Source organism: Channa argus, chromosome 9 (genome assembly GCF_033026475.1).
Source record: "Channa argus isolate prfri chromosome 9, Channa argus male v1.0, whole genome shotgun sequence".
NCBI lineage: Eukaryota > Metazoa > Chordata > Actinopteri > Anabantiformes > Channidae > Channa > Channa argus.
Genome location: NC_090205.1, coordinates 14,829,259 through 14,933,565, shown reverse-complemented (window position 1 = coordinate 14,933,565; position 104,307 = coordinate 14,829,259). Strand labels below are relative to the sequence as shown.

Sequence of the window (104,307 nt, the reverse complement as noted above, 5' to 3'; positions counted from 1 at the left end):
GTCCCCCTCAATGTTCAGGGATGGGAGTGAGAAAAGTGTAAACGTAACAATGATGCTATTTTTGTCAGCACTTGAGCATTGACGGACAATGAAGTAGAGGACACACAAATTCATCCATCATAAATTAAACAAAAATTGTAAATTAAAGGTTAACTCAATCACTTTACAAATATTAATTTAAACTGACCAATTCCTTTGGTTGAAACACCTGCATCCTGCGTGTGCCCTTCTGAAATCAGCATCACTTAACAGATTTAATTATAATTGTCCCCTTTTTGCTACAGTCACTGTCAGCTGTGTCTTTTAACTCTCTAATCAGTGGCCGGCAGGGCCGCTATCACCATCCCCATGCCGTTTCCCACTCAATACAGACATCCCAGAACACACACAGACTGGTTTTGTCAAATGTTTTATTGAGTGTAGACATCTGGGCTACTGTAAAACATGCATTATCTGCGCGAGGGGGAGAGGAGCAGGTGGCATTGTCCCCGCTGTCAGCTGTGTCAGGGCTGGCACCTGTGATGGAGATTAATGAAGTATCTGGAGAGTAATATGCTCCTTCAAATGCTGCTACAATTTGGAGTGGGGGCCGATCCTGATCTTAAATAGCAAAGCTGTCAGAGTTTACTGAACCTGTGCTTTGGCATATGAAGGGGGATTCCATCTTAGGGATGGAAACCCCCCCAAAAAAGAGAAGAAAAAAGAAGATAAAACAGTAGTGCTTGTCAGAAAAAAAGGTAACAATACAGTCAGTTATGTAAACAAACAGTTTACTTTTTCTTTGATGCATTTGGTGCGTTAAATTTGAAAAAGATGATGTCTCCATCTTCAACAGTATAGTTTCTTCCCTGCTGTCTGTATTTTCCAGCTGCCTGTAAAATAATAAAAAGTGGAGTTAGAATAAAAGTTAACAATAAAAAAATACACTAAATGTCATATGATGCACACTTTATAGTCTGATACATGCTATTCATTCCTCGGCATAATGGTCAATAAAGAGCTCTTAATAACAGTGCACATTGTAAATGAAAATACGAAATGATAGTGCAGAATTAGCATCCAATCTCTTTAATCTGGTTCAATAACTTTATTCCAATTGCAATGTAATATTTTCATTTATTTCTCTCTCTCACTCACACTCAGACTCAGACACAAACACACGCACACACGCATGCACGCACACAAATGCTTACATGTTTTGTTCAAGGGGTGCCTGATTTCCCACTGAGTGTATAAACCTCTCTTCTGCCCATTTCAGTTTCATGTGCAGAAGCAAAAAATGTTAATAAGTCTTTGATTACAGCACTATGAAACTTCTCAAGGAAACAAAATAAGTTCTAACATTTCTTTTGTATACAGTGAGTGTTTGTTCTTCTTCCTGGCAAACTCAAAATAATTGACTTGAAGTGCTAATACAGACAGGTTTATGCATTCTGGTTCTGCACAGCACACAATTAATTAGAAGAATCAATGTCCCTTTAAAGGCTCAGGAGACCATTTAATCCAAGCTCAATACCACCAGAAACACTGGATGGAGAGGGAGACGGGGGAAAATAATCAATGGCTATTTGTGATTCCTGAGTATGTATTAAACCAGATACGACTAACTGGTTCATTTGCACTTGAAAGCAGCCATCTGGAGCAGCAAGCTTGGCTTAAGCAGATATGATTACTAATAATGTGATATCCCCGTACACTGGCCCTATTCAGACAGCCTATTCCCACAACTGGCATTAAATAGCACGGACCTTAATGCCACAGTCAGAAACGCTCCATGTTCTTATGAGCCTCAAAAAGGGATTAGTAAGAGAGCATGCAGTAAGGACCTGACACTCAGATCTCAACCTTGGATAACAATAGTGAAACTCCCTAGAGACCGACACATTTCACCCTCTGTTTGCAGCTTATGAAGGGTGTGGACAATACACTGCCGCCGCATTAAATATTAAATACTTATTATAAGAGGCGTGAATGGTAAAGAGATTTAAATGTTTTTATAGTGCTTCCTTTCCTCACAGGTCCCCGGAGGTCTCTGTGTGTCACCATAATTACATTAGTTGAATCTGTAAGTGGGCACATCAAGTCGATGGGAGTGATTTTGGGATTGAGACCGCATGGCTGCTGCTGCTCACAAATGTGATAAAGCATAGTTAGTCACTTCTGCTTAAAATAAGGTATTTTAATAAATTTAGATTTTTGTCTATACAGAAACTAAATAATAAAAAAATGTTGATGTGAAAGGCATCCTAAACTATGATTACCTGATTACCTGATTACCTGATACCAAATTGCAGTTTACTCATCTGACACAACGTGACCTAAACCACATGTAGTACAAAAGAAAACGATTTTGAAGTTTATTTTAGTTTTTTTTTACCCACTGCAGTTGATGTTATTGTCATTCTAAATTCACCATGAAATCAGTTATTACATTTGATAGGATTGTGCACATGAACAATCCACAGCCCAGTTAAAAGGTGAAAACAAACACTGGCCGTCATAAAAATAAGATATGCAAGTCACATTTCTGTGCTACCCATCCATGAAACAGTCCTTATTTGAAGAATTTCACACTTTATTTAACTTGCCGCGTTATATCACTGTCACATGCCCACAGTGGCTTGGGGATTTGGCAACAGAGAGCTCTAAGCTAACAGCACAGTCTTATAGATCTGATAAATGCCTGGTGAGGTGAAGAAGTGCTACCTTTGAGCAACTGTGCTGAGCCACGAACAAGAGCTACCATCAGCCAGTTAAGACACATTGTGATAAAGATATGCACAGCTGGAGCAGAATGGCAGTGTTTAGAGCTAGAATCAGTTGGCTTGTCACGAGTGGTGTTGGAGTGTGTGCAGTAATTTCTTCCCCTGAGTAAAGGTGAAGAGCAGTTTGCAGTGGGAGCTGTGTGCTGACTGTCAGCTCCACTGATCACAGGAGACTTCCCCTCATCTCCTCTGGCAACCTGACTGCTCACCTTGACAGCGCTCTCACTGCCTTCCTCTTTAAAATCCTGGAATTTCATTACTTCCGCCATAATGAAGCCCTTCTCAAAGTCTGTGTGGATCTTCCCTGCAGCCTGTGGAGCCTTAGTTCCTTTCTGTCACACGGAAGGAAAAGAGAGGACAAATGAATTGTTTTGGAGAAGATGGATTACAGCATGCTAGCGACATGGTGTTTGATAGGGTGATAGCGTTGGAAGCATCACTCGGGGGTGTTTTCAGTCAGGGGTATTCTTGCCTCAGTCCTGATTTCTGGATAGCTTTCCACTTGGCTGTGCCCTGCTAGGGCAGCCTGGACACCGATAAGGACCCAGCACTGCTATCAATGCCTTCTGATTCCCATTCCGTGGTGGTATTGATTTCTGTCCAAGCAATCTTGCTTCATTGTGGGTCGCTGCTCAGCTCTCTGGTCATGACAGCAAGAAGACCCAGTGTTGCAGTGAGAGGCCAGAGTGGTGTAGACTTCACTACATCAGGCCTTTCTATTGTGACACTTCAGAATTTAGTAATTCAAATAAAAACATTGAATAATGCTAAACGAAACCATTTCTTTGAAGTGATTTGGACCACAGATTTAATTATGCCTCTAAAGTTATTTCAGATGCCCATTCACAAGCACAAAATAACAGGTTAATCGTTTTATAAATTCTTGCTTGCATGAATCCTCTTTAACAGTCAATGACACAAGTGGTGACTGATAAACTGTGCAATTTATAATCACTGAAATAATGCTGGGCGTAAATGACAAATGACCCAAATAAGTGACGTGGCTGTAGTGTATCATTGCGACTGCTGCCTGTCGACCTGCTGGCTCTTTCTCTGCTCTGCAGCTCTGTGCGCAGAAACTGTTGAGCAGTTTCAATTATGTATATAATCAGGTTGGGGTCAACATATTTCATGCCAAAAGAATGATGCCTATTTAATGACTCTAATACATTACCATCTCTTTGCAATCTCATTGACGGAGTGCTTGTGAGTTTAACAATCATTAATCAGCATCAAGGTTTGTCTATCTGAAGAAAAGTAGATTAAGGGAGGGATTTTTTTTTCATATGGCGCATACAAGAGATCCACATTGTCCTAGTTAAGAGCTGTGCAGAGCAGGCTGATAGATAATGGTCACCTCGAGGCTGCCTAATAAAGCATGTTAAAGGACTTAGGAACACGACATTACTGAGTGTAGTTTTTACAATGCAAGATATATTGGCTTAATATAGTTACTCACTGATGCTTACCTGACTAAATGCCTCTCACACATAATCAAGGCTGGCTGTAATCAGTCATGTCAATGGGGACAAGCATGTTTTTGATGATGCCTTTGAAGTGTTTTGAGACTTTTTTTGTAAATAGAGAGGACATCAGTCATGCTGAGACAAAAGTGTGCCTAAATCCGGTGATGTCATCCACTAAAATGTAATGTGTCCTGTGTTAAAAAAAAAAAGAGAGGGAGTGAGCTCATCTTTGCCCGTGGGATATGTGCTGTCTGAGACCCACAATAAAAATATTTACCGGTCTTTGTTTGGTCAACCTGTTTAAACTTGTCTGTCTGTGTTTCATATTAAAAAGAATTATTCTTGTTGTATGCAGAAATGTATGTTTCATTTCTAAAATCAGTTGCAAAAGTAGCAGCATTGTTATTGTTGTTTGCTATATTCATATAAAATATGTATCTCTAATCAAAATGTGTATATTTCTAAGTATCAGCATGGGGCATCCCGTTGGCAGGCAGTGTAAAGCTCATACTGTACAACTTCAATGTTTTGTGTTCATATCTGAACAGGGTGTTTGTTGCATATAATCATTCTTCCTTTCTTTACTTGACATTTTTCTTCTCTGGCAAGCATCTTATAACAGCAAAACACCCTGATGTAATCATTACAAAAAACACAGAATGGGCTGAAAAGTAACACTAAAATATCAGATGCTGGGGTGAATTGCTGATTTCTTGTAACTCTAAATCTGGGACAGTTAACAGGAATTTAAGGCACATTTAGCAACGTGTCTGTTTTTTATTCTGATGTTTCAGTTTCTGTAAAAACTGTATTCAAAAATTTCAATTCTAATTTCCTATGAGGCCACATATCATCCTACCACATCTCAATGGGAATTAAAATGAAGCTGAAACACTGACACTGACATGTGCTTTGTTTTTCTGAGAAATTCAGTTTGTGTTCTGAATTTAAGCTCATATTCTTCCTCACCACAGAAATAGGGTTCATGTACAAAACAATTTATACTAAACTCCAGGATAAAGGAATTATCAGTGTTTGTTTTGGTGGGGAATTATTTATATTTTGTGACAGCATGGGAGACAATAGCCTGGACTCATTATCATTCCTCTAAGGCATTTATTTATAGGTAGTACTAATCAAAGCTGACCAAGCCCTTAAACAATAAACTAACGTAAGAAAACCCCCCAATTTTTTTAGATTATAATTTTGTGACATTCTAATCGTAGTTCTATTGTATTTTTTGTAGAATTTGACCATGAAATACAGTTATAGAAACAAATTTTATTGCTTATATTATTATTATATTTGCTATTAAATATAAATTGAAATGTTGTTATGTCTTCTTTTACTTTGTAATATCTGGCATGGTTTAGCACACTATGGATGTTAATATTCATACATCTGTCATATTATAACATAATTCTTGTTTTGTAAATTTCTTTATAACTGTAGATTTTTTTAAATGTGATGTGAGTTTAATTTTGAAGCGATATCTGCACTGATGATCTGGATTGTAATAATCTGTAACAACATATGTACAGTAGTTAAGTTCCTGAAAAAGTTTCTTTGCTGTATTGAATCTTCTACATGGACTTACCCTTATGTAACTAGTCAATACCTTATTATATCAACACTTCTATTTGTTAAAAAAAAAAAAACACAATAACAGCATGCAAAGTCAACATCTGTATTGATGTAAATCCTGTGATCCCACTGCACAAAGCTCTTGGCGGGCCGGACTCAGCAAACTGAAACACACAGGAAGGAGGAGCCCCCAGCAAGGCCCACAAACAGTCGAATGAAAAGCAACATCAATTTTGGCACAGACACCCTCCGTCACACAGATTAGGCAGGCACAATGCACAGGCTCCTTATCTCCAGCGGCAGGAGGAGGGCAGGCAGATCTGCACAGGATGGAAACATTCTCATGGACGTAATGGGCAAAATCAATTGTTGCCCTCCTCAATCAATGTAGCCCCCACTTTCACTGTTCAGCAGCTCACCAGTAATTGAAGTTATCCCTGGCCTGTAATGACTAGCTAAAGCACAACCATGACAAAGTTGAAAGTGTGTGATATCAGTGAGGTTGCCAGCAGGGTGGAACGTGGGACACTGTGCATGTATTCGTTTTGTGTGTACGTACATGTGGTGCAAAAGGCTCACACCCTCATGTATGTGCACAGCGGGTAGCTGCCTCTTACCCGAATGGTCCAAGCACGGACTTCGTCCAGTCCAGCAGTGAAGAAGTACTCCAGCTGCAGGGCGGCATATCCTGCCTTGACGATCTTGGTCAGGGCACTGATGGAGAGAAATTTCAGCTTGAATCGAGGGGTCTGAACTGTTTAAGTATTATTTATTGCCACTGATGCCTAGACAAAGTTCACTTTTTCGGCAAGGCCCAATTTATTTCAATATAAACTCATTAAGTGAATAAGATGGGTCACTTTGTTTCACATAAGACATTCAACTCTCCAATGGTTTCTTTGATTAATTAGGAAGCTTGTGGACTCATTTAGCATTTTTAAGAATTCAACCCGATACCTCGTTCTGCGCCGAGAGAAAAAAAAACTGCTGTCACAATTTTTCTCTCCATAGAGGTTTTCACATGTGAACAATAAACCCAAAATGCCCAAGTTATAATTATACCTACAGATGACAGATGACAGTTAAAAACTTAATTTGGAGGAAAACCCTTTGACTGAGTTGTTCAGTAAGAAGAGGGATCCTTTGCTTTATAATGGTAATTACTCTGCCATTTATTATTCTATCAGCACATGCAATTAAAGGAGTGCATGGAGGACACAGCTGATAATAAAGTGTGGGGAGACTGAATGCTAATTAACCTCTGCGTCTTGTGCTCTGTGCAGTACTTCTGCCGCTCCTCTTCACTCTTGTCCTGTAGTTGGTTTTCCAAGTCACCACTGAAGGGGATGACCAAAGCTCCGGGGTCATGACTGTCCACCCACTCCTTGATTTTCACCAACCTAGTAAAAACAGCAGCCAGAAAACTAGTTAGAGAACGTGATTAACATGAAAGTATTTGTTGTCTGCATGCATATTCATGAGAACAGCTGAACATATGAGTGTTTTGCAGGAGACTGCAATTTCTTTCAGACAGCTTGACTTTCTTTTCATAAAAGTTTGATACTAAACATTTAATGTGGCACATGCTCATAGGAAAGAGAAGAGATTAACCAAGATTTAAATAGGAATGTGCACATATAACTACAGGAGGAGCAAGAATGTAGACCCTTAGGTTCAAGTAGCATAGAAAGGTAAAACATATTCCAATACAAGTTAATGGCAAGCCTCTATGATGAAAATCCTATGCTATATATATATAGCATAGGATTTCTGATCCCGCAATGTGTAAGAAGCAATTTACTGTACTTTTAGTCTTTATACTCTTAAGCCATCTAATCTGTAAAATCTGTATGTTAGAAAGCCATTTCTGTGTATAATTGAATCTCAAAAACCTTATTTTCATAAAGCACTTTCAAAGTCACTGCAGTGAAAATGAAAGTGAAGCTGTTGGATGAATATGTCTCCATCTTAAAACAAGAAAGAAGGCAAAATGCACTAGAATTCCGAACAAAATACAAAATGAGAGTTACTTTGCATTTAAAACAAGTATTACCTATTATCACCTGCTGAGTATCCAACTGAACATTTAGTACAAAAGACAAGAGGGAGTAGAACAACTAACTGCTAAGTGTTTCCTTACCTATAAAATTCTTTGTCTTTCTCTAAACCACCTACATTTTTCCCATTTGTTTTCCGTTCCAGCAGCAGGACAAAGATGTCCGCACACTTAATGGTAACTCTGAGTCAGAACAATATAAGGGGTTAGAGCAATTATGAGATTAGCCCCACAAGCTCTCAGGCTAGGATTGGGCAGGTCTCAAAGAACGGCATCACTCAAATCCATTTTCACACGGTGGGCCTGACAGAGCTCCTAGGCTGGATTGATTCTATGGGGTCTCTGTCATTATCTGTAATCCTAGTTTCCTGTTTAAAGCCCATAAGAATCAAAGACTGGGAGGGACCCGACCACCTCAACACCACATCTATTCCAATAACAATGTCACCGCTTTATCACCTACAGCACCATATCACTGCTCCTACCTAATGATTATCAATATACAATATACGACAGGATAACAGCCACAGAAAAGCGCAGTTTTGCTTTTATTGGATGTTTTTCCCCAGCAAGCTAGAATAACACTAGAAGGTAAATTTGAATTGCCTCATATGCCAGTTTGTCTGCCAGCTCTGATGCACATTTATTAAGAGCCGTAACCTAATATTTGCCTTTCTGTTCACACTATTTATGCCGAGTTGATGTTTGACTGTCACTGCAACGAGGTGGTAGCCAATGTCTCACCAACAAAGGACAGAAAAATAAAACACATTTAGTCAAAGCCAAAAAAAGATGGCGGGCACGCCAAGAGGGGAAAAAATCCAATCTGAGATAATAACAGCTGTAGTTTGTCACTTTTAGCAGCACAGCTGTCTATTTGGTGGCACGTTATTTGCATTCCTCAGGTATTGCATTCTCTACAGGCGGCTGAATAATGATTCACAAATCACTCTCTCCACACCAGTCAAGGGCTGTGATCCTTTGAATAGACCATTGTACCTGAGACTGTAATTGGTGAAGACTTGACAGAGCTGAGCCAAGCCAGCCAAGTAACAAAGAGGCTCTTGGTAGAAGGCTGAGGGATGATTTTAATAATGTGAAGCAGAGACGGAAAACGTGAGCTGCAAATGAGCATGGGGGTCTCTGGGTCCTCGCACTGAGTGACACGGGACCAGACAAACACCTTGCCACAGGAACATGAAACACCCCCTTCCCTCAACTCCAGAAACAAAGCACTGTCAATTAAGAGCCTTGATGCACTGTCAACATGAGTCCCAAAACCAATTCTGTCAACTTCACTGCTGCTACTTTGCAATCTGTATTTATGTCCTTCCCAATTATTTGTATGAAATTCTACATGAATGTGTAAATTGGAGGAAATGTTTATGTAAAACATGCCACATACTTTTTTTTTTATCTTGCCCATATCGTGCCCATCTTTCAGTCATTTGTAAAATTCTATATTATGAAGGCTTTTCAGGGAAAATAAAGGTGTTGCTTTCTATAAATCAAGATAAGTTTACAATAAAACCTGCTCAATACTATATACAGGCTTAATTTATGTGCTCATCAACTACAATTTTCAAGAGAAAACTGAAATTATTCCACGTTTTCAATAATTAAAACATCAAATAAAATATTTGTACAAGCAGGGAATCTTTCTAAAGGTTTTACAAGTCTAGCCTAAAGGAAATCCAGTAAGAAATGTGTGTGTGTCCAAGTCTTGTCAGTCTCCCATTATGTCCCAGCATTGAGTGCCATATCTCACTGCTCGGTTAATAAAAAGATTCAGCACTTTCTGGTCTTGATATCCCTCTCTGAACAAATGATGCCTGAAATTTTTATTCTTTTTATAATGGAATTCCAATGGCCTTTGCTGCAAACCAAGTGGAAATTTTTGCATATCAAGTGGGAAAAATTAAATGTTAACCACGTTTTAATGTGATTAAGGGTGACAGGGACATTATTTCTGCTAATCATTCACCAGCTTGAAGGCTCAAACAAGGCTAAGGAACAAGTCATGTTTGTGCTTTTCCTGCTGCTTTCAATTCAAAGAAACAAAAAGTTTCTTACATGTGCTTTCATCAAACTTTTACCAATATAAATCATGCGTTATTTATTTTAGTTTATGTTAACTAGCCAGTATGAAAGCAATGCAAATCTTTGTATATACTGTAAGCTTATCTTAAATTTGGGAAACAGCTCTTTGTTTGTTCTAATCTTTAGATTTGATGTTTTTACAACCCATCTAATTTAAAGCACAATATATTGTGAAATGACAAAAAAAAAAAAAAACGCGGTGCTTCCACAACAGACCGGCTCTGAATGGAGATGTCCCACAGGGGGCCACCCTCTGGAGCTAGTCTATTTGTCTTTTTGTGTGAGAACCCTGAGGGGGGATAATTCCTGTGTTTCCGCATGCCTGGGGCTTCCCTGGGCTTTGTCAGAGCTTTGATCTGCTTAAATGGCTCAGGAGGAGAAAACAATGGGAGTTTCTAAAGTACCCCGGCAGCTACCTGAGACAGTGACCTGAGCCTGTGTCTAACATACACTGATCCGCCACAACATTAAATACACCTGGTGGGCACTGACCCATCTGCAGCTACACAGCCCCACATGCAGTAAGCTTTGATGCATTGCGTTTCCAGACACCTGTCCATCAAGGCAAGTGTTACATTTTTCTAACTCCTGTCCACCCAGTGGTATTAATGTTGTGTCTGATCAGTGTGCATTCTTAGTTGTTGGCTTTATCATAAGTGCTTAGCCAGTTAAGCCTGTAAAAGGTGGGCCATCCCCTCCTTTCAGATGTAATTGAATCTTGACAAACCTGAAGAATAATCCACTGTCTACATCCCCTGACACAACCACAGGTGGATAGCCCACCATCTGAACTCGTTTGCGTTACTGAACATTTCCACATATCTTGGCAGCTGCTGGCTTGCATGCTCGGCACAGACTCATCAAATAATGAATCCAGGGTCCGTTCTGTTTTGCTGGTCCCAGGTTGCCGGGGCGAGCATCCTAGTGGGTTAGGAAGCTGCGGCACATGGCGCATACTAACCCCCTCCTCTTTCCATCCTCTGTGAAGGGAGACAGAAATGAGAGGTATGAGCTCATGGTGGCTTTTGAGGCTCGGAAGTCGGGGGCCCTTTAGGAAGCTTTTCATCCTCCCAGCGGTGAGCTCCTGAGCGACAAGAGTGCAGACACTCTCTGCTCCCTGTGGCCATGGCCGGATGGAACGGCATTACACATCAGTCTCTGACAGGGAAGGGGATCTGACACATACACGGTATTGCCAATATTGTCAATTTCTTTCAGATTCTTTCTTTCTAATGCAGATATGAGCTTGAAGAACCACAAGGTGCAGGCACAAGGAGGAACTTTATTGAGAGCATTATCTCAAATCATACCCCAAAGAAAAGCTTGAGGGTGTGCTAATATTACGCTTTTTAGAACAATTTTCTTTTCTTTAAAAACTACATCCATTGTATTTTTAAACACAACATTTGGGACTTTAAATGGTTGTACATGATAGATAAAACCCTAACAAACCACCAGTCCTGGTTTTGCCTTTATTATGGTTGCGGAGAACACTCTCTCAAACCTATAGACTTCAAGGAGGAGGGGGGGAAACAAACATCAAAAATTCAAAAAGTAACCAAGAAGAGTACATTCTACATCACCCAAAATAATTCTCTATATGGGGTATCCATGCTGTCATTCATGGCAGTTGACTCGGCGAGACAAAATAAGGGGGCTGCGGTAAAGTGGGGGGAGTCATCAAGATGTGACAATTGTGACAAGAGCAGGCAAAGTGTAGCGGCGAGGAACACCACACGGATTTCTCCATCTCTTCTTTTTTTCCAGGATGACAGCTTAATGTCTACCACATGCAATATTTATTCTCATCGTGTGTCAGACTGTCTAGCTGTCCTAGGGAGTACAAAGAATGCCACTTATTAGAATAAAAGCAGAAGGAAGGTAATCAAGGACATATGTAACATCAGCCAATCATGCCCCCTTCCAATCCGGCATCGTTTTTTCCCTCCCCCATTCACAACAGTTCAACAATAATCCTGATAATAAGCGTTCAGGAGCTGTATGTGGCAACACTAAATTCATTTATTTGTCTCATTAGAGCTGCCGAGGCTTGCAGGCTACTCCCTGTGGCATGTGTGTTTGGTCTTAACTCACTGTGGCATGTGAGTTAGGTCTTAAACTTATCACAAAAATAATAAAAAGCACAGCTCAACAAAGCAAAAGCTATCAAAATGTATCATTAGACAGACTGGAAACTCACAGACATTTCTATTTATGTCTGCAGTGCCAAACTATCAGGTTTACAGGGGAACAATTCCCAGGGCACCATCAGAAGAAACAAGCATGTTGTGCCGCTACAGAGGTGTCTACATACAGTATGAACTGCAGGAGACTCACTTTGCCTCAGTGTCCCTGGGCTTGGACATGATAAATGAGGGAGAAATTGCAATCAGTATAGGATTTTGGAGAGCCAACTGATTTCTTGCAGGGTCATTAAAGAACAAACAAGAACAGCAAATGTCTCTGTTAGTCTCGAGTTTAGGGTCTGTCTCATTAGTTACAACAACAGTTCCTGTATCTTCTCTACCGGGACACAACAAAAACATCAGGGTGACATGTCAGCAATGTCCTTTGATTACCTGAACTCAGGATAGTCAATAACAAAGCTAACTGGACTGTCAGGACTTTATTAACAGCATCTGTTTCAGTTTTACTATACAGCCCCTACTGTTGTTTTCTCTCATTGAAAGTTAGCTGAAGACATCCATTTGGAGCCACTGTGGGCAATAGGGTACACATTTACAATGGGTAAGTATTTCTTAGGATCCCACACTGCACAAGGAGATTGGAAGAAGTACTAACAAAAAAAAAGTGATCATATTTCTCCCACATAGCTTTGAAAAGTGAACTATCTCCCAACATTGTAGTTCCTAAAAACTTGGTTGGAGCCAGTGGTTTTGCACTCAATAAAGTTTCAGTTGTGTCTGTGGGAATTATGGTTTGGAGTAGCTTAAGTGGGCTGCAGTGACTGTTTTCTTTGAGTGGCTTTCTCTCTCTCACACACACACACACACACACACACACACACACACACACACACACACACACACACACACATATAAACAGACCATCTAATTTTTGTTGCCCCGTTTCTAAATCTTGTACATCCCTGGCTGTTTGTCAAAAAGATTAGAAAAAGAGGGTATGTTTAACGTGTTGCTGAGAATTTTCAAAATCAAATGATGAATTTAACACAATAAAAGTCAATACTGAAGCTGTGCTGAGGAATGCTCTTTTTGCATAAGATCATAAGAATGCTTGGGAAAATTAGTTATAATCTCTTAAGAACAAAGGTCCTCAAGGGACATGCTGCAACTGCTGTCAGGGCTTCCTTTACTTTAATTGTTAAAGCTCCTCCTACAGGCCACCCAGAGTATTGGACTCAGCAAAAACATTTTCCTCCTCCTTTTGTCCTTTTTTTAACTGTGGTTGGATGTCTTTTAAACTTAGCCACCTCCACCTCATGCTTTTACTGCATTAGTCACCACAGTGAGACTCTTATTAAAAAAACAAACATCCATGACCAAAACTAGCAAATGATAAATATTATTTCTGAAGCAGCTAGACAGTATAGTTTATAGACAACATTACTCAAGCTCAACTAATTATTGCATTTGTCTGGGTTTATTTTCAAATGTGGATGGATAAACATTTCTGCCAGTGATTGTTTTAAAGACATTGTAAAGATGCGTTAGTGGATTTTCTGAGAAAATTTTCCTTTAACCTATAGTAAATGAAGAGTGAGTAATTAATTGTCAAAAGCAACTAAAGTTTCTTTAGATCAAACTAGGAATTATCAAACATAGTTAACTTTCCTGACATGCTGAGATGTAAATCAGAAACAACCTAACATTCTTGTTCTCAGATATTGCCAATTCAAACATATGGTTTTCTGAACTAAACAATTCTCAAAAAATATTGCTATGATAAAATAAGAAAAATGAATGTATGCCATTGTGGCAGAATTTTTTTTTTTTGTTTTAAAAGTTTGCTTAGAATAACACATACCAAAACATATATATCAAATTTAAAGCATAGTGAAAGGCAAATAATGTCCAAAACTAGAACATTAAGTTTAAATGAGTGAAATAATAAAAAAATTTATTAAAGTCTAAGTAGACAAAAGAGAGAAGTACACATGCCCAAATGTATACATACAGTACATATAGATGGACAGACACACACACACACACACACACACACACACACAGAGGTAGACAAACAAACCCACACACACACTTAATAAAAGCTTCAAGCAATGGTACCCTGCAGTTCTTACACTCACCAGGAGAACCCACACCGCAGAGGCACTCACACACAGGTCATGCTTGCTGGTTTCCTTAAAGGTCAACTCATCTACTTAAGAGGAACCAATTTACTTTAATGCACATTGTCCAAAAGCAGGGAAAAAAAACGGAAAAAGAAATGACAAGAAAGAAAAACATCACCACATTTCTGGAGTATTCTCAACTGTAGCTTTTGCCATTAAAGTACAAAATGTGACTGCTCTTAGTTCTCTGAGGAGGATTAAATAAATATCTGATATTAAACCTATTAAAACACATACAGACAAATGAATATGATGAGGCCACAAGCTTGTAAAATAAACAATATCGTTTACTGACAAGTGAAACTATGCTAACACTGGGCAGGCTACTGCCATAACATCATCAACAGTGCTCTAATGACCCTCTCTAACACACAAACTACGGTATGTACAGAGAAAAATTCTTCCAGGCAGCTCAAGCCTCTTGATAGACTCTTGTAGATGCCATTCCCTATCACGCAATGCCTCTCAGTCATAAACACATGACAAATGCAGCCTTAATCATTTTTTATGAGCAGGGATGTGCAGGGGGCAGTGCATGGCTAGAGGGGAGAGGGGAGCGGTGAGCAGCAGGCGGCCCCCTCTGCACAGAGGAGAGGGCTGTGTGGTAAAGTCTCCTCTGGAACATCACTCGGCCAGCACGCCTTTGATCTCCACACCGCAATTACGCCAGCATCCAAATGAGCATAGAGTCGCCTCTGAAACAGACTTCAAACATGCACATGTACGCATTCTCTTACACATACGCTGTATAGGATTGGAGCCATGTGCTCCTCTCAACAGTAAATGATGTACTGTCTCCAGCAGAGAACCTGGGGATTAAAGGAGGCCTTGCTCCTCATCTGATCCCTCCATTAATGATGGCTTGCTAAAGCTAATACTGTGTATTCTTGTCTAAACAAGGCAGCTTGGTATGTGGTTCCCATACTCCAAACAGGATGATCTTGTTTAACAAAGGGCTGTTTCTGTGAACTGAAGTCTGATACTGTCATTTCCCATGTGTGTTTGGTAATATTCTCATGACAGTTCCCCTAAGTGTTCATAATAATAATAAATAATTAACTTTTATATATTAAAACAAAAAATAATGTTTGGTGTGTAGTGTTTTACTATAATTAACAGCATCAATCTAAAGCCTTAGTGGAAGTAAACACTAAACAAAAAAGCAAATATAAAACAGTTTTAGAAAAAACACAGTTGTGAAATGGCCTAAATGGGTGTCCTAAGAGATACTGATAAAATTGGCTTATTTGCCTCATTCAAGGATTCACCTTCTTTCCTCCTCACATTAAAGCTGAGATTGCAATTTGTCTTGCTGTTTGCTTTGAATAGTCCTTAACCGTATCATCATCTCAACTGTGCCGGTGGAAAAACACAGGAGCATGGCGACAGCCAAATGGCAGTCTGGCGTCTGTACTGCAGACTAGCTGCCATTAGGGCTGAGAGCAGCATTTATTGTACAATTAGGGCCAGCTAGATCTACCTGTAATCATCTCCATACAGGTGTGAGCTCCTCTCTGGACAAGGGAAGTGACTCATCACTTGTCAAACATCAACACTTTGATGTTGGCATTGTTCATTGTGGTGCCCTCAGGACACCTGAGCACTGCTGTTTGCCTGTTTAAAACACTCTAAGATTTATTGCATTTCACATAGTTAAAAGAAAACACACACGCAATTTAAGAAAAAAAAAATCTTTCTACTGGTGACGGATGTTCCACATAAAATGAATCATTTGATTTATGAGTTTTCTTCCCTGTCCCCGTCTGACAGTCATACTTTCGTGTCAGGAACATTTTAAAAAACAGCCAATAGGTAAACAACTTCCCTTGTAATACAATAATGCCACGTAAAGCAAAAAAAAAAAGAAAGAAAGACAGAAATTGTACAAACAGACATGACAAACCAAGGGGGCAATTGGAAAAATTTGATAACAATCCACAAGTTGGTGTTATTGACAAAACGGCTGTAGTGTGGAAAAGCAGCCATTTCAGGTATAATGGATATCTAACACCAGCCTTCTGAACTGCCTTTCAGTCGGGTCAGATGACAACATTATTATAAAAAGTCTTTGTGACAGACCAGAGGATTATAGACAGAAAATGTTTATATTAGTGCATTAAGGATCATCCAGTCAGTTCCCATTATTAATAGTGCCACACAAGCAAAGTAAAAAGTACAGAACTCTGTTTATTAGTCCAAAAAGGTAAAACTATTATTAGGTGCACAAGCTGTTTTTCGCTTCTCCCTGAAAGCACAGAAACCCCACAGCTGTCATTGTGATCTGTGGGAAATTCACCGTTGTAAAGTGAAGCTTGTAAAGCTACTTGAGCGACAACATATGTAGACAAAACCAAATATTTAGAACAAAACAATTTTGGATGTTTTAAAATTTAAGGAATGTCATCCTTATGATTTATTAGCTATGTCCATATGATATTGATAATATGTTTGGCTTTGAATGTACATGTTTGGTTTTGTCATTTAAAGCCTTCACATTCTTTGATATCATATGGAAATGAGAAATTTTGATGGAAAATTGAGAACATGTGCTCATATTAACCCAATAAAATACAGAGTGTTAAGGGAGGTGGGGGTTCGCAGAGCTGGATTTTGTGTTAGAGTTAACTTAGTACCACCTCCAGGCAGATCCTTTCCCAAAGAAAGGACCGTTTCTGTCAGCAGGAGACCACAGACGGTAGATCAGTGAGGCTAATTCTCTCTCTCTTTCTCTCTCTCTCTCTCACACACACACACACATGCACATGCACACACACTTCTAGGTCTTTGCACATGTATATGCATGCACACATACTGATAGCTGAAATACAGAGCGAATCAAAGTTAGTAAATGGTGAATGTAACCCAGTACATAAGTAGAAGGTAAGCTCTTTGGTGATGATTAATGAGGAAAATAAGTTGGCACCTGCCCTTCTTCAAAGCACTCACCATTTGTTCTTTTTCCTGATGTAGTCTTTCTCAGAGAGGTTAACGAGGTATATCATTGGTTTGGATGTCAAAAACAAGTATTTGTTCAACACATCGATCTGTGACAAAGACAGACAAGACAAGAGCTACAGTGTAAAAAACTTTCCAAAGTACCCTTTGAGGCCAGCACAGACCAAAAAAATGTGAAGCCAAATTAAATTACAGTCTGGTGTATAGGCACTGCGGGGGAGCAACTATAAAGCCCTTAAATCAAAATCAGCAAGGCCAGATGTCATCTGCATGTACAAAAGTATTGTCAAATTACAACCAACAAAACACTGAGCATAATATTAACTTGATTTGCACAAAAAAACAGAGCATAATTAAAAAGAAAAACAAAAGAAAAACAAAAACAATAGACAAGGAAGAAGCAGTTGCACTTTTAGGTCAGATAAAAAGATAAGTAAGGTAAATCACTTTAATAAATTTGACTGTAACATCAAAGGCTTACCTCCTTGTCATTCCAATCATGATAGTAGCGAACATGTTTCTTTTCATCCACTACCCAGCTCTTGATTTTGCACATAATGTCCTGTTTGAGGTTAAAAGAGAATGAACAAGAAGCCATTAAAGAAGATGAAAAAGAATATAAACCCAGCAGGGTATGGGGTAATTATTTCCTAAATGCATGGCATCCTGATGCCAAAATCAACAATGGCTGTGCTCGCATTCAAACAGGAGTGGCCTGGGTTTGACAGGAATCCCCTTCCTACCTTTAAATCCTGACAAAATGACTTCTGGGGTGTCTCACATAGATTCTCAGTTTTATACATTAATATTCCATTGGGACTGTTTAATGAAAAGGGTAGAGAGAGGAAACAAAATTAGAAAGAGCAATGAACTAATTGGAAGTTGGTTAGTTCTGTGTAAATTATTGGTCCTTCCTCAGGCACTTTGAAGAATGCAGTCATACTGAATAAGCACTTGTGAGGTACAGAAGTAATTATTCCCTGTTTCTTCTGGAGAAAATATTGAGCAATTCCAGCTATATATGCCACATTCATTACGGAGGTACTTGTGGGTTGAGACCACAGGCAAGACTGGGTCTTGACAGGATCTGGAAGCGGAAAAGGGTGGGAAAATGGGAGGGAGGTAGTTATAAAATTTGTAATAAAGAAATTGAGCCTATTATTGTTGATCCAGCCCCACAGAAATTAGCGGAACACATTCTTTTTGTTCCTGTCAACTTGACCTCCCCCTTCATATAAAAACTCCCCCACCCCCTGCAACACTCCCCCTACCTCCTTTTCCCTCCCTAAACCCTTGCAGCACTTCACAATCATACTCCCTTTTGAAAGAACTGAGGAAAAAATCCTGCCAGAGCCTCAATTACACAATGGCAGAAAAAGCTCCACACACTGACCCCCAGCCAGCTGCATTCACTCTCTGCACATCTCTCTCCACAGGAATTCTAAAGGCCTTTTAGTCAGGCAGCCAGAGTGCAGCCAGCGGGAGAGAGCGCAGGAAGAGCTGCATACACTCCGCCCGCGCCGGCCCAAGTCTTCACAGAGAGATTAATCATCTGTGAAATGGAAACAGCAAACGGCCAGTGACACAGGCTGAACCCGCTCCAGGTTTCCCTCATCAGCTCGCAGCCGCCGTGCAGCGCTCCTCTAACAGGCAGGTGTTAATAAAAGGCATATAGGTCCCACAGGGGTCAAACACATACGCCTGCCACAGTGAAGCGCCGCTGGTGGGCCGGCTTCTTATTATTGTTTTGTAAGGATAGGGATTTTAAGGATTCACACAGACAAAAGCGATGACACATTGTTGTTGTAAACACAGCACAAAAAAAATAAATTTAAATCTTTATAACAATGCATATGTATGAGCTCTGTCCTGCTGCATGCACATGTATTTAGCTTAAACTCACAATCACCTAAATATAAAATTTTCCAATAAAATTGTTTGATTTGGTTGTTTACATAAAAATTCTTAGCGTCATATCTTTATCCGTGTGCTTGCGTTGCATCAGTAAGTAAATGAAAGCTCAAACCAATAAAACCTTCACAGATTTCTTCTTTTCCATTAATTTTGCCTCCTACATATCTGATAAAAGTCCATGCCTCTTCCTGACCAATCTCCTTTTTAGTTTAACATGTTAATATAATGTGTTTTGTCTGGCCTCATCCTGGTTCAGCAGGAAGTACATTAAAAAAGAAACACAAAGCCCTTGAAACACTTGATGTTTCATTTGTGTCACTAAATCACCAGTATATGACGTTATTCATATTGAACAATGCTCCAGGTATTACACTGTACTGCATAACTATATACGTATACAGTAAAAATGCTATTTGATATACACAAAGAGTAATCTGGTAAGGTATACTGTTTCTAAATCATGCACAACAATGCACAGAACATGCCTACATTTATCTGAAAGAAAGTGCTTGATGAGCACAAGCAAAAATGCAAATTATCCTTTACTCAGTGCCCTTCATTTTACTGAGCTAAATTTTTTATTAATCATATTTTAGCAACAAAACATATGCTTGCGCGGTTTTGTCATAATTCTTAGAAAATCACATGTTTTTAAAAAAACAATTCCTACATTTTACTTGTTGGTTTAGTCTGCTATTATTTCTTGGTTGTAACATAAGACAACATACACTGAACCTGTGCTTTGTGTGGTGGTTCATGAGATTTACTATTGTGACAATAACCCAAAATGATAAAATAAAACATTTTAATGCCATTAAAAAAATTCTGCGGAAACTAGGCAGTTTTGGTTGTGAAATTTTAGGCCACATAAAGTAAACCAGTAATCGTAACAGCTTAGTAAAGTCTAAAGAAGTAGTTATCATCTAAACAGTTGGACAGAATTTCTTCTATGGTCTGGAATAACCAGACCATATTGTGGCTCTGCAAAGGAAAGTACAAACAGTAGTGTCATTTTAAACTGTACATTTTTAGACACACAGTCTGCATATAGGGGCTAACACAAACATATGTATATGTGTCTGTGTACAGCTGAGCATGTCAAATGCCAGGCTCAGTCTGTGAGACAATCACACAATCGCCCCATCTAAAAGCTTGGTGCAGCCTTTGATAAGCACTATTCTTTGCCATCTAAAGAGGTCTTCTATAGATTCTCACTTGCCGATGTGTGCACAACCTTTGACAAGTAATGTAGATCATTTTTATTCATTGCCTAAAATTGTTAGCGATTATGTGTGTAAGCGGCCACCTGCCTAGCCTGAAAGGCTCCTGTCTGTGGGGCTACAGGGGTGTGGGGAAGTGCTGTAAGCTGCAAAGGGGGGTTTAGTCTAAGGGGAACCAGACAGGCACGGGCCTCTGCAGCAGGTGAAATAGCCCCTCTCGTTAGTGTAATGAGTGGTCAGAGCCTTGGTGTGTTGGGTCCTGAAATTGGGCAAGTGAAAGGCCAGATCCCCTTGTATGCTGGCCCATCCTATTCTGCTCCTATGATGGAAGGGCATCAGGAGACATTTACAGCCAAATCATTGCTAAAGTTGGCTGCTCAGCCTCATTACCTTAACAATATGATTTGCCTCAGTGTGTTTACTTCCACATATTTTGGTCTGACATCCAGGATGTTGATTTTTTATTTTTTTTATTTTAACCGGCATTTTGCCCTGTGCCTCATTGCACATAACCGTCAATCCTCTGTCAAATAATATCCTAAACATTTACGGTATTCATAGTGTGGTATAGGCATATGTGTCACCCACTGTATGGCCTTACACAATTTCCAGAGTTGCTGTAGGTGTATAAGCATGAGCAAGAGCTGTTCCGTGATTTGAGTATTACTTTAGATGAAAAGAGCTGTGTGGAAACACTTTCATTAGCCCAGTGCTGTGACCCAGGGTCAGCAGCTGAATAAGTAACTCTCTATTAATGATTTCTACAGCAGAAAACCCCTGACCCCTGATCACTTTCAATCGCAGAAAGGGAAAAATGGGGCAGGGGGAGGGGTGAGACCTATTGGAGGGAGATTAAAAAAAAATCATACAGTTTTTTTCCTTGGCCATGTGTGTGGGAGGGTTATTATTTGTGCCTTGCTGTGAGAGAAAGCAAAAGGCCTGCTGGGACATTGACTCACATATTCAGGTTTGAGTTTCTTGTCACCGCCTCTAATGGCTGTCTTCTCCAGCTTGTCAATAATAGGCCCGATCATCTCCTCATCTTTCAGCCTCAGCTCCTCATGGATGATCTCCATATCCCTCACCGGGTCCACTGTGCCCTCAACATGGATGATATCCTCATTCTCAAAAGCACCTGCAGTGACAGGACCCAAATACACAGAGACTATAACTAGAGAATTATTTTTTTATTATAGCAACAATAAAACAGTTTTAGAATCACAGCTACAGAATCAATGACACTTACTTTAATTTAATGTGAAACAGTGATTTAGCACCAAAAACTATTAGATTTTGCAGGTACATGGGAAAAATAAACATCTGCATGAGAAAGAAAATGTGATAAAAGGTTCAGGAATATATTTAATCCTTCTTGTCAGCTGGCTTATGTCAGAACTGTGAGAACCTCACAGTGTCAGAGTAAGTTACACTGAAATTGGTTTTAAGTGCAAGTAAACTGGCTTGTCTGTCAATCTGCATGAAGGTCAGAGAGTCTGGCCATGCAATTCCTATCCCACAGTTTTAAAATGTTTAGCTATTAAGTAGAAACATTAGACTTAAATACAACTGAGCGAAATTTAACAAAAAAACGTCAACGATCATCAATGAATACAACAGTCTTCTTCTAATCATTTGTGTCTTAGCCATGGTTGTGCTGGTGATTAGGTAATGAGGCTCTGAAGCAGACCATTTAGCCAGCAGTGGCTCTCAGGACTCCTTCTGATTTTCTAGAAGAGCTCAGGAGCTCTGGGTGAGGGAGGGGGGAGACATGGGCATACATCTGTCACATCAGCGAGACAGCATTTAACATTACCAGTGGCTACTGTAATGGACTATTCTCTTAAATCATACTCCAATATGTTGTCTTAATTCACAATACATTAACTTTCTGCATTATTTGTTTTTTTCACCACTTAGGTAAAAGTAACATTCCTGCAATATTAAAATTATCCACTATCAAAATAATCAAGGTTTAAGCACTAAAATAAAGAAATTATTAGCAAAATGCATTTAATGTATCAAAGCAAAGGCATTAATTAGGCATTAATGAGGCAGCCTGTTTAGACTTGTAGTCTATCATTTTAATGATGTATTTATTATTGAATTATTATTATTAATGCCAATAATTAACTAACACATTGTAGATGAACAATTTAAATTATTTTTGTTATGATATAGTAAGCAGTTATATCTATGAATATACAGCATAAATATTGTTTTATGTGCATCAAATATACATAAAATATATATATTAAATGTGTTTTTAAAATCCTAATGTGTTAAGCATAAGCAAAGTATTCCACACTTTCATAAATCAGTCAACAATAGTGACTTCTGAAGTTTCGCACTATGGCATAATGGAAATGCAATCTCATTCAACAAGGAAGTGGATGTCAGGTGAATGATGACTTAGATTTATATGCTGTTGTGTTGGGAATGTTACTGGTGGAGTCACTAAATGTTATCAACAAGTCATCGTCATGTGTTGACACCTGAGTGTGTTGAGTGTGCTGACAGGTGAGGCCCTGCAAGATAATCACGTCACCAGTGCGTTTCACACTCATCACAGAACTGTCACATAATTTCTCAGCAAGTCCTAACAGTGAAACATGGAGAAAAAATTGATGATTCACAGCTGTGTGTAGAGCTGCATTTTGTATGAATGTATCCCTGTTACTTAAAGCTTAAGAGAAAAAAGTTATGTTACACCCTACTACTTCTCCCCTAGTTGTACAGTATACACAAAGTTGATTCTAAATTTTAGCAACACTAGTGACTTGGCATTTCTGGTCTGGAATGGTGGTCTCAGTAGCTACTGCAATTATTACCATGGATAAACATTTGGTTCAGACTTCAGGTGCCCAGAAGGTAAAACCTAATGGTTAACTTCACCAATTTTCAACTTGCTTTCTATGGCCTTAGTTCAGGGTGTAAATGTACATACATGCTTTTAAACTTCCCTCTGACTCTGATGTCATCTGGAGGCATTTTTCTGTAGAGAGATATTTTAATATAGTGAAGTGAAAGTTGAGTAAAGGCATTTAGGTACGTGAACGTGTCCTTTAAGGACTTTAAGTCTCATGGCATTTTTACTTACTTACTTACTTACTGCCACACAAGGATGTCATTTGTGATTTGTGAGTGAAATATCTCAGCTGAATGAATTGCCATTAACTCTGGTGCAGACATTCATGCCCCTCACAGAATAAATTACATCAAGTAGTATAGTATGCTAACACATTGTATTGTACTAATTACAACTGTTAAACATCAGCATTGTAACATTATGATTGTCAGCTTGGTAGAATTCGCTGCAAAATGATGCTGTAAACAACCAGACAGCTTAACCTCCCCAACAAACTTCCACGTGCAAAAAATATAACATACTTTTTTTCTGCTGGATTGAAGGAAAATAAACTACAACAATATTCAACAATCTAGTATCACATGAGATGCATCTAAAAAGCACAGCTCAACAACAAACTGACAGACCACCAAAAACCCTACACCAGTTGATTTATTACTCATGCAAGTCAACAGAAGCTGTAAACTTTTGTGCAAGCTGTCATCCTGTGCGTTGTCCTCATGGTAAAATGAACTTATCCAATTACTCTTTGCCTAATCAGGCTGTTTTGGTTCCTCTCCTCTCGCAGAGGTACTCCACAGTATAAACAGTTCACTTACACCACACAGAAAGGGGCTAATCAGTGGAATTATTGTTTTGCTGCTCCAATTTAGCAGCTCCCTGTTCAGCACTGATTGGAATGAAAATTTGCTATTGTGTCTACATGAACTCAGAAAATATAATGCAATATAATCATTTTGTTAGCTGCAAGAATATACATACATTATAAACAATTATGATATACAGTTTTAATACCCTGTGAAAAATGCGTACAAGACTGAGGCTCAGTTTAGTACATATTAATTAGAAGCAGAGAGGTTTAAAAAAAGTTCCCATGGTTTATAAAATACTTATGATTGTTTGAAATCAAGGTTAAAAATAATAAAAACAATAGAAATTCTGACAATAATTTTTTAAAATGTTTTACTTTCTAAACAATTTATAACAAAAAGGTTTAGAACCATTGTTACAGTATATGCTCTAATAAAAAAGCAGTTATATAAAAAATTAAGGGGCTTTCAAAGAGCAGAAGGAGCAGATCACACACTATTTAATCATCAGCTGACACTCTGTTCTGACTGCCACATATTCCAAAGTAATTTGCCTTAATTAATTTCGCCTAATTTAACATTCACATCTATTGCTGTCCCATTCATTTCTTAGAGATGGAGAACAAATGCAAAAGGCGAAAGAGAGGCGAGAAATCTAAGGGTGCAATCTCCACAATTAGTCCTTTAACAAGCAGGCCTGGGTAGGGCTCTATGAAAACTACTCTTATGAGGCTGTGGCGCCAAACAAAGCCACATGCAAGACAGTAAAAACACACACAAAAAATAAAGAGATTGGCCTTGTTTCAGGAGTAAGGTCTGTCTCACAATGTGAAATTTACTGCTTCATTTCTTGAAGACACAATTAACAGGTGCTTCTTTATTGACAGAACAAAGGGATTAGTCCCTAGAGGGTGAGTGGTGTTCAGTGGCCTGATTTGGGATCAGGCTAAGCTCTCAAAAATTATGGACTTACAGAAACACTGCAGGCTGCACTGCAGGCTGCTAAGGATAAAACTCCACACACTTACATGTAGAAATTAGAACCCTTTCTTTAATATTTTCTTACCTTAACTCCATTATGCAACTTCCCTGCAACACAGTTAAGAGCACATAAATGAAAGGATGCAAGTGTTTTTTCAGCAGAGCTGTCAGTTAGCACAAGAATAACACCTAAAATCACCAAGCAAGCTTGAGCTACCTTATATCATTACTTTTATATCAGATACACAGACAACACAGTCATCTGAGTCAAGATCAATACTGATTGAGCTGCTTCCTCTGATGTTGCTACCTGGGAAGATACGTGGTCAACATAATTCAGTTAAATTACAGCATTCATTGACTTCTAACTTCCTGTGCATGTTTTCACATGCAAGATGGGTAAGAGCACATCTAAAGAACTTGCATTCCTCATGCTGCTTTTAAAATGTTCATGCAAACTCAGTGTCGCAATTCTCCTGGTATTCAGAGCAGTAAAAGCTATTTTATGAGTCTGTCAGGAATGGCACGTTATGGATGTCTTACCAGCATAAAAAACATTGGCAATGCACACAAGGGTATTTATGTTCATTCAAGAGATATTTTCTTGACAATCATTTTAGGATAGATGAAATTGACGGCAATTTTTAGTATGCTGCTTCTGTAACAGAGTTTGTGGCATATTCAGCCTTGTTTCGTTGCATATGTCAATTATAGCAAATACATTGGCTGCTAAAAAGTAGTTTGACACCAGAAAATGGTGGGTTTGAGCACTTCTGAGATACACACCTTCTTTCAAAATAGATCACACTAAAATCACATTGCTAGATAGTATTAATATTAGCACCTAACAATTCCAGTGTAATGTCAGCTGTAGTGGTCTCACACCAGTATTGAAGGTGGATCTTTCCACTACGTTTGAAGTCACTGACTGAAATAACAAAAGAGGAAAGCCATTCAGATGAGCCTATTCTGTGTGCAGTTGAAAAGTGAATGTACAGGGGAGGTTTTAGTCTTCATGAACTCTTGCAGAAAACAGAAAACACTGTTAATTCCCTCACCATTAGCTTAACCTCTGTCATTCCATTTATTTTGTTAAACCCCAGAGCATGAAACTGCCTTGATTGAAAGGAACCGTCATATGCACACCACTGTTGTCCCACATCATTCAGAGAACAAACCTTTTTAGATCCTTAACTACTATAGTGCTGCTGATTGCACAGGCACCAGCAATTTCCTAACCAACCACCACCTGAACAATGATGTGTTCAGCTTTCAGGCCCTCCAGCCTTTCAAAGGTGAATCATTTCACAGTTTGGAACGAGATCTCCATAGCAACTCCTCTTTGAAGGGTTTAGAATCACCATCCAATAATTCTATGATCATCGGGCCTTGCCATTCCCAGTGGTTCTTTTCACAGCGGACAGGCAAGGGGGGTATGAGGAGGAAGCAGGAAGATTCTACAGTCTATTTCAGGCAATTCATCTTGCAGCCCCATTAGAATTCAAAATATTGCGACCTTCAATCACCGAGCATGTTATCTGGAGCTGTGGCGATCTCCAGTCAAGATGGGTAGACATTTTGCTCTAATCATCCACGATGAGTGGAGGCTGACAAAAACTCTTCATTCTTGCTGAAGCAAAATGCTCATTTAAATGCTGTGACAGCACCTCAACACAGCCTGAAAACACAACAAAGCAGGATGATCCCCACAGCTAAATGATCTAGATATTGGTATTGGTTAAAACAACAGCTAACATACACACAAGAAAAAGAACTATGTTCAAAACAAAGAAGGTTATTTTTCTGACTAAATTATGAGGCAACATTATTAATTTTACTTAAGAATAACAAGACACACAAGGAAGGTAGGTGCTTGGATAAGTTGAAACTGCTGTCCAGAAGAAAGTGCATTTAGTTATTTAAGGCAAAGGAGCCAACAATTAAGAGTAATCTGTGTGAGCTAACCACATAAACAGGCTCAGGTAAACATTCTTGGAAAAGATAACCATTCAGAATTGAGACATAACTGATAACGGTTTCTTGGCTCAAAATGTTTTTTTATAAGGAATATCTGGTTGATAAAAATAACATTTTGTTTGATTCCACATTTGGAAGTTTTAAAACACAATTGCTTGTTATTAATACACACACATATACTGCCTTAGGAGTATTAAACTACTATCACTGGTTGGTCATGTTTACTCTTACTTGATCCTACGGACATGCATGACGTGTATCAAGCTTGGCTTATTTTAGCATTTAGAAAACTTTAAAGAATAAATATGTCAATATTACCTATTTCCTCTACAGTCAAGTAGCAAATCTTATGAATATACTAGTACTGCCTTTGCACCAAACGTGATATTGTGTGCGTCTCTGTTTTATAAACCTTCATTTGTGTCCAGCAGTTAATAAAAACACATCAGTCACCCATCACACATCGTCCGGGTCTCAAAAATATTCACCAGTGCACTATATGTGTATGTATTCATCTGCTGCGGAAGTCGTTGCATCAAATTATCTTTTAGTGGGATTTTGTTGACAATAAAAAAACATCGGCCATATGCAGCATATAAACAGCTAATGGAGAAGCTGACAAATTCACTTATAGTCTTAAGATGTTTAGATAATCACTCACTGACATGTTTTGGATGTTTGTCAAGTTTGAGAAATAGTTGGTGTGTATGATGGTGAGTGATAAGGCAGAAATCCTGGAGAGTCGCCATTACTGGCGTCAGTGAGGAGGCAGGTTGGCCATAAATCATCTCTGTCTGAATAGACTTAATAGACAATCCAGTTAGCTCATAACGCTGGTAGCTAAACAATCATTTTGATTGGGTCAGACTTTAAACGATTAGTGAAGTGTGGGCTGACGTCCGAATGATGCAACCGCCAAACACAAATTTCCTACCGAATTCAGAGCAGTTTTACTTTCATTTCAATTCAATCACTAACTTTTCATCATCAAATCTGATCATTTATCAGTTAATGATCATTTAAGTGGAAGTCACTGAGGATATTGGAGACCTTTAAATAGTGAACATTCCAGTGAAACACTGACAGTTGTTGCAGATAGACACTTGGATTAGACCACATTAGACACATCCCCAAAGTTTGAAACAGACAGTTTGCTATAAGTGTTTGACAGGCCTTTCACAGCCACACAGCAACTGAATCCAACTTTTCAGATTCTCAGATTCTAATTGTTCAAATGAATGATATTTGTGGACATAAATGTAAAGTATATTTCACTATTTTTTAATTATGTTAGAAAACACAATAATTCTTATTTACCCATTAATTCAACATATTAAAACTGAATTGATAGTCACTGAATTATTAGGGCTGTGACAATTTACTTCTGCAAGCTGCAGTTACTACAGCTACAAGTCCATGGTTCTCAGTTTGGGTATATTAACTCTGTAAATAGTGTAAATATATTTTTGTATTGAGAGTTATGTTTTGGACTTTTGATTTTGTTAATTCATGAACTCTAACTAAACGGAAGAACCAGACTCCATATTTTCACCTATGTCGATTCTTCAAGCTAAGCTAAGCTAACAGCCTGGCTATATTTTCATACTAGCAGAGTGGCATCAGCCTTAACATCTAAGCAATACAGCTAATGTGAATATTTCCTATAAAGTCAACCATTTTATGTCCTCAGCTTTTCTACTCACTGGACAAAAACAACACACATATGCTGTGTGGTGATGACATTCAGTGCACAATATAAGACAAATGATGCAAAGTATTAGGGCTGCAACTAATGACTGTTTTCATTATCTGCCAACTGTTTTCAGTTTGATTGATAGACCAGCAGAAAATATTTACTAATACTCATCACAGTTGAAAGCTGATGTCCTTAAATGTTTTAATTTGCCCCACCAACTGTCAAAAGGTGTGTAAAAAAAAACATCTAAACAAGTAAAAGGAAAGACAAGCAAATCCTTAAACATTTGGCCTTTTATCTGAAAACAAATCATTTATCAATGAATCAAATGTCAAATGAATAGCTAATTTATTGTATGCATCTAACTAACCAATTAATGAACTAAATCTTTCTGCTCAGTCACAGCTTGGTAGAATCTGTTGTTCTCCATGTCTAAGATCTCATGTAACTGATCAACTAATTGTTCTTATCACCTTTACCATTATAGTAGAACATTCAGGGACTATCTTGTGTCTACTTCTGGCAGCAGGGGAGAGAATCACAATTTAACAAGGAGCTCAGAAGCTTAATGCATCAATATCAGTGTGATTCTGTGACAAAAATAAGAGCTACTTTCCAGTTGGCTGCCCACAACCACAGCCAGTCCCTTAAAAGTGATATAGCAGAGTATCTTAAGGTGAGATTCTTAAAAAAGTAAATATGTCTTCATTAGAAGTAAACTACCGGCTTCCTACAGTGATGCGTGCGAGTGTGGGGAGCTTAGTGATCAAACGTCTAATTGCTGGAAACCAAACATCTGGGAATAAGGCCAGGTGAGCTGGCAGAGTTTCTAGCAGGGGACAGAAGAGTAGCTGAAGTAGAACGTGTCTGTGTCTTGTCTCAGACTGTGCAAATCCAGCAGCGTTCCAGTCACTGCAAAGTACTGGGAGCACTTAGCCTGCAAACCATTTACCATTATAAGACCAGGGAACACCAGGCATTCAGAAGAATCAGCTTTCAGGATGTCATCATGCAGCTTAATAGTTGTTGGAAAGTATTGTGAAAGTAAATCCACTGTTTACACGGGCTTTTTAAAGTCAATAGGGGTTGAAAAATATTCATAATGTCCACACTATACTGGGGGAATTTTTGTGATGAAAAAATAAAGAGGAAAATTCTATCTAGAAAACTCCCTGGAAAGTTAAATAAAGTTAAATTAAGTGAGCCTTAATTTTTTGGTAAAACCCTTTGTATGCATTTACTATTTCTCAAAATCTGCAGTGTCTTTATAAATCTTTGTACTAATTTCAAGGATAAAAAAAACATACCACCCTAGATACAGGAAAGTGATTTCCCACAACCATATAATCAAGCTATATAAAAGTAGTGTCTTCAGCACTGCAGTCTGCCTGACACCAGATAGATTTAATTTCAAAACAAAACCAGCTATGGTTAATGGTTAACTTATGAAACATGCCACATTGTTTTCGAGGAACTCACAAAACTGGAAACAATGACATGACAGGGCAGACAGATGTAAACACACATACACAGATAATCCTTTCCATCGTCCCATTTCCGATTGTTGTGGATGTTTGTCTTCTTTGTGTACGTAGGAACAAAAGAGTTGGTTTTGGTTAAGGATCTGGCTTATACATTTAGTCCATATTAAATGAACTGTGGGTCTTTAAACCGTGTTCGTAATAATGTATATAGAAATACATACAACCCACAAGCCATACTAATGGGCATAATGTCAACAGTTCCCGTGAAAAAAAACCTAAGGCACTAATTAAATTATCCTACTAACATATATTTTCTGCATATAGTCAAAGTCTATAGCTTATTTCTGTGAGACCTCCATTGTTGTCTAAAACTATAAAAATCACTGAGCTGCACACTAATGCACGCTGAACAAACTCATTAATCTGCTTCTAAGAATAGTCCCCCAAAATGCACTTATATGAACAACATAAATACTAAAAATTACTATGCCCAGCTTTACCCAGTTTTATAAAACATTAAACTATTGTAGGTGGGTCTATTAAATGTATGCCTTATGCAGGAACAAGACAGTCTGGGACAGGAAGGCACAAGCAGGGTCATTCAGCCATATTACAATACAAACTAAAGTGTTGTTTTTTCGGATCTTTTAATGGTATCTGTTGATGATACAACTACAGAAACTCACTCATAGGATTCTTTGGTTTGTATTTGTGAAGGTAATCAAAAGCTGAAATGACAACAGTGTATCTCACCTGACACATCTTACCCATTCTGTAAATTATTACTAAGTCTTATAGTGGTGGTAATCCACTTCTCACAAACTGTAGAGTTATCGCGCAGAAAGGCTATTTAGAAAATGCACTGGAACAGAAGTAATATCCTTGTCAGTGATATACAGACAACTTACACAATATAGGAAAATAGCCTTAATCTTAACCCTTTCTATCCAATTGTTGTATGTCTACAACCCCAAGCTCTCTAATCAGAGCTCCTTTCACATAGAGGGAAAGTCAATAACAGCGTACAATCAGTAAACAAATTCAGCTATTTTTAAAAAGCCCTCTGCATTCATTTCAGTAGCTGTAATTTGAATTATTCTAGCATGTAACACTTTAATTGTGTAAGACAAAAACCATGTCAGAGATACAAAAGGACTTGAGGCAGAGGAAACTTAGAAAGTGTTTTGAAGGCTGCCTTACTCAGAAACATAGCGATGGTAATAATTCTAACTACATCTATATAGCAACAACATAAGACAGAAAATAATTTCTGGTCTTGCCAAACATGCATTATTTTACTGCGATTATTATTACCAACATCGTTGGTTTGACTGCAGCAGTAGAATAGTACATTTTACTACAGTGTTACTATAAAGTGTTACAAAAAGACACAGTTTAAAGTGTAAAAAGGAGACATTCATTCTGGTAATGTGTTTATTAATAACATACTTACTTCCACTGTACCCAAACTTAATCAAAAGTGGCATTAGGAATCATATTACAATAATATGTGGTGCTTCTTCTCATCAGCTTTATAACATTTCCAAGCCTCAGAATATGATACTGATTGTGCGAAGCCTAAAGCGGGTGCAGATCCTTTCACTTCATATTTCTGTGATTCTCATTCAGGAAGCCTCCCAGTAGGAATGTGAGGTTTGGTCTGACTTCTTTAATCCTGACTGTTCTGTTGATCTTGGCACCCACCACAAAAAAATGTCCTGCTAGCAAAGCTGCAGCACAATTAAAGCCTCTATTTTAACAAAAGCCCGGTGGTGGAGGATTTTAGCACAACTTAATGTTGTCAATAAATTATTTAGATACGAGTCCCCATACAGAGTACACCCACTATATTAATTAGCAGTCTAATAAAACAGTACTGCAATAAACCAGTTTCTACTGAAATCTTCTAGAGATATTTTGACACAACTGTACAATTATATTGGAAGATGTAATGAGTGTACGTTTAATGAGATTTCTTGACACAGTGAAATCTGCGAGGGAAAGCAAAACTTAACCTGGGACTCACGTGTCATGTGGAAGATGCCATCACAGGCACTGATGTGGGACAGGAAGGCATTTCCCAGGCCCTGGCCAGCATGAGCACCTTTCACCAGGCCAGCAATGTCGACAACATGAAGGAATGCTGGGATTTTGCTGCAAGCCAAGAATTAAAAGAAAAAAGATCAGTCACTTCCGAAAATGGAAATTCCTTTCAAATAAAGCTTAAATGTTGCTTTGGTTTGTGCAAAAATTAAATACAACAGTCCACAAAAAACAGAACTGCTGTAAAGCTTGTTCTTGACTTTTTGTCAAACAGGTGCCATTATTGTGCTTTGTTTCTTGTTCATAATGTGGTATTGGATTGTATTGTATCTAGAAATATGATATGAATACAGTATATTTGCTTCTGTACTATACATTTATAATGTAAAAGAGTTTAACTGCAAAAATATAGCTTCAAAACCATTATAGCCTCAACAGAAGAATATGTTGGACAGGTTTGTGATTTCTTCTTGACAATGGGACCCAAGAAAAGAGCAACGCCAACAATACATAGCAATTGAGTTCAATAAGCATTAACAGCCTCTAAAATGTGTATGATAACCAGGTACGGGAGGTTCAGATGCATCAGGTCTTTCTAGAATAGAGTGGCAATCATACATCATGCATCATACAGAACCTGCAGCTACATGTCAGCAACATTGTCATATGTTTTCTCATACCTATGGCAAGAAGACCATTGGAGACTACAGATCTGAAGTGTGAAAAATATGTGAATGATGAGACCCCATACCTGGCAGGTTTGTGGAATTGGCAGAGGAAATCATAGCGTTCATCTGGAATGGGCACTCTGCTTTCATTTGGGTCAATGGTGCAGAAGGGGAAATTTTCAGCTGCAGCCTGACTCTTTGTCAACACGTTGAAAAAGGTTGACTTCCTGGAAATAAAAACAGCACTGAGGTCAATCCATCTAAAAGTGCTAGCGTGTCGAGCCTGAGGTTTTGACAGAATGATGTTGAAACAATTGTCTTTTTATTTAGAAGAAAAAGGTTATTCTAATGAATTGAATATTTCACCACTTGAATCAAAACAACTCTCTAAATATATTACTATACCAATTACTAGGTCAGCTAATCCCATAAGAGATCAATTGTAGATTTTGGTGAAAATTACATTTCTGATAAATCTCTCCTGTTACACAGGATCAACCAAATGCTGCTCCATGTTGTGATCACAAAGAGATTTATTTTCTACAGCACAAGCAGCTCAAGTGTACTCAAAATCTACAGACAATGGCAAGTGTCTAAGAGTAATAATGGCCTGGCAGTTAACTATAATCCAAGACTTTATCCCCTCACTTGGTGCTTCACATTGAAATGATTGTTTGCTAAGTCCTATAGATATAAAATTGCTTGTGATTGCTAAAGAGCATGCATTAATTCCTTATACATAGCTGGATTGTTTCTCTAACTCACTGGAAGGCTTAGGTCACCTTGTGGAAAAAAGAATAACAATCACAGCCTTTGTCACGTGTACAATTTACTTTGTAATATAAATAATGGTACTGGCTACCTACTTACTATAACAAAATTTAGATAAATAGGAAAAGTGTTGTGTTTTGAGAAGTTTGCAGCCAGAAAATGGAACAGTACCTAACAACTTGTTGGTGGTGGAAACTCCTTATTCTCATACAGAGCTAAGACAAAACATTATAAAACCATTATTTTAGTGAAAAGATAACTAGACCCAATGTATCCACCTAAACCATGAGTTTACTATGACAACAAGTATGAAACAACCATCACGCAACCAAGGCTTTATATATCACTAATATCACGACAACTGAGCAAACTCCATCTGCTGATGATAAAGACACAGTAAATTAACCTTGAAGTTAACATAAAGAAATTGTCAATTACCCAATTTAAATAAAAAATCCAGTTAATTAACATAAAAGGTCAGGAAGACACAGACATTTAATTTCCAACTTTACTTAATCCAATAATAAATTATAGCGGACTGAGACTTAAAACACCTTCCTAGGCTTTTGATTCTGTTTACATTAAAGCAAACTTTGTGGATAAAGGTGTTTTAAATGACTCACTTCATTCTTGCCGAATATAATTTGTTAATACTTCTGTTTTAAGGCATGCAAGCTTATAAAAGTACATGAACTGATTACTAAATTCAAATAGCAAAGGGTTCTTTGGGTTGGTGATTACTTCGCGGTTATAGCCTTTCTTTTGAGCTCTGATTAATTAATCAGAGTTACCACCTCCAATGGACTCTTTGACCCATATGTCCTAGAAGAAGTGACAGTGTTTCAGCCACAAAACATGACTTTCTAACACTTGTAATTCCAGCACGCTTTACTAATAAAGATTATTTACTAAGACTAATAAAAACATGTTGTAAATTTGAAGCACCTGAGATGGACCTACAGTATGTTTCTATTAAATGAGATGATATTTGTTATGGCAAATATTAACTATAACTTTAACTATAACACATGAGAAATGATGGTTGTAGCTAGTTACTTGCCTGAATAAGGATATGAGATTATTTGTATTTCTGCTTGAATGCTTTGATAATCTTAATTGTTTTAGCTGTCACCATGCAAGCTGCCTAATTCAGTTACATGATGACGCTGTTAGATTGCTTCTCTGAGGTCAAATCTTACCACTCAGTATACATAAACACACAAGTATCTGTATTAGGTATCAAGAAAAAACTAACAAAAGCAAATAGCTAATATGTACGTATAGATACAACTGAGAACCATGTAAAATCTCTCCAGACAATATAGCGTATATAATAAATGCCTTGCAGTGGGCTTTTTTTCTTGGACTTTCAGAGATTCACATATGTAGTTTTACTGTTCACATTGGTGACTTCATCCTGCTGCTAAGTGTCCATGAGACATGAGAAACCAGTGAATAATGAGTTTAATGGAGCAGATTGAGATAGGTGAAAAGCTGCTATATCTAATAAATACATTAATGTCTATGTAGATGAGCTAGAGGTCTTCAAGAATCCCTTGCTGTGAGGCAGTTAAGCCCTATACTGTGCATTATGCCCTAAAAAGGGATTCAATGAACATGCCACAAACCTTTTCCATGTCTATAAGCAGGAGAATGATAATACAGAGCTAGTCTAAATGAAGGAATAGTTGCAAGTTTGGCTGAATCACAGTGTCAAGTTTTCCATATGTGTGAAAAATGTTCAGTTATACCCAACTAACAGCAGGCTAGCATCTGAGTAGTTCATTCATTAAGAAACCGTAAGAGGGTTGACAAGTTGTACTTTGACACAAATGTGGTATGGCAGCCCACAACCTCAATGATTTCTGCTCCTTATACCAGGAAGAAATTGTGGCTTCACTGCGGTGAGAAACAAAAACACTGGACACTGGAGAAATCTGCAATAAGCCCCAAAAATCTGGCAAAACAGCTGTGACACACTACATACTGAAGAAGCGAAAACCGTTTAGAAAAACTGAACCTATACAGAGAAGCATCAATATCCCCTATCAAAATATATAATGAAATGAGAACTGTTAAAAATACTCTTAGTCTGCCTGAAACAATATCTGAGACTTAAAGTTCAATGATTTAGTACAGGCTCTGGATAATGTCTTGACATTATGGGGCATGTGTCCTTCCAAAACCTGCAGTGTCAGGTCTTAAAAAAAACAGCCTGGGCTACTTGAAAACAAGTTCTGTTAACAATGACTATGAAAGAACTGTAAAGAGCTGCAAAAAGATGAAAAGCTGTTAGCTGACCAGAACCCAGCCTATCACTGCAGCCCTTTCTGTTGCTCAAAGGGGGCAACATGTAAGTGATGTACGGTCTGCCCTGTGATTACATTCTGTCAGTGATGTTGCTGCAGGTCTTGCTAGATGCTGACAAGCTTGATTTGTCTGACAAAATCTGACAAGTATGCAGTGTGTCAGCTTACTCACACACCATGCCAAACATAACTATAGGACGGATTCTTGTTACGTCGTCCACATTACCAATAGAAATCCCGTGCAGAAAAACAGGTAAAAGACTGAAGCACTCTTTGACTACCTCAGAGCAATGATCAAACTGATGCAGAAAAACACTCAAACACCTGTATCCCTTTACCAACGCATGCTTCATTGTCTCTCACCTACCTCATGTTTTTCCCCCTTCACATTCAATTACTTTGTTTGATCACATGAACTCATTGAAGATTGAGAACACATAAAATAAACACTTAACCAGCATCTTTTTATTTAAGTCAACACTAGCTGCTCACTTGAAAGTGAATTTCATAAATTTGTCAAACACATCCTCTTCACTTACATATTACAAGCATCCTCCTCCCCTCTAACAATGACACGACATAGAAGTAATAGGCGGGATCTGAGAATTGGTTTCAACATCTTGTGACATACGAGAATATAATAATATTGTAGAATGAGCCTTGTGAAGAAACGCTACATAACAATATTTTGTCACCAAATCTTATGCAGTTTCTCACATGCTTAAAACCTTGTTATGACGAAATTAATGAACAAAATGCATATGAAAAAGTTAAGCCCATTCCTTCCTATTACAGGTACAGGGTACTTTTAAGGTACTTTTTGGCACTCAGTTATAATTTATTGTTTTAAAAAGGTATTTACAGTAGTTGACGATTTTACTAAATTGAAAATGTAGAACTCAAATCCCTACATAATTATTTTCCAATTCACTGACTGTAGACAGGGACCTGTTTAAAGTTACTATGGGCACAGTGCCATATTGAATTCCTAAAGAGAGTCCTACTTCATGCAGGAGTATCAGTGTCTGACAGCCACAGTACAGAGCTGTGAGTACTTCTAACATGTGACTGAAACAGTCTTTCTAAAACTGTGCTTATCGTCAATATTAGAGTCATATAATTTGTTGAATGTACAGCTAGGACTGACCTGTGAGGTGGGAAAGCACTAAATATCCTGTGTTTGCGTGTTCCCTTTGTGATGTGGGTTACGTCTGGTTCCTTTGATTTTCCTCCACAGTACAAAGAAAGAAGCCACAGGATGGATGAGGTAAAAACTCTAAATTGCCTGACATATGAGTGTGATAGTGACTGTTGGTGGGTTTACAGCATGCATTTTCCCAGAGATTGAATGAAAAACTGCCACAATCCTTGCCTGAACTTTGAGAGATAAGTGGGCATTTAAAATGGATAGGCAACAGGTTTATTAACACTTGTTGTTTATTTAATGTTCATTTCTGCAACCACAGAGGTGTGATAGGAAGGGAAGGAAAGACAGAGGGTTAAAACCCCTGACAGTGGGGGCAAAAATGACCTCAGACCACTTCATAGGATTAAGAACACTTCTTTCCCCTAAAGCGCAGGTTTTTGGGCTTTCTGGCTAATATTTAGATATACTGTCATAAGTTTCAAATTAACTTTTGCTTGTTTCAGGATAAAGAATGACATACACAAGCCATGACAGCTCCTTTTAGAGAAACTTGTATAACTCATGTCACCAAATTAAAAAAACCCTGATGTCTGTGCATGTAAATTCACAAGCTTCCTCAAATGGAATTTTTACTCCTAAGCCATTCATTCTGCTATACACAATTTACACGCTGACTTACAAGCATTTATATTTTAACAACATATTTTAACAACATATGTACAGAAACCTTTTACTTACCCGACATTGGGCAAGCCGACGATTCCTATTTTCAATGAAGTGCCAAATCTTCCAATCAGTGGTGGTGGCTTTGGTGCATCATCTCCTTTTCCCTAATAAAGACAATGTATGAGATAACTTTTGTCGGAAAGAGCACTTGCCATTACATAATCCACAAGACATGCTTATTTTAGAATGAATAAACTACTTTAAAAACGCACCTTCTTTGGGGCCATTTTTAACAAGTATTTCCACAACAGCTCACCAACTCAGAGAAAAAGACATTCATTGACACAAAATGGGCTAAGCTAAGTCCTCAAATGTAACCAGCCGACTACAGTTCAACTGGCTCACTCCCTGTGCTCAAAATAGAGCATCCAGCCCCTAGAAATGAAAGGTGACACTGTAAGCTGGCAAGCTGACCTGTACTTCCAAATTTAGCTGTCGATATTAATGATGCAAGCTGATGAGCTGCTATACCATCATTCGTACAGAGAGCTGGTATTAGGTACTGACATTGTAGTTAATCTGTATCTAAGGCTTAGCAATAGCTCGTGGCTTTTTAACATGCGAATCATTTGTCTCAATGGCTGCCTAACTGAAGACATCCATAAGTTGATTCTCTATACTGACAGGTCCAGAACAATTTTGCCATATCTGACTGCTTAATAGCTTAATCACTTACATCAATGAATTCTGAATCCTGTGCAGTTTATTTCACTTTACAATTTAATGTATGTCGATTCAATTTTCTATGCTGTGGCCTCTGTTTACTTGCTACCAAAATAAATGATGACCTGGCAACCCGAAAGTGCAAGCAATAAAAGAAACTCATGCGAAATGGTAGTTGAGATGCATACATTGTCATTTAAAACCACTTAGAACAAAACAAAGAGGAATAAATAGTATTTATAGGATCGCTTTGGAAAAAGATGATGACCCTAAATATCAGTGCAGTACCTTATAATAAATTTATTTAAGGACCACGCAAGTAAAGTGTCATTGTTGCACTCCTGGTTTCTTCAAACCCTTTAGAGAGAAACAGGTGTGGCCACATGAGCACACAAAATTACAACAATTAGTTAAATGTTCCTCAAATAAACTTCCCTCAGCAGAAATACAAATTAAAGCACAGAAGGGCACAGCCAAAAACCATCACCCAATCCAGCAGCCTGTCTAGTTTAACATGCAGAAAATGAGGCTCTAATAATCTGGATTTGAGGCAAGAGAGGCTGGCTTTGTAGAAAGAATTTAAATGAATAGGTCTGAATTAATCATTTATCTTTTGTTGACGGGTGCACCCCCACTTAGACTCATCACAATAGATGCAGAGCGTTTTGTTCGACCAAATAAATCATTCCCATTGTTTAAGGTACATTGATCAATCTAATGGCTTGTAATAGGCTCCTAATTGCCACAGAGAAGTGCTCACGAAGGGAGTCCAGAGATTCACCTCAAAATTCTCACTTGAATGACAAGGCAAGATCATGTTCTCCTATTTAGTCTCAAGTAAACATCCCCGGGAAAATCACTCATTGTTATTTTAGGTTAATGTGACAAATAAATTTCCATTCAAATAAATTTTGGGGCATGTTATACCAGTGAATTTATTGTTGTGATTCCTATGCAGTTTTGTAAGGCTGTTGAGCTGAAGGGTCACACTGCTCCTTCATAAGACATATCACTCTGCATATAACCATGTACATGATTTTCTTAACTGAACGAATAGACTAAAAGCTGTATTATCTCTGTAATATTAATTTCAGACAAAAATAGTTAAATTGTGTTTTTTTGTTTAAAAGAATAATGTAAGATTAGAACCACTTAAGGCTTTTGTTGATTTTTAATGAAGTAAATATGAAAAGAAAAGCTTAAAGGCTATCCTTTTTAATTTTTATTTAATGCTGAAATTAATTTAACTTCTTCTGGAAAAATCAACTTTGTTTATGTAGAGCAGACATTTAATACCGTTAACAGCACTCTGCCAAATTGTCATGATTGCAAAAATTATTCCATTTTCTTGGCAGCGCTCAGTATTTGATGAGACTGAATTTTATTCACCCTTCTAAAGGTGGGGTTTTAAAGAAGAAAAAAAAAAGAGTATTTGAACAAATTGTGCCGGTGTTGACTGGCAGCATTCATACTCTATAATGGAGCATTATTTGCCCGTTTTGAATACTGTAATGCACATCTTTCGGTCAAGCCTTTCTCTTGAAAATTGCTTTAACTTTTAAAGGGATGATGATTCACATCAGAGCAGGTCAATTTTACATTATGTCATTATCCCTGAGCGTTTTAACAAGCTATGCGATATGCAGGTTTATTGAATCGTGATAATGAAAAAAGGAAAAAACGAGTTGCGAGCTTAGGAAAACTGATGAAACACGTTTTATCCTAATTGTTTACATTTTAATCAAACGCGTTTGTTTTGCGGTACATTTTATTTCTCAGCCACATGTGAGGCATCGTACCTCCTGTTAGTTTTATGGAGATGACTGACGGCCTTGCTGCAGGCACTGCTCAATGCTGGAACTTTTTTTTCCCGCCTATAAAGTACTTGTCTTTTTTAAAACAGATCTACAACACGCGCTTTTAAAGCAAGCTGTCATTTCTAATTAACCCCTCACCTCCACTCCGCCAACAAGTATGCACGGGGGAGCGCGTACGGCCCGGCCGCGCGCAAACACGCGCACGAGCACAGACGCGCGTAGATTTTGGCTGGCAGTAAAAGGAAAAAAAACGTGATGTTAGTTTAGCCAATACAGTCTGTTTTTCTTCGCATATTCTGGGACAAGTTATTTGATTCAGACGGAATATAAATAATGTAACCGCGGTTAAAGAAGCGACGTCTGTGCTGGCAGGCCTGTTTCTGGACTTCCTCACTAAACTTAATTAATTAGTCTTTTTCCAGAAAGAAGACAAAAGCCTTTAAATTTTAAATGAAGCCGTATATAAATGTGTTGTTTAGCCTGCGCACCAACCTAACACACCAGCCTGACGCACCGCAGCACCGGCTTTGGGCTGTTATAATAAAGTCATCAAGAGCAGCGTCCCGCACATTGTTCAGGATACTCTGCACTTAAATAGCAACAATTTCACAATGACGTGTCAGGCATAATCTGAATATCGAAAGTCAGACTGGAAGCCTGAACTACACAGAGGAGACTGTCGCCACAATCCACAATGGCTTGAAAATTAACGAAAAGCTTACCTCATGGAGACCTGACGTGTGAACTCAATTCTGCTATGAAAGGAAACATTTGAGTCTCCGAGTGAGAATACATAAAAATAACTGTATGCATTAAAAAAAAAATCCAAATCGTGTCTTGTATGACAGTCTGAGCAGAGGCTGCACAACAGATGATTGACGGCGAGGTTTTGGTGCTTCTGTCTGCGGTCGAGCCTCTCATTGGCTGACTCCGTGCACAGCCATGAATGCAGCTATGAGATTGGCTGCGCGTCCTCGCCAGCTGTACTTCAAAGAACACGCTCTCTACAACTAGGTAGTGTTGGGAGCTGCCAGCCAAGAGAGAAACCGTGTGACCCGCGTCTAACACGGTGAAGCTGAGTCAAATTGGAGCCGTACGACGTTGAAATCGCGAACACCTTCATCACAGCACAGACCCTGGATATGGCTACGTCTATACTTGGGGTAAGTCCGAGATTATATTTGTCCGCAAACGTTGTATGCAAAGTTACTGTAGCCCACTGCAACAACAAATGAAGTGGACGCGTTCATGAACAGGAATGCTTTGGGGTTAGTAATTTGGGTACTGTTTGTTTACTCGTTTGAGGAGTTTGGGGAGTAAAAGGAAGCCGTTTTAATGAGGATACAACTTGGCATCAAACCAGAACTTTAGTGTTTGTAGAATTTACTTCTCTCTGGTCGCACAGCTGATGTCTACACAGTGCATTGGTTTTATTCACTGCACGTTGCTTGTTAATTAATAAGCTTGTTAAATCAGCTTAATGCAATTCGCGTTCGCTTCTCTCCCCACAAACATATTTATTTCAAAGCAAGCAGCCTACTAGGTAAAGTGGCTTTAATTAGTTTGTTGAACTTCTCTTTTGGTGAGAATGTGCTGTCTGCTTCTGAGTTAGGCGAGTTTTCAGCCATATTTGTTGTTCCTCGCTTTAAGTCCAACTTGTTGTGTTTTTCAGGAAGAGCCACGGTTTGGAACTACACCTCTCGCTATGCTGGCTGCGACTTGCAACAAAATTGGTAACACCAGTCCTCTTACAACTTTACCTGACTCGAGCGCTTTCTCAAAAGGTGGATTTCATCCGTGGAAAAGATCCTCCTCCAGCTGTAACTTGGGATCCAGTCTGCCCGGTTTCACAGTAGCAACAAGCCGCGCATCGACAGGACTAACACCGACCAGTGGCACAGGCAACAGCGCCTTTTGCTTAGCCTCCACCTCCCCGACCTCGTCTGCATTTTCCACAGAGTACAGCGGTCTGTTTTCCAACTCCGCGAGCGTCACATCCCAAGAATCTGGACAGTCAGCTTTTATCTCCAAAGTCCACACATCAGCAGAGACCCTCTACCCGCGAGTGGGGATGGCGCACCCGTACGAGTCGTGGTACAAGTCCGGTTTCCACTCAACCATCTCTGGTGATGTTGCCAACGGGGCGTCCTCGTGGTGGGACGTCCACACTAATCCCGGGTCGTGGCTCGATGTCCAAAATCCTGCAAGCACCCTCCAGACCTCACTGCACTCCGGGACGCCCCAAGCTATCCACTCTCAGCTGAGTGGCTACAACCCGGACTTCTCCTCACTGACACACTCGGCGTTTAGCTCCACTGGAATCAGCCCATCTGCGTCTCATCTACTGTCCACTAGCCAGCACCTGTTAACGCAGGACGGTTTCAAAACAGTCATCCCCACATATACAGACGCTTCTGCCGCCAACGCTATGATTTCTGGCGGCAGTTCAGGAATAAGTAGCTCGTCTAGATCATCAAGGCGGTACTCGGGCAGAGCAACATGTGACTGTCCAAACTGCCAGGAGGCTGAGCGGCTGGGACCCGCCGGGGCCAGCCTGCGGAGAAAAGGACTCCACAGCTGCCACATTCCCGGCTGCGGTAAAGTGTATGGAAAGACTTCTCACCTCAAAGCGCATTTGAGATGGCACACCGGCGAGCGGCCTTTTGTCTGCAACTGGCTTTTCTGTGGCAAAAGGTTCACTCGCTCCGATGAGCTCCAGAGACACCTTCGCACCCACACCGGAGAGAAAAGGTTTGCTTGCCCGGTGTGCAACAAGCGCTTTATGCGCAGTGACCATTTGAGCAAGCACATCAAAACGCACACGGCCGGAGGGGGAGGCAAAAAGGGCAGCGACAGTGACACCGACACCAGTAACCTGGAGACCCCGAGGTCCGAGTCCCCAGAACTTATTTTGGACGGGGTAAACCCCAGAATCAGTGTTAAGGATCCGTCTCCTCACGACGAACCCTAATGAGGCTACACCCCAAATCAAACCAGAATCAAAACTGCACAGCAATGAAAACGGGTCCTATTTGACAGACACTAAAGGGGGAAAAAAATGTTCCAAGAAGCGACTGTAAGGTCGAAATCTATTCTCCACAGGCGTAACAAGTATTTCATTCGTAAATCCATCAACAGAATCCACAGAGTGATTTGCTGTAGGCCTTTGGAAATTTTTAGCGACAACTTGAAAATGTAACGGATGTTTGCTAAGGGTGCGCGAAACGTGTTGAACTTTGGTTGGACAGTGTGAGTCTCATCTTGTATATTGACGACTAAACTATGTGTTATTTTCATGTAAATGTTAGGCTATGATTGTTTTATTCGTGTTGGTATCCTGGACATCAGGGAGTTTACTTTCGACGCACTTTGTGGATATGTATGTACACAGCTTTTTCAACTTTGGTTAATCCTTTTATTTCTTTGCTAAAAATATCTATATATAAATGTTTACCTGTATAAAGTCACACGTATAAGACTTTCATTTTATCGTAATTAAAACATCTTAAAAAAGGCTGCAATTGTGTGATGTAGATTTTATCTTTTTTTATATTATTTGTGTTAGGTCTTAAATATAAGCAGAACATTTAGGAAATTATTTTAAACTCTCAGTGATCGATTATTTCTCTTAATATCGCCTACGCCTATATTACACTAAATTTCACCATTTCCCCTACGGGATAAATCAATGTTAAATGCCCCGGAAAAGACATTTCATGCCTAAATGAAAATCTTGTTAAATTGTATTAATTATGACTTGGAGCACATCGCAGCCCCATGTGTCTTGTACTTGCGATTAGGGATTCGTGTCTTATCAAATATCTAATTAATCTCCGAGACATCTTTTGTTCAGTTTCACTTTATCGGGGGGTTTCCAAGGGGGTTTCATGACAAAGGTCCCTGAATATTTATTCTAATTGTCCAAATTAACTGCTTTCATTTGCATACCAATCGATGGACCGAGAATAAGGATATGGCTTCTTTCTCTTTGCCAGAAATCAGATAGATGTTATGGGAACAGTTTTTAAAACTTCAGAAAAAGAAGGGGCAAAGAGTCACATGCAAATGCTGAATTTAAAATGCTTTTTGCTCAGCGCAGTCAAATGGGGCCTGCATGTTATTTGAATATCAGTGGCCCCGTATTGAAAGGGTTCAAGGATGCTCTCTGACTTCTTTGTGCTTACCCAGTGCAGCGTCCGATTCTTAGAGAAAAGCCGGGGAATAATTACAGCGTCAGTCCGGGACTGGGAATACGTCAGGGAAAAGCATCTCATCCAGACACCCTCTTTTTTTTGAAGAGGATGTTAAATTGACCAGAAGGCAATAGAGGGAAATTATTTTCATTTCCTTTTGTGCAGCAGCGGTTTCAAGAAAACGGCCAGACAGTGAAAACTATCAAATTAGATTGCTCATTTGAATTTCATCAAAATATAAAAAGACAAACTTGTATGAACACTTGACTAAAAAATGTTGAAATGTAGGCTGTTAGACGACACATTAACGCAATTGGCATACATTTGTCTTTTTCTTATGTAGATCAAATTTGTTTTTATGAGTTTTGAGGACTGCGCGTGTCAAAATAGGCCTATATAGTTTTAGGCCTAAAATGTGAATAGCAGGAAAAAAAATCCGCAATTTAGAGGGCTTAAAAATATATACATTTTAAATTCTACACCACTTTTTCACATAAAAATTTAAAATACTGGTCTTCATTGAAAATATATAAAATGAAGCGCTATTTCGCCTGTATGCGAACATACTTGCTTGTCTAAGTACAGACTGTATTTTCGCACAAGACTTTGGACAAAAATATATTTATTTTTGTTTGAGTGTGACTTTGAATAAAAAAAAAAATACAGTTTGAGAGATAGCGCTCATTATGACATGCCATCCAAGGAACGGGATCTGAAAAATTACAAATTGACACATTACAACAAATATAATGTGCAAACGCGTAGGTAATAATTATATTTCAGGTGTATAGAACTTGATTTAAAAAAAAAGTAGTGCATTTTCGAAATAATATTAAATAATCTAGTCACGTAGTTTTCCAACATATCTACAATGCGGACATTCATTTCATCCAATCGCTAATAAAGCCATTAAACAGAGAGGATTAAATTTTTAATCAGGGGAAATAAACTATTTTTTCTTCTTTTTAGGACTCAACATCCGTTTAACAATTACAGCTTACAATATCGGCAACTCCAAAAAAAAAAAAAAAAAAAAAAAAAAAAAATAAAAGATTAAAGTAAGATAAAAAGCTGCAGCATCAGAAATAGTCCCGAAGTTTGACCATTAAAATGAGTCCAACATTTTCCCATTAACGGATCATAGCTGCAAATCGTTTCCAATGGTAATCAATTAGCTGAGACCATTTCTTACAAGAAACAACAGAGTGATCCCTGCTGCATTCTGTATTTTCGGTCGACTGCTTCCCTCTACTGGATGAAAAGCAGAGCCACACAAAATATCTGCATTCTGATTTTTAAATACAAGGAGCCTGTGTGATTTACTAAGAACACCACTTAACAGTCATACCAACAGACAGTTACATTTTCGGGTTACTATCATGCGAGAGAAAATAACGTTTAAAAAAGTCAGTGCCTTCCTTTAGCTCTGTCTTTGCTTCTCTCTCTTCGCTCCCTACTTCTACTCCTTCCTCTGCCCTCTCTTTCATTCCTCCTTTCCCTACTTCTGCTCCTCCCATCTGCTCTTCTCCCTTTCCTTCCATCTGGGCTACTCCTGTTCCTCACTCTATCTCTACTGTGATGTCTGTCTTTACCTCTGTCCTCCCTGCCTCTCTCGTGGCTCCTACTTCTGTCCAAGGCAGACTTGGAGCTGCTAGGTCTCTGCCTGTCCCTGCTGTCGTGTCTCTTTCTCTCTTGACCTCCCTCTGGCTTGATCTTGTTTGCTGGGCTGTGATTTAGACTCCTGCTCCTTCCCCTCTCTGTCCTTGTTTGTTTATAATCTCTGGACGCCTCCTCAGGCCGCTTCTGTCCAGCGTGGGGGCTTGGTGACCTGCTCCTGTGAGAAGAGGCCTTTGTCAGACTCTTGACTCGTTGCTCGCTCTCAGAGCTGTTATCCCGACAGGAATCTTTTTTCTCTGTCTTCTTTCTCTTTTGGCTCTTGAACTTGCCTTGGGTGTGTGAATCTGAGCCACTGTCACTGCTGCTGTTGTTTGAGTCACTTGAGCTTTCGCTACTTTCATGCTTTTTCTTGTGTTTTCTTTTGCTTTTCTTCTTTTGCTTTTTGCCCTTTTTTTTCTTGGCCTTCTTTTCTAGATGATCAAGTTTTCTGTAAATTAAGAGTAAAGTTCAAATAATTTCCATCACGAGAACCAATAACACATATTAGCATTTTTAATTCTGATATATCTCAATGAAGTGTAAAGAATGGGCTTCAGTAAGTTCATGGTAAATGTAAAACTTGGTATACTAGTCAACAACAACAGATACGTAAAGCGTCTTCATTTGTATAGGAAAGCATGTAAAAGAAAACAACAAAGTAACCTTGTATGTTATTTCCTTTAAGCTCAATGTATCAACCTGAAGACTAAAAATACTCAAGCCATGTTAAAAACATCATAATTCATTTTTGGCTAATTAAACCGTTAATTAATTAATTAAACTATTTTTTATCTTTAATATACAAGTTGTAAAGCGTGTGACATTTTTACCTGAGGAGCTTCTGTTTTTGTTTGGTTGTTAATGACTTCAGAAATTCCACCTCAGGATCCTCTTCTTCCTCGCTGGCAACATACTCCTATTAAAATATGCAGCCTATTGAAATTTATTTTGAATTCACAATTACAACTTGAAAAATCAAAATCCAAAATGTAAATCTATCAGCTGAACACATTCAAGCAATAATAACGTGTGTTTTATTAAACCAGCATTTATATAGTTACTCTAAAGAGGAGAGTTTATGTGTGTTTGTACATCATCCTGTGTGTAATACAGACAATTACCTGTGATGGATCGCAAACAGTAACATTCCTATCAAGGACACATTTTTTCAGGGCAAACCCACTGTTTCGCATCTCCGCCATTAACTCCGAGGGGTGCATCGACGGACCTGTTAGCACAAATCACAGCCTCAGAGTCCCATTGATGTCAAACCCATGCCAACCACTATCTCCACAGTGGGAATTTCAGGGGTGGCTTTGTTAACAGAATGGGACATCAAATCAACTCACTCCACTTCCGGCTGAGCAAATCATACAATATCATTCTCTGCCAAAGCAGCAGTTAGGGGAATCAGAATACACAATAATTACATTTTTTCTCCCAGCACAGGAGGGGGACCATTACAGCTCTGCACCATCACAGCTCTCCACCATCAACACTATGCACTGACTGGACTCTCCCAGAGTAAACATTATTACTTTACTACTCAACTCACTGATTGCAGAACTCAGAATCAGCTCAAGACTGAGACTCCAGCTGAAAACTAAAAAGGAACACACAGTGGCTATACCTGCTGCAAAGTCAATGACAGAAAAATGTTTGCCCACTACAAGCAAATATCAAGCAGCACAGATATGCTGGATCCCTGTTCTTTTGCACACAACCACCATTTTAATTTGACATATAAATACCATTTTAAAACTGAATTTCAGCAGGTAAATGCACTCATCTTTAATTTAAAATATATATGCAGTATCAATATGCTTACTTTGTGATTTTAATTTTAGTTAATTAATTAGTATGTATTTTTATTGTATTTTAAGTGCTGGTAAAGTCAGACTAACAGCAGAACAGATTTTTGCTTCTGAATGTTTTTTGTCCCACCATTCTAACCAATCAGGGAATTTTAATAACTTCACTTTGATTGAAATGTTTTGCAAGATTTTTAATTATTTTAAATAGATAATGTCTAATACTTGTGGGGCTATGCAAAGCATGGCATAACAAGTGTCAGAAGCGCATAGCTGAGCAGGAATAGGGTAGAGCAGAGTGAATTGATTGTGAGTCTCAGGCTATTGCTTTCCTAACTTGCATATTGTACTTTTAATTCATTAACATATAACTAACTCCTCGTATAAAATCTGACAGTTTTCTATACACATCAAAGAATGTTAAGATTTAATTACACTAATAAAACTTCCATCAAGAAACTACAGAGAAACATTTTTTTTAATTATGCCTGTTATTGTACAATACCTGCTGCCTCGTCTGAGGCCATAGAGCTGGCATTGATCCCTGATACTCCATAGAGAGGACACTCTCTGTCTGTGTTGACATGGCCCCATTTGTGGCATTTGATGCATCTTACGTTGCGCACCTGGGAATTTAAAAAAAAAGACATTACTTTATATGGTAAACACTGAAGATGCTGTATTGTGATACAGGGTAGCTAGCTGTGTGTCTTTATCATTTGAAATTATTTCATCCTTAGAATTTTCAGAGATCCAAAGAGAAAAAAAGCACTCAGTATTTTCAAAAGGAAAAAAAAAAATAAAATAATAATAATAATTAAATAAATATATAAATTAAATAAATAAAAAATAGCTTTAACAAACAACATATGTGTTATTTGCTTCTGTTTTTTCAATTTGTGTCGCCCTCAGCTGAAGTGAATCTGCTTAAGATAACCACATTCATCACTTACCTGGATTCCAAATGGCTGATCTCTAATGTTCATATCATCCTTTGCATACCTTTATAACCGAATAAAAATAAATAAATAACACAAATTTGAAAAAAAAAAGTATACTAATACATTGAGGAAATGTATTTATGTATAAAAGTCAACTACTTACTTCTCTCGAGGAGCCACCTTTTGCCACTCAAATTTGTACTCCTCCTCCCCCTCCTGAAAAAAAGTGTTTATTTTCTTAAAATATGAATGATTATAAATTAATAAAACAGACTTAAACTTTGCATGTTTAAACTTATGTAATTCTCTTGATATATTATATTGTATACTTTACCTCTTTCATTTCCTCTTCAGAAAAAAAGACAGACAAAAAAGAAACAAGTATTAAAATATTAATGCAATTATTTATTGAGAATAAATTGTTTTGATCTGAAAAAAACAACAGCATGCAATGATTTGCAAATCATTTGAAACATATTCTTGACTGTGAATAGTACAAATATCATACGTTGAAACTGAATCATGTTGTTTTATCAAAATACATGGAAATCTTTTAATTGATTCCAGGGGGAGAGCAACTTTTGAAAGCAAAATAATTTCCTCATTCTTGTTTGATGTAGAATCTCAGCTTGCTCAAAAGACTGGGGCCTCCTTTGTCATATACAGTGTGTATAGAGAAGAATCATACAGTAAAGTCATCATTAAGAAATGGAAGAAATACAGCACATGCGCTAATCTTCCTACAGCTGGCCAAAAATCAAAAAATGATGCAAAATGTGCAAAAAACAAGTCCTCAAAAGAAGAGTAACCATGCAAGAGACCACCAAGACAGAGTTACAAGCTTCAGCAGCTGAGTTGTTAGAAACTATCTCCAATACTGCTGAAGAGCCCAAGCAACATGTAGCTTATGTACAAACTCTTCCGTCTCAGCAGCAGAAACTCAGCCGTAAGCGTCTTGGTGGCCTCTCTCACTAGTCTCCTTCTTGCACGGTTGCTCTTCTTTTGATGACGTCCTGCTCTAAGCAGATTTATACATGGGCCACATTTCTATCATATCTTAAGGATGGGTTTGTTTATGTACCCCATGGCTTTGGCTTTCCAATAACCTTTTACAGAGTTGACTAGAGTGTACCTTTGTCTTGATGGTATGGATTTTGATCAGGATACCAATTTACCAGTAACTGGATGCCTGATAACTGTAGATGCAGATGCATTTATACTACAGTCATTTAAACACATTCACTATACCCTGGTGATCTTCATTTAACTGTGTTACTTAGGATATTAATTTGCTGTACCTGTGGATATTTGAGTTTATATATGTTGCCTTCTTAAAAAGAAATGAACAATTTGTGTTATCTTTATACTATTTACAATTGAAAAATAGTTACAAATAATGTTCAAAAATAAGAATTGCCTTATTATTTACGTTGAAAGCAATGTCACAAATTTTCAGCAAATGGGGTTTGTAATATTCAGTACAGATTAGAGCTGGTCGGCTCAGAAAATCACTTACCCTTGGAAGCTCCAGGCGGAGCCTCATACATAAAATTGAGGCCATTTTTCACGCGATCATCCCCCATCAACAACCTAGAGGCAAGAAAATACACAGAATGTCGTGACCTCTTTCATCTTATTAATTAATTAATAACAATGTATGAAAGTGGAGGAGGCCACCATTAACTGTTCACTGGATGTTTGAATAAAACACTAAGTAAGTGAGGTATAATATATGATCCTGTAGATGTATCTAACCTGTTGTTGTAGGTTTCTTGCTCTTTCAGGTAAGCCTGCATAAGGTCTTCTTGTTTTTTCTTCTCGAAAGTCAGCTTCTGCTCTGCTATCCATACCTGTGAAACAAAGTGAAAAGGAGCGTTTCAGCACACATTCTCAGACACACAAATCTTGTGCGATATATGCAGCTACTGCCCATGTCGCTCACCATTATTGCATGTTAGCACTGAGAATCTTACTAACTACCAGTAATTCCTGACAGTTTCAGCTTTTTGAATATTAAGATTAGCTGCTTTGATTCTTTTAAATGACAGAAAAACAAAATTGATTTGTTTTCTCTACTGTTGATTGAACAATAATGCAATCTTATATGAACCTGGGACCTTGGAAATTATGATGACCCTTTATACTTTCTTATAGTTCGTAGCCAAAATAATAAATCTAAAGAGTCACGGGCACCTTCGCCATTATACAAATTTTTTTTTTAGTTTAAAGACATTTTTAAACAATTTTATATCAAGTATGTCTGTGTATAAACAAGTACATTTTCCTAACTTATTAGTACTAAATGAAGCTGTGCAGCTCCCTGGTTGTGCACAATTAAAAGAGGATACTGTAGTTAAAATGACATTAATAATCAGCTACTTTATGCATTTTTTACAGTATATTCTATTAATTCAGATCTTAGCATAACTGTTTGGCACAAATGCATTTAATTTGTACAATTTATTTCGTCAGTTTAAGACACACACAAAAAACTTCCCAGAGAAAAATTCTCAGCCTTATATGGCATATAACAAAAACCCCAAAAACAGTTTGTAAGCTATAACCACATCATATTACACAAGAGCCCGCATTCTTTTCAACTATGCATGTGAATGAAACAGTGATTAAAAACTATATAATGCTATAACAACTTTGAATCTTACTCCAGAGACCGCAATTACAAAGTGAAGAAAACTGAATGAATCCTTCGCTTAAAATCAACAATTATCTGTATAACGTTATTCGACTACATTGTCATGACTTGGTTTATCTACACTCACAACTCATACAAAAACATAATCTGAGGTCGATATTTCCTATCAAGCCTCTAATTATTAGAGTAACTTGTGTTAACTCTGACGCAGTAGCAAACTGGGCTAAAAGTTAGCAAAGGCAGTGACATTACGGCTGGTTAGCTCGTAGGCTAATCTGCTGCCCTGTAGCTTCAAGCAGTACTTTAACATTAATGTTACTTTACCTCACCTTTTTGATATTTGACTTCGAGGCAGGATGGAAATCCTTCTTACACATGAAATTTGCAAAAGACTTCCCCATGGTTGATAGCTTACAACATCAGCTAGCCTTAGCTAAACGAGGAGAAACAACTTCGCCTAACGAAGACGTTAGCCTAACATTAGCTTCCTCCGCATGTAAACAAATCTCTCTACATGAAGTCAGTACTATATTGGTCGGAAGTCGCTGAATTTAAGACGTTTAGCTTTAAACTGGATTACTTATGTCTGCGTTGTGTCTGTGATTCCAAAAAAATTTGTTACAGAAATATAGTGTAATAATAGACTAATACATTATATAGCTTGTATTGGGTTGTATTTTTTTTAATGATTTTTTAAATAAATTATATCCTATCTGATGGCAGCACTGATGTTCAAATAAGCTACATTGTTGTGGAGGCATACATATGGTTATAGTATTGATCTACAATGAAGACGGGCTAAACTGTTATATAATGAAATACGAAGCTTAACTACGATTATAAATCCAACTTCGTTTAGGTCAAGTACGATACACCCACTGCTTCCGGATCAGTGTGAACCGATGACATCACAAGTACACAAAAATGAAACTAGAGTCCGACAGTGACAGTGCGCGATACAACTGGCACTCATAGGTAAGAATAACTTGTTGGACTTTAGAGCTTTGTCATAACTCTACATGACACCGGCATTACATGACATTGGCTTGTGTGGTTATTTGGCACTAAACACAACACTAAACTTTGTAGCTCTAATCGAAACTCATGGGTGTATCCAGTGGGATAGTGCAGTAAGATTACGATGGCTGAAAACAATGTGTGATCATTAAGTCATGTTACCTAATCGATGAATTGTTCTGTTTGTATTAGCCCAATTTGCTTTTCAGAATGCACCCTTCCTCCTGTGACACCTTTGTGGCTCTGCCCCCCTCCACTGAGGGACAACGCATCATCTTTGGGAAGAACTCTGACAGGCCTTGTGATGAAGTCCAAGAAGTGGTGTATTTTCCAGCCAGAGACTATGGTGCAGAAGAGAAGCTTGAAGTAGGTGACACACACAGCAACTTTAAAGTTTTTACATCGTGACTGCTTGTTGGTGAACATGCCATTAAATAACCATTAACCCTTATGTCATAAGCCCTTGTGTCTTGTTTGTCCTGGAAAAAGTGTACATACATAGAGATTGAGCAGGTTCCACACACCTATGCTGTTGTGTTGAGCCGACCTGCGTGGTTATGGGGGGCAGAGATGGGCGCAAATGAGCATCAAGTATGTATTGGAAATGAGGCATCGTGGGGCAGAGAGAGTACTGATGGTGATGAGGCTCTTCTTGGCATGGATCTTGTCAGGTAAAAATAAGTAGCCTGTGTTGCCAAACCTGACATATGCTCATCTTGAGGTGGAAATGTAATGACTAAGCCACAAATTATTTCATACAATCTTTTGTTCAATTGGTATGTGTCTGTTCAGACTGAATTTTTGAGAAATATTCGCTGTGTCTGTGATTTCACAGGCTTGGTCTTGAAAGAGCTGAGACAGCTGAAGAAGCGGTGGATGTCATTACTGAGCTTCTGGAGAAATATGGTCAAGGTGGCCCCTGCATGGAGGATGATTGTGGCTTCACCTACCACAACAGTTTCCTCATCTCAGATAGAAAGGAAGCATGGGTGCTGGAAACGACAGCGAAATACTGGGCAGCAGAGAGAGTGGAAAGTAAGAAAAGAAGGATACTGGAAAAAGTGATGAATTCTAAAAGCCTGCTGTATTTCATATAGATCTTTGTTAAAAGCACAAAGAAACCTAAAACAATAGATATCTTGCCCAGCTTTGATCGTGCTTGTGTGTGTTAGTGCATATTTTCATGGCAGCTATGAAAACACAGGGGCCTGGTGCATTGGGTTGCATGCACCAGGCCAAGCATTGCTGCATTGTTGTGGAGGCATACATATGGTTATTGTATTGATCTACAATGAAGAAGACGGGCTAAACTGTTATATAATGAAATACGAGGCTTAACTACGATTAGTTAAGTTGGGTTGCATGCACCAAGCATTGGGTTGGTATGCAGAACACAGCGGGTTCAAATCCCAAATCCCACCCCACAAGGGGTGGCCCCACCATAAAAATACATGCCAAATCAACATCTGTGGCATTCCCTGAAGGGACAAGTCAAAAGCCATTTATCTTATTGTAAACCAAAGTCAAACTACTTTCATGCACAAATTTACTAGGCCCATATAGTTGATATATATGGATCAATTCAGAGCAACTACAAGCTAGTCATCGTTTTATGTGGATTATGCCCTTTTCAGACCTTTCTTTTTTTTTCATACCTGTATTAGTTGTATAAAGAAAGCTTTAACAAATGTAGAATTATATGGACAGCAGTTTTCAGTTTTTTAACACAACTTAGGTTTGTGTTGAAAATTTGGATTACATGTATCACAGCAGCATGTGTTCATTTTAATGACTAATCATCACATTTTATGCTGCTCTAGGCGGATTTCGCAACATCTCAAACCAGTACAGCATAACGACTAAGATAGACAAGGAACACCCAGAAATGAGGGAATATGCACAAAGTAAGAACTGGTGGGATGGAAAGTCTGAGTTCAACTTTGCCAAAGTCTACTCCTTTCCAACTACAGCCAGAATCGAAGCCTCTGGGAGCCGATACTGTGAGGGAAAGAAGTTGTTGGAAAAGAGCAATGGTTTGTTAAAGTGCACTTCACTGTGAAAATCTGAGGTTGTGTCAAGAAGCAGATTTTTGACAGATATGTCTCTTCCATTTATTTGCATGTGTTGCTTTTATTTACTTAAGGACACATTACTGCAGAGACAATGATGGGTATCCTGAGGGATAAAGCTAGTGGTATCAACATGGAGGGCACGTTCATAACTACAGGAAGTATGGTGTCTGTGATACCCACAAATCCTAATCTGCCAGGGGTTCACTATTTCACAGCAACTCCAGACCCTGAAAGGTAAAGTCTTAGGCTTGTAAAGTGTCTTTTGAAAACAGTTTTCCTGCATTTAACAATGACTGTGTGATTCTTTTGTATAACAGGTCTATATTCAAACCTTTTATCTTTGTGAGACACATTAATCCATTGAAGGAGACAACTTCTCCCACTTACGGCACAGATGATCCTGTCAAGAAGAAACCCCGCTTCCAGAGCAAGCCTGACCGCAAACACGAGCTGTTTATTAAGCATGAACTAGTGGCTGCCATCATTGACACCTACAAGGTTCAACAATTTAATGCAAACTTGCAATTTACCAATTAACCAGGATTTGACATTTGGCTTAGTGTGGTCACTGTCTGCAGAAAATGTCATTAGAAACTTTTTTTTTTCCAACAGGACAGAGGAAAGAAGATCAAGGAACAGATGAGGAAACTGGAGAAGGAAAATATGTCACAGATGGAGAAGTTTCTGGAACACGGTGTTGAAATACCAGATTTTTTGGTGAATCTGTTCTCAAGCTCTGTTCAGCAGGAAATGGCTGCATACAATAAAAGCTGAGAAGCAACCCCCCCCCCCCCACACACACACACACACACACACACAAAAAAAACTAATCTCTAGGGTGACAGTAACAGTATATGCTTCTGTAAATTACTTTTTAGCCAGGTACAAACATGCTTACATAAGAAACCTGTCAATCAGATGACATAATTGATTAAACTACTGTATAAAAAGGAAGCGGCCCAGGGTATAATTGATTAAATATTCACTTCTCTTGACCAGTAATACAGAACATGCTGTGATACATTATGTGATGAAAATGTTTGTTTTAGCTCCCGTTTCTTCTTTCTAAGGGTCATGACATACTAAGATGACAGATAGTGAGAATTGCTGGCCCGGTCTTTGTGGTAGGTCCTGCATTTACACAAATCAGGTTTCCTTTGGCAAATATGTTTGTGTAATTTTTAAATTTTAATTATCTAAAAGGCCAGACTTAGACCAGACTGTGACAGACTTAGCCAAAAAGTTTTCATGTAATTATATTATACTATATACCTGAGAGAAATTTAGAATTAGCAGTTCGATATTCTCTGTGTCTTGCCACCCCTTTATGGTCATCACTTCAAAGTGAATTTTTTTAAAAGGCAGCACCAAATGGTAACTAAACAACTGTGACAAAGCCATGACAACGTGGAGAAAAACTTTTTGGTTTATTTTTGGTTTATTGAAATGGTGTGTAGGGACACTGCTCACATAGTGCTGGAAAAACATTGTAATCACAGTTCTACACAAGTGTCAAGACATGTTAAGCAGTAACCAACCAAAGCATCAATACTTGATATTGGATTATCAGTTAAAACTACAATATGCAACTTAAGACAGTGGTAGCATGAAACTCAAAATAGGCCGGCCTGCTTCTTGCAAGCCCTTCTTTTGGTTCCTTTGAAGCAGAGCTGTAAGGAAACTTAGCATGCTGCATAACTTGCCAATCAATCAGAAGATGTTGAAATTATGACTCGTCAGAAGGTTGAGCCTTGCTCAAAAACAATTAAAAACAAATATCCCTGCGCTGCTGCCAGTGTTGTTTGAGTCCGTGTCACAGGAAGCGTTGACAGCTCCTTTGCACATCAAGGTAAGTTCTGAAGAATACTGTATTCCTATTAAAAATATTTACACAAAAAATGTTGCATCTTGTAGCTTTAACCAGTGAAACTAACTTCACCAGATGGTATACTAATTACAAAATGACTCAACCAGACCTTCCCCTTTTCCCTTTGGCAAATGGCTTTGGTATAAGAGTAAAAATGCAACCTGAGGTCTCACAGTAAAACAAAAAATACATTCAGCGTTTTTGGTAGTTTACTGTCATTCAGTAGTTTGTGTATTATCGTAAAACATGAGATGAAACTAATAAACTATTAAAAAGTTCATGTATTGGCATCACATAGATGCAACGAACTCTTAAAAAGCAGCAAAGCATTGTTTCAACCCTAAAGATTGCAAATACTTGTAATTTAATCTACATTTTAAAAAAAGTATATTAAACAAAAACAGTGTGCATCTTACTTTTGTAGTTTTGGCCATCAGTTACGTTTTTATTTTAATCAGTAGTTTCACAGTAGATAGGACACAGCAGCACCAATACGAGAGTCAATCAGCAAGGAACAGGAACATAAACTACCAGTGTAGAATTTTTACTTGCAGGCGAAACAGCCTTGCCTTATAAATATTGCTCACTTAATCATTTTTTCTATAATCATTTTAAGATTGGACTATTTTAAAATGTACTTATTCCCACCTTTTCACTGCTAAATAATGGTTAAGATGATCTGGGTAAATGCGGTTTGCTGGCCACTCATGTTTACATTTTTACTGACTGATGTAGAAATGTCAGCACAACTCCAGATCATAAAGATTACCCTTGTTAATAAAATGTGGTGCAAAAATAAGACTGACAGGTGATAAACTCCTTAAACCCATAATTCCCTTTAACTTCACACCATGCATAGTTCCCTGGCCTTTTACTTTGAAAGTTTTAAGTCTATTTCTAAATATACCAAACTGTATAGTTGGGTGTCACCTGTTTCAAGAGCTGAATATAATTTTGTGCTGCAGCCTGCAGTGCAATAAAGCATATTGCAAGTGCTGTGCTACTCGATGTGAACCAAGCATGGCAGTACCAATAAATTCTCAGTCTGGCTGCTGTTCCTTCCTCCTGTTAGCTGATCTTACCTTGGGGATAAAAGGAATGCAAACTTTTTGTCTCAAGTCTTGAAGCGGTAATAAAGGTAACTGTCCTGAAAGTCGTATTCCTGATTGATGTGCTGCAGCACACCGCCCTGCTGTAACCGCATCCCGTAGAGTACTGCCTCACCACGGTCCTGAGCCAGGCCCACTTGCTGAAGCCATGCTACAAGTTCACAGCCAAGAAAACAGCCCACCATAGTCCTCTTCCCACACCTGAAAGTCAAAGGAAGCATTTACCCAAAGGTTTGATGACCTCTCATTGCAAGTAGCCAAAAGCAGCAGAGGAAAACCAGAGCATATGATCAACAAAAATACAATATGAGAATGACTTATTGTTGTCTTGAATGACCACAATGGGAATGTTTTTTCTCTACACACGTAACATGTTTATTGAAGATATTATCTTATCAACCACATACTAGAGTAGCAGTGAGTAACCCTGTGTTCTCTCACCTTCTCTGTTTAACAATATCATGGAAACACTGGTCCTTGTGGTATTTGGTGAACTGGGTGCAGGTCATCCTGATATCCTCAGGTAACCCAGTCTGCGGCTGCTCTTCATGCTTCCTTCCATACCACAGCTTGTGTAACCTAAACACAAAGAAAATGTTTGCCCTCTCTATACAGTATTATATCATGCAGTATACATACAAAGTGCATACAGCATATTGTGTGTTAAAACCTTTCAACGTGATTTTGAGTGTGATACCATTTCATTTCATTACCTCTTCTTAAATGGCAGTATAATCAAATGCTTGTCCAGTCCAAACAGAGCGAAAGAAAGCAAACCCTGATAATAGAAAACACCATGCGGTTAGTATTCACATTACAATAAATGCTCAAAAACCTGGTATTACATTATTTTGAACACTTACCTGTCCATAGTTTGCAACAGCACAGAAGAACTGCAGTTCCAAGTAAAGTCTACCAGGCTCACGGTTGAAGAGTAACCATAAGTAGCTGGACAAGTTCTATCACAAAAATTAAGAAGGATTGCGGTTTGAAATATAAAACATGCAAATTCTATTAACAGTGCCAGGCTATATAACCTGCTAAGTAAAAATTTCATTAAAAAGTATGTATATTGAAAAGTATGTATATTAAGCTGTCCTTAAAAGTGTGTCCAATACTGGTATTTATCAACATTTTTCAGATTCACAGATGTCACAATATTTAAAAGCCATTTACTATTTGGTCTTATTCAATAAGGCCTTATTAACGCGTTGTTCCTCTAATACTGACAGGAGCTGGAATTGACAACTGAGCAATTTTTGTCAGATTTGGTTCTTGATGCACTAAATATAATAACGTGGGCAGACAGAGTCATGTCACTGTAGAAGTGAAAGGTAGTGGTTTACTCACAGCAAGCAAGCTGACAGTCAGAAGCAGGCATAGGAGCACATGACGGACCACTTGCTTATCTGCAGCCTGTTGGAGCTCCTCTACTTGCACAAGTAGGCACTCTTCTGACTCACACCTGTTCTCACACTCACCCACTGTGTCAGCAGAACAAAGGGTTGATGTGTTTATATATGTAAAAAAAAAAAAAAAGGGAAATTCTTCCAACAAATGTGACATGATTTTGTTGATAATATTTTTGTTAAATGTAATTTGGGGTTTATTGCATATTATTTTAACAAATGGAACCTGCACATCACTCGTTAACTGATGCAGTACCTGTGAGTGTTGTTGGTGTGCTGCTGGCGTTTGTGCTGATAATCATGTCGGGCATAGGCTGGGGTGGTGCACAGTCACACATGAGGCACGCTGAGAACAAAGCAACAACATTAAAAGTGATTCTTTGACTATGATACTACAGTATTATCTCAGTTCATACTAGAAGCAAACAGTAAATAAAAAAAGAAATACAAAAAGTAATGAGTATTATAGTAAACCCTTTTAAATTTCACTCTCTGACATTAAAGTCAGTTCCCATTTTGCACAATGTTTTTACAACTTTATTTGCGACTAGAGCCAACTTTGCTTCTGTAATTTGAACATTCAATTAGTAATTCAACAGCTCCTACGTTCCAATGACCACTTACTAACCTTTTATCAAGATACTGACAGTATTTGGATTTTTTTTTATTTGTTAATGTAACAACTTTGTGTTGTACAAATTACATTCATATCATTGTTCCCATTTTTACCTTTAAACATCTGCAGTAATGCTTCTATTTGTAGTCATTGCCTATATTGTACACAACAGTTTGTTCACTTTAAATGAGGAACTAAAGTTGGTTCCTGCTTGCAGGTTTTGTTTCAATATTTCGTAAATGCATGAGTATTTTGTTACTAAGGCTACTAAAAATGATCTGTGGGGCGATAAACATCAGACAGACGTTGAATTGACTATGCGTCGGTTTGCTGTAGATGACTTGTAGTTAAGGTTTGTTTCGAATTTTCCAACTGACAATGCATTTTAGACATTAAAATTGCCCAAGGATGCTTCAGTGCTGTGATTTTAATCCGCATTCTATTGTACATAGCTTTTACACATTTTCATCAAAGTGAAAACTTCTAACATGTGTTGAAGCATTTTAGTTGAGGTTAATGCAAGAAAAGGTACCTTTGTTGAGATCTGTTGATGGGGTGACTGGTTCAACCAGAGTCTGGCTTTCTGGTTCAGCTTCAATCACACGATCATCTGCAGAGTCAAATGAGGAGGCTCCCTCTTGCATTTGGGAATTTTGGGCCCAGCTCCCTCTACTGAGGCAGACAAGAGAGCCCCCTCCCAGCAGTATGCTGAAGGAAATTATAACTATGGTGCAGATTATCTGACAGAAAACACACAAACAGTATGCAGACTTTTATATAATCCTCTGCAACTTCAAAACATTTCTTAAATGGCAGAACATCAATACGATTTCCACTTATGTTGTTACCTGTGGTTCGCCATAAAAGAAAGATGAGTCAATCACATTAAACTGTTTTTCCCCCGAAATAAGCAGCACAGCAGTTACTAAAGCAGGAACCCTGATAATATTAACACAACACAATACTGTTAATACAACAAAATGTAGAACACAAAGCAGCTCAATTACATAATACAGATGAAATCTGCAAGAATGTTGGTCTGATGATTTATTGTACATTCAAGTAAGGTGTCAGTATGGCTCCACTTTTAGCAGTCCAAAAATCTTAGTTTCGTTTCTATTTTTATTACTCTTTTTTAAAGTGACTCACCCCCAGCCTGCAATGACAAGCACACCAGACGAAACTTTCAGATCCTCAAACCGCTTCATGAGCACAAGAGAGAGTGCTATTAAAGCTAAAATTACATAATATACATGACAAAATTAGCACTAAAACTTCAGATTTTAAAGCTCACAAAGATGTATTAAAACTGTTTAATGTGGGTGGATAGTTTTTTTGTATACACAGCATACCTGGCCACACATAGGTACTGTAGAGTGAGGTACATAATAATGTGAACGTGAGGACCTGCCCAATGAAGTTTTCTTCTTTCACCACAAAGTTCCACAGGATCATCCCAATACAAGTCACAAACTTGTAAAAACAATACCATAACAGAAAAAGGTTCTTACTGATTTTGCAATGAGATTTATATTGTCTATTTTATTTTTGAATAAGAAAATCAGTTTTGTTAGTATGTGTTGGTGTGCTTACCTGTGCAATGAAAAGGTTGACTGGAAACATGTGTGGTAGCCTTTTAAATTTCTTACTTAAAAACATGACCGCAATGGTCCACACCTGTCAGAGAAAACAAATATATTTCAAATTACTAAAGTTTACCAACACAAACACTTTTGCACAGATGATTTTACAATTATTATTTAACGTCGCTGTTAATTTTATTTAAAGGCAAAAGAAGAACTGACATTATTCAAGAGAACATGTTTAAAAAAAACAGATATATTGAAGGATAAAATGCTACAAAACATAAACACAAATGCAAACACATTTCATCAATGCAAAGATTACCCTTGGAATTTCAAGTGATTATAAACAAATGCCGAAAGTGAGAATAAATGAGGAAGCTGGTCTGTAGCTCAAGTATTTGCTCACACATTCTTCAAATGACAGAATCTTAACAATAACCTGCCACAGTGGTACAGAAATCAAACCATATGCCTTATTTGCGTCATTTACTTGCCTTCATTTGCAGCACATTGTAAATTGTTTCTCGTTATGAAAACCATAGAAACTGACTAAATAATATAAGACCAAACTGCTTTCAGTTACGAAAGTATGTAGACACTATGACCTTAGATTACACGTACTAAGACAAAACAAAACAATTAGCTGTCTTAAAAGAGTTGTGAAAAACAAGCATATACAAGTCACACTAAGGCGAGTAGCTGTGACTCACCAGAGCGACAAAGCTCACTATGCTTATGTTAAAGCTGACATTCTGCAGTGAATTCATCAGAAGCTGAGGATCCATCCACGGGATTGTAAGTAACCAGGCGGAAACATACATTATTGGAGCAGAGAGAAAAGTGCTTATAACCATCCCAGAGGTAACCTGTTAAAAGGCAGAATATTCATTTAAATCATGTAGATTGAGCTACAAAGAAGGCTGGCAGGCAGATGTAAACAACTCACAACTTCTAACTCTGCGTTATAATAGACAGCATAGATGGCCACACTGGGTGCAGTGGGAAATACTCCATAAAGAAAGGCATAGTTGGAGAGGCTTGAGTGGTTCAGTGCGCTGGTGTTGCTATTGTCCAAGAGATCCACCATGTCCTTACAAATCAGAGGCATCAGCAACCTGAAAGTCAAATTAAAAGACTGTTGTCTGTGCAAATATTTGAGAAGTTACTTAACACCATGCGATGAAATGAACAAAAATATTTACATCCACAAAACATTACAATGCTGAGCAACCTGAGACCTTTTACCCTGTTACCCATTTTGTGAAAGGCTTGTGGTCTGAGAAAGGTCTGAGTCAACCAAATCATAAGAACAAAACAACATGTTGGGAGCACTTGACAGAGACCTAACCTGCTGACCTACACACCTACAGCATGTTTTATTACAGAAATGCAAGGTCATCTGACAACACACACTCATTTCAAATGTGAAATGACCATCAAGCAAAGTAAAGTTGTTTTCCACTCACAGTTTTGCTGTAATGAGTAATATTAGAATAACAACTGTGGATCTGGTTAATTTCCTCAGCTGGCCCACCATGGACAGACCCAAGTAGAACAGAGCTGCTCCCCCAAAAGAGTTGGCCAAACCATCCACAAACTCAGCCATGAAAGCAGGAATTTTCTGGCTAAGGGCGAAATGGGCGATGATGCCAACGACTACCATGAATACGATAGGGTTCTTCAGGACCTGTAACATTACAAGTCCCACAATTGCAAATTTACTGTGCTGGTGATTTCCCTGATCTTTCCACTTCTGGATCTCACAGAGGGCAAAGCCGATGGGGTTCAGAAGCATTAAGGACACCGGTGCAACCAGGTAGATGTACTGGAGGTACTCTGGGTATGTGCTCTGGTAAAGAGCTTCAGCTGTGGGAGAGAGTAAAGACGAACGGCTCAGTATTTGAGAATGTACAGAAATAGCAGTTAATGTCAACAACAACAAAAAAGGCCTCATGAAGAAAACCTTCACTAGATATTAAACTAAAAAGTTGTGAACATATGTAAGATGCTGCACAAACATGCAATGGCAGGAGTATTTTTGTTTATAAGTGAAAAACAAAACAACCTTTACACATAATCCTACTGGGCCATTAATTATTAACACTGGTACAAAAAGGTCCTAAATAAGGAGGTATTAGTTGCACCAGGCACATTCCACACCTGCTCTATTAACTCCACCTTAAAAACTACCATTCTAGTGTACAGCTGGTATTGCATCAATAAACGTCTTAGTGTAAAAACAGCTCTGACAATCCTGTGCCTTTAAACACAAAGTCTAAAAAAAGTTACACCTTTATAAGTCCTAAGTTATTCCTTACTGAATTAATTTAAATAATTATCACATCCATTCAAAAATCAAAAGCGGTCAGCTATCAAAAATATGTTCAGGTTGGGATTGTATCAGAAGCTAAAGATCAAAATGTCTGAACACATGACAGAGCTAGACATGGAAAAATAACCTGCAAGTCTATTTGAATGTCAACTAGAGGGCTAGTAGAAAAAATCCTGCAATGTAAATAATGCAGTGTAAACAATTGTAAGCATAGCATAACTAGAGAGGTAGCTGGCTTTATTATTAATACACAGGAAAGGTATTTAGTGGTAATATCAGTGGTTTACACACAACTTGATTATGGTCATGTAGGACTGTATTATAGCCAATTAAATCTCTTAATCTACTTGTAATTATTAATGTGAAGTTAAAGTGTAGTAAACACGTTACATAACTGGTTTGCTAAAAAGGATATTAAATGTTGGGAAATGATAGCTTGAGAAGAACATCAGATAACTGCGTGTCTAGAAAAGAAACATCTAATAAATCAATAAACGCAGTGACATTACTTCGACAACTGGACCAGCTCGTCCTGTTTGGTGGTTGGTGAGTAGTTCAGACCCATTTTCCATTTTAAGCACAGGTAGCTGAGTGGAAGTATAGTTTTAGGCTGATAAAGAAAGCCTCTAGTGATTTTAAATTGAGTGAATCAAGGTAGTTTACTGAGGACTCATATGCACAAGCATGGTTAGAGTTTTAGCAGTGAAGCCACAGTGGATGCTACGCTTAAAGGCAACATACCCACCTATGGGATAGCCCAAAGCAAAGTCATTGCTCTGGGTTGCAAATATTGAGAAAAGCCCCGCTTTACTAAAGCGACTCTCGGGACTGGCAACTATGAGCGTCAGGACGCAGACGATGAAAAACACCGACACTTTGGCAATGAGGATGCTCCAGAGAAACGTCCAGATGACATTACCAAAGTCCAGCAGCACCATGTTCTTGAATAGCAGCGCCGGGAGGGCAAACTTGGACACAAAATTGCCCAATCCCTTGGCCTGGCTGGAAGTGATGATGTTTGCCCTGCCTGCAACGTATCCGCATAGAATTATCCCAAAGCACTCCAGCAGAGCCGGAAAGAGCTTGTCTATGGACATTGAGGCTGTAAGAGCAGAGGAGTCCCGGTCTTGTTCTTCCTTTTCATATGAAAAGCTGGAGCTGGAGCTGGTGGTTGCGACTGGTGGCTCCATCGTGGTGGTCCTCCCTCAGGTGTCAGCTGTCAGACCCGGTGTTTGGTCGTGTTGAGGTCACGGTCGTCACTGCTCGGCACAGCCAGACACTGGTGAAAAAGAGGAAGATGCGGTCAAAAGAGAAGTTAAAGTTAGCAGTTAAAAGTTTCAATGTAACTATCAAGAGACAGCAAAACTCTGTGTCAGCATGTAGCCAAGAAGCCCTGAATGCAGTCTCACCTCTCTTTCTTTCATGTAGCGAACATGTGTCCGTCATATTTCAATACGAGCAGCTAAGAGTTAGCCTGCTAGCTAGCCGGCTAACGTTAAGCCGCTAAAAACAAACCCCCGTGTCGTCGTCGTCCTCGACAGATATCTGCTCCGTGGAGCAAATGCCTGTAGCTTACAAGACAAAACTTTACCGTGATGTGTACAAAGCCGAAGAGCGACTTCTGAACTATCAATAACTATCGCTTCAGTTATGACTCCAGCAACTCCCACAATCACCGAGCTGTCAACTTCACCAATCAGGTTTACAAGCCGGGGCAGAGGAGGCGGATACACACGGACCCTGCCGGGGGAACCACGAGCGTTCCATGCATCGCACACTGTCTCTTATGAAGTAACGATAGGAGAGAAAAAAGGAAGGGTACTGTATGTAAATCACAAGTTGAATATTTTGGATAAAGGATAGAACTTTATTTACATTTTGACAAGTCAGATGTTTCATATGTTGCGCATCGCAAATTATTACAGTTAAAAGTTATTATTATTATTTAAAAAGTTCTAATAGTACGTTTACAATTGGTAGACATTAATAATTAGTTAGTAATTAAAACGTTCTAGTATTTAACATAATATTAATATGCATTCGTAATATTAATATTACCATTACCACATGGTAGTCATGGTAGTGTGGAACAAGAGTAATGATTTTTGTTTGGCAAAAAGTAACCAAATACAGTATGTGCACCATATCAGCAACAAATACACAATCATGCTGTACAGCCTTCATATCATATTTCTCAAATAATGGCAGCTTCCTGTAAAGTCTTGGTGAGAGAAGATTAGCTACTGGCTAAAATTCCAAGTTGGATTTGCAAGTATTTTAATATTATATAAGGGGTTGAGATAAAAAAGTATACAATGTAAATAGTGCAGTGGGAAATTGCAAAGTTAAACACTAAAGAAAGACAGGCATAACTGGAGAACTTTTGTTAGTATAGTGAAACAGATCAAAGGCAAGTGTAAAACTATTTTAGCGAAAACATCTGCCTGTTGCACATAAATTAGTTTCATGAATGATTGTATTAAACCTAGTTAAACAAGAAAGTATATTTTCAGTAGTAGATATTGATATTAATGTCTATTAATGTCATTTTCCTAAAGATCTGCTGCGTATTAGAGAAGAGGTCAATATGTATTTGCCAACTCACTCAAACAAAGTCTGCTTGACTGCAAATCAGTCCCCCAGAGAAAGATAAAGCTGTTTTATTAAGTTGGTTATAGCACCCATAATATTTAAAAAGAAAAGAAAAGGCACACTATTCTTTCATAGGATATGCTACTGACTATATGAACATGTTTTTATAAATATACAAAATACATTACAACCATTGTTTACCCACTTAAAAACAGTCTGTTACAATCTTTAATGTAGACTGCTGAGTATAACATTCACAGGCAGAGGGAGTAGCTTCAAAAACAAAGGTAATACATTTTACACTGGGCAAAAAACTGGCCTTCTGAAAAATTAACCAGGCAAAATACAATAAAGGAAAAGTTTTTAGAGCATGCTCAGCTCCATTAAGCGGCCTGCAAACACACCCAATGTGCCAATGAGACACACAGCCATGAAGACACACAGCAGAATATGATCCAACACCATGGCCACGAACTTCCACTCTTCAGCAGCCTGCAGGAGAGAAGGTATGTCAATAGTCAAGCTACCAAATCATATTAAACACTTCTTGTGCGAGAGTTGTTACATTGTTGGATTCCTCATCTGATTTCATGGTTTCTGCAATGTATTTGACTCCTTCAATGGCACTGCGGACTTCAGGATTCTTGGTGATGGGGGACTGGTAGGTAACAGCAGAGGTCTGATTGCCAGAGATGTCTGAGATGTCAAAATCTGCACCATAGATGCTTTTATTCTGCTTTTCTTTGCCTGGACGCTTCATTGTAGAAAAGAACATGATGTTGGGAATGGTTTCAATAAAAACCTGCCATCAAACGACAAAGAACACCAAAGCACTTAATTAAAAAACAAAGGTATTCTGTGTGGTACCTCTAGATGGCAGTATAATATAGTGGAAAAGATGAGTTATGGTTCTCCACAGCATGCTGAGCATAGGAAGTAAAGTAATAAAAGCTTCTGTTCCTATCATCACCTTGCGGACCCAGTCCGGCATTGTGTGAGTGCTTGGAGAGCGGTGGTGAGTGTTGATCACAATGACAGTGATGATGATGGAGGCAATGACAAAGACCATGGTGAAGAGCATGTACTTCCCAATGAGTGGTACAGCACTGGAGGTAGAGGGGATCAGCTCCACAATAACCAGCAAGAACACAGTCAGAGACAGCAAGACAGAGATGCTGAGAGTCATCTTCTCGCCTGAAAGACACAACATATTACTTGTATTTATCCTACAGGGTTTTCGATACATCAAAATTATTACAAGACTCATTTAGTTTGGGAACCCGTTAATTTCGACCAAAGCCTAAGCTCAACTCACTAAAGAGGTGATGTTTCTAACCTAATACAGATGTAATTTAAAAAAAAGAATTTTTTTTTAATAAAAATAATCTTAATGTCTAAATGTCTGAAAGACAGCTCTACTTTAAAGTAGGAAACAGTATGTTGCCTCATTATACCTTCAGCATGCAATCATGTAACATTGCCACAAGGGAGAGCTATTTCTCTGACCCTTGTTTCTATACACAGCAACATAATAACTGCACCATTCACCCACGCTAGCAAATCACATTTAAACAGTGTAAAGGCAGCTTTGTTTCGCCACTAAAACCAACGAAAAAAACAGATTCGGATGCTATTTCATATGACGAAAAATGTAAGACATGTTATTTTTGTTGTTCAGTAAGAGCAGTTATTCCAGAGAGAGCATCTTTTGGCACCATCTTCTCCTCCACACTATCCTGTCAGCAGTCATATCAGAAGCCGGGATCAAGTGATGTATTATACATTAAAGCAAAGGCCTGCTTTCAGAGATGACAGCACAGAGGGACCTTGGGTAATGAGGCAGACCTACACACTGGGAACAGGGCCAGATGTGCACAAAAGCAGTGCAGTTTCTGGAGCAGCTGATGTAGGAACACCTCAGACTGACAGTCAGCATTCAAAGACAATGATTTGTTCAATATGATGTCAGTTATTATTATCAAAACATGGATAATAACGAAAATGCAGCAATCTGATAAACTTATTTAGATATGATCTCTGACAATATGCTATATTCACAATTTTGCTTGGCCATAAGTAGAGTGTGCATCTATAAGTCAGGAGAGAATATTTTATGTTTGGTATTAAAAATGGGATGTAAATAATGATCAGTGCTGCAAACTAACTTCAGCCTGGAACCAAATATATATACCTATATATACCTATATATATATACCTATATATACCTATATATATATATATATACCTATATATATATATATATATATATATATATATATAGATAGATAGATAGATAGATAGATAGATAGATAGATAGATAGATAGATAGATACCTATATACCTATATATATATATATATATAGGTATGACGTGCTAGGCATTTCTCTCTCTTCTCCCTAGCCAAACTGGCACACTTAAATGCCTAGCACATCATAACTGGATGACCTGTAAGGACACTTCAGTGGTGATAATTGTGAACATTTGCTGTCATTCTTGTTGTGGTCTAATATTCTGGAAAATTTGGCTTTGAGTTAAATGAAAAGGTGGATTCTACTGTCATATTTGTTCATTCAATATGAACTTGTAGTTAGTAGGTAGATAGCTGAGCTTTGCAAACAGACACTATGAGTTGCAGTTTACGACAACATGCAATAAGAAACAGCTAGAGACCTCCATTTAAGTTCTACTAACCGAACAAAAACAACAAAAGTCAACCTCCAGCATAATGATGGTATGAACTAACAGGGTATAAAGAAATAGCTCGTGACTCAAAGCATACAACCTCATCTGTCAAACATAGTGGTTCTTAAACCACTGAACTGGCACACTGGCATTATTGACAATTTTAATGCAAATGGAGGCAACAGGATGATTGCAGAGGTGTACAGGAGCTTTTTGTATGCTCGGATTCAGCTGAATGCATTGAATCTCATTCAGCAAGACAAAAATCATAAATATAACTTACATCAAAGCAAAGAGAGATTTTCGAGGTGAATATGTGGAATAGGCTAAACTGTCTCCGCCACCTGATCTCAAGTTAATGCACATGCTGCATTCCACATACTGTTGACTAGACCAAAGAGGCAGAGAGACTTCATCATAAGAAAGAGCTGAAGGTGTGTGCAGTGTATTTGGATAGTTCATACTATACTCATGTAAACCTAACCCAATTCAAACTGAGAGTTTAATGTAGAAACTATTATTTTATTTCAATTGAAATGATGAAATTATGTGGAACAGAGCCTGTGGAACAAAACAACTGTCCAGTAACTCACAATCTGGACTGTAGTCATCATACCAGAGTCTGTGGGAAGATAGAAGACAAGGCCCGTCAGGAAGGAAAAGAGCATGCAGGGGATGATGACATTCACAATGAAGTAGAGTGGAAGCCGCAGCATGAGGAAGTGGTAGGTGATGTCCAAGTAAGGGGTGTCTGGACAGCAGGCGTAGTACACCCAGTGCTTCCAGCTACGGAAATCCTTCATTACCCACTCTCCACTTTCCATAAAGTTACTCAGATCTGGACGGTCGCTGTCCTGTTGAAGAAAATTAAAAACAATATGATTTTTTAAAAATGATTCATTAATAATTAATTAAGTCATTAATTTATTTGTTTTTATTAAAGATTTAACTTCGTCTCTCTTCTAGCTGTTTATTTTAACGCTGTTAATGTTGTGTTATCCAACTGGCTTTATTGTTCAAACGCGCTGACAGAAGTTAACTTACTCCCAAAGAAAGGGATGAAGAAAAGTCTTGTTGTTGGTGTTGATCAACAAGACTTTCCAGATAATCAATCATCATATAAAATCCTTAATGATGGGGATACACCTAAAGACTAGCACATAAGGACAGTTTCAAACAAATATGGGGGGAACCTTTAACAATGATTTTTAATGTTACAATTTTGGCACTGACCAGGACCAACTGGGTCTGACCAGTGTTCACGACCAAATCACATTCATAATGGGCTGTACAGTTGTTGAGTGTGTGCCGGCCTATTTGTTTCACTAAAAGTAATTCTATGCTCTGATCAGTTAAATGATTGATATCTATTTCACATCTTTTAGATGAACATAAAGCTCCAGTAAGGAGAAAGTTCCCTTAGCTTAGAATAAAGGCTAAACTCAGTCTGTCTGATAAAACAAGGTAAAAAATGAATGCACTGCATCTCTTAACACACATCCCTCCTTAAAGAGGTAAAAACAAAGTTGGAAAAACAGGGAAACTGCTCCTGGCCAAGAAGGATAAAATCTGGCACATCTTCTTATTTTCCTGTCGGCTGTTTCCTTTCAGGGATCCCCACAGTGAATCACGTGCTTCCATCTAATCTTATCCTCTGCATCCACTTATCTCACACAACAAAATCTGGCATGTCACCTGTCTGACACCTATAAAACTAGTTTTGCATGTTAATCATACACATTAAACTAATAGGGTGTAATGTGTTTAATAGTGACATTTTGGTGTTTGATGCAGGTAATTTTTTTTTACCTCTGGACAATGCCAGATGTTCCCTCCTGTTTCCAGGTTTTAGCTAAAGCAACCAGCTGCTGTATTTAGCTTTAGGTTGAACTGACAAACATGAGAGCAACAATCTATCATCTAATTCTGAGCAAAATGTAATATTTTTATGTTTTCCCAAATGCAGAACTTTTCCTTTAAAGAAATAGAATTACAGGATTTACGACGACCAAGTTTCCATCGTAAGTCCAAGTCCCCAGCTTCATACTGCAGTTTTGGAGGTCAAAGGGGAAATGCAGCACAATAATTTCACAGTAGCTTTTGAAGATGGCAGGTGGGTTCCATGTGATCATCCCTGTGTGTTCCAGCAGCACTTTGGTCTCATGGACAATAGCAAAGTCACCATCCGCACTGTGGGACAAACACAGGCAGCATCAGGACGGCAGATAAAATGTTAAATGTTAACACAGGGGGACACGAGTGCCTTAGGATGGGTCTCTGCTGCTGTCACAGAGCCCAGCCAACCAGCACTCAGCTTGGCACAAGCTGTTGTGGCAGCAGAGCTGGTTGTCAGGGAAAAACAGCAGTGTGTCACACGCAGCATATGGTGTGAGGAGGGGTGGGGGGATTTGCAATACAGGGGCCAGATTTAGCCTGATGAAACCTGAGCTTTCACTCGCTGCGAACTAAAGTATAGGAAAGTATGGTCCAAAACATCACTGACAGGTGTGTTGATTGTTTCTAGAGGTCTGGATGCTAAAGGTCATATAAATCCTTTTGTAATGAAAAGAGGTTTTGAACAAAGATAGCGAAAGATTCAGTACAGCTCTATAACATACTTGTTGTAGAGAACCAGATCAGGCCGCCAAATGTCAGTTGAGGGAACTCTGATCTTTCTGATGCCACCATAATCCTCTGGGTCCCACTGCAAGTTTACATCTTTCCATTTCTGAAAAAGTACATAGAAGGTAATGGATAGTCACAATTAAAAAGGTTTTATTTTGTGAGAAAAGCAAATATGAGCATTAAACATCATGCAACTCAAAGTAAATTTCAGTATTCAAGTTTATGCTATCCATATGCAATGTTCAGAAAATTTTTCAAACCAGAAAAGTGAGACAACTAATAAAGTAAACACACTGTTGTACACTCTACAGTGATACCGCATTCATATATTTGAAAATTTAAAATTTTTACATGTATTTTCAGTATTTACCCAATAAAAGATCTCTATATTGTCATTGAATGTTTTCAGATTTTTTTCCCCTGCATTTCTTAAAGTTTGAATAGATTACATTTGAGTTAATAAATCCTCTCTGCAATATTGATTAAATGTCCAGTGCTTTTCTTAAACAATTCACAACAAAGAATGATGAGCCAAACCTGTTTCAGTCGCACATTGCTGCTGACGATCTGGTTGACCTCATCCTATAGATCCAGATGGGTTTAGACAGTTGCTGACAGTGAATGTTAATACAGATGCCGTGATAGTGTGTGACATGAGTCCTCACCACACTGATGAGTTGGATGAGCTGAAGGCCCACAGTAACAACCACAGGGTCCTTGAAGTGGTTGACAGGACGCACAACCTTATTGTAACCAGTGAAGAGAGTCTTAACTAGACGTGTTTCATCAGAGGAGGCTCTGGCAGCACCTAAGACAAATGACACTAGAAGCTTGTTGTTTATAAGTGTTACCAACATAGGAGCCATTCAGAAACTTTTGAGGATACTTGTGACTCCTGACTTGTCAAGATGAGTTGGCTAGAGAATATATATGTTGCATCAATTTAAAACAACTAATACCTGAGAATATTTAACATGAGTTGAAAAATTAGGTGACAAGGCCTATTGGTATGAAATACGCAGAATGTGCATTTATGTATCCTTATATTTATCTTTAGATAAGATGCAACGAACTCACTTTTACATGCTACTTGTGTGTGAGGTCAAGCATATATTGTTTTGTTGTTTAAAGAAGCATTCATTTTAATTTAAAAGTAAATATTTTCAGTATCTATATATAGTTTTAAAAGCCTTCGCTATATTACATTGAATATTCTGTACACACTGTATTCAAGCACATGTTTACTAACAACCAAATACATTTGTATTTACTGCTCTGCATTTAGGATCTAAATTTAAATGTGACGGAGCACGGGTTGTTAATATGGATATTCTTATGCTATTTCCGTTACGCATCTGTAAAGAGCCAACGCAGGATCCCCTTTCATTTCTCAGCTGACCTTGAAATAAAGATCAATTTACAGCAACATGCTGTATGATGGTTGAATGGTTCTGGGGACACTGAAATGTGAAAACTAAGGAAATACATGGACATGTATGCAGGTGACATGACGAAAAGGAAGAAAAGCAACATGCAATGGGTACACATGCCCTTGTCAATCATAGAGGGGATCTGCACAAAATTGTGCTCATAGCTTTATTGTTGGAATTTAATTAACACATGCTGACCTGAGCAATTTTCATACACGAGTCATAATGTTTACTGTCCTATTTTAAACCCTCTTTGTAACTTTAATGTGCTTTTTATTCACTGATAATAATTCACATAAAAAGGCACATGTCCACAGATAACACCCATTTAATGAAAATTAAAAAAATCTCTTACCTGCTAGAATAGCTAGATGAAAAATAAAAAATGCAGTATTCATCCTTGCCAGTGCAATCCAAAACCAAGTTTAAACTTCAACACGTTGCCTGTTGACTACTAGAGAATTAAAACAGTTTGACCCACCTAAAACACTCTTTCAGCACTGTAAATTGACCTACTACAGCCTTGCAGCTCTCCACTGGCAGCCTCGTTGTTATTGTCTGACGGCGGATGTGAGTGACTGATTGCCAAAGCTTGTCATTTGAGAGGGACGCATTTTTTGTCATCTGTTATAAGATCAACATGCCAGAGTAATCCACCACTGAAATATCCCATCGTGAACTTGGCCATACACAACCTCGGGGTGCAGAGACACAACACATGCTCACTGCAGTCAGTTTTTATGTGTGTCTATGATACATTATTAATGCTATAATACTATTAAGCAGAATATACAGGTTCATACAATAATGATTAAACCCCTTCAAAAGATGTTTCCTCATTTGTTAATAATTTCAAAGATATGTATACATTCTTTTTTCTCTTTGTTCTGTGCAGTATGAACATAGTGTGTTGGATAATTTTAATTTGTGTGATGTTTATGGTTTTATAGGCTTTACTATATTTTAAAAATAAAATATATAAATAAATAAATTCAGTCATGTTTATTATGTATCTTAAAGTAGTACTGTACGTATTGCTTTTGATCAAATTGGATGATCTACCTTAGCTGGTTCATGGTCAGACTTTAATGTTTTTGACTACTTTGAGGGCTCCTCTGTGTCTGCTATGGCAAAAGTGCAAACTAGAATACCTAAAATGTCTTGTCTACCTGTGTTTTGATTTTTGGTTAGTTTCCTATTTTGGGGATAGTGTCTAGTTTAAGGTTTATGATTATTTGATTTTTGTTGCATGGGGGGCTGGAGCCTATCCCAGCTTTCATTAGGCAAGAGATGGGCTACACCCTGGACTGGTTGGCAGTCTATCTCAGGGCCAACACAAAGAGACCTACACAGACAGACAACCATTCACACTCGAGTGAACACGGAGGAAACAAGAATGCAAAGAAATTAACTTTTTGCATTCATCAGTCAGTTCTGAGTTCTCCTATGTAGACAGTGTGCTTTACAATATTGTCCTCGGTTTGTAAATCACCACAGGACGGGTTTGGTGTTAATCCCAAAGCGTTTGCCCAGAGGATAATAAAATCTTACCAGAACACTTTGACTGTGTTTGTCATGCTGTTATATGTTGTCTTGTAGTGAGGATGACGAATACCAACATCCAATAACCAATATTGTATTTTACATGTGTTCTCATGGTGTTTCTCAAATTCAGCTTACCATCTAAAAATGCATTTTAAAATTATCTTATGATCTTTTTTCCTGTAGGCCAGGTGTTTCACCCATGCCTCCCTTCTTTGCCCAGCTGTTGTCCACCCTGCTGGTCCTTTGATGGGTCAGGCAACTCAATTTCCCCACATCTCCAATTTATTCAATCAGCCAGTCACTCAACCACAAGCTTCATTTATCTCACTTAGGGACAAATGACCATTGGGCAATGTCTGAATTAAGAGAGATTTGGCTAAACCATCCTCTTTCTGTCTCTCTGTCATATCTCTCCTGTCACTCAGGCCACCTGAATTTACCAGAAAGCACCTGTCTGCAGCCTCTAACTCATAACACGGGACAAAGCATCACTCAATCTGGTCAACTGCTTCCCAGGCAGATACTGCTGGAGCTTTGTTGAGTGTTAATTACAACACTTTGAGGTCTCACACTGCATTTCTAGTCTCTAGAGGACTATCAGCTGTGTGTTTAAATCTGCTCTGTGAGTGATTAAATGTTCAGTGAATATGAATGAAATTGCTTCTGTAATATCAATAGGGGGTGGATGAACATTGGACCACACACTGTTCATGCCTCGATGAAGATTAAGAGGGTCAGAATTTTTATTGAGGAGATTATACTGTTTGTTTCTTTTACTATGTCTTTGTCTTATTTTGTAGCTTTAATACAATGAAAGCTTATTGTTTTATATTTTTAAAATATTTTTATTGGTTTGTAAGATGCAGATACAAAAGCAAATTGTTGTGTGAATTAAACGCACAAATAATAAAAGACCAAAAAAATTTAACAGGACATATAATGAAAAATCTAACAATATTTCTTATTTATTTGTTTAGTAAGGTTTTCCAGTGTGTCATCTAAATGCCAGTTATTACCTGTGAATGTAATATTTTTTCAATTTTTTCAATTTTTGAAAATATTACTATTCAGTCAGCAGAGAAAGGTCAGTTATCTGATGGATCCCAGTCTTTCAAATTTAGTCTCCTTACTGTGATAAAGCCACATCCACCACATAATGTATTTTGGAAAGATTACTGCAGCTTGGTCTTATCACGGCATCAAACTGAGTGATGGAAAGCCTCACAGTTTTATTGGTGTTGTTTAGTCATTAAAGAAATGATATATAGCGGGCGAGGTTAAACAGCTGGATAAAAATTCAATTTTGCCACACAATCCCCAGAGATAAGTCTGAATTTAGCTTACATTAGCTCAGTGTGAGGTGGTCACAACACCCGAATGATTAAATGTAAAGCAGTGATTGCTTCTCAATAGCTTTGGAGGAAATTAAGGCAAAAACCTTAAGAGTAACTGAACATGAATCTAAGATAACATAGGATAAAATAAAATCTAGAATTATACATCATGTCAGTAGTAAAGGTATGATTTGAGAAAAGGTTAAAGAAAACCACCAATCAAACAACGTAAACAGCATGAGACGCTGAACATGTAAGAATCCGCTGATGGCTGTGCATGGCTGGTTTTTGGAAATTGCGTGGAAAGAAATAACCTGTGGGTAATTAAACCTAAAATGCATAAATATCTTGTGACATTGTTGGCACATGTATCCAGTAATTAACAGTCTCCCAAGTACATAAGTGGCGTTGCCTTAGGTATTGTGGGTTTGTCTTTAATCTCACTGTGAATCACTGCGACTGTGTCTCAGAGGGGTTTATATCATTGTGAAGTGTGGCTTTTAGGCCAACCTATCCTCCATTATTAAGCTCTATGAACAGCAGTTTAGCTATCTCTTCTACAGAAGCCTTTCTACTTATGATCAGTGACCTGATCCAGCTGTGGATCCCAAGTTAAAAGCTTAACAAGGTTGTAAAGGTGGACTAGTGAGTAGATTTGTTTTGCGGGATGATGTTTAATGTTCTCGACAACCTTTATAGTCTTATTTAGCCACTTGTTAACAGCCAACTTTTTGAAGACATGTATAAGCTTAAAAATAGAACAAGCAGAGAGTTTTTTTATGACTTAAAATGAGAAAAATGCTATCTAATTTCCAGGTTTGAGGATTCGTTCCTATGGCAATCTTTGGCAGATGTGTCACACTAAACTCAAACTCTGGTCTCTTGTGGAAAAGTCCTATGTTTTGTGACCCATCCGCCAAAATCTAGGCAATTCAAATGCTACTCAACAATCTTGTGTTCAAGACAGATTCTAGGTGTCACCAAAGAGTTGGTTCGTTGTTTTTAGGGACTAGTACATATGACCTATTCTGTTGTATATAACAGGAGGATAGTTCAAAACACATGTGTGTGTTTAACACATATGTACAGTATAATTATCTTCTAGAGATATTATATATGTATCGATTAGGATTAACTAAACCTTGATCTTAACCTGGATTAAAAACAATTGTATATGGGACTGATCCGAAATAAATTAAACAACTTTGATACCTATTTTTTTCATGATGAAAGTTGCAGAACTGCGATGATGTAATATGTCAGTCTACTACTTGTTTGAGACAACAATACACACTAATGCAAAGAGTAATAAACTATAGCTCTGGCTGTTAGAGAGTTCAGTTCAGTAACAGTGTTGGTCTTTTCATATGAATTGTCAACAATATGAGAAATGTAAAGTACTGCCAGACTTTTCTTTTAAGGCAAGAGTATGGAGACACTGGACTGACCTTAGTGAAACTCACTGATTTCAGAGGCAACAATAAAATTTGCATGATTTTAGACTCCCATCGTATCTGTGCAAATCATCTAGCTGCTAAAGACCCATGCATTTCCTTCAGCAGCTGTTGGAGACCTATAAAAAATAAAAAACAGACTAAAGAGACTAAATGTTGGGCTCTGAATTACCAGGTGGCTAGATGACCCACTTGAACCCTTATGACATGTTTCTGCTGCCCCCAGTTGGTCATAGAAATGTGTTAATGTAGCTTACAAACATTTTGACAAAATCTTTTATTATGTCAAGTCAGACAACTCCTTAAGCATTTAGTTTCAGACTAAGGTTTAATAAATAAAGTGATCATGCACAAGTTGGGTACAAAAACATTACAGTAAAAATTTTCATTCATTCATTCATTCAAAACAAAAATTTTAAGGTCAGGCAAATGCACCAGCTTTAACACATTAGCAGGAAAAGGCTCATTCCACTAAGAACTAAGGCTACAAAAAACAGTTGGGAAGATAAAAAATTACAGCGTCATAAAAATTACCACAGAAAAAAATCAGTAGCTTATTTTTACATCGGTTTCACAGATAAAAGTGCACAGCTAGCAGCTTGAAATGTAGACTAAACCTACTACTGGACACACAAAAGCAAAAGCACAGCACTACACTATCTTTAAGACATGCTGGGTTACTACTACAAAGCAACAAAGACCTGGCAGCATGCATGCTGGCCTTTCAGCTTCTGAAAATCCCCCGACAGAAATGGGGAGGCATAAAGTATGTACAAGTGTAAGGTTCATCGTCCACACCCAGTACAGGGGAGGAAAGATGTTAGGTCAGCACTAATCCATACACAGGGCATTAAAAAAAGATATCAGTCAATTTAACAAACAGCTATTCATGTCTTCTCTCAAAAGAATGCTTAGAGAGCTGTTCTAGAAAAGTCCTGATATGTATTTAGAAGAGTCCATCTTCATTTTTAATGAGCACCTCCACCACCTGTCTCTGGTAGCGGATGTCATTCAGTGCTGTTATGGCATCCATGTCTGGTGCACGCATGAGGGTTGGCCCAAAAATGATGGCGAGGTTCTCTGCGTTCATCAGGTTGAATTTCTCATTCTGTGTCACCCTGAAAACATGAAATAAAGTTAGAAACATTCTCTGATCCTGGAAGTAAAGAAGAGATTAGGAGCCATGTGAAAATTATTCTGATGTGGGAGTGAGCAGAACATTATTTTATTTAAGCAAAGCCTTCCCCACCAACAACTAATACTTAATACATCCCTGTGACAGACAGAAGACATAAGTTGCAACACTATTTTAAGGTAACATAACAGTACAGACTGTTACAGTTAATTGAACTGATTAAGGATTCTATAATTTAACAATAATCATTTCTCATGGCCTTCAACCTGCAGAAGTGGGAGTAACAAAAAAGTCAATTCAAAAATGATCGCAAACATAAAAACATATTTTATATTGCTGTAGTTCTACATTTTTGAACAACCCATCAATTATTGCACAGTTTGACTAAACTACTCACCTTCTTAAGTGTGTCATGATGTACTTGAGAGTTTCACTATGTGATGGTGGCAACAAAGAAAGAGCCTCGCTGAACAATTCACGCTTCTTCTCTGGGTCTGTCAGCTCTGGCAAAATGACAGGTTTATACGGTTAGAGTAACCATAATACACTCAAATCAGAAATCAGTGTATTATTTCTTCTGGTGTATTAAAAGCAAATTAGGTGCACAATCAGAGTTAGACATTTTATCTGGTATGAAGGTTGGTGCCTAGATTTGAATGTGTTTGGACAGTTTTAAAAAATCAAAAGGCTGCCAGAAACAACTGCATTTTCATAGTTCGGCTTTTGAGGACAATTAACACTCAATACATTTCTTTCTCTAAATAATGTGCCTGACATGAGTTCTACATGTATGGTTGAGATGGGAGACTCCATGAAGATATATGCATTAATTAGAGCACAAAACAATATAGTCCAACACAACAGAACTATAAACTGATCAATAACATTGACATCATTATTGAATTAAATTCCTTCACAGCTATTAAACTCAGCAAAGCAAGTCCTGAACGATCAAACACATGATACTATGGAGATAAAGATCTGTATGTGACCCACTTGTGACCTTGTGAGGCAAAGAAAAAGAGCCAAACATAAACTCCAGTTGAAACTGGTGTGTTTTTAACTAATTTGTCCAGGTGCAACTTACTTGCAGCCTCAATGAACCTGGGGTAAGCATCGAATGAGATGACAGGAACGGGCAAATCCCTGAGGTACAGTTTCAGTGCACCTGTGATGATGTTGATGTCTTCATAGGCATTGACTGAGATGTCTGTCTTCTCGCCATCTGTGAGGGTGTGCGATGGAATAAGGAGGACAAGAAGAAAATGTTCACACTATAAAAATTGCTCATGTCAGCAGAATTTTCCTTTTAAAAAAAAATCAACTCTAACTGTATATTTACAAAGTAGCTTCTATCAACTGGCTGGCCTGTTTTGTTCTGACTTTCTCCCAGTTTGCATGCTTTCCAGAGCAGGCCATGCCCTACTTGTGTTGGCAGACTGAACATCACAGTGCTGTGAGCTGGAATGACACTCTGTCATGAATGATCTCCCACATGCAGATCTGGGTGGGAGTTAGGCCCACTGCTGCAGGGTTTTCCTGCAGTTAAAATTCACACTGTGCTCGGCCGAGACAGGCTCATTCTCACTAAGTCTAGTACTAAATCCCAACAAAGCCGTTTTTTTAAGTTATGTTTAAGACAATGTCAGTACATTGATGGTTTGTATTCCCTGAGGTTCCCCCTCCCTGTCCACACATAAAACCCCTCCTCTCCCAGATGAACAATAAAGTTTCACAATTGTGCCACTTTCTCATCAATCTGTAATCTTCTGTGTGTCCTAAGCAAACGTGTTTAAACATGCAATATCAATAATCATGTTGAGCATTGACAGAAATCTATATCAATCTATACCTTTATCAAATGCCATCTTGACTTCTTCCACTGAATCACTGAATCCAGATACTCTGTAGAGGCCTTCTGACTTCAGCCCTTGAGGAACAAACATGAAATAAACAACTGTTCAGAGATTGTCATAGCTGTCGCAGGTAATGTGAAAAATTCACCATCATACTGTGTATCACCACAGGTAATTTAAGAAAATCCTTAAATATGCATTAGAAATGAAGGATAAAATGTTAACAGTGTCACACAATGGAACAACATGGGGAAACAGTTTTCTGCATCACTGGGCAAAATAATAAAGACATAAATCAAACTTAGATGTACATTAGAGGGCAAACAATGAGGAAGTAGTGAGTTTCCTGCATAGTCGAATGATTTAACTGAAATGCAATCAACTAAGGCAGCAGGAAACAGACTAATGTATTCCTCATTACACATTTACAATTACCAGCACACTCATTACTCTTGTGAGTCCCTCCATCAAAATAACCCCCCCCAAAAAACAAACATCAATTCAGTTAGTAATGTCATCCGACTTTTAACAGCTCAAATTAAGTAACACACACACACGCGCAAACACACACGCACACAAATATCCTTTACTAACCTCTGGACTCGATCTCTCGTATGCACATGTCCACCACCATTGGTCGTGTAGTATTATAAGCTTTCACCAGAGTTGTGAGGTCACAACTGTACACTTTACGAATGTGTCTCAGGTCAGGCTTGCATTCGCTGGCTACCAGAGGTGAGCACTGTTTATGGACGTTCAAACCACAATCTAAAAATAATGACATATAACAGAATTAGTTTAGGCATTTTCTTAAAATGTCAAAATTTAAGATATACTGAAATGTTCTTAGCTCTACAAAATACCAAAATATCAAGTCAACAGAATTATTTCTGGCAGTTTGGGCATTTAATCTCCAATCTGAGGACTATTATGCACATTCACATTCAACACCAGGTTCATTTTGATAAGGATTTTCATGTGTGTTTTGGCTTGTAGAAGAGTGTTAATTCCCTTGGTCAACATATGTCCCTAAATGTCACAGGACTGCTGGAGAGCTGCTTTCTATCTACCACACGTGGCATTGGAGTCACCTTGACTACTGAATAGATCTAAAGTCACATCTAGAGGGATGTATCTATCTATCTATCTATCTATCTATCTATCTATCTATCTATCTATCTATCTATCTATCTATCTATCTATCTATCTATCTATCTATCTATCTATCTATCTATCTATCTATCTATCTATCTATCTATCTATCTATCTATCTCTCAATCTATCTATCTATCTATCTATCTATCTATCTATCTATCTATCTATCTATCTATCTATCTATCTATCTATCTATCTATCTATCTATCTATCTATCTATCTATCTATTTATATAATTAGTCTTTGCATTTTGTCACAGCGGACGAGGCCTGAGACACAGCTGTTTCAGGGCAGGTTTCACCTTGTTGGCAACAGAGGAGGCTGTGGACAGCAGATGCACAGACAGATTGCAGCACTGCTTTGTAACACAGATGTATAGAAGGAATTAGAGGAGCACTGGAAATGCTGTGGCCTGGAGGAGGGACAGTCAGCATCGCTGTGTGCTTTATTCTTTTCCAAGTCTAAGCTCACACACAATGGTAGTGGAAGCAGCAACTGAGGTGCTGCAGGCTACACGAGACCTAGTTTCCCAGACTAAAATGGAGCAAAATCTTCACGCTCTTGGATCTTGGGAGCCATCTTTAAGTTCTGGCTTTTTTGACAAATGACATGTGCTTTTTTTACTCCCAAACCATGAAAAATTTGTTCCCCATAAAACAAATGCCGCCTTTCAATTTTAAGTAAAAATCTCCTTCTGAAAGCCAGGACTGTATGCTTCTGCAGGACAATATTTTGATTAATATGGGTCCCTGGAGAAATTCAAGCAGCCTGCATTTATATGCACTGATGCAGAAATGTAATTACCTTAAGAGATGATTCTCTTAAGGATATGAGACAGGCAGTATAATAGAGGGGGTCCTGTCAACAGAGACAACCCTGCTGAGTTTCTGATGTCTGTGTGAGCACACTGACGCCCTGGGTCCCAGGTGGGGTTGGTGAGGGTGAGACAGGGGCCCAAGGGACACCAGGAGTCGGGAGAGAATCAATGGTTTTACTGCACTGTCAGTTCTGTCTGTGCTGCTGTGGAGAGAAGGCTGCAGCTCAGCTATAACTAAAGGGCTCTGAGTAGATGTTTAATGGTGGTTGGCTGGTAATTTCTAATCAGCACATTATCACCATGTCTAACCGGCAGAGTTACCAGTTCAAACCAGTTCCTTTGTGACTGGAAGTGAGGACAAAAAGTACTGCCGTGTTTTTCCATGGTTTGGTTTTTCTAACACGTATTCGAGTTAAACAGGGGTTGAGCTGCTTGACCTAGCTGTTTGGTTGAAGCTGCTGAATTTTAATATGTGTGGAAACAGAGCTCTTCCCCACGCTCCGAGCTCTGCTCCTCATTAAAGAGACATGCCAGCTTTGTTTTCCTTTATGGGCATGATGGGATGAGACTGGGGCGGGGGGGACTCTGATGAGGAAATGTGGCACAACAAGCTAAAGCAGAGGCTGGCTTCCTGGCACTTGGCCAGAAACTGTTCACAGATACAAAAAGAAAAAGGGGGTTGGAGAAATTTTTTTGGTATGCAAATCTGAGAATCATGTGAGACTTCGCTGCCCCAGATTCTAGTAGCTGTGATCGAGTCTAAAGGAATGGCAATATAGGAGTCGATAAAAACATTTTCCAAGCGCATGTGCCTTTATCTCATTGTTGTTAGCTTTCAAAATCATTAATAATTTATTTCACAGCTACAGCAGATTTGTGTGACACACTTTGTTTCATCAATAAAACATCAAAGACATACATCAGACTGTGTTACAGTGCTATTTTTGGAAGGGAAGGGAACATCTGTAATCTGAGTATTTGGCATGCAAAAAATTGAATAAAAAATAAATATTAATAAAATAATAACACAGTGGAACATGTGCATGATAAAACTCATATTTGCTAAAAAACAATTATAAAATCCTAACAAAATTCACACTGTGGGGGATATTTCTGTGGGAATCGGGATTTGCCCTTGTTTTGAAAACAGGATAGGAGAACATAGCCAACCATAAAATGTAAGAATATTTTGAGAAAAAGTCTGAAGAATTACTTGCAGATATTCTAAAATAACATATCAGCACAGACATCTTGAAAAACTCCTTCTTCCACTTACTTAAACTGATTAGCTCATTCAGAAACCCAGTGAAGACAAAAGTAGGTCACATATAAAGGTTAACACAGTGTACCATATCTGTTACATCAGAGATATAAAGTCTTTATTTCTCTCTATTTTACAACCCGTAATCCACAAACTACTTCTGGGATTTTAGATTAAAAATAATCCAGCTCCCAATGCACTAAAAACTGAGAAACACACATATAATAATAGACACTATGAATGTTTGAGTTGTGAAATGATCGATGACTTTAAGTAAAAGTGTATTAATGTACAGTAATTGAGAACAACATGTACCTGAACATTTGACCCCCTGAGCCATCAGTCCCCACATGAAGCTGGCACAGTGTTCACACCAGTGAGGGCCCCGAAAGCTATGGACCTATGACAGAGATCAGGACAGTGACACGTTATTAGTGATGAAGAGCTATAACAGTGGGGATTGCAGCTTTTTGCTCCACAGGCGACCCATCCTCTTCTTTTAAAGGCCAGAAGACCCGTAGGTGCTGCAATCTATAATAAGGCAGAGGAGGAGGAATATCTGTGTGTGAAGGAGGAATATTGTTCAAATACAACCTCTCACTGAGAACACTGAAGTCGGTGCTGCAGTGACTCCATGCAGGGAGGGCTTTGTCGTCATTGCAAAGTAGACACTTCGCCAGAGTGAAGCTACAAGTAGTCAGGAAATTTTGCTATGTAGAAGCCATGGGGAAGGAATCCCCCACACTCCACCAGGTAACAACAGCTCAGCCAATCAGGGGAGGCCTCTGGGAACAAGAGCAAGCCACAACTAGCTTCTCTACTCTGAATCACTGGCAGCTGCAGGAGGTAAGCCATTTTGTGTAGAACTTCTAGTTTCTGGCTATTTTCATTCTGTTAAAGTGATGAGCATGTTACAAATCATTAACTGACTGTGACCTGGAGTTGCACCTGCCATTTCATGTTTCAGTTTAATTTACCACATACTTCAGTTATTCAGTTATTGAATTAACATGATCTAACAGCAACAACAACAACAATAATAATAACAATAATAATGATAATTATAATAATTTTGCAAACACTGATGGTGAATACTAATAAAAACAACACAAAACACTTAAAAAATGCCAAACTGTAGCAAATATCTATACAAGTAATCTGAGCAGCAGCAAGAGAAAAGTGAGCATCAGCTGTTTAAAAGCATTGAAGGTAATTTTTCACTCCCTGCTCTTGAACACATCCAAAAGCCAAACTTGCAGAGTTAGCCTGAGCCAAATAAGAAACACTCTTCCACTGTTTGCCTTCTCCATTGGCCTAATCTCTCCATCTGGTACTCAAACTAACAGCAGTGGTCCACACCACCCCACAGATTTTCTTTTGACAAATGCTCACTGGAAAGACCCAAACCCCTCTGTTTTCCATCTCCTCTCTCCCACTCCGCAACACCCCCCACCCAACCCCACACGTTCCACAAGAGAAGCATGAGAAGCAGCCCCTTGGCCACATTAAAGCAACATTAGCAATAACTGACTGAGTTTTTTGATTCAGTCTCACCTTAAAGTTGTGGACTTTCTGAGGTTTGGATGTCCGTTCACTCTCTTTAAGTGTGGCTCTGCGGACCAGTGAGGTGAGCTGTGAATAGGCTAATAGTTTAAGTGGCTGCCAGAAAGTGGCTGGAGGTTTCTGTGGCCCCATCCTCATCCCCAGAGCTGCCACAAGGATATCCTCCTGATTGGCTTCTCGCTTGGCCTTTTGCACCAGAGACTTCTCTTCCTGCTGAACCTTGCAGGACTCTCTAGATGGCATTCTGGTGCTGTCGTCTCACAAACAAAATGAGGGGGAAATCCCAGTAAAACAAATAAAAAAAACCTCCTTGATGTTCAGAGCAAGCCTCTAAAAAGCAATGTTGTTGACATTGTCTCAATTAAAAAAGACATCACAACAAATCTAAATGATGAGAAAAGAGTCTTGACTTTAAAAGAGTCCAAAGTAAAAAAACAAACAAATAAACATTTAGTCCTGTCACAATGATGACAGCAGATCAAGTGGAGCCTCTGTGAAAGCAGTGCCAGTTTTTATATGAAAGAGGTGCAGCCCTGGGCGCTCATGTGGTTCTCTGGCAACGTGTATGCAGATGAGCTGAGTGGTTACGCTAATCCTCTCCTCCCTGTGCAGAGCTGATATTCTCCCTGGAACACAGACAGCACACTGTTGTGTACGGATGCTGTCAGGGCGGGCAGAGCGAGGGGGAGGAGTATGGGAGAAGACCCTGTAGTAGTCACAGCAGATTAAATGGAGCCCACCAGCCAATCACAGCGTGGATACACCAGCTTTATAGTATCCCCATCCCCGCCCCCACACACCATCTCCATCAGATATCTGAGCAGGGGAGCCTGGGTTGGATGAAATGGGAGTGGGATGATAATGAGCGATGAATGAGTCATGCATCAAGAGTGGGCTGCAGCCTGCAGAACTTGCGACAGCAGTGGGCCGTTGTAGAGAGAAGCTATTTTCAAAACCATGTTGCCACAGAAACTGGTCTTGACTGGGACCACAAAGAGCAAAAACACAAAAGCACCAAGCGCACACACACAAAACATGACATCATTGATATTAACACACACTTTCATAAACAGTGATGCTCCAGCTTTCATAAACATAAAATACATTTCTTATTCATGTTCTAATTCTTATGTTCAAGTAATTTTCCACTGGGAGAAATAAGATTATTTTAATATATTTAACAGCACTGTACTAAAATAAAACACTACATTAAATTAATAAAAAAAATAAATATAAAATGTAAGCAAGATGTGGCTGTAGCTCAGTTGCTAAGGCAGTCATCCATGGACCAAAATGTCAGTGGTTCGATCTCTGGTACTGGCTATATGTACCCCTAACAACCCATGCGGTGCCAGTACAAGCCCGGTAGAATTTCGGGAGGGTTGCATCAGGAAGGGCATCCGGCCTAAAAATTGGGCCAAATCAACATGCGGACAATGATCCGCATGCAGAATTTTTTCTTCCATTCATACACCAAAAAGAATTAAATAAAATGCATACAAATGCATTTTGTGTTTTTATGTTCTTTAATGTTAAATTTCTTCATCAGTGTTTTATCTACATTATGTGAGTCACTTGATATTGATGTAAAAAAAAGCTTTATAAATAAACTCACTTTGCCATATCCTGAACCATTACATCCATAAATGTAATCATTTGTATTACAATTCAATCCCTGTTGCCAGCAATTCAATCCTTTCTATCCTTTAATCCTTTGTCTCAGTGTTCTTTGGCTTCAGGTTTACACTGATGCAAGCGTTATGTTGTGTGCATGCAAATGAAGTATCAAATACAGCATCACAATAGGGATGTGGAAGAAAAGGACTCGGAACCTGCTTCTGTAATTCACACTGCAAGTTAAATGTGATTATGTTCCCACGTCTCTGAGCCTAATTCATTCTCGGCTGTGAAACTGAAATGTCTTCACTTTTATGAAGGCAACGCTGGAGAGGAAGTGACTGTACAGACTCCCTTTCTGAAATCAATGAGGACTTCTATAGCTCTTGCTGCCCCCACCTCAGCAGGGAGGTATCAAAATAAGACTACGAACAGTGGCGGGGAGCAGAAAGGGAGCTTTGAAGATCAGTGTACTTATGTGGAAAGAGCCCCAAACTGTGGTGTCTGACAGGACCTGGGATCACAACATGAAAGGTGTGAAACAGAGGGTTTCCAGTGCAGCTCTCCTCACCCTTGCTCAGTGAAAGTCTCTGCTCAGGAGGGTACCTGAGAGTGGTATAGATAAAAGACCATAAGAGCCTTTTATATGCACCAGTTCATCCTCTCAGACCCTTAGCACTTTAGAGGGCTTTTCAGGATAATTGTGTTGCCTGCTGTTAAGAGCAGAACAAGCGTCTGACTCCCAGGATGTGGTTTACTTTGAATGCAGCTCTAATTGACACTGATTGATTTGCTTGTTTCTCAAACATGTCCAGAGAGATGGGACTCTTTAGGACAGAGGTAAACAGTGCACGATCTCTAACATTTCTGTAATGTCCATCTGTGTCCAGATGAATATCGGGTCCCTGCTATGCAAATGATTCATGCTGCAATTTAGCTCTTACATTTGATACCAGTTTGACCCAGAACCAAGCACAATCTGAACCTTTCAGTCTTCTTCTTGTTTTAAATGTTATGCCCTCACTCCCTTCCCCTTTTCTTTTAAGCCATTAAGCTGTTGAAGACATGCTGACTATTTCTATTAAGTTGGAAAGTTGTTACATAAGGAAATGTTCTTCTAATGCACTGCTGACCCAGCACACACAAAAACCCATTAAGAGCTGCTTTTTGAACCCCTGGTCTGATTGCAAACTCTTTAGGCTATGATTTCTATCCCAGTCGCTCACGTTACTTTCTCTGCTTGAGTTAAATAAGTAACTGTTATTATAATACAGATCTAAAAACCACAAATCATCGCCTAAATAAGTTGCAAAACACAGTACAAGTACAACACTTAAATGCTTTGAGTTGATGTAAAGGCTGATGATCCATCATCCTCATCCTTAAGAAAAACTGCGCATCACGAAATTACATAATATTACATAACTGTAAAATACAACATCATAGTGAAAGAGGAAGACAGGCTTTTATAATAAAGCCTTAGAATATGAAGAACGGATGTAAGAACTGGGATGTTTACACACTGAGAGCTTTCCACACAGCTTTGAAGTTAAAAAGAAATCTTAGTTCTTCAAACTGTGACAGAGACAATGTTACATTACATTTTGAAACCATTTATGATGTAGTAAATAAAACCTAAGAACACATTAATCATGGCATTAAGAGGATACAAAACAATTATAACAAGGTTACATATGGTTGGACTGCCACTGCCAGGAAACAACATGTATGCATAAAACGCTGCACAAAATGTTGCTTTGTTGCTGGGCTCACAAGAAGCCTGGAACAAATTACAAGATATTTGGCTGGGACAAATAGATTGCCTGGATGTGGCTGGAACAGTCGGTGGTGTGACAGTGATGTATGGCGGATGCTGTCTCGGTTTACTATTCACACAGCAAGGTCAGACAATTCACTTTGCACAATGCACATTGTAAGGTTGTAGTCACAGCTGCATTTTAAACTGTGGATATATCCAATAGTGATTTTAGTCTTGAGAAGAAGTCTTGAGAAAATCTCAGTCCTGATCGATGCATGATGTAACTGTTACAGTGATAAGTGCAGATGCATAGTGCTGAAAATAACAGTGACTCACTGTTTCAGTGACCTGAACATAATGTAAAACAGACTTCATTCATTATATATTTTATTATAAACTACTGGTGGTTCCACAACCAAATGCAACCTCATAGCTACAGGCTGCCATTAATCCTGCAATGAGAAACAATTTGGTGGCCATCCATAGTGGAATCACTCACGTTTAGAAAGAACGACTGGGTATTATATGGGATGACAAATGGTTGTGGAGAATAATTAAAAGCCTTGAGTGGTGCTTTATCTCTGAGATTTTCTGCAGAGACCAGTTTTCCCCAACAACAGTGTGAATGCAGGGTTCAGAACATGACGAATGACGCACTGTTCAATATCTATTTTGGCAACAGTGTGATGATTACACTATAGGATGATTTAGTTAATGCCTCGAATATTTTGTGTCTATGGGTTCTATCAGAATATTTAAAGAATACTTGAAAGAGATTGAGTTCAGTTCCATCAATATATTATTCCAAATTTTAGACAAGCTTCCAAGCCTGAAAGCCTATAGATCTACTGTATATCAGAGTCATGTCTGTGTGTTATGCTTCAGACATGTCACATGACAGAAATGTGAAATTGCCCTTTTCCCTCGGGACAACTCGACATGACTGTATTCCTAAATGACCAATATATACCTCTTCGATCCAACTTTCGTATGTTATTGTGGTGACATTAAACAACATTTATTTAAAATCAAAGCTCATCTTCATGAGGTTTTGGTCCATATACATACAGGAAATTTAGGTCTAAACATTTAAGATAAAAAGTGAACTAAACTGACTGACTGAATACAATTCATACGCAGTTGTTTGTGATTAAGTGGAAGTTATATTGCTTTAAAAATCTCAAATTGTTGATGTGAAAAAAGGTTATACACACATAAGAAAATGTTAATAATGGACAATAGTTTCACGCAAGCTGTTTGACCCTGCTTTGAGTATGTAAGCTATGCTAGGCTAACCATATCATAATCGTGAGCATGAGCATAATGCTTTATACATGCATGAAAATCTTCCTATGTTAGTTTCCTTTGAGGGATTGTTCTGAGTGGAACAACTGTTTCCATAATACTGGATAAGAAAAAAAAATTATTTCCTAGAAGGAATCATATAATATGGCACAAATTGTTCAACTGGTACAAAAATAAAATCAATTCCAATGATGAAAAGTAGGACATAGCACTGAAATCGTTTTTTTCATACTTAGCGCAGACTTTGTTCTTCCTCAGCATGTAAACTAGCAACAATGTCACAACCAAGCACAGGGAGCTGTATAACATCAAGGAAATCAATATAAGAGGAGTCATGTCCTAACAAACATACTGTAATAACAGGAACAAAACAAATCAGGTTACAAGTCACATTTTAAAAAACAGTACAATACAAAAATGGAAACAATTAAAGCATCTGGAAAAATCATCCAAAAACGCTTCATCAGTAGAGATTTCTTTGTCAAATACCCCTGATTCACTAAAGAAAATGACTTACTCAGACCCAGCCAACCTTGTGGAGGGTACTGTAAACACAGTTGATCACAATGTAGAAAAAACTAAAAGCAGGTGAAACTGCTCCTGCTTCAAAAACATGAGCCTTCACCAGCTGCCAAGCTGTAGTTGTATGACAGAATCAAGAAGGGCTACATAAAAGAAAAAAGCAAGACTCTTCAGTCCAAATGTGTTCTGCTCTGTCAACCTGTTTTTCAGTATTTGGGCACAGGAGGTCCACGGTCACATTTTGGCAGCCGGGCTTGACTTAGTGATCTGCTCGCTGTCTGCTCTTTGTGAAGACGACACAAACCTGAATGTCGGCCATATGGCATTTTGTGACGCTTTAGGTCTAGGTTCCTATGAGAACAATGGCTACAAGCTGACAGATTTCATTTATACACGCCTGATTATCTTATTAGTAAAAAATTAATTGTCTGGTCCCAGGAGGAGGCAAAGTTAAGTGGATAGTTTAGAGGTGCTGGTGTGTAAATAATTTGATTAGTGCACTGTAAAGTATACTACTCCAAATATTGATTGTATTTCAAGAAACACAGTGTTCCCACCTTTAAAGGAAATATATATTTGTAAATAAGAGAGAAGAATATAATTCAGCAGACATTAAAATGTAAACACTTGGTCAACACTGTGGCAAAATAGCCTGCAGCCTTAATTATCCCTAAGAATATTCTGGGCTCAACTCATGCAGATGTCTGTCTAAGAAATAGCACCATGAACACCTCTGCAGCTCATGACATGGTAGATTATGTGAAGAGATAGACAGCTGAGCTAAAATTACTCTCTCATACTCCCCCATACTCCAATATTTTGCTTTTCACACATCACAAGTAAATGCAGAATGGAAAAGAAGTGAAAATGATTTAATTAAAAATAATTTTACAGCACGCCCCTATTAAACCAGTGTGTGTGTGTATGTGTGTGTGTTCTCATGCACAGAAACCTTTCTGAGCTTCATTGTTTGCTGGATAATGCAAGTATGAACAAAGAAAATCTGATTGGTCCCTTTCAGTTCAATTTGGGATGGAAATGGTGCAAATAGTGAAAATGATAAATAGTCAAAGATCCATCCACCATACCATGCTTATCCTGTTTAGGGTCATGAGGGGCTGAAGCATATCCCAGCTGACACTGGGCGAGAGGCAGGGTACAACCTGGACGGGTCTCCAGTCTATCTCAGGCCAACACAGTGAGACAAACAGACAACCATTCACACCTATGGGCAATTTAGAGTCACTAGTTAAACTAACATACATGTCTGCAGATTGTAAGAGTAAACTGGAGTATGCAGAGGAAACCCAGGAGCAGAACATGCAAACCCCACACAGACAGTCCACATCTGGACAGTGGATTCGAGCTGTGAGGTGACAGCTCTGACCACTTGACCACTCTGCTGTCCAAGGGATCACACTTTAAAAGATAATTGTAGTCATCTTTAACTTGGATTCTTCTTGTTTGGATTTTTGCCATAGTTTCTGTTGTTGATAAAAACCGTGCAAATCATTATATTCAACAAGTTAATTGCTGGGATCTGAGGAGTCACAACGCTAAACAGAAAGTCTGACAGGGGCTGTTCTATTATCTGAATGCTTGTGTTTCTTACTGTAGATGTTTCATTGTGTCGCATTTCAACAATTTTTCACTGTTCCTAGATTTGAGTAATTGAGTAGAAATAATGGCAAAACTATAGCATCCAATATGTAATTACCTGGAATTAGTGTTAAAAGTGTAAAAAACATATTAACAGTGCTCAAGTGGGACCGAGTCTGGAGTATGGATTTGAAGACTGGAAGAGAGTTCTTGTTTCTAATGTCCTATAGGGGTGATGTGATAACATGAGAACCTTTTGGTGATGATGCGAGCAGCTGAGTTTTGGACCAGTTGGAGCTTATGGAGGGATTTATTGGGGAGGTCGAAGAGAAAAGAGTTACAGCTGTAAATGGGGGAGGTGGCAAGGCTGTGAACAAGGATGGAGACTGTATGGGGTTCAGGGAGGGCGGAGACGATTAATGTTCCGTAAATGAAAATATGCAGACCTAGTGATGTTATTGATGTGGGATTGGAATGATAATGAGCTGCTGAGGATGACACACACACTCTTAACCAGAGGGGAGGGGTAAATGGTAAATGGTGTGCACTTATATAGTACTTTTCCACCTATTGGCACTCAAAGCGCTTTACATGGCTTCTCATTAACCCATTCACACACATAATCGCTGCTATGAAGCTGGCCAAAACTCACCAGGAGCAACTAAGTTGCGGTTCAGTGTATCACTCAAGGAGACTTCAGTGTGTGACAGGAGGAGCCGGGGATCGAACTGTGGGATTGGTGGACGACCGGTCTAGCTCCAGCAACACCGTCGCCCCAGAAGACAGAAGAGCTGTATATTGTGAGGGAAAAACTCTCAACTTTGGATAATGTGGACCCTGGGGTACACCAGTAGTGACGGGGGGCTGGGAACTAGAGGATTTGAGATGGATGAACTGAGTGTGGCCTGAGAGATACGAATGAAAGCAGTCTAGGGGGGATGCAGGTGATGCAGGTGATGGTGTGGGAGATTTTGAGTGTAAACCAGAGTCAGCTGCCATCATTAGAGATTATTCTGAGTGCAGTTTCTGTATTGTGGCGGGGGCAGAAACCATAATGGAAAGGTTCATAGAGGGGATTACGGGTAAAATGGGAGTGGAGATGACTATTTTTGTAAGTATTTTGGAGAGGAAAGATAAGTTGGAGATGGGATGGAGGTAATTGTAGTTGTTGGGATCTAAACCAGGTTTTTTCAATTGTGGTGTGACAGCTGCAGTTTTAAAGAGTATGGGAACAATTTCAGTGGTTAGTTAGGCAGATATGATGGGAAACAAAGAGGAGAAGCAAGGTTTGACCAAGGCTGTCGGGAGGGGATCTCGCTGACATGTAGTGGGCTTGGATTTATATCTGTTCAAAACAAGGCATTTGGCTCGAGGCTGTTTTTGAATCAGCAGGTCATGAATATAAAATTAGTGAAAATTACACAAAGCTGGTGGACATCTGGTCAACCATTGAGTGAGGATGATACTCTTCCTGTGCTGCTTAGTCATTAGCATATCAAAGGCAGAAATGTATGTCTGATACAGAAAGAGAAGGGAGGCTGAAAACAGAAACAATGATCGAAACTGGTTTGTTTTAGTCCTGCAGGAGGAAAACACTTTTACTTTACATAATATGAGACCTTATACAATCATCGGGCTAATGAATGAAATCTGCCAGGATGTTCAAACAGAGTTGTTCTTTGTAACTGCTGAGGGTTGAACTCTGCCCACCACCACTAGTATTATCCAACCTTTTTTATTTGTTTCCTACTTTGTAACAACACATAAAACCTGCTGCTTATGAAATTCATCTTAACTCAGCCACAAAGATCGTCCTGAACCATTCTCCATTGTCTATAATTATTTCACTGTGATCTGTACATATTCTCTTCCTGCACCGTTAAGCAGGGACAATCTCGCTCTCTGTCGACATGCTGCCATGCTTGACTCTGTCTGGTTGTTTGCTCCAGAGACCTGTTTCTGTCAGAGTCAGAGCTCATTTACCATCAACGTGAGCTCAAAGTCATGATGGATCAGCGTTAACAGTTTAGCATAGGCAAAGGTTTAATGAATGAACAGGTTTGACTTCAGCTCTCTATCAGAACTGTTTTAGTGATTCCCTGCTGCCAGAGTTTCCAAACACAACTATTCAAGACTTTTGTAGTCATGAACTCACTGCAGATTTTACTCTCAATGTATTTTCTCCAAGAAGAAGATCTCAAAACAAGAAGAAAAAGCAGTTTGTTCTACTTACGTGATGTATTAACATCGCCTACGGCAACCAGTGAGCTGATGACTGAGGGAGAAAGAGAGAGAGCTGGGTGAGACAGGGTGCATCGATGTCAAGTCTCACTCTAATGCTTTTGATGCACATTGTAGCTTTAAAACTAAAGTTCAAACTTTATCATTTTTATTGCGAACTAATCATCTAGTTAAGAAGATCTGATATTATCAAAAGCTCCCGAACATCTACCAAGTTGATCTTGCAGGTTAATTCTTTTCTTTTTCTAAGGTCAAGAATGAACTTTGAACCTCAACCATATTTAATGTTTCTGTATATACAATCAGTGGCAATCACACCAAAACCACAAGAGCAAATTTTCCTTCATCGTGTGAACCGACATACCAGTGTCTATTGTCGCCCTGGTGGGAACCTGCTGTCTTAGAACCATTTTTCATTTTGATTATCTTTCTCCTCTTGGTGAGCAGAACAGTTCGCTGCTGATGGTACTCTGATTATTCAGCAACCAGCCAATCATAAAGCTCAGGGCCTGTATTCATTGGGCTCAATAAATGCAGGAATATAAATGCAATAGAATAAAAAATAATAATATTACTTTCCTGACAAGGGGATTTTGGGGAAGTGCAATTTTTGACTATACCTACAATAGGAAGGAATTAGGTTTGTTTGCAATGAGACATAAATGTAATGAAGGGTGCAAATATCACCATATCACCACATGCCTGGATCAATATCTGTCGTACCTCACATGTACCAGAGCTGTGTGTTTGCACAAGGAAAGTAAATCATGTGTCAGGATAACAGGGTAACAGTCACTTACATGAATTTGAAAAAAGTGTCATACCAGTTTCATTAAAAAATTACATTACATTTTAAAATAAGAAAAGTTGACCGATTTCCTTCATAGGAGCTTTGCATTTATTCTAAAATATGCATAAAGTTAAAGCTACAGTGTTTTTTCATATATATAGCAGTTTATGTCAGGACCAACACAGAGGGGCAACCTTTTCTACTCACACCTACAGGCAATTAAGTGTTACCAAATATCTTAACACACATGCTTTTGGACTTCAAACTCTACACAGAAAGGCCACGGTCGGCCAGGGAAGCAAAACCACAACCTTCTAGCTGTGAGGTAGCAGAAGATAATGAATTGTGTCACCACTAATAGTAAATTAAAATTGAATTTAACAATTTCAGCATTACAGTCTATAAAGAAACAATGTCTTGCTGAGATTGAAAGTTTGTTCTTGTAAAACAGGTCCTATCACTTAGTCTATTTAGCAGCTGTTCCAGAGCCTTCATTCATGCCACATGAGTTGGAGATGCCCAGGTGTCATAGAGTTGTATGCTCAAATTATTGGAGCGTGTAGGTCTAAAAGGTTACTAAGTTAATTCTTTAATATACGGTAAAATGACAGTTTCGCATCACAGGCAGCAGTAAGGCATCTCAAAACCTGAACTATTAAACATGGAGCTAAATGGGGAAATAAGTATTTTGTGTAATTTGGATGAACAGACCCTTTTAATTTGTCAAACTCTCTGAAGTAAACTGACTTGATTTCACTTCACTGTTGTTATACTCCTGATTATTGTTATGCACTTTATTGTGTTAACCAAAATTTGAGTATTTATGGCTTTAATACTTTTGTGTTATCACTTCACATATCACATAAACAGACAGAGTAAAGTCTGAGGATTTTGTATCTCTGTGCACAGAAAAAAGATTAGGTTAGAATAGGAGATCTTTTGGAAATCAATCAGAGGCAATATTCGCCTTCAAAGCAATTTAGAAATTCCTGAAAGCCTGTCTCAAAACACAAACAGTAATTAGCCATCACTTCATTTAATGGGGGAATGTTAAAACAGTGATTAGCTTGTCTTTGTTGTCTTGATTAATTCATTTGCTGGAGTGAAAGCAAGCAGCTGCAAGTCTGCTAATCAGTGGCAACAATCATCACAACACAGCGAGTTTCACAACTGTCTGGAGTGAACGAAAGATATTATAGTGCACAAAGCTTCTGATCAACCTTTAAGAACAAGAACATATCCACAAACCTGAGGTATCTGGCATTTTTAAAGGGCTACATATAGTATAACCCATGATTCAATACATTTTGCATTTACCAGCAATAGTGATTATCTCTATATTTTAACTGTGGATTACATTGATATATGTGAGATGTTCCATGCAGAGGGAAAGCGGATCAAATATTTAAAATACACACCTGATTCAACAGTAACTTTTATGTGAAAGAAGTGAAAGTGAAAAAAAGCAACACGCTGTGTTTAGTCTGTGCCTTCTTCTATGATAAGTCAACATTTGCTGTGAGGATTCATAGTGAGGTCTGTCAGTCCATCCTCATCGTACAGTATAGACCAGTCAGCGCTGAGGCTGAGGCTGAGGCTGAGGCTGCTGTTGTTCTCTGTTGAAAACACTGTTTGACAAAGGAACATGCTGTATAGAGACTGAATGATAGGCAAAGAGGTTGACAGAGTCAACATGTAAAATAATGAAGTCTGTATATTTACTATTGCACAATGCATTAGTCTGTCTCACTCACTGTCTCATTCACTGCCTCATTCATTGTCTCATTCACTCTCTGAATGAGCTCCAGATTTATTTATGTTTTTAAAAAATCTTTTAAACAAGTCACAAATATTTACCAAGTAACTTTTCGAAAAAACTAATTTTCGAAATCTTTAGTAATATGACATTTGTTTGGGTTTATTTCCAGCTGTAGATTAATACATTTGCTGTTCTACTTGACTCAAAATAATTGACACAACTCTGCACGCATGTGTTTTGAACAACAGCGTGAATAAACTACATTAGGCTTGTCCAGGCAACATTTGTCTTTAGAATCAATTTCATATTGGTTTTGGTACGTTGGTGTTTGTAGAATTCTTTGAAAATAAGAAAAAGATTTAATTACTGATGTGTATCACGTGACAAGTTATGAAATCATGACTACCCACGGTTATGGCTCAGTGTTTGGATTCACAGCTTTGTCGATAGCTGCCACAGCCGAGCTGAAGAGGTGGTGTTATTTCCGTTGGTTTGTCAGACAATTGATGAGCATTAGAAGCATGAGATAGACTATAATAGCATCAGTAAAAGCGATGCCCTCACAGTCCCTGGTGCCATCTGATAAACCAAAGTAATCACACTCCCCTTCATGTGCAATCAGAGGTGCCCTCATTAGCTCAGTGCTGCTCTTGAACATTTGATAGTTAAATCCTGGGTTAGCAGCCTCCGCTGTAATCCCATTAACTTCCTCAAGCTCAGCCCTGACTTAACTGTTGGAGAAAATGTGTCTGAGAGTGAGTAGCAGCTCGCTGAGACAGAACTAATTCTGTCAAATTGTGTGCATCTGGAACATAATTTCAAAGTCCACATTAGGATTTCTAATATCCACATAAGAGTGAAGCTGTTTTTAAACCCATTTAGCAGATTTATGGAAATCCCATTAAAGGGTGACTGAGTTGAGTTAGTGCTGTAGAAATGGGGAGATACAGCTGTTGTGAAAAAATTAACTTGGCTAATTTTTCTTGGCTCATGATGAATATGAAACTGGAGTCCAGCCATGAAGGAAGAACATATACAGATACTGTATATAGATAGATAGATGCCTTATTCATTGTGGATTTTGATGAAAAGATTAAGATTTATTAACTTAATAAAATAGCCCATATTCAGTGTAGAACATGATAGCAGAGAGTGTCTTGACTTATATAATTTAGATTGACAGTAGGAACTGGTGCTTTGCGGGCTGTGTTCCTTTGCTTCACATGTGAAATTCTCACCTATATGCTGCAAGGTCATTTTAATGTCGCTGCACCCGTCAAGCATGACAGGAAGTCAACCCTGAGATAACTGCTCCATACATTTAGGGGCAAGAGAGCCAAGCATCATTTTAAAGTTAATGAGTTTCTCTGAGATGGCTGCAATAAAATCCTGATTTTTACTGAAACATGCAAAGCAGAGAGAACAACAGTTTGTTTCTTGCATTTAACATTGAATTTGGCCTGTGATGTGTTTTTCTTTCATAATGAATGAACAAATGATTGGAGCTGCAGGAGGCACAGATGTTTTAAATCTGCTTACTTTTTTCATCAGAGCTAATTAGAAAATAATATTTTTTCCGTATGATGCCAAAATAATTAGTAGCATGCAGGATTTATTGGAGACCTCCTGATGCTGGATGATGGGTTTGTAAAATGGGTGAAATACAGCAAACACAAAGAACCAAACCTTTATTGAAAGAAGGGTTCAAATTGACATTTGAAGATATGATTAAATGTATTGATCACACAGAGTGGAAATTAAACTGTCGCAGCACCAGAACAAGACAAGACCAACTCTGCAACTATGTGGGGCAATACTGATGACACACAGAATGCTCACATCCACTTGTCAATGTTTAGCAAGTTATAGGCATCTTAGCATTCTACTGCTTTTGCAAAATAGCTATAAATACAGCATACAGGATATGATAATGAGAACAGCATAAGATTTGCAAGATATGTGATCATTAATCTGACAGATCAAATGACAGCAGTAGTTTAAGAATCAAAGGATCAAAGCAAGTGTGATACACCAAGACTCAAATGCAAAACACAAGAAACTAAGTGAAAAAAGGTTAATTTACAGGCTTCAAATAAGGTTTACAAGGTACAAAACAATGTCTCTGGCTCTGACGTGAATTCTTCAAACGAAGTTTAGGCCAAATCTTTATCAAAAACAATACCGGAGTATCCAGAGATAGAACAGAAGGCAGAATAGTGTGGATATAACCACAATCTGGCAAGGAGTGAATGTAAGGTGGGGGTTTAAACACTACAGGTGAAGCAGGTGTCAAGATGCAGGTGAGGGGGGACATGAGAAGATGGCACCAAAACAGACCACAGCAGCTGGGCACGCAGTGGGGGAAGTGAATGATCTGAGAAATTAAAACAACAATAGGGGGAAAGACCGGAAGTGGGAGAATGAGCAAAATAAAAGCATGAAGATTCACAATACCAAGTCATTGTCTGAGGCCCAGTAATGTGTGGCCCATATTTCCGAGCAAACCATCCAATGGTTGTTGAGCTGTTAGAATAAAAAAAAAAAATGTGAACATCACAGTGACACTGGAGGACTTGTCAGGGGTTCAATCCCCTCAACTCATCCTCTGAAGATCTTGAATGTCTAAAACAATTTTTGAAAAATCATCTGAGAGCAGTCAGATTATTTGAACCAAAGAGGTGGACTGGCCAACCGACCAACAGCGCAATCGCTAGAACCAGTTAAGACTCTGACCCACCAAATCAAGGGACAACTAAAAGTTTAGGGTGTATTAAAACCTAAGACGTTGTTCAAAGCTTTAAAACTAGTCTTTGTGTACTTCTCCTCTCCACTTGATGCTAACTGCTGTCCGCTGCAGTCTATTCAATATTGGTCAAAGTGTCTCTCTCCACTGAAAGCTATCAGACATATATCACTGTTTTGTGTGTTGCTCCACCAGTCACCACCTCTCCACCGTCAACAAACACACAATTGGTTTATTAATTGATTAGTCATTAGCTAGATAAATAAGACTGGTTTATATAAAATCATATCTTTAACTTTGGGAAATAAAAACCCTAGTAATATATTAATGTTATAAACAGAAAGGCCTTCTGATAGTTTTACATATTTCTGACAAACAAATAAAGAATAAAAACTGAAGCTCAAATAAAAAAAGAAGAAATCCATCTCAATAAGCATCGTCCACAAGAATATGCTCAGAACCAGCTGAGTAAAGCCCCATGTGCAATGAGGCCCAACCCCATGAAATGATCGACAGTGTAATGAAGGAGCTAATGAGGGGAATCAAGATCGCTGCAGAGCCAATAAATCAACACAACTGTGCCCACAATGATACAGGAGCAATCAGTAATACCGGTCAGTGCAGAGAGCAGAGGGGGACGGGTGGTGGTGGGGACAGGGAATGAAGCAGGAGGGGTGACATGCACAGCTCCATACTGTAATGCAAGTCAATGTCAAGAGCACATTAATGATGTTTTATGGCTTTTGAAAGAGCACAGCTTCATTAGAATTTCATTTATGCAGAACATGAAATGAGGATTTTGTGAACATTTTCAATAATGTCACAATCAATACATATGAATATTGTAATTATTGCAGTTAATAAGAATTCCCAAGGACACCTCTGTGGATAAAATCAATCCTCCGATTCCCACTGAAGCCTCTGACAATTGATAAGGCTTTGTGCTGGTCAGCAGTTACTGAAGGAGATTCCCTCATGTGAGCATGTTTGAGAGAGAGCTCAATCAAGTCTTCAGTGAAGAAACGCATTTTGAAATCATTGAAGAATAAATAGTCCTCAAACTGAGATCCAAAGACATTTTCACTGCTGTTGTCATCCGTGAATCAATGTCTATGAATTATAAATTAGACACAATCATTCAGACAGTTTTTACCTTTAAAATCTTTCATGAACAGAGAAAAGAGAAGACAGCATTTGTCTGGCAACAGAGCAAGAGCAGAGAAGATGTGACTTTTATTATGACATGTTTTATGTTTCTACACTTCTGTCACAGTCATCAAATCCCAAGAAAACACCAAAAACACCTCAACTAATAAAATAATGTCAGTCACTCGGTGCTTCCTGATTATCCCACCATGGCTCTAAACTCCATGCCCATATTTAATAAAACAGGCCAAAAAAACAAAATAAAACATTTAAAACTAATTTTTAAAGTCTGGCATTGTTATAGAAAATATTATTTAAAGTAAATAGTGCAACTGTAGCTCCAAGATGTGATTATACACACTGTACACAACCCTGGAGGTCTACTGAAGAACAAGGTGCATATAGATTTAGACACAGAAATGATTGGTACAATCACTTTATTGTGTAGAGTGTGAAGAGCAAAAGCTCCCACCAAACTCTTTAGTAAGAGAAATTACAGAGCAGTCAGCAGAGCAGACTCCATTTTTCGAATCACAAACAACACAAACAGCACATGAAGGAAGATAAGAGCTATAAAATGTCAGCTGGAGTCAGGACATGTGTGGCTCTCAAAGGTATTGGTAAAGTCAGTAACCCAGAGATCACTGTAATGATGACAGGAAGGAAAATGATTACAGCCTGTAGCTGCAGTTAAAAACCAAGCAGCATTTTGTTCAACCACACTTGCAAGATTTTGAAATTATCAAACAGGTTTTAGAAAGACTGAGAAAAATGTTTGGTTTATTTAGACATCAAAGAATTAGTGGCAGAAAGTCCCTAAATACTTTTTTCAAAATATTACATTTTATAAATGTATGCAACGTTGTACTTTTAGTCCCCTACATTTACGACAGAGGTATTATATCTTTTACTTAGCACATCCTTCCTCCAAAATGAGACACCATTTTTTTTTTTTAATTTTCCTGATAATCCCACTGTATTTTAATGCAGATTATGTTTCTTTTTTCTTTCTTTTGTTTAAATTTCTTTAAGCACATTATGAATTCTAGTGGTTTTACCACAAGGTGCAACCTTGTATCATCAGCATAGAGATTGTGACCATAAAACTACCATAAAATAGTGATAACAACACTAGCAAATTCTCAGGGGGAGCAGGATTGAGTAATAGACTGAGACCTTCTCAAAGAGTAACAGGCCTACCACCATGAACAGACCTTCATGCATACTAAAGTTAGCAGAAGCTAATGGAGAAGACACCCTGGAGCCTTCAGATGCACTGAGGAGAGCTTGTACCCAGGGGAAGGATTGGCAAAGTTGTTCTCACTCCATGCACGGGCACATGCCACTGGGCAATTGCTACCACCCGTGCAATTTGTGATAGCTGTGATGATGCCCCCCTCCTGTAATGCTATTATGTAAATGCACATCCCTGGTGGCAGAGGCAGATGCCATGAACAGTCACCCTCCAATCAGGACCAAAAGCAAACATGCATGGTCTGATAGTAGGTGGAGGTTGCCAACTAAAAATATTGAGTAGTTATTCATATGTTGTTTGGGAAAATTAGTTGCGACTAATGGGACAGTATAAGTAGGGTTCTTGTTGGTTTTATTTTTAGCAAAAACAATAATTAAAAGTGGAAAAAAGTGCAGCAGCATACCAGCAACAGACAAATATAGCATCGGAAATAGTGAAAACAAAGAATGGCAAAGAGACAATAAACATGAAAGCAAAACAAATACACATCAACCATCCATATATTCATAAAACCCATTTGATATTTAAGAGATATTTAACTTCCAAAGGCAATCAAAATAGCTCCATGTGGGCCTGACTCATATCGCACAACTCAAAACAGGCATCTGCAATAAAGTAATTTAAAACCTGTACCACTTCAACTGTAACAGTGTACAGTAGCATGATCCCAGCTGTAGACGTACTAGCATTACTTTGCTTTGCGCCACAGTGATCGACTGAATGGACCAGAAACATCCACCACTGAAAACAAAGCCGTCTTACTTAAATATGAACAAACAACTTCTTAAAAGTGTTAACATATGCATACTAAAAAAACATATGTCATCATTTTCTCACTACCTTACTAGACAGACTTGCAGCATTAGGGAACTGCAGCTACTACAACCAGGAACGACGAACCTAATTTGTTGTACACATGTGTGATGAGGGTAGGAGCAAGTTGACTGGGTGACACCAAAATAAACTGCAGTGAAATGAATCATTGTGCATGTGTAGGTCAAATGAGGTCAGCTGTACAGATCAGGTTCTGACGGGAACTCTCCAGTTTCTCCACACAAAACAGGGAGAAGGACCAGCATGCACTTGCTGACATGTGGGCAAATCTATTCAGTCCTGCCTGTATATTTTATCAGATGACAAAACAAAATTATACAAGAAAATCAACAAGGAATCTATGAATTCACATGATATCAACTTTGAGATCTATTTTGACCTTAGTGGAAAATCATCTAAATAAATTTAGAATTATTTGTAGAAACATTTTGCATATCTAGCAGGCTACATGCAAAGACCATGACCACACATCTGAAAAAATATTGGACTCCTTAAATTTGAATAACAACGGAGGCCATCTTCGCTGGGCGCTGCAGCCGGCCTGCATTGTGTCTCATGTTTGGTTTGGGACACAACCAGTGTATTTACATAATCCGAATTAAATGTAAATCAAGTTGTTTTATCTCTGTCTCCTTGGATTTAAGGGGTTAAAGCGTGTGCACAGAAACGGCCCCACTCAGCAGGGGGAAAGAGTCCTCATTGTTGAGAAATCTGTAGTTAAAGGCCTGCAGCGCCTTCTTTTCAGCAAACCTCTGCGTTTTTCACATTTACCCCCGATGCCCCGTAAAGAAAAGAGGGTAGCCAGTATGTATTTATAATACAATCCACGTAAATGAGGCTGTTTGGCCTTAATCCTTGCCTAATTAAGTGCCAGTCTGCTGAGACAGACTGTTAAGAGCCAAAGCGTAATACCTGTCGAATTATGGAACAGCTGGAGCTGCCTGCCTGTCAGCAGATCAGCTCCACATTATTATCCTGCTCATTTATCCAGAGGCTGAAACAAGGAGACTCCAAACTGCAGTAGCACGTTAGCCATCTTTATTTGTGCTACCATTCTTTCCCATTTAGGTTCTGCCATATGTGATGGCTCCACATGTGCGGTTCGCCATTTTTTACAATACGCTAGGAACTCAAGAAATACATAAACAATGCTTTTCATTTTATATACAGAGTATGTGGGACTTTGCTGTCTGTCTCAAAAGATTCTCTTCCTGCTGAGGCTGCCAGAAAATGGAGATACCTCTGAACATGCTGCATTCATTAATGAAACCTCATCAAATTTACATTAAAATCATTATGGAATGAATAATGAATAACACAGAGCTGTTTGCCAGGGGGGATTTAATTAATTAAACTATCAAAATGAATAGTCTCCATGTGAGGTGAAAAAGAATGAAAAATATATTTGTGATGATTTTACCTCAGATGTGCAGAGGTGTAATGTAGCATCTTTCAGTTTCAGCTATAAATACAAAGCATCCAGACAAAAGTGTTTTTGTTTCCAAATGCGGTGACCTACATAGTAACCCTCTCTGATCAGCAGCTAATCAAGCCTGCCCTAGTTAGGCACTGTTAGAGCATTTGTGTGTTAATGGAAATTTTAAAAAAATACAACTGAATTTTCATAATGATAACATACACACATTGTATCTCAAACTGAAATATTCAACATGGTAATT

At 38.5% G+C, this 104,307-nt stretch overlaps 7 protein-coding genes across 11 annotated transcripts; 2 read left to right on the top strand and 5 right to left on the bottom strand.

Annotated features, from left to right (window-relative positions):
* Window positions 1–630: 630 nt before the first annotated feature.
* Window positions 631–38,228, bottom strand: LOC137133575 (obg-like ATPase 1). Of its 3 annotated transcripts, XM_067517338.1 has the most exons (12): window positions 38,080–38,228; window positions 37,880–37,971; window positions 32,998–33,141; window positions 32,230–32,357; window positions 21,350–21,525; window positions 17,738–17,818; window positions 17,248–17,345; window positions 7,075–7,215; window positions 6,433–6,529; window positions 2,975–3,097; window positions 1,194–1,245; window positions 695–872 (listed from the first exon to the last, which is right to left on the bottom strand). In XM_067517338.1, exons 1-12 carry the CDS (start codon window positions 38,092–38,094, stop codon window positions 829–831), a joined length of 1,191 nt encoding a protein of 396 aa, XP_067373439.1. In that variant the 5' UTR covers window positions 38,095–38,228; the 3' UTR covers window positions 695–828. The 3 variants fall into 3 exon arrangements, with proteins under 3 accessions (XP_067373438.1, XP_067373440.1, XP_067373439.1); XM_067517337.1 differs by lacking the exon at window positions 1,194–1,245 and having other exon boundaries at window positions 631–872; window positions 38,080–38,227; XM_067517339.1 differs by lacking the exons at window positions 1,194–1,245; window positions 2,975–3,097 and having other exon boundaries at window positions 631–872.
* Window positions 38,229–41,341: 3,113 nt separating this feature from the next.
* On the top strand, window positions 41,342–43,880 carry sp9 (sp9 transcription factor). Its single transcript, XM_067517334.1, has 2 exons — window positions 41,342–41,510; window positions 42,020–43,880. Exons 1-2 carry the CDS (start codon window positions 41,490–41,492, stop codon window positions 43,316–43,318), a joined length of 1,320 nt encoding a protein of 439 aa, XP_067373435.1. The 5' UTR covers window positions 41,342–41,489; the 3' UTR covers window positions 43,319–43,880.
* A 1,578-nt stretch (window positions 43,881–45,458) lies between these two features.
* cir1 (corepressor interacting with RBPJ, CIR1) lies at window positions 45,459–52,108 on the bottom strand. Of its 2 annotated transcripts, none has more exons than XM_067517332.1 (10): window positions 51,931–52,108; window positions 50,704–50,798; window positions 50,465–50,538; window positions 49,283–49,296; window positions 49,112–49,164; window positions 48,961–49,009; window positions 48,513–48,633; window positions 47,318–47,424; window positions 47,027–47,112; window positions 45,459–46,644 (listed from the first exon to the last, which is right to left on the bottom strand). In XM_067517332.1, the coding sequence occupies exons 1-10, from the start codon at window positions 52,000–52,002 to the stop codon at window positions 45,948–45,950; spliced, it is 1,368 nt and encodes a 455-aa protein (XP_067373433.1). In that variant the 5' UTR covers window positions 52,003–52,108; the 3' UTR covers window positions 45,459–45,947. The 2 variants fall into 2 exon arrangements, with proteins under 2 accessions (XP_067373433.1, XP_067373434.1); XM_067517333.1 differs by having other exon boundaries at window positions 51,926–52,074.
* Window positions 52,109–52,450: 342 nt separating this feature from the next.
* Window positions 52,451–55,480, top strand: scrn3 (secernin 3). The gene is made up of 8 exons (XM_067517336.1): window positions 52,451–52,576; window positions 52,811–52,984; window positions 53,108–53,289; window positions 53,454–53,653; window positions 54,439–54,651; window positions 54,762–54,924; window positions 55,008–55,188; window positions 55,303–55,480. Exons 2-8 carry the CDS (start codon window positions 52,829–52,831, stop codon window positions 55,462–55,464), a joined length of 1,257 nt encoding a protein of 418 aa, XP_067373437.1. The 5' UTR covers window positions 52,451–52,576; window positions 52,811–52,828; the 3' UTR covers window positions 55,465–55,480.
* A 618-nt stretch (window positions 55,481–56,098) lies between these two features.
* Window positions 56,099–65,335, bottom strand: gpr155a (G protein-coupled receptor 155a). Its single transcript, XM_067517329.1, has 16 exons — window positions 65,019–65,335; window positions 64,355–64,888; window positions 62,744–63,143; window positions 62,224–62,392; window positions 61,988–62,143; window positions 61,285–61,368; window positions 61,044–61,164; window positions 60,841–60,925; window positions 60,540–60,630; window positions 60,224–60,431; window positions 59,332–59,421; window positions 59,017–59,150; window positions 58,530–58,625; window positions 58,380–58,444; window positions 58,108–58,245; window positions 56,099–57,867 (listed from the first exon to the last, which is right to left on the bottom strand). The coding sequence occupies exons 2-16, from the start codon at window positions 64,797–64,799 to the stop codon at window positions 57,672–57,674; spliced, it is 2,478 nt and encodes an 825-aa protein (XP_067373430.1). The 5' UTR covers window positions 64,800–64,888; window positions 65,019–65,335; the 3' UTR covers window positions 56,099–57,671.
* A 205-nt stretch (window positions 65,336–65,540) lies between these two features.
* On the bottom strand, window positions 65,541–73,505 carry LOC137133536 (acetylcholine receptor subunit alpha). Of its 2 annotated transcripts, none has more exons than XM_067517241.1 (9): window positions 73,294–73,505; window positions 72,174–72,316; window positions 72,046–72,090; window positions 71,502–71,611; window positions 70,878–71,073; window positions 69,500–69,737; window positions 67,172–67,395; window positions 66,767–67,003; window positions 65,541–66,693 (listed from the first exon to the last, which is right to left on the bottom strand). In XM_067517241.1, the coding sequence occupies exons 1-9, from the start codon at window positions 73,334–73,336 to the stop codon at window positions 66,565–66,567; spliced, it is 1,365 nt and encodes a 454-aa protein (XP_067373342.1). In that variant the 5' UTR covers window positions 73,337–73,505; the 3' UTR covers window positions 65,541–66,564. The 2 variants fall into 2 exon arrangements, with proteins under 2 accessions (XP_067373342.1, XP_067373341.1); XM_067517240.1 differs by having other exon boundaries at window positions 65,542–66,693; window positions 72,174–72,331.
* A 4,065-nt stretch (window positions 73,506–77,570) lies between these two features.
* chn1 (chimerin 1) lies at window positions 77,571–85,779 on the bottom strand. The gene is made up of 7 exons (XM_067517218.1): window positions 85,050–85,779; window positions 83,811–83,895; window positions 80,857–81,030; window positions 80,259–80,336; window positions 79,494–79,631; window positions 78,804–78,909; window positions 77,571–78,389 (listed from the first exon to the last, which is right to left on the bottom strand). The coding sequence occupies exons 1-7, from the start codon at window positions 85,299–85,301 to the stop codon at window positions 78,218–78,220; spliced, it is 1,005 nt and encodes a 334-aa protein (XP_067373319.1). The 5' UTR covers window positions 85,302–85,779; the 3' UTR covers window positions 77,571–78,217.
* Window positions 85,780–104,307: the final 18,528 nt, after the last annotated feature.

Excerpts from the sequence above, each read along its gene's own strand:
- LOC137133575 (XM_067517337.1), bottom strand. Across the intron at positions 33,142-37,879 it reads GTCGGCTTGCCCAATGTCGG|GAAGTCAACCTTTTTCAACG; the intron begins GTAAGTAAAAGG and ends TTTTATTTCCAG. Across the intron at positions 32,358-32,997 it reads CAATTCCACAAACCTGCCAG|CAAAATCCCAGCATTCCTTC; the intron begins GTATGGGGTCTC and ends CTTGGCTTGCAG.
- sp9 (XM_067517334.1), top strand. The coding sequence starts at position 41,490 with ATGGCTACGTCTATACTTGGG. Across the intron at positions 41,511-42,019 it reads TGGCTACGTCTATACTTGGG|GAAGAGCCACGGTTTGGAAC; the intron begins GTAAGTCCGAGA and ends TGTGTTTTTCAG.
- cir1 (XM_067517332.1), bottom strand. The coding sequence starts at position 52,002 with ATGGGGAAGTCTTTTGCAAATTTCATGTGTAAGAAGGATTTCCATCCT. Across the intron at positions 50,799-51,930 it reads CGAAGTCAAATATCAAAAAG|GTATGGATAGCAGAGCAGAA; the intron begins GTGAGGTAAAGT and ends TTTGTTTCACAG. Across the intron at positions 50,539-50,703 it reads CAAGAAACCTACAACAACAG|GTTGTTGATGGGGGATGATC; the intron begins GTTAGATACATC and ends TCTTGCCTCTAG.
- scrn3 (XM_067517336.1), top strand. The coding sequence starts at position 52,829 with ATGCACCCTTCCTCCTGTGACACCTTTGTGGCTCTGCCCCCCTCCACT. Across the intron at positions 54,652-54,761 it reads GTTGTTGGAAAAGAGCAATG|GACACATTACTGCAGAGACA; the intron begins GTTTGTTAAAGT and ends TATTTACTTAAG. Across the intron at positions 54,925-55,007 it reads GCAACTCCAGACCCTGAAAG|GTCTATATTCAAACCTTTTA; the intron begins GTAAAGTCTTAG and ends TTTGTATAACAG.
- gpr155a (XM_067517329.1), bottom strand. The coding sequence starts at position 64,799 with ATGGAGCCACCAGTCGCAACCACCAGCTCCAGCTCCAGCTTTTCATAT. Across the intron at positions 61,369-61,987 it reads TAGTGAGCTTTGTCGCTCTG|GTGTGGACCATTGCGGTCAT; the intron begins GTGAGTCACAGC and ends TTTCTCTGACAG. Across the intron at positions 57,868-58,107 it reads GATATTGTTAAACAGAGAAG|GTGTGGGAAGAGGACTATGG; the intron begins GTGAGAGAACAC and ends TTTGACTTTCAG.
- LOC137133536 (XM_067517240.1), bottom strand. The coding sequence starts at position 73,336 with ATGAATACTGCATTTTTTATTTTTCATCTAGCTATTCTAGCAG. Across the intron at positions 72,091-72,173 it reads TCATCCAACTCATCAGTGTG|GATGAGGTCAACCAGATCGT; the intron begins GTGAGGACTCAT and ends CTGGATCTATAG. Across the intron at positions 69,738-70,877 it reads ACTTGGTCGTCGTAAATCCT|GACAGCGACCGTCCAGATCT; the intron begins GTAATTCTATTT and ends TTTCTTCAACAG.
- chn1 (XM_067517218.1), bottom strand. The coding sequence starts at position 85,301 with ATGCCATCTAGAGAGTCCTGCAAGGTTCAGCAGGAAGAGAAGTCTCTG. Across the intron at positions 83,896-85,049 it reads AGAAAGTCCACAACTTTAAG|GTCCATAGCTTTCGGGGCCC; the intron begins GTGAGACTGAAT and ends TCTCTGTCATAG. Across the intron at positions 80,337-80,856 it reads ACGAGAGATCGAGTCCAGAG|GGCTGAAGTCAGAAGGCCTC; the intron begins GTTAGTAAAGGA and ends TTGTTCCTCAAG.